At 45.5% G+C, this 144,179-nt stretch overlaps 2 protein-coding genes, 1 long non-coding RNA gene and 1 pseudogene across 4 annotated transcripts in view; all 4 read left to right on the top strand.

Annotated features, from left to right (window-relative positions):
* Positions 1-13,062, top strand: part of LOC146035906 (transcription initiation factor TFIID subunit 9B-like) — a 17,038-nt gene extending 3,976 nt beyond the window's left edge. Inside the window, exons 3-7 of one of the 2 annotated variants that reach the window (XM_083159612.1) lie at positions 1,372-1,508; positions 6,421-6,555; positions 7,890-7,968; positions 10,151-10,225; positions 12,860-13,062. In XM_083159612.1, coding sequence (XP_083015738.1) covers positions 1,372-1,508; positions 6,421-6,555; positions 7,890-7,968; positions 10,151-10,225; positions 12,860-13,026 — 593 coding nt within the window. In that variant the 3' untranslated portion in view covers positions 13,027-13,062. Of the gene's footprint in view, positions 1-1,371; positions 1,509-6,420; positions 6,556-7,889; positions 7,969-10,114; positions 10,226-12,859 lie in introns of both variants that reach the window. The other variant, XM_083159611.1, reaches the window with a different exon arrangement.
* A 538-nt stretch (positions 13,063-13,600) lies between these two features.
* Positions 13,601-15,952, top strand: LOC146035905 (mitochondrial import receptor subunit TOM7 homolog pseudogene; annotated as a pseudogene).
* Positions 15,953-36,847: 20,895 nt separating this feature from the next.
* LOC146036693 (uncharacterized) lies at positions 36,848-131,590 on the top strand. The gene is made up of 4 exons (XR_014460931.1): positions 36,848-36,942; positions 66,756-66,857; positions 68,890-68,994; positions 130,827-131,590. It is a non-coding gene; the product is annotated as an uncharacterized LOC146036693 (long non-coding RNA).
* Positions 109,266-111,826, top strand: LOC146036692 (uncharacterized). The gene is made up of 5 exons (XM_083160598.1): positions 109,266-109,385; positions 109,634-109,741; positions 109,917-110,111; positions 110,310-110,348; positions 110,565-111,826. Exons 2-5 carry the CDS (start codon positions 109,645-109,647, stop codon positions 111,617-111,619), a joined length of 1,386 nt encoding a protein of 461 aa, XP_083016724.1. The 5' UTR covers positions 109,266-109,385; positions 109,634-109,644; the 3' UTR covers positions 111,620-111,826.
* Positions 131,591-144,179: the final 12,589 nt, after the last annotated feature.

Raw genomic sequence — 144,179 nt, 5'->3', positions numbered from 1 at the left:
ATTAAAGTGATATGTTAGTATTTGATAAATATCCCAGTTGAAAGGGTACTTTATTTTTTCTGTGTATAAAGCAGTAGTTTGCAAAATACATTATATTCTTAGTATGAAACTGCATTCAGAAACACAATGTACAGTTTTAAGTATTTTTCCCTGTCATCATAGTTTATAGACGTATAAGCAAATAATCTGCAAAATATAATAGAGTCCGAGTTTTCCAGAGGTGCGTAATACTGTAAGAACTCAGATTTTTTTTTTAAATCCAGCAATCGCAAGGCATTGTTTTTGTTGCTGTTTAAAAACAAAAATCTGAATTTGGCTGGTATCCCGCACCTCTGTTGAACTTGGACCCTATGAAATTTCACCAATTATTTCAGTTTTCTATATTCTCCACTGGTGTGCTGGATGTTTCAGCCGTCATATGTGATGGGTGCGGATTCCGAGTTGTATGTGAACCTCATGTTCTCGCAGTTGTGCGATTTATAGTTAGTCTGTGTATGCATCAAAGTCACACTGTGCATATGCCAGAATGGCCATCTGTGCCTAAGGATTTATTCAGAAAGTGAATTAATGGCAGTGACCCTTTGTGGACGGCAATGGGGTTACAACAACTCAAACGCGTGGGTGTTGTAACCATTTTCAGGGTATGTCCCAGGCTGTGAACCCATACGCAGAAGATGTAGTACCAGCATCTCCGTTCCTGTGGTCCTGCTCCGTGACCATAGGGCTATTTTGAACTTCGCCAATCAGCCGATCTATGACTGACGCTGTGTTTGTATGCAGCCGTTATGATAAGTCAAGCCACCGGTGAGAGTCTCAATACAAATCCATGTGTCTACAAAATGTTCTGCTGCCTGCGAAATCACAGCCACAAGTTACACATTTTTGTACAGTAAGTTTTAATTTCAAATAAACCTAACACTGACCATCTCTTGTCTGACCGCACAGATAGTTGCGTTACAGAGGTCTTCACATTCGCCCTCCCTTTCCCCACATTAATGGAATGACAGGTACTGGTATCCACCACAATGCCTGGCCTTATGCTCAGTACATCGCTGTCAAATATTATGACTGGCGAGGCCTTAACTGAGGGCCTGTAATAATGATGTATAAGCACATGTGTGGAAACACCAGTTAGGGTGCACTCATCCAATCAGAACTCACGACGCCTATCCTCTATTGCTGATTTAGCATTAATAAGTGAAGAACATGGTAGGCCTCTCTCCGAGTGAAATAAGACTGGAGGGCAACAACAAGACATGTTCAGTTTGTACATACAGTAACGTTTGTCACTTCATGTGTAAATATTATTCTAACCTGGATAACATATGCATGTAATTGTTACGGTTTCACGATCTTAACTTGATATTTTAGGATACGTGACGACCATTCTGGAAGATGCAAAGATTTATTCCAGTCATGCTAAGAAGAGTAACATTGATGCAGATGATGTCAGGCTGTCAATTCAGTGTAGGACAGACCAGTCGTTTACATCTCCTCCTCCAAGAGACGTGAGTGTTGCAGCTTTTATATTCCAGTGTGTTTTAGAAGACTATTGCACATCACTAAGCTCTTCTCCATGTGTCCTGCAGCACATCACAAAGCTCCTCTCCATGTGTCCTGCTGCACATCACAAGGCTCCTCTCCGTGTGTCCTGCAGCACATCACAAAGCGCCTCTCCATGTGTCCTGCAGCACATCACAAGGCTCCTCTCTGTGTGTCCTGCAGCACATCACAAAGCGCCCCTCCGTGTGTCCTGCAGCACATCACAAAGCGCCCCTCCGTGTGTCCTGCAGCACATCACAAAGCGCCCCTCCGTGTGTCCTGCAGCACATCACAAAGCGCCCCTCCGTGTGTCCTGCAGCACATTACAAAGCGCCCCTCCGTGTGTCCTGCAGCACATCACAATGCTCACGTTCTAGTAGCTGGGTAGCGCTGCACTGCTTTCTCTACATCACATAAAATCCTGTGCTGTAACACAATGCTTCAAACACACATACACCGATGGCACATCTCCGGGACTGTATCGGAACCCCGGTGGTCTGGATCCTGAAAGTCAGAATGCTGATGTGACATCCTGTCACACCCTAGTGAGTATTATAATTCTAACCCACCAAGAACCGCAGTCTAACCGCAACCATTCGGATCTGAATCTGTCGGGTCTACATTCTGACTGTTGGAATCCTTTATATCCATAATACTTATGTCGGGATCCCGAGCGCCGGTAAGCTCGGGCTCAGTGGCTCACTGCGCCCGCCGCAGGCTCTGTTCTCCCTCTATGGGAGAATAACCCCTGACTTTCAGGCATTTTACAGTTGGGATTTCAATGTTGGTGTACTATCAAAGCATCATCTGGCACCCATCCTCACTGCATCCTGTCATCTCCATATACTATACTTCACATATTCTCACTGCACATTAATTGAACAAATATGATCCTCATGTCTCCACTCAATTTTCTTGCCCTTTCTCTGCCCTAGAAATACTCAAAAACTCATGAGCCTTACAAGTGACATTAAAACAACACCATGGTATAGCAAATCTGTTCAAATGGAATGCCCTTCAACGCACAATAAGACTCTCCACTAGCCTCCAAACTTTCATGCGTTCCCTGAAAACTCACCTCTTCGGGCAAGCCTATCATATTTAAGTTCTACATGCATAACCCTCTGAGGCACTTATGTATTATATGGCTTCCCTTCTGGACTTGTAACTTGGTGGGACTGCTATGCTATTACTGGTGCCTGTTCTTGTGTTTTCCTCCTATATCCCTATAGATTGTTAGCTTGCAGCAGGGCCCTTCTACCTCCAAGTCTGTCTGTTGTTACCTAGTTTGTTTTATCACTGCCTACTATGGTAAAGCGCAACGGAATCTGCTGCGCTATATAAGAAACTATAAATGGTACTTGTTTCCTAGCACGGCCACACCGATCATGATCTTGGGCATCGTTAGTAAAAATCGGGGGCATCGCGGCCATCGCATGCACTAAAAAAATCGGGTGCGATGGTACCGACGCAATGCCCGCGATTTCCCATAGGGAACAATGTTAAATGCCTTAATTTACCCACGATGCCCCCGATTTCCCATAGGAAACAATGTTAAATGGCTCAATTTACCCAAATCATCATAGGGAACAATGGTAAATGGGAAAGAAACCCCCCAAAACACCCCTGAACAGTGAAATGTCCCCCCCAAAGTAGTTTACGCCACCCCACGATCAACGTGAACCCGAAGCGTGGCGAGCGGCGGCGGTACGCGTCCTCCGACCTTTTCATACCCCCACTATCCACGTCGGCGTGGAGTTGAGAATAGAGTAGTGTGGCGAGCGCAGCGGATACCTGTGAAGCCCGCGAAGGGACGCGTTTACCTGTGAAGGTATCCGCGTCCCCTCGCGGGGCTCACCACGCTTCGGGCTCGGTGGCTCGCTACGCTCGCCACACTATTCTATTCTCAACTCCACGCCGACGTGTATAGTGGGGGTATGAAAAGGTCGGAGGACGCGTACCGCCGCCCCTCGCGGGCTCGCTGCGCTCGCCAAGCTTCGGGTTCACGTTGATTGTGGGGTGGCGTAAACTACTTTTGGGGAGACATTTCACTGTTCAGGGGTGTTTTGGGGGGTTTCTGGCCCATTTACCATTGTTCCCTATGATGATTTGGTGAAATTGAGGCATTTAACATTGTTTCCTATGGGAAATCGGGGGCATCGCGGTTAAATTGAGGCATTTAACATTGTTTCCTATGGGAAATCGGGGGCATCGCGTTTGGACCATTTAAGCCTTTTTTAGCCGCCTACGACGCGACCAACGCGATTTTAACTTTTTTCAATGCATTTCAATGGGAAAATCGGCACTAAAAATTACACCCGATGCCCGCGATTGTGGCCGTGCTAGAAAACAAGTACCCTATAAATAAATAAATTGCAAAGGATATTCACTGGATAACACTGTGGATAAGTAACATGTTGTCTGGGACTTTTACTTTTCCAAGAGCCTGTAAAGAATGTCTATGTTTTGCTATATACAAAGATAAAGACTTCAGGTAGACCTTTAAAAGACAAGACTAATCCTAGTGTAGATCCTTTTTTAAAAGTGAATTTAATATGACATTGGGCCATATTCAATGCTATTTTCACGTTGGAAGGAGCATTTTGCTCTCCAAAAGTGAACCACCCTATTCAATGTGATATTTTTGCCGTCTTTCTAAGTGATTTTCGCCGTCTCTCCGTGTAGCAATTCTCCATCTTTTCATGGAGAACTCGAATTTGAACTTTTAAACTAAAAGGTTTTTTGTTTTTTTGATTTTTTTTCTGTGAAGGGGCATGCTATTTTTTTTCATGTGCTTATAGCACATGAATATATATATTTAATTTAAAAAAAATGTTTTTTGTTTTTTTTTTTACTTTTATTTTTTTACACAGAGCAGCCAGCAGGGGGCCGGAGCTCTCGAACCGCTCATTAGATATTCATATATTCACTGCACCCTATCATTACATATGCACGGCTATAGGGGTGGGGCAGCTTGTGCTGCCTGGGTCCCGGGGAGCCCTCCTCCCCTCCACATATGTTCTGGGGCAGCCAGGGAGACTTTAATCTCCCTGGCTGCCACCGTCCCCCGGCGCCCTGCCGCGGACGCTCGTCCGCTGCAGGGGTTAAGACTCGACGCGAGTGGCGGCGAGTCTTAACCACATTGAATAGTGGGAGCAGGAGTGGCAGCGAGCCCTCCGGAACAGGGCGAGTGCATGGTGAGAGAAAAAATCTCTCGCCCTGCACAGCGAATTTTTCTCATTGAATATGGCCCATTGCACTTACAATAAACCAAAGAAAATGAGCATATATCAGAATTCCAAAAATGGCAAACTGGAACCGAAGGTGGTGGTTCCAAGTGTCCTGGATATAACCGGGGTATCCCCCCTCACAGGTGGCACACCCACAGAGCAGCAGACCATTCAGTCAGCTTAACGCGTTTAAGTCCTCAATCAGAAGCTTAGTCAAAGCTCGCTCTCCCGGGTATTCTTACACCACTTTCACATCGCCGACACGTTTTAAAAACCGGTATTTAAAACGGGTCAGAGCCTTAACATTGCCGCAGATTACCGTTTTAAATACCGGTTTATACCCCTTTCACATCGCACTTTTAAAACGGTAAATTGCTGTTTTTTTTTTCCCTTTTTAAAACGTTTAAGCCTGCACTGTGAATGCATAGCATTGTACACATTCACATTGCACAAAAAACGGCAAGGAACCGTGTAGGACTCTGCTTTTTACACGGTTCGAAATGCCAGTTAACTTTAAACGGTAAATCGGCTGTGGTGCATTCACAGTGCAGGCTTAAACGTTTTAAAAAGGGAAAAAAACGGCAATTTACCGTTTTAAAAGTGCGATGTGAAAGGGGTATCATAGACTTATACGTTCAGTATTCCCCAAGCTGCCAATAACACTAGATGAGTATTTAAAAAATGGTCGAACTCTCAGCGAAAGCAACCACTGTATTAGGAGTCCACTCTGATGCATGAGTGAACCAATCCATACTAAATACATTAATCTAGTTACCCGCGTTACACCATGCCAGACCCCATTCTTTCTTTAGAGCTACTGTACCTGTTTTAATCCAGTAGATCTCCTTCCCTAAAGGTCAATAATATAGTCCCTCATTTGACAAATATTTTTGGTATGTACTCCTAGTGTCCTCAGTCTTCGTGTTCCTGGTTACTAATGGCAAACTAATTTACTAATCATGCTGTCAGATCAGGCCAATCTAACCAACTATGATAAGACCCAACCAGGCATGACTACTACTTGTGTGGCAAATCTGACCTCTGATTTTTCAAATGATCGAATCATGCAAACCAGGGTTGCCTGCCCTCCCGGAATGGCCAGGAGGGTCCCGGAAAGTTGGGCAGCCCTCCATCTCCCGTGAACCGCCTGTCTATGGGGTCAGTGGGTCAAATGACATGATCGCGTCATTTTAGCCCCACCCTGAAATACAGACATTGCACAGTGGGGGTAGGGCTAAAATGACGCAATCACTCTAGGCACGCCCCCCTACAGGTCAGCCCATCTGTGGCTCTGCCCCCAAATCGCCCTTTTTTACTCCCAGTGATGGCCTTGCCCCTTGCCTCACTGAGCATGCTGCCTTTTCCCAGAGAGGGCAACCAAAAGTCAGCAAGTATGATGCAAATGTGTGTCACTTATCTTACAAGGGAAGATCCTAGTTACACCGTGTGATCTGCTGGATAGCCCGATTGCAGTGCACTCAATGCTTACATTATTTTTTTCTTTCTGTTGTACTTGTCTTTGGAGTAATTTCATGCAAATTGTGTTCATTGCTGCGCAGGGTGACAGTTGCCATTTTCCGTCTTTTTTTTGTGTGTTGATTTTTTAGCTAACGCAACCCATACACAAATGTTGTTTCTCCTGTTATAGTTTTTGCTAGATATTGCAAGACAAAAGAACCAGACGCCTTTGCCCTTGATCAAACCATACGCAGGCCCTAGGTTGCCACCAGACAGATACTGCCTGACTGCACCAAACTACCGACTAAAAACTATACAGAAAAAGGTATGTACATCCCAATGCTGCGGACAGGGTGAAAGTATAGGAGTTCTGATGGTTGAGCAGCACTTATGGGTTTGATGATACAGTGCAGCACATTACGCCAGATTATGGAGTAAGCTCATAGGATCACTATCTACATTTATCATCTTTGTGTTCCAATTGATTGATTCTACAATTTAATGCCTTTAATGGATAGGTAATATTGTTTGATTTGTTTTTTTTATAACCAGGGCAATGTAATGTATAGGCACATTGGGCAGCTGCCAAGGGGCCTTCAAGTAGATGCCCCCCCAGGCTGATGCCTTTGTAGGTACTTCAAATTCATTTAGAGAATGCTGCTTGGCTTGAATTACACGCAGAATGCCTCCTAGCCTGCAGTCAGATCATGAATTGCTGTGAGTGTGCTGATTGGTGGACGGCTACAGCTATCCTCCAATCACATTGCTGACAGCTGTGCATTGTATGATAGCATGTTGAGAAACCAGACAGGACCGCAGAAGGGGCATGTTTTTATGAAAAAAAATATTTTTGTTTTAATTTGTATTATTTATTTGTTTAAATTGTTGGTAGGGGTTCCCGCAGAATTCTTTGCCCAGGGCCTACAATTGTGTTAATACAAACCTGCCTTTTAATAGTCTTTCCTTATTTTCATAAATGCTATTGTCACATTGCAGTGAAGTGCAATAGATCTAACATTCTCACAGGTATGGGCATTTGCCATTTTCTCCGTTTTTTTTTAGGGCAAATCCCTGTGCTTTCGCAGTTTGCGGCCAAAATTCCATCCGTTTTCGACGCTTTTTTTAGGTATGGTTTTTTTTGTGACAATGCAATTTCACGCAAAAAAAAAAGTGAAAAGGCATTGCCGAAAACGGCTTAAATAGTGGCGAAAACTGATGCAATTGAATAGATGGGGATTGGATTAGTTCATAATGAAATACCCTTAAAGTGTTCATTAGGACATTTAAAGTTTTACTTACAATAACACCTACTGTAATGGGTGATATGGATTACTGTTAATTAACAAAGCTGGAAATAAAACTGACCATTGACTTATCCATTTGTTCCTTCCATACATCTGCCACATAATGAACCTTACCAACCAGCGAATGATTTCTACAGCGCATGCATGACGTCTTATATCTGCGGGTTCCCTGCGCAGAAAGCGGGCGGGCAGCTGTCATCCGCTGAGGCTAGCTGCGCACCTGCGTCATCGCCAAATTTCCATGGGAATGCCCATGAAACATTGGGTGCAACCACTCGCCCACAGTGCTGTAGCTGTGAGAAGTTAATTGTTTTGTTCTAGGACAGTGTCTGATATTTTCTCTTTATTTGGGCAGATGCCATCCGCTGGTAGAATCACTGTGCCACGTCTGAGTGTGGGCGCTGTAACAAGCAGACCCAGCACGCCTACACTAGGTAAGCTGTATTTGCGTAATGACCTCTGTGCTCCTGCCTACAATGTTCTATGACCGCTTCTGTTGGTAATGATGATGAGCATGGACAATGTGGTTGTATGTAGATCTTCAATCAGTAGCACAGAATATAACCGCTATGGTTCCTCTCCTAGTGGATCATTAGGAGTTTTTTTGGTACTTGTTTCCTAGAACGGCCACAACGATTTAGATCGTTGTGGTCGTAAGATAAAAAATCGGATCGATCGCATCGCATGCGATTTGGTCGCATACGATGCGACCGATCCGATCGACCGATTTTTCACCCGATTTTTTTTTTTTTTTCACCAGATTTGTTTCAATTGCCCCCCCAAATGTTAATAAGTGTGCTAGACCCCACGATAGACGTGAACCCGAAGCGTGGCGAGCGCAGCGAGCCCGCGAGGGGCGGCGGTGCGCGTCCTCCGACCTTTTCATTCCCCTACTATCCACTAGGGCGTGGAGTGAGAATATAATAGTGTGGCGAGCGCAGCGAGCCACCGAGCCCGAAGCGTGGCGAGCGGACGCGTCTAACTTCACAGGTATACGCGTCCCCTTGCGGGGCTCGCTGCGCTCGCCACGCTTCGGGCTCGGTGGCTCGCTGCGCTCGCCACACTATTCTATTCTCACTCCACGCCCTAGTGGATAGTAGGGGAATGAAAAGGTCGGAGGACGCGCACCGCCGCCCCTCGCGGGCTCGCTGCGCTCGCCACGCTTCGGGTTCACGTCTATCGTGGGGTCATGGCGGGCACATAAAAAATGTGAAATGGGTCATATTGGCCCATTTCACCTTTTTTATCATTTTTCCCTATGTGAGATGGACTTCATCAAGTCCATCTCATCTTGTGCCATTATAATGGCACAAGACCGACCGATTTCAATGTTAAAAGATTTTTTAACATTGAAGTCTATGGAAAAATCGGGTCAATCGGTCGGTCGCATCGCGGCCGATTTTAATTGGTCGCGACCGACCGATTGACCCGATTTCTGTCAATCAAAGTGAAAAAATTGTAAAAAATCGGCCACATCGTGAGGATCGTGTCCCTTAATTAAGAGCCACGATCACTCACGATTGTGGCCGTTCTAGGAAACAAGTACCGTTTTTTTTTCTTTTTGACAGGTGTTCATGCTATGTTAAAACGGGATAGGGCCAAAATACCGACAGCTATTGACAGATTGACATTTAAAATCCCGACAAGGTCAAAATACCGACATATTAAATGTAGACAGGTGACAAAGTCAACATGACTTTCGGTCGCCAGGTCGACATGGGTTTTTTTCACTGTTTTTTGACCCGACATGAGCCGACAGGCGGTATTTCATGCCCTACCATCCACTACTGCGTGGTGGGAGAATAAAATAGTGTGCCCGAAGCATAGCGAGGGGCTGCGGTTGACTTCCAACTGTGTCCATGTCGACATTCGGGTAAGAAAAACTGAAAAAAACCATGTCGACCTGTCGACCAAAAGTCATGTAGACTTTGTCACCTGTCTACATTCTATATGTCGGTATTTTGACCTTGTCGTGATTTTGAACGTCTGTCAATAGCTGTCGCTATTTTGACCGTCGGGATTTCCTACCGAATCCGTTAAAACAAATGCTGTATGTAACAATGGAATTAGCCCTGGTGCTGCTTATTTAAATATGGGCCTGCCATGCCGGCACGGTGCCATTGTGTGGCCTACCACTGGAGTGACTGTTTTTAACACAAGTAGCAGCTATATATAGAAGTAAAAAAAAAGAAGTCCTATCTGAAAATAGCAGAAAGTGTTTCCCTTCCAGTCATTTACCCATTGGAGGGTCTGTGGTATACTGAGCCCAATCTATATATAGTGTCTCCACCCCTTGCAATGAATGTGATTCTCACTGTACATTAATAGTATGAGCTGTTAGTCTATATTACTTTGTGCGGGAGCAATGGCAAATTTCAATCATGAGTCTAAATTTGACTGTTTTTAGCTTGTTGAATGGACTACATTGTGTACTCTCTACCAGGAGTTTGGTAATGGTCATATATTATTATTATTTTGGTTGGATTATTATTATTTAAATACTGTATTTGATTATGTAAGTTGCACCATCCATAATTTTGAGTATTTAGTGTTAACTTATCCTAATAATAATCTTTTAAGGCACACCCTCCGCTCAAACTGTCTCTGTTTCCAAAGTTGGCGGCACTCCAGTGACTCTGGGTCAGCGATTTACTGTTCAGATCCCGACTTCACAGACAACCGTTAAAACAGGTTAGTAATTGTGTATATGTGTGTATGTATGCATGCATGTGTATACTGACTTCTTCAGCCTGGCACTCGCGCTTAGTTGTGGGCTATAAAAACCCCATTGTCAAGTAGTGTGTATATATATATATTTTTTTTTCATCTCTAATTTGTATAATTATCTACATCCAGCTATTGCCCACCCACCGTGGAGGCAGCACGTTTCCTAAAAGAAACAATGTACACAAGAGCAGCCTATGTGTGCACTAAGAACTGGTGCCATCTTTAACACTTCATATGTAAACCTTCTGCAATATACCAGTGAGTTCCAGAAGGGTGATTATCTGCAGTATGTGATAAGCCTGAGGTTAAGCAGACTTGAATAAAGTCATTCATCTTTTGTTGTTCATACATATTGAGGGGTAAATTCATATGGCCGCAAGGTTTTCCATGTAAAAAAACGGTGGCCCTCGCAACCAGTCTTGCGCTAATGTTGGCATGCATGCTTCCAGTTCCCACAATATCCAATTAAAAAAAATTGCATGTAGGGGTTTTTGGGTAATTATTATATTTTATTTTGCGCCACACGGGATCAGCAGCGACCAATTACAGATTACTTAAATAGGCAAATACAGCAAACAACACTGAAATAATTATCACGGGTGCAGAAAACCCAGGGATTAGATGCCCTTGGAGGGAGTATGGAGTAGAAGATATTTTAAGTAAGAATCGGTAGAGGGCCCTGCTCATTTGAGCTTACATTTTAAAGCGGAGTGGCAGACTGACAGGGCGAACATGGTTAGGATAGAACAGTCAAAACCCAATGGTGTTAGAAAAAACCCTCTCTGGCTCCGGACACTTCCCTGTCATTTGTGCCCGGTTGCTGCATCCTCCAACCACTGAATCAGCTACTTTAGTCCTCTCTTATTTTCATATAAAGGGGCAATTTATATTTGTTACCTGTGGGGACCAGTGCGATTTTTTTTTTTTTTTATATATATATATATGGGGGCCAATGTGTGTTTGCCCTGTGGGGATCTCCTGGTGTGCCTGGGCAATTTTAAAATCTTATTTAGTGTGCCGCAAGGTAAAAAAGTTGAAAATCACTGATTTATAGTATAATAAGTTTGAAATATAAATTCAATTACATGTATTTTTCAAAGTTACCACTAGAGGCATGATTGTGTCTAGGCCAAAGGACATGTGCAATTAATTACTGAAGGTGGATAAAGACCTACCTTTCTAGAGCACATTTGAAATCCCATGATGTTTGAGACGAGACAAGCCTCAGATATGCCTAATAAAAGCATACCTTGTAGGGCCTCATCTAGACTACTCTACCTAGTTCTGGACACCATATCTCCCAATGGATATACATTCATTGGGGAGTGTACAAAGAAGTGCACCCTAAAATAGTGTATGGTCTACAACTATTCCTAAAATGTACAGTTTGGAGCAGAGAAGGGAAAAGGGGGACATAATAGAAACTTTCAAATCTACCAAGAGTTTTAACAAGTCCCAGGAGGGAAACCTTTTTCACATGAAGAGAAGCATTAGAACACTGGGGTAGATGTTTGAAGCAGTGATAAGGGAGGAGGAGAAGTGATAAAGTGGCTGGTACTTTGGGGCAGATTCATTATGCCCGGTGAAGTGAAAAACTGTCTGGTTTTTTTTTTATCACCGGCCTATCAGCTCCTACCTGTGAAGGTACAGGCTTGGTTTGAAAAATGACAGGTAGGAACTGATTGGCCGGTGATAAAAACCAGACAGTTTATCACTTCACTGAGCTTAATAAATCTGCCCCTTAATCACTGGCCAATCAGCTACTGACTGTTAAGTTACTGGCTGGGTTTAAAAAAGAACAGTTAGGAGCCAGTGATACAGTACCAGGCTATTTATCACTTCTCCTTCCTTATCACTGCATCGACCAGTGGTGCCGAGGATGGCTGCCTAAGCGCTGTGCAGCTCGGCGGGTATGTGTTCCCTGTGTGATACTGTACTGTCCCTGCTTATATGGTTACCCACCTCAACAACCGGTGGCGCCGCCGAATGGCTGCCTAGGCGCTGTGCAGCTTGGTGGGTATGTATTCCCTGCATGTAATGTCTTAATGTAACGTTTGTAATGTCCCCCCCCTCCCCTCATCCCTGCTTGATGCTGCACTGTAATCCACAAAAAAATTCTAGTGTGCGCAAGCACACATGGCCAATAAAGTTGATTCTATTCTACCCCACTGAAACATGCATTGACAATGAAGAGCGGTTCAGGGGAAACTTAATTAAAAACTACTTGACCGATCGGGAGGTGGTTGAGGCTGAGTTGCACAATTTAAACATGCTTGGGACAGGTATATGAATAACATTACAAATAAATAGGTTCGAGGTTACGTAAAGGTTTAACAAAGGGGCAGGCTAGATTGGCCAAGTGGTTCTTATCTGCCATCACATTCTGTTTCTTTAATTAGTAAATGGTGTAACTCTGTATCATGGAGCGTTCACATATGACAGCTTTATACAGATATTCTGTGAAGCGCAGACTTAGTTATTGTATAGCTAAATTCATTCTGTCATTGTTTTGTATGGAGAGCTAGAAACGAATAAGAATATTTGACCCCCTAATTAAAGCAATTCTGTGCATGTATTTAATGCTGCTTTATTTTGTAGCAACCCCTACGACGGCCACCGTGCAAAATGTCTTAATCAATCCTTCACTGATTGGTTCAAAGAACATTCTCATCACAACCAACATGGTGTCCTCACAGAACACCGGAAACGAATCCAACCCACTGAAGCGGAAGCTTGAAGAGGACGATGACTACGACGCTATATAGACGCTTTCTTTGCATATAAATCTGTATTACAACAAATAGACAATAGACTTCTTTTTATGGATCCCACTGTGAAAGGTGACTCAAGAACAGGATTTTTCTTAATAAGGAATACAAGAAAAAAGACCATGTAGGCAAATCCAGTACATTATTTGAAACCTACTGTGTTTGCGGTACTTGTGAGTTATCTGGACGCCCGATTTTTTGATTGTATGCCTTAAGTTAAGGCATACAATCAGATGCGATGCGATGCGATATCGCATCGCATCGCATCGCATGCGACCATCGGATGCGATGACCCGATTTTTCCATAGGAATCAATGTTAAAATGATTCCTATGGAAAAAGGGGTCCTTTTCATACCCCTACTATCCAAGTGGGCATGGAGTTGGATATAAACCTGTGGCGAGCGTAGCGAGCCACCGAGCCCGAAGCGTGGCGAGCGAAGCGAGCCCCGCGAGGGGACGGTATTCCGTGTCCCCTCGCGGGGCTCGCTACGCTCGCCACGCTTCGGGCTCGGTGGCTCGCTACGCTCGCCACAGGTTTATATCCAACTCCATGCCCACTTGGATAGTAGGGGTATGAAAAGGACCCCTTTTTCCCATTGAATTCCATGTTAAAATGGACTCAGTCCATTTTAACATTGATTCCTATGGAAAAATCGGGTCATCGCATCGCATCGCATCGCATCGCATCCGATGGTCGCATGCGATGCGATGCGATGTGCCCGATCCGACCCGATTTTCAAATCGGGCGTCCGGATAACTCACATGTACCGTGTTTGCTTTAAATTGAGATCTTTTGTTTTTCGATCACAGGAGAAACGTGTTCTGCTCCCATATTATATGTGGTATTGTTCACATTACACTGCAGCAGCTCTGCCCATTAAACTGAAAGTACATGCAGGTGGCACAGCCGGAGATAGGTGGCACTCGAGGACCTGTGTAAGGTGCAGCATTTGACTAAATATGAGCAGACCAGTCCGGTGCTAGTGTTTGTTTCTCATACTAGGGCAGGGGTAGCCAACTCCAGTCCTTGTAAGCTACCAACAGTTAACGTTTTCCAGGTCTCCTCACAGAATCACAATTGAAGTAATTAGCTCCACCTGTGGTTCTTTTAAAATGTGTCAGTGAATAATTAGTGCACCTTTTGAAGCATCTAAGTGTGTCTGGAAATTGGGAACTGTTGGTAGCTCTCGAGGACTGGACTTGGCTACCCCTGTACTAGAGTGAGATTTTTGTTCTCCATGTTGTGTTTGTCATCTCCAACCCTTCCGCTGATGTTTTGAAAATGGCCAAGCTGACAATCTGGTTTCCCTTTAGCCCTGCATCCATTGCCAGAGCTGGCCAAATGCATGGAGGCAGGTTCTTCGTATCTCTACACAGTTACAGCTAGTGCCTATCTCTCTGGAGTCCTTTCTATAGGTGCCCATGAATGAGATCCTTCATTGGCTCCTTAGCATATCCTGTTGAACCCTAGATTTAGGCGCTGGTTTTTCATACACACTCCTACTACCCATTGGCTTTGTATTGCAGAGCCATGTCTGTGACTACTCCAAAAAATGTATGTTTTCTACCCAAATTCCAGCAGTTTTGGACATGTTTTTATATAGTTATCATGGTATCTCTACTTAACAGCAGAACTCTGCCTTTCGGTAGCGATTGGTCATTGTTTGGATTTGTTTCAGACATGTGGAAATACCAACTGAAGTTTATGGGTGTTAAGGGAATTTCTATCCCAAAAGTAGGTTTTAATCATTGTTTGCATTCAAAGTGAAGTCACCTGGAAATTAAAGACGTTGATCTATTGGAAAGACCTGTAGGAAAAAGCTCCCTTGAGTATCTAATATCCTGTTCTCTTTCTTTATATCAAAAGAACCCGGTGATTATTTCCTGCTTTGTCCTGTATGACGCTGTGTTCCCCTTCAGCTAATGCTGGCATTCTGTGACAGCTGCCTGCAGTTGTGGCACAATTAAAAGTAATGACTTTTTTACTTTCACCAGCATCTTTCGTATGGTTTTGCTTTGCTACTGCATTTCTATACTCGGACAAGTGTTAATTGAAAATACTCGTGGTCATACTAATGGGCCCACACACGGGAAGATGTAGTAATGAGTGTTTTGAGAGATGCTAGATAGCACAGAACGATCCGCACACAGGTCCTCATTCAGATCTAATCACAATACAAATTTGTTCTCAAAATGGGCAAAACCACTTCTTCCTGCCGGTGTCCTCTGCAGCAGCAGCCATGCCTGAGCTCAGCAAGGAGTCCAAGCAGCTTCTGCAGAAGGTGTTCAAGTGCGGGCAGCTCACCGTCCGCTGGGGGTTCATCCCCCTCATCCTCTACTTAGGTTTCAAAAGGGGTGCAGACCCAGGAATGCCGGAGCCCTCCATACTGAGTTTGTTATGGGGATGAAGAATTTGGCTAATTCATCTCTAAGTGCAGGCATGTCCCTCCTCCCAGCATGCCTTGCCACAGTTTTGCTATTGGGAAATGCTAAAGCTATGGCAAGGCATGCTGGGATGTGTAGTTTTACAACAGCTGGACAGCAGCAGGTTGGACATGCCTGATGTAGTGTGTAGCATAGTATTCTGGTATCATGCTATTAATGAAGTGACCACAATGGCCAGACACCCAGATTTATTATCTGAAAAACGAACAGCGTATTCCAAAAAGCAGTGCCTAGCATTTATAGAGGAAGGCTAGTTATTTAAGGTGAGGCAGTCGAGATTTGCATTGAGGCCCAATTGTGTTACACTTCTGCTGATGCTCATTAAAGTGGGTGATGGTAGTTTGATGGCATTGGCAATGTGCTCCGCATTTCTGTCCACTTGGTATCTGTAGCAGAATGTGTACTGATGGCTACCCTAACGCCTGACCCTAGGACAGGGATGGGGAACCTTCAGCCCTCCAGCTGTTGCTGAACTACACATCCCAGCATGCACTGCTACAGTTTTGCTATTTTGCCATGTAGCAAAGCATTCTGGGATGTTTAGTTCAAGAAGAGCTGGAGGGCCGAAGGTTCCCCATCCCTGCATAGGAGATGCACTGCATTGGTTCGGCCATTGTAATTCTTTTTCTGGAACAGGCAGAACTGAGCTAATCCTACTAGTGTTTTTTTTTTTTTATAGAGTATTTTTATTGAGCAACTAATGTTATACTGGTGTCACGGGCACTGTTAGTACAAGTAAACTACATAATTTAATGAGGGTCACATACATCACATTTTCTGACTACAAGTATTAACAAAAATACAAGTAAAGAAAAAGATATTTATAGCATGCTGTATCAAGAGACTCGAGGACACATTCTAACCATATTGTCCATATACAGTGAAATCTAGATAGCGTCATGTGAATGAGATACATATATCACTCATGTCATGTGATACATATATCACTGGTCCACATGCAATGCTGCAAAATTCGCAGCGTTGCGTGTGGATGTAATGATGCTCGCCGCACGAATGACCACCCCCTCACGACTTCCCCCGCGCGGTTGCAAATGGAGGCCAAGGCTTGTGCATCCCATTGCCGCGAATGGGGTGCGCAAGTGTCTCACACGCACTCACAGACGCCGCCAGTCCGCCCTCCCTCCGGGTCCGGGGATGGGACGTGGCACCAGCATAGGCCGGGTGGCAGTGAGGGACCACTGGAAAAGTGCAAAATACAGTAAAACCACACAAAGTGCACAATTTAAGGTGCTACATAGTGCATATATAAATATATTATATATAATATATAAAATATATGTACATAATATAAATTTGAATACACAATAAATAATCAATACAAAAATCTGTAAATTGTGTAACTTTATGAAACTACCACTAGATGTCACCAAAACCATCTTGTGCATATTCCGTGCTAATATAAAAAAAAATAATAATAGAAAAAAAAAAGGATTATGAATGTATAGAATTTTGAACCTGTCAAGGCCAATAATTCTGACTGGTTGCCCATAGCAACATCACATGTGAAGTCTAATTCACATCTTAGTAAATTTCCCCCACAGTGTCCAAAGTATGAATCCACTAACTTTCGACCCATAATGTTTTTTTCGTCCCTATCGAAGGTGGGACGTGGTCGATCATTCGATAATGTAAACTTACCATGCTGTGGCCACCTGCTGGAAAATGGCTGGCCACTGTTTGTTCACTGGTGCCAGTATTCACTGGCCACACTTTTGCATTCAGCGCAAGTGTCTCACACGCACTCGTGTCCCATTTGCGGCGAACAGCGGTCGAAATGTAAAGCTATGACGAGCCAGCCAAATTAATGAGTGTGGCTTCATCTGTGTGTATGTGTGTGCATATATGTATATGACGAAGTTGATACGAAACGCGTAGGGGCGTGGCCTAGCGTCGTGATCAATCCCACTACTGCTGCTACACGTTGGAGACCAGACGAGTGTAACCGGCTCCATCAGGTGCATTGCACCACTCTCATGCTGTCTGACTGCGGTGAATGAGAACCACCAACGTTGGTACGTTTTATCCACACTTGCTTTTACTTTGTGCTGAATAATAAAAATTTGTTTTTTCAAACTGATTCATGCACTATCAGCGCCCGTTCTCTTTTTTCTCTAGAAAAATTCTCACCTGTTGGATACAGGTTAAACCTTTGTGTGTGAGATACGGAGCGGCCAGGTTAAAGGAACCTGAGTGATATATTTCTAAAGACATTTGGACTTTTTTCACTTCGGATTGTGGACTTCAATTCTGTCCCTGGTTCAATAGAGGTTCAGCGCACTGTTTATATTCTGTTATATATATATATATATATATATATATATATTGTACTTGTGTAGTACCACGGCACCCACTAAGCAATTTGCTTAGTGGGCTATTTTGCGTAAGAAAATCGCATCACATCTCATGTCCCGTTTTAGTGCCGTGCGATGCGATTTTCCTAAGTAATTTATTCACTGCTCTCTTGCCCCGGGCTTATCGCATCGTTAACTGAACTATACACTTCAATGACATGCAATGAGGTTTTTAGGCACCCCTCACTATCCACGCCACTCCGAAGCGTGGCAAGCGGCGGCGGAACGCGTCCTCCCGACTTTTTCATACCCCCACTATCCACGTCGGTGTGGAGCTGCACTGGACACACTATCTAAAATCAACTCCACGCCGTAGTGGATAGTGGGGGTATGAAAAGGTCGGAGGACGCATACCGCCGCACCTCGCGGGCTTGCTTCGCTCGCAACGCTTCGCTCGCAACGCTTTGGGTTGGTGTTGATAGTGGGGGTGGCGTGGACAATGGGGGTGCATTTAACATTGTAAGCACCCATCAGGGTTGTACAATTAAAAATCACATCGCATCGCATGCCATTTGCTGGCATGCGATGCTATGCGATATTTAATTGTACATTCCGGGTCATTTAGCCGAAGATGGGCGCCGTGCTAGAAAACAAGTACCTCCAGAAGAGCCACCAATGCTGTTATTTGACCGGCAGAGGGAGTGAGTGCGGGGGGCTGATGCAGGGGCCCCGCTAAATGCCGGAGACTTGAGACATGAACTGTTGGTAGAAAAAAGGTTGGAAAAATGTCCAGTACTGTATATACAGAAATGTTATAGGTTTTATGCTCCTACTACATACTGTATGTGTGTGTCCAAATGTAATTTATCTTTGCAGAAATAGTCCATTCTGTTGACACCAAAAACTGACCGGAGCTGGTCAGCAAATTACATACTCCATTGGAAAATAGTGTCTCTAATATAATAAAACCCATCTTTCATAATTATATTAAAATTATAATACACATTTTCCTAAATAATGTAATGAAAATACAGCCTAGGCAAACGCGGGGTGGGTGGGGGGGGGGGGGGGGTTTCTTTCGCGGAAATCACCCTCCTTGGCAAGTGCTTTAAATTATGACAACAATAGCACTGGTATAGAATATGATCAATAGAGCTGCCACCACATCATGCAGTGTAAGGGACAGCGCAGACCTCCTGCACATGCCCAGTGTACCAGCTTCTTCTAGCACATTTACTGTATGTGTGGATCTGAGCCCTCAAACATCGCAATAGACCAGAGAGTAGTTGCCAGGAGGAAGAGACAGGAGCCTTACCATGAAGTGGGAGATCGTGAGCTTAGAAAGTGCAGTACTGGTTCTATTATGTTTGTGTATTTATTTATTATTATATGTTTAACCTTTTCCTGACCATTTATCATATTTAAATGTTTAAAACAGCCTATTCTATATACCATATGTGCTGTTAAATATTAACACTGTATTCCATACAGTATCCTGTGTATAAAAAGACCAATTTTCAGAGCTGTTACCACTCCCCAGACTCCCGTACTTTTTACAATGGGAGATTTTTTTTATTACATTTGGAAACCCCCTCTAAAAATCCTGTGTTTGCCACTGTACAGCAAAGGGATTACAGCTGTCACTGTCCTGACCCTCATGAATAATGAGTTTCTCTACATATACAGGATAATGAGATCTCAAGCTTTCAGTATCATTTAACCAGCTTTTACCATAGGATTCTCTTAAATATTGGTAACATACAGTAAGATTGATTAATTAAAGTCAATAAAATGAATTTGTTGGCATAAGGCAAAAATATTAAACTTTACGGTACTTGTTTCCTAGCACGGTGCCCGTCGGATTGATCGCATGCCTTAAGTTTAAGGAACTTAAGGCATGCGATCAACCCGATGGACCCGATTTTATGTCAATCACCAGTGTATTTGCTGGTGAAAGACAAAATCGCGTTGATTGGGTCCACCGTGGGCCATTATAATGGGCCGTGACGCGACCGACGCGATCAACGCGATTTTCCCATAGAGAATAAAGTTAAATTAGAAAATCGCGCTGATCGGGTCCATCGTGGCCCATTATAATGGGCCGCGACGTGACCGACGCGATCAACCCAATTTTCCCATAGAGAACAATGTTAAATTACTTTTTAAAGTTAAAATCGGGTTGATCAACTCGATTTTACATAGGGAACAATGGGAACTGGGCCAATATGGCCCATTTCTCATTGTATAGGGTTAGAAAGTATGGTTAATGTCCCCCCATTGTTAACGCCACCACACTATTGACGCCAACCCGAAGCGTGGCAAGCCACTGAGCCCGAAGCGTGGCGAGCGCACGCGTATACCTGTGAAGTTATGCACGTCCCCTCGCGGGGCTCGCCACGCTTCGGGCTCGGTGGCTCGCTGCGCTCGCCACACTATATAAAATCAACTTCACGCCGATGTGGATAATGGGGGTATGAAAAGGTCGGAGGACGCGTACCGCCGCCCCTCGCGGACTTGCCACGCTTCAGGTTGGCATTAATAGTGGGGTGGCGTTAACAATGGGGGGCCATTTCAACCATCAGGGGGTTTGCTATTAAAATGGGGGGTTTTGGGGCTTTTTACATTGAAATCAATGTAAAATCGGGTCTCAGGGACCATTTTACATTGATTCCAATGTAAAATCGGGTCAGTCACATCGCATGCGATTTGGTTGGCATGTGAACGATCGACGCAATTTTTCCGACCCAATTAATACAATCAAAATCGGTGGCGCCGTGCTAGGAAACAAGTACCGCCTTTACTTTAAGTAATCCTTATAATAGTTAAGATTTTTTTATTAGAATTTGATGGCGGCCATTGCAGGGAAGTGGACTCATGAGTAGGGGCAGAGCTGGCATTATAGATTTCCTACTCATGGGAACCAATTGAAATAAAAATCACAACATGCCCCTCCTGTGGGCGTGCACTGTGTTTGCACAGGCTTCTATACAGGGACTGGTATAGCAGCATGTAGAATTCATAATTAACAAGAAACATTCTCACTACTCCCAACGGCATCTTGTTCTGTATGACAATACCCCCTCAGTGATCATGTAGGTGCACCAGTGGTAATTTAGTCATCTCTCAACACCAACAAGGATTTGTCCATTTCGCACTCAGTGGCGTAACTACACTTTGGGCGCCCCCTCGCTACTACAATGTGTGCACAGTCTGCCCTCCCCCTAACTGCTGCATCTGCCGCCTAGTCCGTGGTCCGTTGTCTGTTGACTGCCAGGCGGGACCAGCAGATCCTCCTGTTTGCGGTCCCAGTGTGGCGCTCCTCCTATTAGACTGTCACATGCAAAATGACTGCCACCTTACAGCAGACCGTTATTTAGGATGCAAAAGGGGGTCGCTGCCTCCTCTAGGATCCTTAATAACTGTCTGCTGTGAGGGGGGGCGGCATTTTGCAAGTGACATTCTAACAGGAGCCGGAGGAGCGCCGGGACTGCAGACAGCAGAAAGCTCTGCTGGTCCCGATGGTCTGCAGCAACAGGTAATCGGCGGCAGCCCCATTAACAATAGCTTCCACAGTTGTTTTGCCACTGTTCGCACTACCTAAATCAAGGTCTACAGAGAAAAAGGAGGTTTGATCAGTGCGCTACTATCTGCAGCTGGTACTGGGGTTGTCTAGTCCCAAATAGGTAAGCAAAAAACAGGCGCAGGCTGAAAAAAGTGGTGAGAACGTTATCCTGTACAATAAATTTTTATTTATCCTGAAGAAGCTGGGAGGTCAATCCCAGAGAAACGCGTTGAGCTACATTTTAATTGGACTTCCATATAACAACATCACGGCATTCCATGGACTAAGGACACTTGGTATTCATCTGCAACCTATCCCATCCGGAAAATAATCCAAGGCAGTTTCAGGCTAACATCAGCCATCCAGGTCTACCACCCCGCCAGTCTACCACCCCGCCAGACCATACTTTTTTGGGTACTTGTGTATTATCACGGTGCCGACGATTTCCATCGCAGTACATTGTACAATCAAAAATCAGTCGCATCGCATGCGATGCAACGCGATTGGACTCTATTTTAAATTGTACAGGCACCCTGATCCCAGATTCCTATGTTAAATACACCCCCAGACCCGATTTGTAATTGTACAGCCGCCCTGATGGGTGATTACTATGTTAAATGCCCCCCCATTGTTAACGCCACCCCACTATCAACGCCAACCCGAAGTGTGGCGGCGGTACGCGTCCTCCGACCTTTTCATACCCCCACTATCCATGTCGGCGTGGAGTTTATTTTAGTGTGGCGAGCAAAACGAGCCACCAAGCCCGAAGCGTGGCGAGGGGCCGCGGATTACTTCACATATATTCCGCGTCCGCTCGCCACACAATATAGAATCTACTCCATGCCGACGTGGATAGTGGGGGTATGAAAAGGTTGGAGGACGCGTACCGCCGCCCCTCGTGGGCTTGTTACGCTCGCCACACTTCGGGTTGGCATTGATACTGAGTTGGCGTTAACAATGGGGGGGGGGGGCATTTCACATAGTAATCACCCATCAGGGTGGGTGTACAATTAAAAATCTCATATGGGGGTGCATTTAACCTTGTAATCAGGGTGCCTGTACAATGTAATATCGGGTATAATCGCGTCGCATTGCATGCCATTATAATGGCATGCGATGCGACGCAATATTAAAATTGTACACTCTGCCCGGGAAAGCCTCAAAATCGGGTCCCATTGCATACCTTAATTAGTGGTATGCGATGCGATGGGCGCCGTGATAATACACAAGTACCCTTTTTTGTACTAGATCGCATCGCACATGTGATGACAGGTGGTATTTCATGCCCTACCATCAGGACCGGCGCCACCACTAGGCAGCCTTAGGCATTTGCCTAGGACGCCGGCCACTGGAGGGCGGCAGTTTGGAGCCCCCCCATGGAGGTCAACGCCATCGACAACTCTCTCCCCCCACCATTACCCACGCACCCCCCTCTTTCGGCAGCAGAGAGGATCGGAGCAGCAGCAGGGACGCCGGCAGCAGGGGTAAGTTTCCTGGACCCCGGCAAAACCCGCCTGCCCCCTCCTACCCGTGGAACGCCGCAGCACCCATAACCCGGGACATCACCTCACCACCCCCACCCCCCCTTGGATTGGGTACTTACTTGTCCTGCAGCTCTCCGCATCGCCCGGAAAACCCACCCGCTGCTCAGCCGTGTAGCGCCATAGCAGAGCCCAGGTCCCTCCCGCAGCACCCATCACCCGGCAACCCCCTCCGTGGATCGGGTGACAGCCCAGGTCCCTCCCGTGTCGCAGCACCCCCCCCCCCGTGGATCGGGTGAGCGCCGAGGCGCCCCACCTACCTTTGCACCGGCCCTGCCTACCATCCACTAGGGCGTGGAGGGAGAATATAAGAATATGCCGAGAGTTTTGCATTTTTTGTATGCATAATCTATTTTTGCAGTACCGATATAAATTGTTTTGAATAAATATGAACAATAAAATGATACGTTAATGCAGTGTGTGTTAGTCTTTGTTAAACTGGTTCACAGAGATACTATTCATTTAACATACATGATAACCCCTGGAGAGGTTTATTTATTTATTTATTTTATGCGCTGCTGGTTAAATCCCCCCCTAACAATCCAGGTTTTAAGATAATGCTTGAGGTTATATGAGGTACTAATTAAGTCACCTGTTTCCAACTAGGGCTATCCATAAAACCTGGACTATTTAGGGGTCTATTTAGTTGTTTCTTATTTGCAGTGATAATAAATGGCTGTCTGAGTGGGCAATTCAATTGTTTTTGGGTGCCCACTAGTTATTGCACTTGTTGAACTTAAAAACACAGATTTTAGACCAGGTAAATGGCTAAACCAATGTAAAGTCCGGCTTAGGGCATACAAATTGTGGACTTTTCACTAATTTCTGCTCCCCATCTTAGGAGACAGCAAGCTAAAATTTCTCCACTTGCAGCATTCACTCCCGAATGGAGCAACAATTGAATTCTTCTGTCTGGCACCCCATTAATTAGCACCACAATAAAGACAATTGAATTCACCCTTATTGTACCTTGAGGACCAAGGCTGGGAAACACCAGAGCCGGCCCTAGGCATAGGCAAACTAGGCAAATGCCTAGGGCATTTGGAATGCCTATGGGCACCAGCAGCTTCTGCTGATTAAAATGATATGCAGCATGCCTATATTCTGTGTGTGAGTGGGGCTGTATCTACATATGAAATAGTGTATTCATGGAAATCACTGTAACTTAGCTTTCCGTATGCAGGTACAGCCACAGTCGCACACAGAATATAGGCATGCTGCATATCATTTTAATCATTGTAAGCTCCTTCTGTGTTCTGGTCACATAACAATGCAAATAAGATGAATTTTCAGCAGAAAATGTAGCTACGTTAGCAGAACTGGCCAGGAGCTGCATGGCCTATTGAGGCAAGATGTATGAGGAAACATCTGTATCCAAGCAGCGTCAGAGGTCACAGTGTTAGCGGCTGTGCGAGTGCTGTCTGCGGGTGGGTTGGTTGTGCAATAGTGTTATGTGTAAGGGGCATTATGTGTGTCATGTATAAATGCATTAATAATGTGCGACATATGTGTAAGAGGCATTATGTGTGTCATGTGTATAAGGTCATTAATAATGTGCAACATATGTGTAATGGGCATTATGTGTGTCATGTGTATAAGGGCATTAATAATGTGCATCATATGTGTAAGGTACATTATATCTGTCATTATGTGTATGAAGGGCATTAATAAAGGTTGGCATAATGTGTAGGGGGCATTACTGTGTGGTATTATCAGGGGTGCCGAGAGAAAGGGGTAGGTGGTACAAATTACCCAGGCCAAAGTCTGATGGAAGGGCCCAGTGGGGGCACCAGGCCCCCTCCCCTTAAGTGACAGCAGCAGCTGCATCTCTTCTCCTCTGCCCAGCACACACTGCTTTGTGCTGGGTTGCAGTGTGGACATAGAGGTGCTTAAAATACAATATTTTCTCAGGATTTTTTTTCTAAGGGTATAATGTTAATAATGTGAGGAGTAATGTATATAAGGTAAAGTGGTACTACTGTGTGATGTAACGTGAATAAGGGACACGATCGCATGATATAATGTGAATAAAGTTGCACTACTGTGTGGCATAATTTGAATTGGGGGTACTATTGTGTGGCCATGCCCCTTCCCAGCAAGAACACACCCCTGTTTGGGCAGCGCACCGAATGTGTGCACTGTTACTATTTAAAATATTGCGGGTAGGAGCACCAAATGATGACTGCTATGATGAGGGTTGATGGTGCTGGGAAAAGGGAGCAGGGTCAGAGGCGGAACTAGTGGCGGTGCTAGGGGGCACCAGCCAAAATCTTGCCTAGGGCGTCATTTAGGCTAGGGCCGGCTCTTGGAAACACAGTTTTAAATGTAGAACTGATTACAAACAAACCACAAAATTTGCCATCTGCAGCTTTTTACACATATTTTAAGCAATTATCTGCTTGCATACGTTCATCCAAAGAAAAATCGTTCACAGTTGATGCGATCAAGCACCTGCATTATTTTCTTTATATATATATATATGTAAGCAGGTGCCAGGTTCCCAAGAAAACCAGTTTTTAGTGTAGGACTTGCAGTGAAATGGGGTCCCTTGGCGATGGGCTGCAAGCTTAAATGCATTGATCAATTCATGAACTAAAACCCCATTATTTATTGATTATTTGAATGTTAAAGTGAGTTAGTTTGTTGTAGTGAGTGCTGGGCCCCCTGTGTTTGTATTTACTAGAGTGTGTGGTCACAGGCCACCGCACCCCACCCTGGGATGTGGGTGCTGTTTGCACCCCATTCCTAGGAATGGCGAGTGTGTTGGTACTTCTGTATCTATATATATATATATATATATATAATAAATAAAATATGTCTTTTGTGACCCCTTTCACAAGGAAAACTATAATAATTACTAATAAATAGCCTAATATGTTTATTTTATTCTGTCATTCTTATGTTGTACACTGTACTCTACGTTTGCTCCATAAAAAATACAATTGAACTGGTGACCTTGTAACAGTACTTGGAAGTGATCCATCCAATTACATTGCTGGCAGAAAGGGACAATCCTGTTTTGATTGTAGAGCATAAAGACAACATCCACAACATAATAAATTGGACTACTCAGCAGTGTTCCTGTTCTATAAGGTCTAGTTCACATCATCGTACTGCACTTAACAGTCACTACTGAACAAAAACTGCATCAGATTTGGATGAACAGCTTTTCCTACTATTGCAGTCTGAAATGAGAGCGATCTGTTGCCATTGGCAATACCAGTACAATATTATATTTTTTAAAGTTCGGCATGGCTGAAGCGCAGAAAAACTGGCAAGGGCGTAACTCAGGGGCGTTATAAGAGAGGAGGCGGCTAGTGTATGGCCTCCTCCGGCCAGGCCCCCGCCTCTCTCCCAGTCACCACCTAGTGCAGTAGCGTCTAAGCACTAGAGCGCTCAGGCTACTGTGCATGTGTGAATCATCTGAAAAATGTGGCAGACATTTTAACAGTGATTCCGGCATCGTTGCTGCCTTCATTGCGGGACTACGTAGGGAAATATTAAAGAATGGATGCAGTGTGTGCGATGTGGGCCCCCATGGGACTCAGGGGCCAGAGTGCCTCGCACACATTACACTTATTATAAATACACCACTGGTGTAACTCACATAGGTGCAGGTGGTGCCACCTGCTAAGGGGCCCAGAGTAGAGAGGGATCCACCCATGGCGGGTACAGTTTTGAGTTTCCCTGTCAGGGTTGCTCTGCTAAGAATGTGCACAGTGTCTATGCAGGGGGACAGGGGGCATGGTCAGCAGCTCACAGAGCACTGGCCATGCACCCAACAATGGGGGGTGGCCTTGTGATCATTGCATTGCTGCAAAGCCATGCCCCCTTTCCAGGAGTGTGTGCCGTGGCTGCGCACAGGGATTTTGCCAGTACATTTTGAAATGTTGGGAGGTATGGCGTTAGCATATACAGGTAGTTGCATATTAGCTGCATACAGCATTACTTTTCCCATTGAGACTGATGCCGGGCACAGCGGGGAGCGGGGGAGCCGGCGACTTTGCGTGTTCTACAAAAATGCAGCAGTGTTCATAGAGCAGTCAATTATCGGGCTTCTGAGGGAAAGTTATTTGTGCCATTACACATCTGTAACAATACACGGTCTGCAAAAGTAATCACTGTTTTTTCAGCTTTTCATTTTATTTTAAGTTCTTCTACTGTTATCACTTGGATATTTTTACACCCCTACTTGTAACTTCTGCAATTAAAGTTACTCGCTGGACCGCTCGCCAATAGGCGCTTGCGGTCCAGCAGCCAATCAGAAGCAGCATTGGCTGCTGGACTGAGAGCGCCTATTGGTTAGCGGTCCAGCGGGAGACTTGAACTCTGGCTCAGACGGGCACAGCGGGGAGCTGGGCGGGCGAGCGGGCTTGGCAACGAGCAAGATCAGTCCTTTTAGCAACTAGCAAGGACAGTCCCCCTTGGCAACGAGCATGAAGCCCCTGGCATAGAGCATGAAGTTCCTAGCAATGAGCATGTAGGTAAGTGCCACTTTTGTGACAAATGTGCAACGGGCATTACGGTGTGTGGTATGTTAGGCCGCACCCCCTTTTTGCCGTGCAAGGGTCCCACCTACTACAAATCAGGGAGGGGGGCGCGAAACATGCCCTTGCCCCGGGCACTGTGGAACCTAGCTACACCACTGCGTGTCTATCTCTGAGTTGGGCACGTATAAACTCCAGAGCAGATTAAAGAACTCAAAGCTTGGATGAAATGTTTTCTTACTAAGAGCGTGATTCATTTAACTTTGCTGGTGCATCCCACCACACATCCCATGGGAATCACATTGATACTAATCACAAATGCACTAACATACATGATTAGTACTGCAAAGGACAGCTCTTCTAATAAGAGATTCCCTTTGCGATGGCTGCATGTCCCTGGACTTCCAGGTCTGTCTTTGCCTGAACGCTAGCTAGCTTCTATGGGCTGCAACCGATGCAGTCCATTGAAGCTGGGAGTTTGCGCAGTATCATCGCTGCTATTGTGCATGTGCCAGTGCTGGTGCCTGTCAATTACATTGTGTAGTTGCCCAGCATCATCGCATGCGCTAGTTCTGATGCCTGCCATTTATATTTTGTGGTTGGCAGTGTGGACCAGGGGCAAGGCATTAGGGACCAAGCAGCACAACCAGTGGCATCCCCCTGCTGATATTTATTAATCATTTCCTCTCTTAACATATTTGGAAACTACTTTTTCCCACCTGGTTAAGGGCAAAATTCATTATCAATAAAATGCACCAAAGAGGAAAGCACCTGTAGCAGTATTTAGCAAGATCTGCAAAGCTTACCTGCATGGGCTAATGCCATGTTCACATGGGGAAATGGCACACACCAAGCCCGAAGCGTGGCGAGCGGACACGGAATGTATTTTATGGAATTGCATGCAAATGGTATGCAATATTGGGGACTTGCTTTGAAACAACATCCGTGTGCGCTCGCCACGCTTCGGGCTCGGTGGCTCGCTGCGCTCGCCACGCTATATAAAATCAACTCCTCGCCCTAGTGGATAGTGGGGTAATGAAATGGAAAGTAAATCTTATCCTATATCTTATGCGATATCTTATGTCAAATCGCATACAAAATCGTATCCTATTTAGTATCCTATCTGTCCTATCTAGTGGCGCCGTGAAAGTAAAAAAGTACCGGATTTCACAGTCACCACCGCGGCTGCTGGGATTTCAGTGAAGTCCAGGAGCTGACAGTGAGGCGGTGCCATATACCTCAGCTCCTTTCTCAGCGGCTCCGGCAGTGTGTGACTGGCTGGCAGCGGGCTTTAATCAGTGTGGCGCCGGACATATCAGTTTTTGTGAATTATATTCATAAACAACAGCACCATATACTATTTTCCATTAGATAACTAACTTTATTAATAATATTCTGTCATCTACCGTTCCTAATCTTATGATGTCTGTCCATTTTTCTGTATATGTCCTTTCATTTTAACAAATAGTTACATTTCTTGAAAATGCTGATTTATTGTGTAATTCTTTATATTGTGCAAGATATTTGAATTGTAACAGCACATGTTGTAATTTGTGATTTACATTTTGGTAAAAAAAAAAAAAAAAACCTATATCTTTCTGTAAGAAATTGAACACAATCCCAATTCTGATTGATAAATTATACCTTGTTTTTATAACCACTATTGTATCACTTTGATTGATGCCCCCCCCCCACAAGTTTGTTGTCCAGGGCCTCAAAGACCTTTAACCCATAATTGCCTACCCTCCTGCATTCTGCAGGAGACTCCATGAAATAGCAGCAATCTCCCTCTCTCCCTCATTAGTCTAGCAATCTCCCTCATTTCACCTAGCCCACATTACTGTCCCACTGTTACATTTTTGGGGAAAAAAGGAATGTGAGATAGATACATTTACATTGAATCATCAGCACCATTTCCCAGAACTTTACCAAGTATAGTAGCTCTTACTAACTGCTTTGGGGCTCATTTAAAAAGAGTCCTCGCAGATGTAGCAGTACACGCACACGCTTCTAGGTGCCACGTTCACAATCTTTTCTCACAATCTCTCCATATATGGATCTAGACACGCCCTTTGGGTGGAGCATGACATGCCCCCTCAATGGGACGCTGTGCAAAATTTTGCTACCAACTATAATCTCCCTGAAACTAGTTTTCAAAAGTAGGCAAGTATGCTTTAACCGGACCTTGTTAAGTACTCTGGTGATGAGAAATCATGCATTTATTTATACATGCTACTGCTACATGGCATTTTTAACTACATGGCCCAGACAGGTTTTATTTTTAGATAATGAGCAGTATTCAATGTCTGTAAATATATTGAAAGATGCATACATTTTCTATTCTTTATATGTCCTAATTTAATTATTTTTACACATATATTTCACAAATATCCTCACTGGTAAACATCAAGTAAACTAATGTTTTTTCTCTTGTGTAGACTCATTACTGTACACATGGCTAGGAAAGTTACAGCATATCCAGTTCTGCTTTATTCCGTTTGTTACATTCTAACATTTGGACACTAGGTGGCAGTACGATACTATGACAATGACATTGTCTCCTGCAAAGAATGTCATAATTGTATTTACATGTAGGAAAAATCATTTGAGCGAATGCAGTATTTTACCTGGATGTCAAACTCAAAGATATGGCTACTGAACTCCATGGCCCTTGCCAATCTAAGTCTTTAATGCAAGTGCAGGAAATCTATGTTTTAGAGATAGCATTGCGGAGCATTGGGCAATGTTGGACAGTAATTCCTCACATACGTATAGCACACATTTCAGGGGTACTAAGCTATGAGGACCAATGTATCATAGATTGTCAAGAACGTGGCAACTGCAGTTCATAATCTATTGTAACCTGCGAGAGACACCCCGCAGCCCTGGAAGAGTGGGCACCCCTCCTGCATCCCACCCACTTTATAGTAAAGTGGGCAGAATGGGAAGATTAATAGAGGTAATGCCGGGTTTCCTTCAGGAGAAATCGGGACCTAGTGACGCGTTTCCACGAAAATATGTAATTTTAGCTCCACCCCTATGCAAATATGTATAGATTGTGGCAAATTGCCATTGAGGGGGCAAGGCTTAATGATGCTTCTTGTCTGGCTCCGCCTCCATCACTGCCCACCTGCATCTCCTCTCTGGCCTTCCTTCAGGAGATCTGGAAGGAAGGTCAATAGTCAATGGGTTGACGCCGTATGGTTGACATGGTCAAAAGTGGACACAAGCAAAAGATCAACATGGCTATAGTCGACACATGAAAAGGTTGACATGAGCTATTGGGGATTTTTTTCTTTTCTTTTAACTTTCATATTTTACTATCCGCTAATATGGCCGCTAATTGCTGGCCAAATACACTGCTATATGCCCGCTAATTACTGGCCAAATTCACTGCTATATGGTCGCCATATGGCCGCTAATTGCCGGCCAAATACGCCAGGAAAATACACTTAATTTTCCTGGCGAATTTGGCAAAAGCCTGCAGGGATCAGTCAGATCCGTGCAGGCTTCAGTGTAAAAAAAAAGAAGAAATAAATAAAAAAAATGGCGTGGGGTCCCCCCCCCCACAGCCGTAACCAGCCCCAAGCTCAAAGAGCTGGTTCTGGTTGTAAAAATTCAGGGAAAAATTTGACCACGGTTTCCCTTATTTTTTACAACCAGCGTCAGGCCCAAGGGCTGGTCCTGGTTCCCAAAATATGGGGGACAAAATGACTAGGGGTCCCCGTATTTTAAGAGCCAGCACCAGGTCCAACCAGCCAGCAGGGTAATGCCAGGGTAGACTTTTTATACAAGTCCCCCTGGCCAAAGCATTAGCCCTCTGACGGTCAGCCTGGGCAGGGGTTCTGGGGGAGTGGGGACCCCCCAATGAAGGGGTCCCCCTCTAGAATTACCCTATCCAGGTTGAAGCCTGGGGCTGTCCCCAGGAGCGGTGGCCACTGGGCTGATAAAGTGTAAAAAATAGATTCATATTTTTGTATATTGCTGTGGAACTATGCATGCAGGGACTTGGAGAACCAGCATGCAGGGCATTAAAGGGCCCGCTGGAACTTGTGGTTCCACAGCAAGACAAATAGTTAAATAAATACACTGACACCCAAGAATAATAAAGCTTTATTACACCCAGAGCCCTTTCATACTGATACCTACCTATCTTGATCCTATAGGTAGCCCTCCGTCCATTCGTGAAATCCATAGGGGTACCTGTGGAAGCAAATTTACCAGGGTCCTCCGGCGTAGATCGGTCCTCTTGGTTCCAAGTAGGCTCCAGGGACTTGGCAAAAAAATAAAACGCAAACACCCGAACCACCGGACTGTCAGAGGAAGCCGAACAGTGTCTGTGTTGACATCGTGCGGCTCCTCCTCCCGAATGCTGTTATTGGTCGGCTCGCAGCCTAGCAGCTCCAGATTGGCCGCTAGGCACCGCTAGCCGGTCAATAGCGGCATTCGGGAGGAGCCGCACAATGTCAACACAGACACCGTTCGGCTTCCTCTGACAGTCTGGCAGTTCGGTGTTTACACTTTATTTGTTTGCCAATTCCCAGGAGCCTACTTGGAACTTTTGCAACCCAACCTGAATCACCCCTAAATTTTGATGCAAGTTTAATACATATTCACATATTTCTTTCCAGAAATTCCAACCCAACAGCAAGATGTTTTAGAGGTTTGGAAGGAGACATAAAAGCTAAGACAGATAAATGAGATGCATTTTAGCTGCCAGCTTGTCAGATCTGCAGCAGTTTGACGCATTTCAAATCTTAATCTTTGTGTTTAAAACACTAAAATGAACATGTGCTGAGATTTGTCAGTTAGTAATTAAATAACTAAATATTACAAAGTTCCCATACTGCGTATGGTCATGGTAGTCCAAGTGTGAAAATACTTACATAGCAAACTAGGCAGCAATGAAAGATATTTAGAGCTAATCATTTGCATGGTGATCAATTATCAAACAACTGCGTGTGCGTAAGGATCAAAGTACGCCCAACACCAACAAAAACAGCACATTTTTTAATTGCAAGCCCCTAGTAAGGTGATGGAAGTGTCAGGAAAAATGCAGGTGTGCCCAGATTTTTTAAGGGAGGGCCTGTGTAGACATCACCGGCTTCAACCAGCCTGTTTCTATTGCAGACTTGTGGAAGTGTCAGGGTTACACACAGACTGGGAAAATCATTCGATCATGAGTGAGTTGCAAATGGATTTCCAGCTGGACAATGATCAGCGATATTTTGGCAAGCCATTGGCAGACTTGCTGAACTACAGAGGATGCTATGGGGCCCAGTGGCTTGGGAGGGCCCCAAGGGATAGCAAATAATCCCCTGGACAGTTTGTATTATTTTTTTTAATTATTATTATTTGTGCACAGGGTTGGAGCCGGAGTAGCACGCTGAGCAGGAACCGGAAAAGCGCACAGCGCATGCGTGCTCGCAGGGGGGTGTAAGCCGGAGTGGTGGAGGTGGTGTGTGACCATGACTGACAGAGCCCCTGGAGTCTGCTTAATATGTTGGCAGAGTATATAGCGGTGCTTGTGGTGTTGTTGGACGACACACTTTTGGAAGCTTAACCAGGAATGTGGTTTATTTAGTAATGAGCACAGGTGTAACAGGTGTTCAAGGGTGAACTTGAAGGTATCAGAATAGCAGATATATTACAGGCAGGTGAACACAGTGGGGTGTGGTACAGGGGTCCAACAGTCAGGATCACTGCGCTCGCCACCTATTCTATTCTCCCTCTATGGGGGTCGTGGACCCCCACGAGGGAAAATAGCAGGTGGCCTTCGGGAACCCGGCTGTCGGTGTTTTGACAGTTGGGATCCCGACGTCGGGACCGCGTCCGGCACCCTACACACTGTATGGGGCAGGTACTTATCATTTTCCTGTAGCAGGTAGGAACTGGATGGAGGTCTATCATGAAGCAGGGAAGTCTGCACAGCAGTGCAGATTGGAAGCTGTGGGTCTGCGAGGGTGACAGTGGGTACTAGCGATGCGACGCTGTCCGGCGGTGATTGACAGCGCACTCTCTCTCCCTCCGCTGGTGATAGCTGCCAGGGACGGTATCCGGACTCATGATAGATTGACTCTAGGTTGACAGTCATAAGGTTGACAGGGTCCAAAGTTCGACAGGCAAAAGGTTGACATGGTCAAAAGGTCTACATGAAAAAGATCGACATGCATTTAAAAAAAAATTGGAACAGATGTGCCGACAGGCGGTATTTTATGCCCTCCCATCCACTATGGCGTGGAGGGAGAATATAATAGTGTGCCAAGTGCAGCGAGGCACTGAGGGGACGCGGTACAGTGTCAATGTCGACATAGACATGGAAAAACCATGAAAAACTCATGATGACCTTTCCCATGTCGACCCCTGGACCCTGTCGACCATATGACTGTAGACCTAGACATTGTATATATACCATAACCGCCGGGGACTCCGGATGCACTACATGGAGCTAACTAATGGTGGCATCCTGCCACTCCGTCTCCGTCTCACTGCAACACAGGCTTCCGACACAGTCGACAGGCTGCTGCTGAGGTTGCTAGGAGACAGGTGCAGAGCGCACCTCTCCAACATAATATTCAAACCTGGTGTTACTTGTCGGACCCCGCGTCTGCTCAGGGCCATCTTAACATTTGCGGGGACATCTGGGCAGAACATTAGCGGGCCCCCCACATACCTATGTGAGGCGGGGTCTGGGAGCTTGTAGCTCTGCGCTATATGCAAGGCAGGAAGTGCTGCTGATTTTCACCGTCCGGACGCTGATTGGCTGAGAGAATTCAGCCAATCTGCGTCCGGCCAGTCTTCCTTTAAAATCAGCAGCGCTTCCCGCTCCACTCCCTTGCAAATAGGGCTACAGGCTTCCAGCCGCCGCTGCCCGGACCCTGCTGCGGGCAGGTCTGCAAAGGTTTAGTTGCACCCCTGGCTCTGATTATTTGAACTTAAGCGATCATGTCTGATAACCCCTGTAATTTATTTATTTATTTTAGTTCATATGGACCATACTGGTGTTTTGGGAAGAAAATCCCAGGGCATTTTTTAAATCCCAGGATTCGGCTTCCCTAATAATAAAAAAAATCCCCAGCCGCCCTGCATATTTACTTACGTGGGCCAGCACAGCCAGGTGGTGCGGAAGAGAGTGAGGAAGGCGGTGGAGGAGGGAGGTACGGCCCTTTGCACCTCTGACCGCATCACGCTGCAGGGTGCAGCACAGTAGGGATGGCCATTGTTGCCATTGCCATCGATGGCAATAGTGCAACTGACCATCGATGATGTTAAAATATGTAATGGATGACCATCAATATTTTTACCTATCCATGGTAATCCATTTTGGTTGACTGATTGGCCTGTAGACCAATTAAAACACAGGGGCGGGGCTTCACAGGTGCCGGGGTGGAGCTATGCTCCGTGTCCTGGCACTTTGAAAAAAAAAACCAGCAAAACATCGGTTGATGGCAAAAGTATTCAACATCGGCCATAAACCATCAATGATTTCAAATCATCAATGGTCAATGGGAATTCCTTCCGCACAGCCGGGGACGGTAGAAGCCGAGCAGCATCTGAGCAGATGCTGCCCTGCATTTTGGTGCCAAATCCTGGGATCTTGCCGTTCACGGGATTGGCCCCCTAGTTGCGATACAATCTGAAAATAAGATAGATTCCCAAATGTTCTGCCCCATGTTAGTTCTTACTTGCTTGTATTCAAAAACAGAAAAAACTTTGTAGACCTGTACACACATGAATGACATCTCCCGGCCACCAGCATTAATAGATGTGTCCTCTATGACTGAGAGAAAGCTATTTGGAAATAAGTTTGTATCTAGCAAGTCACATTATTGGACATAGGTCTTATGCTGTGTGCACACGGGGGAGATATATTGCTCAGCCATATATTGCTGAGCAATATATGGCTGAGCAATATATTGCTCAGTTTCTACTTTACATCAGCGACCAGAGATGGTCGCTGATGAAAAAGAAACTGCCGGGGGGAGCCCGGCAGTGGTAATCAGCTGGTCGCAGGAGCATGTTCCTGCGACCAGCGATCACCACAGGGGCAAAAACGGGAGCGCGCACCCGGCGATATATCGCCGGTGCACACTCCCATTGCGGGCAATATGGTCGCTCAGCGACCATATTTCCCGCGATTTTGCACTAAATCGCCCCCGTGTGTACGCACCTTTATTCAGATCTGATTGCAGTAATCTTTTGTTCTCAAAATGGGCAAAATCATGTGCACTGCAGGTGGGGCAGATGTAACATGTATAGAGAGAGTTAGATTTGTGTGAGTTATTTTGTTTCTGTGCAGGGTAAATACTGGCTGCATTATTTTTACACTGCAATTTAGATTTCAGTTTCAACACAACCCACCCAAATGTAACTCTCTGCACATGTTACATCAGCCCCACCTGCTGTGCACATGGTTTTGCCCATTTTGAGAACAAATTTGTACTGCGATCAGATCAGAATAAGGGCCATAGTGCCTGATTCATGTTTGTATGGAATGGCAGAGTCGTGTTATTGATGCCTTTGTCATTGGCATATTTTCACAAGAATACTGTGAACAAAATGACAACTGCACTTGCTGGTGCCTGCACCTAAGACACAACACACAGTATAGGGCCGTTCTTCTGTGACTTCTTACCGTTCCCCACCAATAATGCTGCTTTCCCACTGCAGACCAGTTTAAAGTACTGGTAATCTTAAATGGTATTTAAAACGGTATTAGCATTCCCACTGCAGCAGATTACCGTTTTAAATACCATTTAAGTACCATTCCCATTGCAGTGAACCGTGTAAAATGTAGAGTGCCTTCCCCCCCCCCCCCAGTGTAAAGAGTGCCTAATCCCCCCCCCAAGTGTAAAGAGTGCCAAACCCCCCCCCCCCTACCTGCCCTGTGTCCCCACCTCCCCTCCCCTTGTACTTACCTGCACGGGGATGCAGGGCAGTGGGGAGGCAGCGGGGGTCCATGCAGGGTCCATGCGGGGTACAGGCAGTCCCAGTGCCTGATGAGAACTAGTAGTTCTCATTTTGCGCATATGTAATGAGTGCACGTGCATAATAATGAGCCACTCATTACATATGCGCATATGTAATGAGCGGCTCATTATTATGCACGTGCACTCATTACACATGCACAAAGTGAGAACTACTAGTTCTCATCAGGCACTGGGACTGCCTGGAGGCTAAATAACGTTTAAGAGGCATTCCCACTGCCTCTTAAACATTATTTTAACGTGTAGGACTCTGCTTTAAAAACGGGTTGAAATACCATTTAACTTTAAATGGTATTTCAACTCTGGCACTTTCCCACTGCAGCCTTAAAACGGTAAATTGCACTGAAAATCTGCAATTTACCGTTTTTTAGCTGCAGTGGGAAAGGGGCATAAGGCTGCTGAGAGAGCATAGAACAAACACAATTGTCTATTGTTTTGAACTGTCCAATAGTCACAGAAAGAAAACATGAATCCGCCACAGAGAGCAAGTGTTCCACCACTTATTCTGCTGCAGTGACCAGAACACATCTCTGGCTTAAGGCTGTGACATTTCTGTTCGTGCAATGTAAAGGCCACAGGTATGTTCTCGTACGCTTACAATAATGCTCGTTCCAGAGTCAGGTCAGGGATTATAAAATGTCATTGGACAGTTGTAAATATGGTGCAAAAGAAATCAAGTACTAAATATAATTTTTTTCCCTCAAAGATAATTTTTACAGATTTACCGGTATTGTTATTTTTAGCCCGTGGTAAATCCAGATGACATTATACCATGCCGTAGAGATTTCTGTTTGCAATGATGCAAATATTAAATATAAATTATGTACACAGCAGTAGGCAGTTTTATTATTTCTGCCCAGTATTTATGTATTCTGATGGATATCACTGGTCGTAATGGCATAATAATCACATAAAGATGATGACACTGAATGATCATCTGCTGTTGTATTTAGCATTCAATGTGTTCATCCTAACTCTAATTACGAGTCCCCAGATTGTTACGGTCTAACAATGTTCACAGTATGGTCATCTGAATTCTGAGGCTGTCTGCAGGTTCTGCAGCCGCACAATGTAACAAGGAGGAAAAATAACTAATGCCTTTTTCTGAGAAACTAAAGGAAAATGTAATTGCACGTTACAGTGGGACTGTATAACCCAGCCCTCTAATTGTCTGTGACAAGCAGAATGTAGCATCTGCACAATCAGCCTGGTTCCGTGACAGCTACGTGATCATTACATTCAGTCCTGTGCAAAAGCTGCTTGCAGTCTGTAGGAATGAATAAGAATGAGTTAAATTTATTGTAATCTGCCTGATTGTGGCCGGTTCAGGGGCCTCCGATTAATGCATGGACAGAAACACTGGAAAGTAGTCATGTTCCTGATTCAGAGGTGACCGCAGAGCTGATGTCTGGGTAATTGAGTGATTATCTGTTGCTGAGCATGCGCGCAAACTGCAAAAATCCAGGAACCGTTAATGAGCACGCATGCATAAAGCAATGTATGCAATGACTTAAGAGCCTGGGCCCATGGGCTTTACAGGGTGAAGACAGGGAGGTGACCGGTGACCTAAAGTTATTGCAAAAATAAGTGTTATGGGTGTGTTATAGGATGGTCATGGGTATGTTGTGGGAGGGTCATGGGTGTGTTGTGGGAGGGTCATGGGTGTGTTGTGGGAGGGTCATGGTCATGTTTGGTATACAGCTATTATCTCATACTGTATGCAGCACTACAGTTTTACAGTGGCCATACTGTATATTGATAAAGTTACTAGGGAGGCTGCGCACCATGGAGTCGATGATGTGACTGACGGTGCATTAATAGTGGAGTCATCGGATGCACCAGGGCAGTTGAGCATTGGTATGTAAAGTGAGTGTGGCAGGGTTTACTCAGTCCGCTGCACAGAAGTACACAAGAGGAACACTCAAGATGACATTTGATGATTTTCACAATTCATGAAAAATTGCAGCCACCATGCTTTGTGTTAATGTCCGAACCGTTAGAACTTTCTGCACTATTACTGTAACATGTGTAATCCAGGCAGGACACCCCATAGAATTGCGGGCATAAATAAGGGTTTTCCTGTATCTACTGTACTTATGCAGTATGGGTGTAACAGGTAAAAAAAAAATATATATAGCAATACAAGGTGGCACTGATTGCTAGTACTCCAAGGTATGTGGTGCAAGGTCGCAAATACCCGATAAATATAATACTGATAAAGATCCCTGCCCCATATAAGGGCTTATTCTAATGCTCCACAGATGTCCTATGTACACGTGTTCCTCTGACCGCACTAGGTCCCTGCACGAGAGTGCACACTGAACTCAGATGAGACATCCCAACATCCCCCCTCCCCCCTATGCTGCCAGGTGTGCCTGGCCTATGCTCCAGTGCCCGGAGAGGGCACACACTCACAGGTAACACTGCACAACGGCGACCACAGCTCAGGGCAAAAGCACCAGCACCTCTCCTGTAGTCAGAATTAAAAACCACTTCAAACTCCACCAGGTCATATCATGTGGTAGAGAGCGCCGGGGTGAAGCCAAACACAAGAGGATGCTAGTCCCTGCAGCAGCTGCTGCTGCGTGCATGGTGGTTAGGGAGCGTTGGGCGGCTAACTATCTCGGGGCGAGCGCACACAGTGGAAAGTGGGGAAGCGTTGGTGGAGTGCGGGCGGCTGCCGGACTCTATGGTAACCAAACTAATAAGTACCGCGGGAGTGGCTGTGTGCGGCCGCGCATGCGTACCAGCCCTCCTGCGGCCATTTTGACTTTGGTAAGAGCTGAGGCTAGCCGCGGCCCTCTTTGATTTGGGAAAGATCTTTGGCAGCGGACGCTAAGCATGGAGAAGATGGCAGTCGCTCTATCCGCAGCCCAGCCAGGGGGGTGAGTGCCCATTTCATGCCTGGAATGGGCCAGCCCACTGGGAAATGGCACGGTTTCCCGGCGGGACAATCCGCCCCTGTCTTCATACAATATTCATTTAAACAAGGACAGTTCTTTACCGCCGCCAAGAAAAGAAAGTTAGGGAGGGGGAAATTCCGACCAGAGAGAGGCAGATCACCTGACTTCCTGACTACTCCTAGCTCAAGGAACTCCTCCCTTGATCCCTAATTGGATAACACTGATCTTGTCATAACCCCTAGCAAAACAGCTTAAAGTGCAGGCAGCTCAGATGCCTTCAGTGGTTTATGTCACCTCTTGCTTAATCAGCCCTCGGTTATCTTTTGTTGCCATGAAATGCTGGGTGCATTAATACGGATGTCTAGGAGTGTTGTTTGATAAACATACATTGTTTAAGTGGGTAGATGATGTATGATTCGGGTAAAATGATAAACCACCGAGCTATAGTCAATACAAAGACTAATGTGGATTGTAACTGGCTAGACAGAAGGGAAGAGAATTAAGTATAAAGTAATAAAATATATTTAAAATGAATGAGAGGATATGCTAAACGTGTGTGGGAGATTGCTTAAGCTACTGTATTGTTATGTCAATTTTAATAAACTTACCATCGGCAATCTTTATGCCCCAACACTTTAATAACTTATCTAAACTTATTTAAACTTAACACTAAAATAAAGAGACGGACACAAGTGCTGGCGTTTCAATATGAATGTCAAATTTATTGATTGACAACTATTTATATTGATTCTATAAAAGAGGGTTGCGGCCCTAAAGAACGGTCATAGAGAAAAGAGGGGTAAGATGACATCACACCATTCACACATCGTTGGTGTTCAACTCTCCCACGCATCCCACCCGTGTGGATGGTGTAGCCCATCCCCTGTCCAAGGGGCATGGGCTAGTGACGTATCAATGATGGGAGAGCGCACCCCACTATCCTCATACCACTTCCATTTGAACAAGGACCGTTCTTTACTGCCGCCAAGAAAAGATTGAAAAATAGGGAGGGAGGGAGGGTGGGGAAAACCGGACCAGAGAGGCAGATCACCTGACTCTCTGGCTATTCCTAACTACAGGAACTCCTCCCCTGCTCCCTAATTGGCTATTGTTTCAGCATCATAGCCCCTAGCAAACCACAACTTAAAGTGCAGGCATCTCAGAATCAGGGCCGGTGCTAGGCACCGGAGCGCCCCAGGCGGGGGGTCGCCCCGGCGCTTACCGTCGCGCTGTTACTGGGGGGGGGGGTGGATGATGTGCCTGCCGTAAAAGGGGGGGTGGAGGATGCGATCGCTCCGGGGGGGGCGGGAGCGGTGCAGCAGCAGCCGCCGAGTTTGCTGGGGGTAGGGGGGAAGCCGCTCACCTGCCGGGTGCCTGCCACGTCGATCCACAGCGGCGTTGGGCAGGGGTCGGGTAGTGATGCGGCAGCCGCTGAGTTTGCTGGGGGTGGGGGGAAGCCGCTCACCTTCCAGGTGCCGCATCTGAGCGTCTCTCCACAGCAGCGTTGGGCGGGTGGGTTGAACTTGTTGGAAGTGACAGGGGAGCCTAGGGTGTGATGCATCGGATTCGGCAGCCGACGAGGTTGCTGGGGGTGGCGGGGGAGCTTAGCCGCTCACCTACATCCAGGGGGGGTTCTTAGCTCCGGACTACCGCCCTCCAGTGGCCGGCGCCCTAGGCAAATGCCTAGAACTGCCTAGTGGTGGCGCCGGCCCTGCTCAGAATCCTTCGGTAGTTTATGTCACCTCAAGCTTAATCAGCCTTTGGTTTTCTTTATGTCAAAAAACAATTATCAATTACATTTTTCAGTGTTCCATGGGTACCCGGATTTCAGGTGTCTGAATTGAGACCCCAAAAACCTCAATCTTTTCATGTGTCTATATTTTCCATGTTGAACTGTTGTTTGTGACAGCCTTTTGTCAAGGTCCACCTAGTGATTGACGACCTTTTGTCAAGTTTGAATGTTGACCCTTTGACCATACCCAATCCATGGTACATGTAATTGCTTTTAGTTTTTTGATATCCCAATACTCATTGGTATCTTCCAACAATGACTTTTTCTTCAGAACCATCGGACAGAGGATACCTACCCAGTGGCGTAAGTTCAGATGAGGGCCCGGGGGCAGTATAGATAATGGTAACTCCCCCCCCCCGTTTTTTTTAAAATGTACTGTGCGTGTGTGTATATATATATATATATTTATATATATCTATATATATCTATATATATATGTTACACACACACCCAGAGGCGTAACTAGACATTCATAGGCCCCATAGCAAAAGTTTGTATGGGCCCCCTATTTAGCAACTGTTGGTAATAAATGAATATAGCACATATACCTTAGACTGTAAAGATGGGCCCCTTCAGCTCTGGGCCCCATAGCAGTTGCACCCCTTGCACCAATGGTAGTTACGCCTTTGCACACACCTCAATGCTCTCCAAGTTCCTACTGCAATACTCACTCGGCATCACGTCAGGTGGTGGTCCCCCTGCTGCAGAGCTAGTGTGGACAGCAATGATAATTGAACCTGAGGCACCATGATTGATTGCCCGGAGGAGGAAGGACGTGGATCCCTTTGTGTGTGCACAGAGCAAACTCAGCGCTGCCGCTGCGTGCCATCACAGAGTATGCTCATGCTGCGTTCAGGGATCCACGTCCTTCCTCCTCCGGGCAGCCAATCAGGGTGCCGCAGGATCAATTATCATTGGACAGCTGAGCCGTCGCTCAGCTGTCCACACTACTAGCTCTGCAGCAGCTGCACCGTCATCTGAGTAGGGACTCGGAGAGCATTGGGGCCGCAGTGACAGGAGACCCGTACAGAGCGGGGGTTCTCCTGTCACTCGTCCACCTGATGGCTAACGCCCAGCGGCAAAAGTCTCCATTGCCTCCGGGAGTTAAGCCACTGTACCTACCTACTACCTACGTGTCAAGGTAGGTAAGTATCTGTGTGAATGGGCCATGTATGTAATAAAGTTATACTTTTATTGTGTGTTTGTGTTTTTTTTTCACTGTTTGTATTGTTGTGGAACTACAAGTCCCAGCAGGTGCTTTAATGCCCCACATGCTGGTACTTGTGTTTATTGCACTTTTACACCTTTAATCAGCCTGGTGGCCACCGCCCAGGGCCACTGGGGACAGCCCTGGGCTTCAGCATGGGCAGATAAATTCTGGAGGGGGGGGGGTCTCCACTTTCCCCGGTACCCTGCCCATGTTTACTGGTCAGGGGGGAATTCTTTGGCCGGGGCGGGGGGAATTGTATAAAAAGTCTCCCCCCTGCTGTGGCATTACCCTGCTGGCTGGTTGGGCCTGGTGCTGGTTCTTGAAATACGGGGGACCCCTACTCATTTTGTCCCCTATATTTTGAGAACCAGAACCGGCCTTTCAGCCTGGTGCCGGTTTTACAAAATCAGGGTGACCCCTAGTTGGTTTGCCCCGTGATTTTATGAAACCAGGACTGGCTCTTTGAGCCCAGGGCTGGTTATGCTTAGGAAGGGGGATCCCATGCCATTTTTTTTATTTTACACATTTTTTTTGGACAGTACCATGCACAGATCGCACAGGTCGTCAAAATCGCCCATCACAACCTGGTCTGTTTGAGTGGTACAGTGATTTTTAGTAACGTTTTCCCGAAATTTTAAATTCAATTTGTGATTTGTATACTTTTCAATGGGAAAACATCTGGATGCGAAATTGAAAAAAATCACCACTTCAGGATGTGCGAATTCGCAACAAAAAGTACGATCTTTACCGCAATTTGCATCCCATTAAGTTGGTGATTTCAGAAAAATGTGCGAATACACACTTTTTTGCCTAAAAATCACACAAACACAAAAAGATCGCATCCTATTAAATGTCACCCAATGTTTCTACCCCGCACCTTCCTTGCACAGTCCCTAAAATGTAACTGTTTTCCTATTGGCTTGCTCTTAATTAGCTCAAAATTTACTGTGAGATCAAATTACAGACTGAGCAGGTGATGTGACAACATGCTCTGTTGCTGGACTTCTTTGATATTATGGGGTCGATCCTATTATTTACGATGAATTCGCTGATGCAAATCATCGTGGCAGAGACAAATTCACACAAACGTGCCTGCTGCCCCTTATGAGCTCTGTTCTTGGACTTCTCTGATATTAGTATTGCTGTCACCTGTGTTAAACTTGTTACTTAAGAAAGGTGATGTCAATCATCAATGGCGCTGAGGGAGAGAGAGCCTGGGTCTGATGAAGGGGCCTGGTGCCCGCCGCTACCACCTCCCCAATTGCAGAGAGCCGGGCAGTGGGGGAGAGAGGACAAGCTGCTGCTTCAGCAGCCTCTCTCCCCAGCCAGCAAACACTGCTCAGTGCTTAGTTGGGCGGAGAGGCAGCAGCAGCAGCCTGTCCTCTCTCTCCATGAGTGGGTGTATCCCACACGCATCCTGCTTTTAGACACAGGCGCCCCTGCTAATTTCATTTTTTTTACAGGGGTGCGGCCTACCATTGACCACACCCCCTCATTTTACAGGGTCCCAGAAGAACTGTTGGTGCCCTAGGCCAGGGCCGAAACTAGGGTTTCCGGCGCCCGGGGCAAGGCAGTCTTTTGGTGCCCCCCCCCCCCCCCCTAGTGATGCTGCTGCGCGCCGGAGGCGCGCCGAAATTTTTCGGGGGCGTGGCCTAATTTGGGGCGTGGCCTATAATCGCTGCTCTCCCGCGAGGCCACGCCCCCATTTTGCCGCTATGGGGGCATGACCCAGAGGCTCTGTGAGCCTCTAGCCATGCCCCCAGCCCCCTGGCTGCGGGAATAGACGCTGTGCGCATGCGCACAGCGTTTATTCCCCGCTGCTTAGTTAGCAGCTGACAGGGGGGACCGACCAAATGACGCTTGTCCCTGGCGCCGGAGACCCCCCCCTCCCCGCACAGTCCTCTCACCGTTGAAGCCGCAGGTATGTCCGTCCGTCCATCTCCTACTAGCGCTGCGGCGGGAAGCGCTGATGACTTCAAAAAGACTTGCCGGACGCTGATTGGCTGAATTCAGCCAATCAGCGTCCGGCAAGTCTTTTCGAAGTCATCAGCGCTTCCTGCAGCCGCGCTAGTAGGAGATGGACGGACATACCTGTTACCGGACCTCACAGCGCCCCTCACCTCCAGCGCCCGGTGCGCGTGACCCCCCAGCCCCCCCCTAGTTACGGCCCTGCCTAGGCAATCATAAATTAAGAGAGAAGTCCCTGCGGGTTATGTTGGGAGCTATGCAGTACCCGTAAGATACAATCTTGCTGACACTCAAGCTAATGTGTTGTTTTTGCCATGGTTTGATGGGTAATGACTTGTGGTATTATGCTGTTTGGAATAGCATCCAGATTTTTCTTTGCAATACGTAGCTCTAGATCAGTGGTAGCCAACTCCAGTCCTCGAGAGCTACCAACAGCTCACTATTTCTAGATCACCTAGCTGGGGCACAGGTGCACTCATTACTGAGTGACACATTATAAAAGGTCCACAGGTGGAGCTAATTACTTCACTTATGATTCTGTGGGGAGACCTGGAAAACGTTAACTGTTGGTAGCTCTCGATGACTGGAGTTGGCTATCCCTGCACTAGAGTAATTGCTATATGTAGGATCTGTGAAAACAAAATGAAATATTCTGTTTATTGATTTTTTTTTTTTAGCAAACTGTGTGGCCGAAGAGAGGAAATGCTATGAGTATGTGCCCAGTGTCCACCAGTGTGAACTGCTGAAGTGAATTTTATAGTTAGCATATGAACAGTGGCTGGAATAATCATATTTAATAGAAACAGGAGGCGAAGCATGACATACTGTAGTAATTTCAGCCATTTCCCTATGTAGTCACGGCTTCATTCCAAAGCATTACTCTGTGCCCCAGATTACATCATAAGCGCTACTGCTGCAAGATAAATATAGGTAAAGCCTTTATTAATTTACCCAATCAATACACATAACACACATATCTATCCTTTCATAAATCAAGGGAGAGATTAATATAAAATCAACAAAAACAACACAGTGTACCAGGGGCGCATTGGGAATTAAATCCAGCCCGGGAAATATCCTAAAGCAGCCCTAATAGGGCCTATTTCAACGAGGCCACGCCCCATTCTCGCCGCTGTGGGGGCATGGCTAGTGGTTTTCTGAGCTGCTGGCTATGTCCCCATCCCCTCAGGCTGCAGCCGCACAGTGTCTATTCTGCAGCCTGTGGGTCTGGGGAGATAAAGACAAGGGGTGACAGGGGAACAACGAACCCCCCCGCCGCTGTGGGACACTGCCGGCCTCGGGTGGGACACGGGAACATACCCAAAAAATGGGAGGTTACGTGAAAAGCGGGGCAGTTGGGAGGTATACATATGATGCAGGACTACCTGCAGGAGAAGGCACCCAGGCAAACACTTTACTAGAAGGGGACGCTGGACATAAAAAGGTTGTGTGTATATATATATATATATATATATATATATATATATATACATACACACACACACACTGTGTGTGTATATATATATATATATATATATACTAGGTGATTCATCGCGCCCTACGGGCGCTCTTCACACCGTCGTAAGGGGCTGCGCCCCCTTAATTTGTGAACGTTTGTATATGAGAAATATGGTTAGAATTGTATGAAAGATGCCCTTTATTGCAACTTAGGTGTCCGCGAATCGTGGGAGGGGGGGTCGCGGAGGGTGCCGCGAATTGCAGGAGGGGGGGTCGCGGAGGGTGCCGCGAATTGCAGGAGGGGGGGTTGTGGGGGTGTGGATGCTGTGAATCGCGGGAGGGGAGGGATTGCAGAGAATCGCGGGAGGGGGGGCGCGGGGTGGGTTGCCGCAAATCGCGGGAGGGGGGTTACGGGGGCGGGGGTTGCGGCGAATCATGGTAGGGGTGGTCGCGGGGGATGTGCCGTGAATCATGGGAGGGGGGGTCACGAGGTGGGGTGCCGAGAATCGCGGGGGGGTGTGTGTGTGCCGTGAATCGCGGGAGTGGGGGTTGCGGGGGGGGGGGTGTGACGCGAATCGCCACAAGAAAAAATAAACACAGAAAGGTCAACACATGTAAATGTTGACATAAGTGTGGCACTTCATTGGTGTCCATGTCGACACATGAGAATGAATATGAAAACACTAGGTGATTCATCGCGCCCTACGGGCGCTCTTCACACCGTCGTAAGGGGCTGCGCCCCCTTAATTTGTGAACGTTTGTATATGAGAAATATGGTTAGAATTGTATGAAAGATGCCCTTTATTGCAACTTAGGTGTCCGCGAATCGCGGGAGGGGGGGTCGCGGAGGGTGCCGCGAATTGCAGGAGGGGGGGTCGCGGGGGGTGCCGCGAATTGCAGGAGGGGGGGTTGTGGGGGGGTGGATGCTGCGAATCGCGGGAGGGGAGGGATTGCAGAGAATCGCGGGAGGGGGGTCGCGGGGTGGGTTGCCGCAAATCGCGGGAGGGGGGTTACGGGGGCGGGGGTTGCGGCGAATCATGGTAGGGGTGGTCGCGGGGGATGTGCCGTGAATCACGGGAGGGGGGGTCACGGGGTGGGGTGCCGAGAATCGCGGGGGTGTGTGTGTGTGCCGTGAATCGCGGGAGTGGGGGTTGCGGGGGGGTGGGGGGGTGTGACGCGAATCGCCACAAGAAAAAATAAACACAGAAAGGTCAACACATGTAAATGTTGACATAAGTGTGGCACTTCATTGGTGTCCATGTCGACACATGAGAATGAATATGAAAACATTCAAAAAATGAAAAAAAACCTTCAAAAACTCATGTCAACCTTTTTCATTGTCGACCATAGCCATGTCAGTGTTTTCCATGTGCAATTTAATTCTGGAGCTGCCGCGAATCACGGGGGGTGCCGCGAATTGCAGGAGGGGGGGGTCGCGGGGTTGGGTGCCGCGAATCGCGGGAGGGCGAAGATCACAGGGGTTCCGGTGGGGGGGTTGCCGCGAATTGCGGGAGGTGGGGGGTCACGGGGGGTGCCGCGAATTGCGGGAGGGGGGTTTGCGGGGGGGTGTGACGCGAATCGCTACAAGAAAAACTCAACACAGAAAGGTCAACACGTAAATGTTGACATAACTGTGCCACTTCATTGGTGTCCATGTTGACACATGACAATGAATATGAAAACATTCAAAAAATGAAATAAATCTTCAAAAACTCATGTCAACCTTTTTCATTGTCGACCATAGCCGTGCCAGTGTTTTGCATGTGCCATTTAATCCTGGGGCTGCCGCGAATCGCGGGGGGTGCCGCGATTTGCGGGAGGGGGGGGGTTGCGGGGGGTGGGTGCCGCGAATCGCGGGAGAGCGGGATTCATGGGGGTTCCGGTGGGGGGTTGCCGCGAATTGCGGGAGGGGGGGGTCGCGGGGGGGTGCCGCGAATCACCGGAGGGGGGGTTGTGGGGGGTGTGACGCGAATCGCCACAAGAAAAAAATCAACACAGAAAGGTCAACACATGTAAATGTTGACATAAGTGTGGCACTTCATTGGTGTCCATGTCGACACATGAGAATGAATATAAAAATATTCAAAAAATGACAAAAAACTTCAAAAACTCATGTCAACCTTTTTCATTGTCGACCATAGCCATGTCAGTGTTTTCCATGTGCAATTTAATTCTGGAGCTGCCGCGAATCATGGGGGGGTGCCGCGAATTGCGGGAGGGGGGTCGCGGGGGTGGGTGCCACGAATCGCGGGAGGGCGGGGTTCACAGGGGTTCCGGTGGGGGGTTGCCGCGAATTGCGGGAGGTGGGGGGTCACGGGGGGTGCCGCGAATCGCGGGAGGGGGGGTTGCGGGGGGTGTGACGCGAATCGCCACAAGAAAAAATCAACACAGAAAGGTCAACACATGTAAATGTTGACATAAGTGTGCCACTTCATTGGTGTCCATGTCGACACATGACAATGAATATGAAAAAATTAAAAAAATTAAAAATAAATCTTCAAAAACTCATGTCAACCTTTTTCATTGTCGACCATAGCCATGTCAGTGTTTTGCATGTGCCATTTAATCCTGGGGCTGCTGCGAATTGCGGGGGGGGGGGTGCCGCGAATCGCGGGAGGGGGGTCGCAGGGGGGGTGCCGCCAATCGTGCAAGGGGGCGTCGCGGGGGGGTCCTTTTTGCCGCGAATCGCGGGAGGGAGGTCGCGGGGGGGTGTTTTTTCCGCGAATCGGGGGGGGGGGGGGGGTGGTCACGGGGGAGGGTTTGCCGCGATTCGCGGGAGGGGGGGGGTCGCGGGGTGGTGGTTATGCCGCGAATTGCGGGAGGGGTCGTGGGGGGGTTCTTTTTGCAGCGAATCGCGGGAGGGGGGGTCGCGGGGGTGTTTTTGCTGCGAATCACGGTAGGGGGGGTCGCGGGGGAGCGGGTATTTTTGCCGCAAATCGCGGGAGGGGGGCGCTCACCTGGTGGCTGTGGAGTAGCAGTGCTGGGCAACATGGGAAGGCAGTGGGTGTCTGGCACTGTCTGTGGGCTCACTGGGCTGGTTCTCTGTCACATACCTCCCAACATGACCCTCTCCAGGAGGGACACAATGCTCTGTTTCTAGACTTCCCCTTAATGTATGATTGCCATCACCTGTTTTAAACAGGTTAATTTCTCAGAAAGGTGTTCAGCACAGATGAAGGCAATCACACATTAAGAGGAAAGTCCAGGAACAGAGCGTTATAGACACAGACACCCACTTTGAGTGACAGATGTAGCCAAATATATAGGAGATTCAAAAAATGAAAAAAAAAACCTTCAAAAACTCATGTCAACCTTTTTCATTGTCGACCATAGCCATGTCAGTGTTTTCCATGTGCAATTTAATTCTGGAGCTGCCGCGAATTACGGGGGGTGCCGCGAATTGCGGGAGGGGGGGGTCGCGGGGTTGGGTGCCGCGAATCGCGGGAGGGCGGGGATCCCAGGGGTTCCGGTGGGGGGGTTGCCGCGAATTGCGGGAGGTGGGGGGTCACGGGGGGTGCCGCGAATTGCGGGAGGGGGGTTTGCGGGGGGGTGTGACGCGAATCGCCACAAGAAAAACTCAACACAGAAAGGTCAACACGTAAATGTTGACATAACTGTGCCACTTCATTGGTGTCCATGTTGACACATGACAATGAATATGAAAACACTAGGTGATTCATCGCGCCCTACGGGCGCTCTTCACACCGTCGTAAGGGGCTGCGCCCCCTTAATTTGTGAACGTTTGTATATGAGAAATATGGTTAGAATTGTATGAAAGATGCCCTTTATTGCAACTTAGGTGTCCGCGAATCGCGGGAGGGGGGGTCGCGGAGGGTGCCGCGAATTGCAGGAGGGGGGGTCGCGGAGGGTGCCGCGAATTGCAGGAGGGGGGGTTGTGGGGGGGTGGATGCTGTGAATCGCGGGAGGGGAGGGATTGCAGAGAATCGCGGGAGGGGGGGCGCGGGGTGGGTTGCCGCAAATCGCGGGAGGGGGGTTACGGGGGCGGGGGTTGCGGCGAATCATGGTAGGGGTGGTCGCGGGGGATGTGCCGTGAATCACGGGAGGGGGGGGTCACGGGGTGGGGTGCCGAGAATCGCGGGGGTGTGTGTGTGTGCCGTGAATCGCGGGAGTGGGGGTTGCGGGGGGGTGGGGGGGTGTGACGCGAATCGCCACAAGAAAAAATAAACACAGAAAGGTCAACACATGTAAATGTTGACATAAGTGTGGCACTTCATTGGTGTCCATGTCGACACATGAGAATGAATATGAAAACACTAGGTGATTCATCGCGCCCTACGGGCGCTCTTCACACCGTCGTAAGGGGCTGCGCCCCCTTAATTTGTGAACGTTTGTATATGACAAATATGGTTAGAATTGTATGAAAGATGCCCTTTATTGCAACTTAGGTGTCCGCGAATCGCGGGAGGGGGGGTCGCGGAGGGTGCTGCGAATTGCAGGAGGGGGGGTCGCGGGGGGTGCCGCGAATTGCAGGAGGGGGGGTTGTGGGGGGGTGGATGCTGCGAATCGCGGGAGGGGAGGGATTGCAGAGAATCGCGGGAGGGGGGTCGCGGGGTGGGTTGCCGCAAATCGCGGGAGGGGGGTTACGGGGGCGGGGGTTGCGGCGAATCATGGTAGGGGTGGTCGCGGGGGATGTGCCGTGAATCACGGGAGGGGGGGTCACGGGGTGGGGTGCCGAGAATCGCGGGGGTGTGTGTGTGTGCCGTGAATCGCGGGAGTGGGGGTTGCGGGGGGGTGGGGGGGTGTGACGCGAATCGCCACAAGAAAAAATAAACACAGAAAGGTCAACACATGTAAATGTTGACATAAGTGTGGCACTTCATTGGTGTCCATGTCGACACATGAGAATGAATATGAAAACATTCAAAAAATGAAAAAAAACCTTCAAAAACTCATGTCAACCTTTTTCATTGTCGACCATAGCCATGTCAGTGTTTTCCATGTGCAATTTAATTCTAGAGCTGCCGCGAATCACGGGGGGTGCCGCGAATTGCAGGAGGGGGGGGGGTCGCGGGGTTGGGTGCCGCGAATCGCGGGAGGGCGGGGATCACAGGGGTTCCGGTGGGGGGGTTGCCGCGAATTGCGGGAGGTGGGGGGTCACGGGGGGTGCCGCGAATTGCGGGAGGGGGGTTTGCGGGGGGTGTGACGCGAATCGCCACAAGAAAAACTCAACACAGAAAGGTCAACACGTAAATGTTGACATAACTGTGCCACTTCATTGGTGTCCATGTTGACACATGACAATGAATATGAAAACATTCAAAAAATGAAATAAATCTTCAAAAACTCATGTCAACCTTTTTCATTGTCGACCATAGCCGTGCCAGTGTTTTGCATGTGCCATTTAATCCTGGGGCTGCCGCGAATCGCGGGGGGTGCCGCGATTTGCGGGAGGGGGGGGTTGCGGGGGGTGGGTGCCGCGAATCGCGGGAGAGCGGGGTTCATGGGGGTTCCGGTGGGGGGTTGCTGCGAATTGCGGGAGGGGGGGGGTCGCGGGGGGGTGCCGGGGTGCCGCGAATCACCGGAGGGGGGGTTGTGGGGGGTGTGACGCGAATCGCCACAAGAAAAAAATCAACACAGAAAGGTCAACACATGTAAATGTTGACATAAGTGTGGCACTTCATTGGTGTCCATGTCGACACATGAGAATGAATATAAAAATATTAAAAAAATGACAAAAAAACTTCAAAAACTCATGTCAACCTTTTTCATTGTCGACCATAGCCATGTCAGTGTTTTCCATGTGCAATTCAATTCTGGAGCTGCCGCGAATCATGGGGGGGTGCCGCGAATTGCGGGAGGGGGGGTCGTGGGGGTGGGTGCCACGAATCGCGGGAGGGCGGGGTTCACAGGGGTTCCGGTGGGGGGTTGCCGCGAATTGCGGGAGGTGGGGGGTCACGGGGGGTGCCGCGAATCGCGGGAGGGGGGGTTGCGGGGGGTGTGACGCGAATCGCCACAAGAAAAAATCAACACAGAAAGGTCAACACATGTAAATGTTGACATAAGTGTGCCACTTCATTGGTGTCCATGTCGACACATGACAATGAATATGAAAAAATTAAAAAAATTAAAAATAAATCTTCAAAAACTCATGTCAACCTTTTTCATTGTCGACCATAGCCATGTCAGTGTTTTGCATGTGCCATTTAATCCTGGGGCTGCTGCGAATTGCGGGGGGGGGGGTGCCGCGAATCGCGGGAGGGGGGTCGCAGGGGGGGTGCCGCCAATCGTGCAAAGGGGGGTCGCGGGGGGGTCCTTTTTGCCGCGAATCGCGGGAGGGAAGTCGCGGGGGGGTGTTTTTTCCGCGAATCGGGGGGGGGGGTGGTCACGGGGGAGGGTTTGCCGCGATTCGCGGGAGGGGGGGTCGCGGGGTGGTGGTTATGCCGCGAATTGCGGGAGGGGTCGTGGGGGGGTTCTTTTTGCAGCGAATCGCGGGAGGGGGGGTCGCGGGGGTGTTTTTGCTGCGAATCGCGGTAGGGGGGGTCGCGGGGGAGCGGGTATTTTTGCCGCAAATCGCGGGAGGGGGGCGCTCACCTGGTGGCTGTGGAGTAGCAGTGCTGGGCAACATGGGAAGGCAGTGGGTGTCTGGCACTGTCTGTGGGCTCACTGGGCTGGTTCTCTGTCACATACCTCCCAACATGACCCTCTCCAGGAGGGACACAATGCTCTGTTTCTAGACTTCCCCTTAATGTATGATTGCCATCACCTGTTTTAAACAGGTTAATTTCTCAGAAAGGTGTTCAGCACAGATGAAGGCAATCACACATTAAGAGGAAAGTCCAGGAACAGAGCGTTATAGACACAGACACCCACTTTGAGTGACAGATGTAGCCAAATATATAGGAGATATATACACACTATATACATATATATATATATATATATATATATATATATACACACACATATCTCCTCCTCCTGTACATTACAGCAGGACCCTGCATGCTCTTCTGTGCAGCCTGCTCATCACTCCAGTCACAGGGCCGCAGGCTGCACTCATGACAGCCATAGTGCCATAGTGCCATAGTGCCATAGTGCAGCTGTGACTGACTCTGGAACGCCGCGGGGAGCTTTCAGAGAGGGGGGTCCGGGGCCGGGAATTCCGACTCAGGGCAGCAAAGCACCGCGGGAGGAGCTGTGTGCGCCCGCGCATGCGCACCATTTTTAACTTTGGGCACAGCCGAGCCCGGCCGCAGCCATCTTTAATTAGAGCGTTTGCTGTGGCCGCGGCTGGTAACCACGGAGATGGAGGTTCGGTGGGCCGCAGCCAGGGAGAGTGGGCGGCCGGTACTCCTCCAAAATGTGCCTGCCCACCGGGAAACGGCCCAGTTTCCCGGTGGGCCAATCCGCCGCTGCAGTGTACATTAACATACTTCAATATTAAATGATCACTTTTTATATTTAACACATATCTGGACATCTCTTCCTCACTTGCATGGAGTAAAGCTTTATCCAATTGAAATTCTTTAAAACTTCAGCCATACAGATGAAACCATCCTCATCTAGCCATTTCTGGATAACCATAGTGAGCCATGGCTCACCAAGGCCTATTGTTCTCAGCTGCAATACAATACATAGAACAATACAGTAGGGCAGTGGTTCCCAAACTGTGTGCCGTGGCTCCCTGGGGTGCCTTGGGACACATACAGGGGTGCCCTTGGTTGGTGGTCCAGGACCAACTCAAAAATGAATGGTTAGCTATTAATGAGCAAAACCAGTGCTGGTGCCTGCCAATCATAAAATGTGTACAAACAGAAGCAAATCCTGCCCTTTACTACATAACTGACCCTAAGATTTGCATATAAACCCAATCTAAATTTTTTTTTTTGGCCTAGGGGTGCCGTGAAAAAATTCTGATACTCTAGGGTGCCATGATTCAAAAAAGATTGGGAACCCCTGCAGTAGGGGATTAGCAGAGTTATCCTATTACTTACTTAATCCTATTAAAGGGCTAGATGAGGATGTCTCCATCTGTATATGCAATATATTGAAAGTGCAGATCTGTAAATTAATATAGGATAATTAATGGGGCCTACACATGTCGAGATTTTGCTGTGCGATGCTAGATCACTCAGCACACAGCGCTGTGTGCTGAGCGATCTGTCAGCATTTCAGGTATTGCCGCTACCAGTGTGTGTCAGTTGCAGATTAGTGGAAGCCTTAAGGTGCGTACACACGGGTGCAATTATGTATGAAATCGCTGGCAAAATGGTCGCTCAGCGACCATATTGCCAGTGTTTTCATGTGCAGCCGGCGATAGATGGCTGGGAGCGCGCTCCCGCGGCCAGCCCTTCATGGTCGCAGGAGCATGCTCCTGCGACCAGCGGCTTCCCCCAGCGATCGCCGGGCAGGAGGTCAGCGCCGAAGAAATCAGCGCTGTTCTCCCATGCCCTGCGACGCTGCTCCCTCCCTCCTCCCGTCACCTGCTGCTGCGCTCCGCCTCCGCCCGTAGCAGTGTCTCCTTTTCATCGCTGATGAAAAGGAGACACTAGCAATATGATTGCTGGGGATATATTGCTAGCAATATATCCCCAGCAATCATATAGACCCGTGTGTACACAGCATTGGTGTTATTTACAATTGCACAGATGGCAAAAACTGTTCAACGGTTTGGGAATTGTGTGTGGATTTGCGAGTATAGATTGATTAGCGATCCATTGGCAATTCTGTTGCAATATTTTCAAGAGGCGTTTTCTCTTTCTTATCTGGTCAGCAGCTTTCCCCTCGCAGTTAACTGTGAATTCTCACATTAGCGGTCAGGTATGAATGAGGCCCAGTGTGGGGTAAGACAGGTGGAGAAATTTGTATATTTAATACTTGAAGTTCAAAATTATGACAAAGCACCTCATCTACATATAGAATGTTGCCCACAGCAACCAATCAGATTCTATCTATAATCTCCTAGTAGGTGCTAAATATATAAGAAAATGACCAACACTTATATGCACAAGGTATGTGAGTAGTATATTAACCCCTTCCCAACATTTGACGTACATTTACGTCATGGCCGGGATGTACTTCCCGACACATGGCATAAATGTACGTCATGCCATTTAACTGTCACCGCGTCTATAGACGCGGTGACAGTTTAAACATGTCTGCTGTCCCTGACAGCAGACATGTCCCTGCATGCCCAGGGGGGTGGCGATGCCTCCCCCCCGTCGGCGATCGCTGTGATTGGCTGTTCAAATGTGAACAGCCAATTACAGCGTTTTCTGTGTAACGGCGAATAACGTTCGCCGGTGACACAGGGATCGGTGGTGATTGGTGCTGTAAAGTACAGCACCAATCACCACGGGGTGTAAGGGTGACACTGGTGTCACCCCACCTCACCCAACCCGCCCCCAAAGGCCGTGATTGGTTCGCCGGACCGACGGACCAATCACAGCCATGGAGGGTGATTTAAACTAACGGTGACTGCACTGCAGACGCCATTCCGGTCTGGAATTACGTGCAGTGCGGTCACCGTACCTATCTGCCGTGATATACTGACCTGATCCTTGCAAAATACTTACCTGATCACCTGATCACTGCTTGTAGCGTGCTGGATGCTTCCTGGATCTGACTTCTTGTAACTTCCTGCTGCTGCTGCAGTGTGATAGAGTTATAGATAGATAGATAGAGAGAGATAGAGAGAGATAGAGAGAGATAGAGAGAGATAGTGACAGAGTGTGCTATATTTTGTGTCTGCTACCCCCCCTTTTTGGGGGTGCAGGTTTTTTTTTTATATATATAACTGTCAGTGCTGCTGCTGCAGTGTCATAGAGTGATAGATAGTGATAGATAGTGAGAGATAGAGAGATAGAGAGAGATAGTGATAGAGAGTGCTATATTTTGTGTCTGCTACCCCCCCTTTTTGGGGGTGCAGGTTTTTTTTTATATATATAACTGTCAGTGCTGCTGCTGCAGTGTCATAGAGTGATAGATAGTGAGAGATAGAGAGATAGAGAGAGATAGTGACAGAGAGTGATAGAGAGTGCTATATTTTGTGTCTGCTACCCCCCCTTTTTGGGGGTGCAGGTTTTTTTTTTATATATATAACTGTCAGTGCTGCTGCTGCAGTGTCATAGAGTGATAGATAGTGATAGATAGTGAGAGATAGAGAGATAGAGAGAGATAGTGACAGAGAGTGATAGAGAGTGCTATATTTTGTGTCTGCTACCCCCCCTTTTGTGCTGATCAGTATATCTGTGCTGATCAGCAACTTTTTGGGGGTGCAGGGTTTTTTTTTTATATATACCTGTCAGTTGCTGCCAGTTGCACTGTCAGTTGCACCAAAGGTTGTGCACCTGCTGCCCCTCACTGGTAATCAGTGTCGCATCACTGATCACCTTTTTTTTTTTTTTGAGGGTGCTGTGGGGTCTTTTTTTAATTTTTTTTTTTACACACACTGTGATTTTGTGGGTGTCCTGTGGCCACTGTGCGCTGATCAGTGACGTACATCACTGATCAGCTTTTTCGGCACAGGGTTGATCTATTTTTTTTTTTTTTATCAAATTCCTGTTGCCTTTGAGCGCTGTTCAGTGACGGACGTTACTGACTAACATCTGTGCTCAATTTTTGGCGCAGGACCTTTTTTTTTTTTTTTTTTAACCCCTTCAATTTTTTTTTTTTTTATTGGGATCAAATTCCTGTATAAAGTATTTTTTTTTTCTGCACTACATACACACTACACACTACATACCCCCCGTGTTGAAATAAAGCTTGTACCCCCCCTACACTATACACGTGTTGAAACATTTCACTACCAGAAACACAAAAATAAAAATGGCATCCCAAATGTCATCCCAGTCATCCAGAAGAATGTATTCAGCGGAGGAGGCATATGCCATGCTTGCCTCTGACTCTGACACAGCCAGTGATGCAAGCGGGGAATTTGAAGGATTCATCTTAAGCTCCTCTTCCTCCTCTAGTGATGAGGGACCCCCTCAAAGACGCCCCCGTAGAGCAGCTGAGACCCCCCCCAATAATTGATCTCGTATGGACCCCACCACCAGACAATTTTGAGCCCCAGGTTCCTGAGTTTTTGGCCATTCAAGGAATCCAATTTGATTCCACAGGTCTCAGAGAAATTGACTTTTTCAAATTATTTTTCTCTGATGATTTTATAAATTTAATGGTGGACCAAACTAATTTATATGCCCAGCAGTTTATTGCTCAAAACCCCACGTCATCATTTGCTAGGTGGACCCCTGTAGATGCAGTAGAGATGATGACGTTTTGGGGTCTGGTGTTTCATATGGGCATAGTAAAAAAGCCAGAAATTAGGCAATATTGGAGTACAGATGTTCTGTACAGCACCCCACTTTACCGTATGGCCATGACCCGGACTCGTTTTGAGTTAATCCTTAAATTTTTGCATTACAACGATAATGCACAGTGCCCACCCAGAGATGATCCCACCTTTGACCGGCTATTCAAAGTCAGGCCGGTCATTGATCATTTCAGTGCCAAATTTGCAGAGATGTACATCCCAGATAAATTCATTTGCATAGACGAGTCCCTTATACATTTTAAAGGAAGGGTTAAATTCCGCCAGTACCTTCCCAATAAGAGGGCAAGGTATGGCATAAAAATGTATAAGCTGTGTGAAAGCACCTCAGGGTACACCCACAGGTTTAGGGTATATGAAGGGAAGGATTCAAGAATTGAACCGCCAGAATGCCCCCCCTCCCTCGTAGGTGTTAGTGGAAAAATTGTCTGGGATTTAGTGCACCCCTTCCTGGATAAAGGTTATCACCTCTATGTGGATAACTTTTACACCAGCATCCCCCTGTTTAAGGCCCTTGGTTCAAGAGGTACAGCAGCTTGCGGTACTGTGCGCAAGAACCAAAGAGGCCTCCCAAAAACGCACATTGCCCAAGTAATGAGAAGGGGTGAAAGCAGGGCACAATCCACCGAAAATATGTTGTTGGTCAAATATAAGGACAAGAGGGATGTCCTTATACTGACAACAATTCACGGAGACAGTACCACCTCCGTCCCTGTACGAGGTACAAGTACCCACACCTCAAAACCTAATTGTATCCTGGATTACAATAAGTACATGGGCGGAGTGGATCTTTCAGATCAGGTACTGAAGCCGTACAGTGCCCTGCGGAAAACAAAAATCTGGTACAAGAAGCTGGCCGTGTATATCATCCAGATGGCACTGTATAACGCTTACGTGCTATTCCGTTCTACCAGCCAGAGGGGGACATTTATGCACTTTCAAGAGGAAGTCATAAAGAGCCTAATATTTGGGAACCAGCAGGCAGAGGGCCCCAGTACTTCTAGTACTGGCCCCCGTATTGTACCAGGGCAGCATTTTCCTGATGAAATCCCCTCCACTGGAAAAAAGGGCAGGACACAAAAAAGGTGCAAAGTTTGTTATAAAAAGGGAATAAGAAAGCAAACTATTTTCCAGTGTGACACTTGCCCCGACAAACCCGGCCTATGTATAAAGGAGTGTTTTAAAATATACCACACATCTATGGATTATTAGGTTCATCATTTCACCGTGCTTCGGGGGTCTTGCTAATGCCACATAGCACCCACCAAAATTCCACCAGAATCTGAGCTGCAAAATACAAAAATCACTCCTTCACTTCTGAGTCCTGCCATGCACCCAAATGGTATTTTGTGGTCACATATGAGGCATTGCCGTACTCGGGAGAAATTGGGGCACAGATTTTGGGGTGCTTTGTCTCCTTCATTCCTTGTGAAAATGAAAAATTTTGAGCCAGAACTGCATTTTTGTGTAAAAAAATTTAATTTTTCATTTGCACAGCCCAGTTGTATCAAAATTGGTGAAACCCCTGGGGGTTTGAAATGTACACTATACCCCTAGATGAATTCCCTGAGGGGTGTAGTTTGCAAAATGGGGTCACTTGTGGGGGGCTTCCACTGTATTGGTGCTTTGGGGGTCTTGCTAATGCGACATAGCACCCACCAAAATTCCACCAGAATCTGAGCTGCAAAATACAAAAATCACTCCTTCCCTTCTGAGTCCTGCCATGCACCCAATTGGTATTTTTTGGTCACATGTGAGGCATTGCCGTACTCGGGAGAAATTGGGGCACAGATTTTGGGGTGCTTTGTCTCCTTCATTCCTTGTGAAAATGAAAAATTTTGAGCCAGAACTGCATTTTTGTGTAAAAAAATGTAATTTTTCATTTGCACAGCCCAGTTGTATCAAAATTGGTGAAACCCCTGGGGGTTTGAAATGTACACTATACCCCTAGATGAATTCCCTGAGGGGTGTAGTTTGCAAAATGGGGTCACTTGTGGGGGGCTTTCACTGTATTGGTGCTTTGGGGGTCTTGCTAATGCGACATAGCACCCACCAAAATTCCACCAGAATCTGAGCTGCAAAATCCAAAAATCACTCCTTCCCTTCTGAGTCCTGCCATGCACCCAAATGGTATTTTTTGGTCACATGTGAGGCATTGCCATACTCGGGAGAAATTGGGGCACAGATTTTGGGGTGCTTTGTCTCCTTCATTCCTTGTGAAAATGAAAAATTTTGAGCCAGAACTGCATTTTTGTGTAAAAAATGTAATATTTCATTTTCACAGCCCAGTTGTATCAAAATTGGTGAAACCCCTGGGGGTTTGAAATGTACACTATACCCCTAGATGAATTCCCTGAGGGGTGTAGTTTGCAAAATGGGGTCACTTGTGGGGGGCTTCCACTGTATTGGTGCTTTGGGGGTCTTGCTAATGCGACATAGCACCCACCAAAATTCCACCAGAATCTGAGCTGCAAAATACAAAAATCACTCCTTCCCTTCTGAGTCCTGCCATGCACCCAAATGGTATTTTTTGGTCACATGTGAGGCATTGCCGTACTCGGGAGAAATTGGGGCACAGATTTTGGGGTGCTTTGTCTCCTTCATTTCTTGTGAAAATGAAAAATTTTGAGCCAGAACTGCATTTTTGTGTAAAAAATGTAATTTTTCATTTTCACTGCCCAGTTGTACCACAATTGGTGAAACCCCTGGGGGTTTGAAATGTACATTATACCCCTAGATGAATTCCCTGAGGGGTGTAGTTTGCAAAATGGGGTCACTTGTGGGGGGCTTCCACTGTATTGGTGCTTCGGGGGTCTTGCTAATGCGACATAGCACCCACCAAAATTCCACCAGAATCTGAGCTGCAAAATCCAAAAATCACTCCTTCCCTTCTGAGTCCTGCCATGCACCCAAATGGTATTTTTTGGTCACATGTGAGGCATTGCCATACTCGGGAGAAATTGGGGCACAGATTTTGGGGTGCTTTGTCTCCTTCATTCCTTGTGAAAATGAAAAATTTTGAGCCAGAACTGCATTTTTGTGTAAAAAAATTTAATTTTTCATTTGCACAGCCCAGTTGTATCAAAATTGGTGAAACCCCTGGGGGTTTTTGAAATGTACACTATACCCCTAGATGAATTCCCTGAGGGGTGTAGTTTGCAAAATGGGGTCACTTGTGGGGGGCTTCCACTGTATTGGTGCTTTGGGGGTCTTGCTAATGCGACATAGCACCCACCAAAATTCCACCAGAATCTGAGCTGCAAAATACAAAAATCACTCCTTCCCTTCTGAGTCCTGCCATGCACCCAAATGGTATTTTTTGGTCACATGTGAGGCATTGCCGTACTCGGGAGAAATTGGGGCACAGATTTTGTGGTGCTTTGTCTCCTTCATTCCTTGTGAAAATGAAAAATTTTGAGCCAGAACTGCATTTTTGTGTAAAAAATTTAATTTTTCATTTTCACTGCCCAGTTGTACCACAATTGGTGAAACCCCGGGGGGTTTGAAATGTACATTATACCCCTAGATGAATTCCCTGAGGGGTGTAGTTTGCAAAATGGGGTCACTTGTGGGGGGCTTCCACTGTATTGGTGCTTCGGGGGTCTTGCTAATGCGACATAGCACCCACCAAAATTCCACCAGAATCTGAGCTGCAAAATCCAAAAATCACTCCTTCCCTTCTGAGTCCTGCCATGCACCCAAATGGTATTTTTTGGTCACATGTGAGGCATTGCCATACTCGGGAGAAATTGGGGCACAGATTTTGGGGTGCTTTGTCTCCTTCATTCCTTGTGAAAATGAAAAATTTTGAGCCAGAACTGCATTTTTGTGTAAAAAAATTTAATTTTTCATTTGCACAGCCCAGTTGTATCAAAATTGGTGAAACCCCTGGGGGTTTGAAATGTACACTATACCCCTAGATGAATTCCCTGAGGGGTGTAGTTTGCAAAATGGGGTCACTTGTGGGGGGCTTCCACTGTATTGGTGCTTTTGGGGTCTTGCTAATGCGACATAGCACCCACCAAAATTCCACCAGAATCTGAGCTGCAAAATACAAAAATCACTCCTTCCCTTCTGAGTCCTGCCATGCACCCAAATGGTATTTTTTGGTCACATGTGAGGCATTGCCGTACTCGGGAGAAATTGGGGCACAGATTTTGGGGTGCTTTGTCTCCTTCATTTCTTGTGAAAATGAAAAATTTTGAGCCAGAACTGCATTTTTGTGTAAAAAATGTAATTTTTCATTTTCACTGCCCAGTTGTACCACAATTGGTGAAACCCCTGGGGGTTTGAAATGTACATTATACCCCTAGATGAATTCCCTGAGGGGTGTAGTTTGCAAAATGGGGTCACTTGTGGGGGGCTTCCACTGTATTGGTGCTTCGGGGGTCTTGCTAATGCGACATAGCACCCACCAAAATTCCACCAGAATCTGAGCTGCAAAATCCAAAAATCACTCCTTCCCTTCTGAGTCCTGCCATGCACCCAAATGGTATTTTTTGGTCACATGTGAGGCATTGCCATACTCGGGAGAAATTGGGGCACAGATTTTGGGGTGCTTTGTCTCCTTCATTCCTTGTGAAAATGAAAAATTTTGAGCCAGAACTGCATTTTTGTGTAAAAAAATTTAATTTTTCGGTACTTGTTTCCTATCTGGGCGCCCGTCGCGGGCATCGCGGGTACATTTATGTATGGCCGCGACGCGACCGACGCGATGCCCGCGATTTCCCATTGAAACCAATGTTAAACTTGGAAATCGTGTCGGTCGCGTCGCGGCCGGCCATAAATGTACCCGCGATGCCCGCGACGCGATGCTCCCGATTTCCCATAGGAATCAATGTTAAAAGCCACGATGGACCCGATTTTACTGTTAAATGCCTCAATCCACCTGATTTGGCCATAGGAATCAATGTTAAATGGGCCACAGAGTCCATTAACCCTTAAATGTCCCCCCCAATTTTTGACGCCACCCCACGATCGACGCCAACCCGAAGCGTGGCGAGCGCAGCGAGCCCGCGAGGGGCGGCGGTACGCGTCCTCCGACCTTTTCATGCCCTACTATCCACTAGGGCGTGGTGTGAGAATATAATAGTGTGGCGAGCGCAGCGAGCCACCGAGCCCGAAGCGTGGCGAGCGCAGCGAGCCCCGCGAGGGGACGCGGATACCTTCACAGTTATGCGCGTCCCCTCGCGGGCTTCACAGTGAAGGTATCCGCGTCCCCTCGCGGGGCTCGCTGCGCTCGCCACGCTTCGGGCTCGGTGGCTCGCTGCGCTCGCCACACTATTATATTCTCACACCACGCCCTAGTGGATAGTAGGGCATGAAAAGGTCGGAGGACGCGTACCGCCGCCCCTCGCGGGCTCGCTGCGCTCGCCACGCTTCGGGTTGGCGTCGATCGTGGGGTGGCGTCAAAAATTGGGGGGGACATTTAAGGGTTAATTTGCCCTATTTGGACCCAAATCGGGTCCTTTGAGGCATTTAACAGTAAAATCGCGGTCAATCAGGATTTTTAACATTGTTCCCTATGGGAAAATCGCGGTCATCGCGGTCATCGCGGGCATCGCGGCCATCCCAATTTACCCGCGATGACCGCGATTTTTACCCCCGATGACCGCGATTTTGATCGTGGGCGCCCAGATAGGAAACAAGTACCAATTTTTCATTTGCACAGCCCAGTTGTATCAAAATTGGTGAAACCCCTGGGGGTTTGAAATGTACACTATACCCCTAGATGAATTCCCTGAGGGGTGTAGTTTGCAAAATGGGGTCACTTGTGGGGGGCTTCCACTGTATTGGTGCTTTGGGGGTCTTGCTAATGCGACATAGCACCCACCAAAATTCCACCAGAATCTGAGCTGCAAAATACAAAAATCACTCCTTCCCTTATGAGTCCTGCCATGCACCCAAATGGTATTTTTTGGTCACATGTGAGGCATTGCCGTACTCGGGAGAAATTGGGGTACAGATTTTGGGGTGCTTTGTCTCCTTCATTTCTTGTGAAAATGAAAAATTTTGAGCCAGAACTGCATTTTTGTGTAAAAAATGTAATTTTTCATTTTCACTGCCCAGTTGTACCACAATTGGTGAAACCCCTGGGGGTTTGAAATGTACATTATACCCCTAGATGAATTCCCTGAGGGGTGTAGTTTGCAAAATGGGGTCACTTGTGGGGGGGTTCCTAACTTTTAGCATCTTATGGTGCCTAGAAACCTACATGGTGCCTAAAAAATAATCTCATAAAAAGGAGGCTCCAAAATCAAGTAGGTGCTCCTTCTATTATGAAGCCTGTGGTTTGGTCAACGTGCACACTAGGGCCACATATAGGATATTTATGAAAACAAAAGAATTGTGGGAATCAATTTTTAGTCACATTTCTCTAGTAAAATCTACTGTGTTCCTTAGAAAAATGTATTAAAATTGCAAATCTGCAAAAAAAATGAAATTTTGAAATTTCACCTACACTTTGTTTTAATTCCTGTGAAACACCTAAAGGGTTAACAAACTTCCAAAATGCTGTTTTGAATACTGTGAGGGGTGCAGTTTTTGAAATGGCATCATTTATGGGGGTGTCTCACATACAAGTCCCTCAAAGTCACATCAGAACTGAACTGGTCCCTAAAAAAATCAGTGTTTGAAATTTTCTTGAAAATTTGAGAATTTGCTATTCATATTGTAAGCCTCCTAGTGTCCAAAAAAATTAAAAGGAGGTTGAAATAATGATGGCAACATAAAGTAGACATATGGTCTATGTTAGTTATTAACTATTTTGAGTGGTATGATTATTTGTCTCACAAGCAGAAAATTTAACATTTTGAAAATTGCAAAATTTTCCATTTTTTTACGACATTTTGGTATTTTTCACAAAAAAACACAGACTGTATCGACGAAAATTTACCACTAACTTGAAGTACAATGTGTCACGAGAAAACAATCTCAAAATCACTGGGATAAGTAAAAGCAAAAAAAAGTTATCCCCACTTAAGTGATACCTGTCAGATTTGAAAAAAAAGGGCTCTGTCAGGAAGGCAAAAACTGGCTGCGGCGGGAAGGGGTTAAAGATGGTAAATATTACTAGATGGTAAATTTACTAAAGCTTCTTAAAATGCCCATAGCAACCGATCAGATTATGTGAACATTCAGCAAAACATTTAAAGGACACAAGAAATTGCTTTCAGTTTCCATTAAACAAAATAACATGGCAATAGTGTAATAAGTCAGTGTTCTGCACATTTATCACAGGGAATATAATATAACTCTTTCCAATTGCCAGCTATATTGTCTGCCTATATATCATTCTTGAGGTTTTTAAACCAAATGTAAGCCCATTACACTAAGCGAGGACATGTTATATAGTTGTAATGTGTGATTTACTTAATTCTGTCAGCTCTCGGAGACATGATTGATTAAAAGAACACATTTTCACAATGCCATTTCAAATCAGAATGAACACTTAAAGGGCTGTCAGATCTGTTAATACAAGACTGCTTTCCAGTCTAGAACTTATTACTTTCCCTAACCCTCATCAAATAAGCCTGACACTTGATTGAGTTGTTGATCAGTAGTGTAAATTAAAGAACACATTATGGGCCTAAAGCCCCGTACACACGGGGGAGATATATTGCTCAGCCATATATTGCTAGCAATATATGGCTGAGCAATATATTGCTCAGTTTTTCCTTTTCATCAGCGACCAGAGATGGTCGCTGATGAAAGGGAACCTCTGCCGGCGGTGCCGCAGAGGTAATCAGCTGGTCGCAGAAGCAAGCTCCTGCGACCAGCGATAAGAACGGGGCTGAAAACGGGAGCGCGCACCCGGCGATTTATCGCTGCTGCGCACTCCCATCACTGGCAATATGGTCTTTCCGTTGATTTATCCAATAGTTCTCAGGAAACAAATCAAAGAAAACCACCAATTAGATACAGACTCAATGAAGAATTATTTAAATTCTGCTATTTGGAGTGAAGTAGGAGGGCATAGATGGGCGTACCCTATCACAGTGTGACTGGCACTGTATGTGCACGTAGCGGGTACTTGTCCTGTTGGTGAATCCTCTACGGCCTCCTTCTTGACTCCCAGTGTTGTGTGTACCGTGAAAATAAAAAGTGAACAACAATGTGTGACTCTATTTACTGATAATCAAATCTTTAAAGTGTATTTGTGGAAACAGAATCCTGTAGGTGCACCTCACTTCACTTGTAACAAGAGAGGGCCACACATATAAAGGTTTCTTTCTCTAAATAATATATCCAATATATATGTGAAGAGAATAGTAGGCGTACCCCACTCACGGTTAGTATGAAGAATTCTAAGCCCGTAGCGGGTTCTTTGCCTTTTAGTGTTCTTTTCAGATATTTGTGATATTCAGGATTTCTCCATCCAGAGTGTTTATAAAAAATACAAATAAAAAACCAATGTTTAGTCTCGTCACAACTCCCTATATGTCTATTATAGACCCATAAGGTAGTGAATTTTCTACCAGGGGAATGTGGTGATCTCAATGTACTTCCGTACCGGCACTCACACTGGGTGGTGCTTTTTACAAGTGCGTAAAGGTATCTTTTAGGTGCTCATAAATCCGTGAATCTTTATCCTTCACCAAGTGATACAAAATTGTACCCCGTAGTGGTGGGATGATCTGAACAATGATGGTAGCGTACCCCAACTTACGGTTGAGTAAGTCTTTATACTCCTATAGCGTTTTCTTTAGCTCTGTACCACTGGTCATTTATTGGGAATTATTCTTCCAGATGTATAGACGGTATGTACAGAGTAAAAAGAAAAAAGATGTGTATCTCAGAATCCTATCCCAAAACATGGGATTTTTTCAACAATTTCAGGACAGACTTTGTTCCTCCATAAAAAATTACTTATTTTCATTTTAAAAATCCTCTGTCCCCATGACAGTAGGATACCACAGTTAAAAATCGACAGTTTGTAAGACCAACAGCGGTCAGACACAAAATATATAACCAAATCCAGAAAAAAAAAACAAATAAATTAAAAAATTTGAAAAAAATGAAAAATGATAGAAAATCTTATACATACAGCCAATGTTGGGCATAAAGGTGTGATGGCTGCTCACTCTCCACACTGGCTGTCGACGCGTTTCGGTGTAAAACACCTTTTTCAAGACATCTCCCTCCTACTTCATTCCAAATAGCAGAATTTAAATTATTCTTCATTGAGTCTGTATCTAATTGGTGGTTTTCTTTGATTTGTTTCCTGAGAACTATTGGATAAATCAACGGAAAGACTGAACAAAGTTCTGACGGTCTGAAAAACATATGGACTGGTTGTGCCTTAGAAAGTTTGGAAAGTCCATTCTTGTATTTTCTTGCTATTGTTTTTGGTTATTTGGTGATAACTGGGGATTAGTACGAACCAAAGGAAGCATTGCGCCAAGGAAAGGTCATATCCTATATCTGTTTTTACTCACTGGCATTATGGTCGCCTGCAACCATATTTCCAACGATTTCAGCCCCTATCATGATTGGAAGGAAGCGGCTGTGTAATTCCGTGTCAATTAAGCTCAAATGCAACAAGAGGTGTCTGTAGGAGATACTGTAGGCAGCAGTGACGTAAGTTGTACCAATTGCCCGGAGGCAAGGTAAATATTGGTGCCCCCCAAATAGCTCGATCAGTAATGTGTCTGCCTCCAGTAAGAAGGGTCATGGGTTCTAATATGGTGTGTGACACTTGCAAAAATTATGTTAGGAGGGGGAGTCAGCCACAGAAGCCCTGTCTCACCTCTCTTGTTTTATTTCCACAGGTGTGAGACCACGCCCACTCCTGGAGGCCCTGCCCCCACCTGGTGGCCATGCACCCTTTATTTTCCAGAGACCGGCATCCCTGAATAATCCTGAAAATCCTGGTAAGATTGAGCCGCTCTGAAGTGTGTAACATATCAACCATGTCTCTAAATATTGCTTCTTAATTGCATCACAAACGCAGTGAAACCCCGCTCACTGTGCGGGACAGATGTGGAACTGCTACTTTAACCACACAGTAATACGGGGTCCATTTATCAATGAGTTTTATTGATGAAAAATATAAATGTATCATTAAAAAATGCCAGTTAGAAGCCGATTGTTTGGAGCACCATTTATCATGCGCAGCATGTTTTACAACTCATTGCTTATGATGAATCTCATTGATAAATGGGCCCCTTAGTTGTAGATATGAAAAAAGTTGCAATTAAAGCGCAAGGGGTCTTGACATGAGAAAAACACACAGCCAATGCACACACTTGGTATACAAAATTGGACTTAATGGCACACAGATGTAAAACATACAGTAGACCCTCAGCAAAATTCTGATGGATGCAGGTAAGTATTTTTACATTACCTAACCTAACCCTAACCTTACCCACCCCTCCCTCAGCCGAACAGTAAACCTCCCCCAACATAGTCGCAGCTCAGCATCTGCAGTGCAGTGTGGGACGGCAGAGTTTGCTGGACCGCTGCATCTGTGACTAACAGAATTATATTGTATATGTTGGCAAAGATAATCTCCGCAAGATAGTTTTATTAATAGCCGATCTCAGTTTACTCAACATGATTTATATATTCCAAGAAACACTAGAGCCAGTTTAAATTCATGAGGACTTCCCCAGGCTTCTGCATTGTGATAGTGAACTTTACTAGTGAATGAGGGACTAAATCTCCGAGTGTATTAATGACCTGTCATATGGGTGAAGGTCAATATTGCTCATAATGTAGCTGAAGTAGTAATTCAAGACACAAAAATAAGACATGACCAAAATGAAATTAAAATGTTCCATTCTACTACGGTTCTTAGCTTTAAATTGAAGAACAATTTTTCTATTATTTTTTTTCCAATCTGATATTACTGTAGATACAATTTAATTTCATATTGCGTTAACTCAGAGGTTCTCCACCGCAACCCTTAAAGCCCCGTACACACGGGGGAGATATATTGCTCAGCAATATATTGCTAGCAATATATGGCTCAGCAATATATTGCTCTGTGTCTCCTGTTCATCAGCAACCAGAGATGGTCGCTGATGAAAAAGAAACTGCCGGGGGGAGCCCGGCAGTGGTAATCAGCTGGTCGCAGGAGCATGTTCGTGCGACCAGTGATCACCACAGGGGCAAAAACGGGAGCGCGCACCCGGCGATATATCGCCGGTGCACACTCCTATCGTGTGCAATATGGTCGCTCAGCGACCATATCTCCCGTGATACTACACAAAATCGCCCCCGTGTGTACGTACCTTGAGGCTGGTTTCACACACTCCGGCTCCTGCCGGATGGTGAAATCCCGCACGGCCAGGGAGCCGTGCCGCACACACTAGTTTATCATGGAGGGGATGGCCACAGCCCGGCAGCCGTCCCTTCCAGTGGCGGGATCCGGCTGCAACCGTGCGGCTGGGTCGTGGCCGTCCCGTGTGAATGGACACAATAGTGTCCATTCACAACTAATGTGTGCGGCACGGCTCCCTGGCCGTGCGGGATTTCACCGTCCGGCAGGAGCCGGAGTGTGTGAAACCGGCCTCAGTCTTCCTAGCAGGTCTTGCTGTGAGGAGAATTATGCCTGAGGAATCAGGTGGGATAATTACCGATGCAGCAAAATAGATGAATTCACCTGTTTATGATTAAAGACATCCACAAAACATTATCTGTGGGTGGTGTACAAGGATTGGAGTTGGGAATCCCTGTTTTAGAGATTAGAAATTACTTCTTTACATGCAATTTGCAGTTGTTTTTCTGATAATTGTTTTCCCATCAATTAGGAGCAAACATAATGAACAGCAATTTGTCTTTTGCTACAGAATTTAAAGCTGTGATGTTTTAAAGATGAAACTTATTGAAAACCACACAAAAAAAGATCATTTATTGTCAATTTGTGACAGATAAAGTAGACTTCTGCCTTACATTTTCCAGGCTGTGTTTGAGAAAAGGTGAAGAACAAAGATGCTATGGAAGTCCTGGGTGGGCGGCGGAATCTAAGATTTCAACATGAACTCCATCATGACCAACAATTGACAGGTAGTGGTCCTCATCTGATTTTCACAGCTTTGCAGGTCATCTAAACACCGCCTGCATGAAGGTTCGCCCGCACGTAACCGATTGGATATTTTGCATAAACATCCATTTGCAGCTTGCGTGCGGGGCAGAAATCATTTCATGGTCACTCTCTGGTGTCTTAGATCTGCGGTGCACCTGTATGGGAAGAGGACGGGCTGCCCCCTCCCCCACAACCGCATCACGGTGGCATGGGAACACCCAGAGTTTCCTGGGGCGCTACCACTCACCGCTGCCCTTTGCCCCCACTGCTCCAACACTCACACAAAGCGGCTGCACATGCGCATAACAGTTTATGCACATGCGCAGTTGCTAAACATCGCTCCCCTATGCAAACGCGCAGGGGAGCGAAGCGATCAGAATCAGGGACATTGTCTCAGGGACCTTCTGGAATCTCCGGGTAAAAAAATAATCCAAATATAGAAAAAGAACAAATCTACCAGGGAAACGAGGAGACACACTATTCTGTGGTGCAATTATACTTATCTACTTTGCTGACAATAGAGTTGTCCAATTTGTTATGGCTGCTATGGAGTTGATACAAAGATATGTTTGAGCTTAGCTACTGAACTTTGTGTTTTCCCCTAAGCATGGCACCGTCAACCAATTGCAGTCTCCCGCTCTTACTTTGCATTCAAAAACAGAGAACACACATTTTCAAGATTCACGAGTCACCGAAGAGCTGGAAAATCAAGAGCAATTGGCAATAGAAAGTGCAGTGAGGCCAGTATGTAGCTCCTGAGTGATTCAGAACATGGCAGGGTTTCAGCAGCGGTGTAAAGTGGGAAGTATACTCAGTTATCTACCACTGTGGTTATACTTAATGGAGCAGAGCCGGCCCTAGGCATAGGCAAACTAGGCAATTGCCTAGGGCATTTGGAATGCCTAGGGGCACCAGCCGTTTCTGCTGATTAAAATGATATGCAGCATGCCTATATTCTGTGTGTGAGTGTGGCTGTATCTGCATATGAAATAGTGTATGGTACTTATTTCCTAGCACGGCGCCTGCGTTTTTGATTGTATTGATCGGGTCGGAAAAATCGCGTCGATCGCATCGCATGCCAACCAAATCGCATGCGATGCGATCGACCCAATTTTACATTGATTTCAATGTAAACAGCCCCAAAAAACCCCATTTTAATAGCAAACCCTCCCGATGGGTGAAATGGCCCTCCATTGTTAACGCCACCCCACTATTGACACCAACCCGAAGAGTGGCGAGTGCAGCGAGCCCGCGAGGGGCGGCGGTACGCATTCTCCGACCTTTTCATACCCCCACAATCCACGTCGGTGTGGAGTCGATTTCATAAAGTGTGGCGAGCACAGCGAGCCACCGAGCCCGAAGCGTGGCGAGCGCCCGCGCATAACTTCACAGGTATACGCGTCTGCTCGCCACGCTTCGGGCTCGGTGGCTTGCTGCGCTCGCCACACTTTATAAAATCAACTCCACGCCACCGTGGATAGTGAGGGTATGAAAAGGTCGGAGGACGTGTACCGCCGCCCCTCCCGGGCTCGCTGCGCTCGCAACGCTTCGTGTAGTGGGGTGGCGTTAACAATGGGGGGGTGGCGTTAACAATGGGGGGCGTTAACCATACTTTATAACCATATACAATGAGAAATAGGCCATATTAGCCCATTTCCCATTGTTCCCTATGTAAAATCGCGTTGATCGCGTCGATTGCATTGCGGGCCATTATAATGGGCCGCGACCGACGCGATCAATGCGATTTAACTTTAAAAATCATTTAACATTATTCTCTATGGGAAAATCGCGTTGATCGCGTCGGTCGCATCACGGCCCATTATAATGGGCCGCGATGGACGCGATTTTCTCTTTTACCGGCAAATAAACTGGTGATTGACAGAAAATCGGGTCCATCGCGTCGATCGCATGCCTTAAGTACCTTAAACTTAAGGCATGCGATCAACCCGACGGGCGCCGTGCTAGGAAATAAGTACCTAGTGCAGTGGTAGCCAACCCTAGCCCTCGAGAGCTACCAACAGTTCACATTTTCCAGACAACCTAGCTGCTGCACAGCTGCACTCATTAATCACTGACACATTTTAAAAGATGCACTGATTCGGATTTGTACAAATAACCGATGGTTTACATACAAATCCAGTAGTTTGTGGTCACTTGTGATTCTGTGAGGAGACCTGCAAAACATGCACTTTTGGTAGCTCTCGAGGACTAGGGTTGGCTACCCCAGACATAGTGGATTCCTGGAAATCACTGTTACATTGCATTCCGTATGCAGGTACAGCCACTGGCGTAACTATAAGGCCGCAGCCCCCGCGGTGGCGGGGAGGCGCCGGGGGTCTGCGGGCGCTATTTTTTCTCTGCCAGCTCCCCACTGCTTGTGGGTGCAGCGGGGAGCTGGCAGGGGGGTCCGTGCGGCGCGGAGGTACCTGTATTCAGGGAGAGCCTGGAGGTCCCTGTGCCGCTGAGTATGATGTTGCCGCCGCCGGGGTCCCTGCAGTGAAGTGGAAATAACGCGCTATCTCCGCCGGAGATAGCGCGTTATTTCCACTTCACTGCAGGGACCCCGGCAACATCATACTCAGCGCCGCAGGCGCAGGGACCTTCAGGCTCTCCCTGAATACAGGTACCTCCGCGCCGCACGGACCCCCCTGGGGAGCTGGCTTTTAACGGGGGGCAGCGGCTAAATTGTCGGGGGGGGGGGGCGGGGGGGGGCGGCGAAATTGTCCCGGCGGGGGGGAGCAAAATTTTTTGTTACGCCACTGGGTACAGCCACAGTCGCACACAGAATATAGGCATGCTGCATATCATTTTAATCATCAGAAGTTCCTTGTGTGTCCTGGTCACATAACAATGCAAATAAGATGGATTTTCAGCAAAAAGGGTACCCAATGTTAGCAGAACTGGCCAGGAGCTGCATGGCCTATTGAGGCAAGATGTATGAGGAAACATCTGTATCCAAGCAGAGGCAGAGGTCACAGTGTTAGCGGCTGTGCGAGTGCTGTCTGTGGGTGGGTGGGTTGGTTGTGCAATAGTGTTCGGCATATGTGTAAGGGGCATTATGTGTGTCATGTGTATAAGGGCATTAATAATGTGCAACATATGTGTATAAGGGCATTAATAATATGCAACATATGTGTAAGGGCCATTATACCTGTCATTATGTGTATGAAGGGCATTAATAAAGGTTGGCATAATGTGTAAGGGGCATTATGTTTATAAGGACATTAATAATGTGTGTCATGTGTAAGGGGCATTACTGTTTGGTATTATCAGGGGTGCCACACACTTATTTGTGCTGGATTGCAGTGTGGATATGGAGGTGCTTAAAATACAATGTTTTCTCAGGATCTTTTTCTAAGGGTATATTTGAATAATGTGAGGAGTAATGTATATAAGGTAAAGTGGTACTACTGTGTGATGTAACGTGAATAAGGGACACCATCGCATTATATAATGTGAATAAAGTTGCACTACGGTGTGGCATAATTTGAATTGGGGGTAATGTTGTGTGGCCATGCCCCTTTCCCAGCAAGAACACACCCCTGTTTGGGCCAAGCACCGAATGTGTGCACTGTTTCTATTTAAAATATTAGGAGCACCAAAATGATGACTGCTATGATGAGGGTTGATGGGAAAGGGGAGCAGGGTCAGAGGCGGAACTAGTGGTGGTGCTAGGGGGCACCAGCCAAAATCTTGCCTAGAGCATCAGTTAGGCTAGGGTCGGCTCTGTAATAGAGGGCAGACAAAGCTCTTTTTTAGGGTATGGATCATATAGTCGACCTAAAGATGGTCGATAGTCATTAGGTTGACACCACTAGGTCGACATACTGCAAGGTCAACATGGGTCTAGGTCGACATGGGGCAAGGTCAACAGGTCATAAGGTCGACATAAGCATTATGTCAACATGACCTAGGTCGACAGTCAAAAGGTCGACATGGGGTTTTTCACTGTTTATTGAGCTGACTATATTTCAAATAGGGGATGACCAATCTAGCTCAACGGTTGAACTTGGTGGACAGTCATATTTACTATATGTTACAACCACATGCCAAACTTTTCATCCATGAACACACTTACGCTTTCAGGCATCATTGTGTCCAGATTGATGGTAATACAGTTATTGGATTTTTAGGTTTTTTTAGTCCATTTAAATCATCGGTACTCTTTACCTAGCACGGCGCCCATCACGGGCATCGCGGCCATCGCATGCACTAAAAAACGGGTGCGACGCGATGCCCGCGATGCCCGCGATTTCCCATAGGGATCAATGTTAAAAGTGAGATTGGACGCGATTTTAGTGTTCAATGCCTCAATGCCCGCGATTTTTCCATAGGAAACAATGTTAAATGGGCCACAGAGCCCAAATAGTCACCCTAAAGTCTGAAATGGCCCCCACAATTGTTAACGCCACCCCACGATCAACGTCAACCCGAAGCGTGGCGAGCGCAGCGAGCCCGCGAGGGGCGGCGGTACGCGTCCTCCGACCTTTTCATACCCCCACTATCCACGTCGGCGTGGAGTCGAGAATAGAATAGTGTGGCGAGCGCACCGAGCCTGAAGCGTGGCGAGCGCAGCGAGCCCCGCGAGGGGACGCGGATACCTTCACAGGTAAACGCGTCCCTTCGCGGGCTTCACAGGTATCCGTGTCCCCTCGCCACGCTTCGGGCTCGGAGGCTCGCTGCGCTCGCCACACTATTCTATTCTCAACTCCACGCCGACGTGGATAGTGGGGGTATGAAAAGGTCGGAGGACGCGTACCGCCGCCCCTCGCGGGCTCGCTGCGCTCGCCACGCTTCGGGTTCACGTTGATCGTGGGGTGGCGTTAACAATTGTGGGGGCCATTTCAGACTTCAGGGGGACTATTTGGGCTCTGTGGCCCATTTAACATTGTTTCCTATGGAAAAATCGCGGGCATTGAGGCATTGAACACTAAAATCGTGTCCATTGACACTTTTAACATTGTTCCCTATGGGAAATCGCGGGCATCGCGGGCATCGCGTCGCACCCGTTTTTTTAGTGCATGCGATGGCCGCGATGCCCGCAATTTTTTACCCCCGATGACCGCGATGGACATCGTGGGCGCCGTTCTAGGTAAAGAGTACCAAATCATCTGTCGAACCAGCCAGATATCATATTAGATCCATCTCTCAAAGCTGCCTATCATTGCTGGCCTTGAAAACCCGCCGCTTATTTACTGAAATATCTACATTATTTGCATATTCCTGTACCAATGACAATAATGTAAATATTCTTAGTGCTAGTAGCATTGTCCATCATTGTCATCATGATCCCCAATGCTGTCTGAAAGCTACACGTAGTCTTAGCATTGACTGCTCTGCTTTTCTTTCTTTTTGTGAGTTTTTTTGTTATTTATGCACCTCTGCTCCCCCCCCCCCCCTCCATGAGACCCTTTAGCCCACAGGTGGGACAGTTGGGGGTATGGAATATAGTTTAGTCAGTATGATTCTGTCATACATATAGTGTAATTTTCCACTCACTAACATTCTGCAGTTAATAAATAGGTCACATCGCTGGAATATACTGGCAGCTCCCACACACAAGCAGCACGCATAAGGATCACACCAGGCTGGCCTACCCTTCTGGAATTGCCGGGAAGCTCCCAAAAATCGTGTCCCCCTCCCGGCCCCCCCAGGAAGGTGGGCAATCCTCCCACATTGGCCAGGCAGCGCCCGCACCCCCCTTCCCTGCAGCACAAAATTACCGGTTTTCCCGGGTCTGCAGCTAGGGGTGGGGCTAAAATGACGCGAATTGCATCATTTTGCGTCACTTTAGCCCTCCTCCAATTCGCGGACCCACAAATTACGTCGTTTGACTGTCATAGGGGCGGGGCTTGATGACATCTGCTTGTCCTGCCCCCCTGACATGCTGCTGTCGGGTCTCCTCTCCGGGCTTATCCCGGAGATGAGAAAAAAAAGTCAGCAAGAATGGATCACACTCAATACGGAATACATCTCCAACGTCTATTTCTGAGCATAATTGTAAATCAGAGTTAAAGCTTTAAATTAAGTTGAATAAAAGTCTATTTGGCATACATAGGGTGTCTTCACGCTTCCAGTATACTGTCAGCTGTCAAAATGTCAGCAGTGTAATGCTGACGGGAAAATGCTGATACAATACTAATGTTATTGGAAGCATGTTAACTCTCTGTTGTATTATTATAACTTTAAATGTTATGATTTATGGGATCCAAACTTTTGGTCGACATGCATTAGTTCAACAGTCAATGGATCGATCACCATTGGTCGATATACATATGGTTGACATGGACAGAAGGTGGACACAAGCAATATGTTGACATGTTCAGCCCGAAGTATGGTGATATGAGGTGCTGAATTTACCAAGCTCTGTAGCTTCACCTGGCCGCTAACTCTATTTTCAGGCGTTGGCCTGTAGTAACCTATGGGTGGGGTCATGTGCACTGGCTCTCCTTACATAAGGGGACCCCTGGCCATTTACTACAGACAGAGAGCAGGACTGCCATTGCAGCTGTAGTGTATGTTGGCAGCACAGATGGTGCAATAGTTAGCATTACTGCCTCGCAGCACTGAGGTCATGGGTTTGATCCCCACCATGGCTCAAACTGTGCGGAGTTTGTAAATTCTCCCCTTGATTGAGTAGGTTTCCTGGGAGTACTCTCGTTTCCTTCCACACCCCAAAAATGTATGTGTGACAGAATGTATGTACCGTATGTGTATTTGTGCGTGACACTTTACCATCCGGATATTGGGGTAATTCAGACCTGATCACATGGCCACAAATTCATGCAGCGGCCGTCTATCGATACAGCCCGTATCGGCCTGTAGTAGGCATGCAGGAGGCCGTCCTGAGATAAAATCATGCTCTTTTTTCTATTCACTAGCCATTCACAAGGTGATTGACCGGGAGTAGGCTTCTGGGGGTGGCAATCGGCTGTTTAGTGGGAGTGCTAAGGAAAACGCAGGAGTGCCTTTGGAAATGCTAGAAGTGACTGGGAGAATGCTAGGCGTGCCTGAGCGTATTAGGGGAGGATGTGTAACATCAGCAGCATGTCAGATATGTCCCTTTACATTGCATCGCCCAAGTACTGTAAGTCTTTGGCTACTTTGTACCTAGTGTGAAAATCAGTCAATGGTGGGCATGTCACAATGGGTTTTGGACATATTGGCATGCCTGCGAATATATTTGTAGCTGTACACATACACAGTGGCGTAAGTTTGTCCCAGTTGCTTGGAGACAAGATATATATAAGTGCCCCCCAAATAGCTCAATCAGTAAGGCATCTGTCTCCAATAAGACCTGGGCACACATGGCTGCAAGTGCCAGTTGCCTGGAGAGAAAAACATTCCCGTCTGCAGTAGCCCACAAAAGCTTTTACTTGTGTTTATGTCCATGTCTGAATGAGGTCCTTTATGGGGTGTAGTGGGAATAGTTTACTGTAAGATTCTTTAATTGAAAAATATGGCACAATGGACCAATATAATGTCAAATGTGCGTTTTCCGATTTAAAACAATGGCCTTTATTCAGATCTGATTGCAGTACAAATTTGGTTGGAAAATGGGCAAAACCATGTGCACTGCAGGTGGGGCAGATGTAACATGTGCAGAGAGAGTTAGATTTGGGTGAGTTATTTTGTTTCTGGGCAGGGTAAATACTGGCTGCATTATTTTTACACTGCAATTTAGATTTCAGTTTCAACACCAAATTTAACTCTTTCTGCACATGTTTCATCTGCCCCACCTGCAGTGCATATGGTTTTGCCCATTTTCCAACCAAATTTGTACTGCAATCAGATCTGAATAAGGACCAATGTGTAGTCTTCACACTAAGTGGAGGGATGTTAGGGTTAGGCTGTGAGGGTTGGTTAGGCTTAGGTTGTAGACCAGGCGGGTTCTCAAACTTGGTCCTCAGGACCCCACACAGCTCACATTTTCCAGGTCACCTGTCAGGTGCACTCATTACTCATTGACACATTTTAAAAGAACCACAAGTGGAGCTAATTATTTCACTTGTGATTCTGGGCCTTATTCTGGTCGATACTTAATTTTCCGAATTCTTTCAGATGGCGTTTTTTCGCCTTCTGCGCATGCGCGGGCAATGCTATGTGCATGTGCCACACAAGGTCTCCGTACTCGTTCTCACTAATACAGTACAGAAATGTGCACCGCATTCACTCGGGAAATATGGGCGTAATATGGGCGTCATTCGAAACTACACAGGGGCGTAGTTTTAAAGTGGGTTAAACTGGGCGTACACGAGGGAGTGCACTAATTCTGGTAGGCGTGCATTCAGACAGCACACCGACTGCACACGAACAAAAAGGCAGGAAATATGCGGTCTTCATAAGCAAGTATTGCTTTGCGGACACCACTAGGTCATGCGCTAGGCATTCGGAACGCCCAATCAGTACGGGCGCACCTGAACATGCACCTAATATGCATACATAAAACCTAGATAAAGGGGTGACAATGAATATATAGCACTCTTCACATGATATAAGGGTTAATGTCTGTAATGAATGTGGTAGTAATGTGTTTAAGTATCTATTAGGATTTAATTGATTTCAATTCCAAACAAACACTTTTTAATGGGGTTGCCTAATTGCATAAGTGGGTCATGTGAACGATTTCGGAGTTCAGATAATAGTGGTGAGTTTTGCGAAAATACACCGCATCGGTGCGTACGGGCAGGTTCCCGTCCGTTCTGACGCGGTAAGACCGTGCAAACGCTGTAAGACCGTGCAGAATATGTGTGTGTCCACCGCACACGCAAGGTTTAGATGTCGTCCGTAAACACGCCCTGTTCTTCTAGTGGGAGTCCGTCCGTATGCGGAGGTTCGGTGGCCGTTTCTTCGTACGATGTCCGCACAGCGTGGCGTGCGGATCGCTCCGAAAGAATTCGGAAATTTATGCACCAACCTTAATAACCTCCTCTGTGAGATGATCTGCAAAACGTACACTGTCACTGTGTGGAGTCCTGAGGAACAATTTTGAGAACCTGTATTGTAGGCACTGCCTGAGCAGGTACTCTTTACCCATGCCCAGGGCCGGTGCAAGGCACCGGAGCGCCCCAGGCGAGTCGGGGTGGGGGCGCCCCGGTGCGGGGGGGGGGGGGTGTACCTGTCCTGCGGCTGTGTATATAAAGCTTGCGGCGGCAGCGGGGGGTCCCTGCAGTCAAGAAATAGCGAGCGCTATCCGCCTGGCTACGCAGAAGCGCTTCTGTTGTGAAAACACTGGCCGCACGGCGCACGCTGATTGGCTGAATCTCAGCCAATCAGCGTGCGGCCAGTGTTTCCACAACAGAAGCGCTTCCGCGTAGCCAGGCGGATAGCGCTCGTTATTTCTTGACTGCAGGGACCCCCCCGCTGCCGCAAGCTTTATATACACAGCTGCAGGACAGGTACCCCCGCGGCACGGGGGCGGGGGGCGAAATGCCGCCCTCCAGTGGCCGGCGCCCTAGGCAAATGCCTAGATTTGCCTAGTGGTGGCGTCGGCCCTGCCCATGCCCATTTGCAGGGGCCTAGCAGTGGACCATCACCCTCTTCCATAACAGACAGGAGCATGGTACTTCATGTAGGGAGAAAGCAGTGGCTGCTGTTGCAGCTGCCTTTCTCTCAAGCCCAGAACACACTGTTGACTGATGGGATTTTCAATAGAAATCCTCCAATAAAAGTTTTATACCATTTGCCTAAATAAGTAAATAGTAGTAATCAAATTTAGTTGTTTCTGTCACCAGTTATTTGTTGGGGAGATATTATCAGAGCATGAAAAACATGAAAATACAAGCACAGTTTTAATTAAAAAAAGGAATGACTTCTGTTTAACAGGCTAATTATTTAGACGTGTGAATCCGTGTACTTTGTATATCTGACCGAACTTGCACTGAAGATAGAGAGAGCGAGGGCTGCCTAGGCATGAGTGAATATAAGAGTCTGTGCAGTTTGGGATGGTATGACAAAGATAGAAATCAGAGTGTCACTTACCCATAGAAGTGCAGTGTAGATGGGGTAGCCAATCAGGTGTAGAAGGGGTGGTAGCTTAGGTGGAGGTATATAAGAGGTAGTCAGGTGATCCATCTTCCTCTTGAGTCTGGATTCTGGATTAGCAGCAGCAGCTAAGTGGCCATTTTAACCTCATTATCTTCCTTTTCCTCATTCTAATTCTTCCCTTCCCCTCTCTTACTGGTGAAAGTGCCCCCTTTGCTTGCCGTCATTGGCAGACATGCCTCATTCTCTGCCCTCACATGCCTCCCTCCCCCTGTCCGCCGCTGCAGCGCTCGGCAGCTGGGGAAGGCATGCCATTGGTGTTGGCAGGCGCTGAACCCCATCTCCCCCCGCTCGTCGCGGGTCCCGATATGGCTCCCGGCGTCTGACGACGCTGTGGCTGGACTTGTGTGCCGCTCGCGGCGTGGGGAGGTGGGCGGGCGGGCCACGTGCGGCCGTTGGTGGCGCTTAATCTGCCCTCCCCCCGGCTTAGTCGCGGGGAGCCGGATCCTGCCCCCGGCGCCTCAACACACTAGAGCATCCGTCCCTGCTCTCAGCGGGGGGAGGCGGGCGGGCCACGTGCGGTGGCGCCGCTGCCCCCCCCTCCTCCTGCCTAGTCGGGGCTCCCGCGCATGGTCGCGGCAGCCCGGACACAGCAACCCCAGCCTCCTTCTCCCCTCCTCCCTGCTCCGGGCAGAAGGGCTCCTGGCCGGCAGCAGAAAGTGCTGGGCTTCATACACCTGGCAGCGGGTAGCGCTGCTGAGGGCTTTAGCGCACGGGGTAGCGGGGGCCTCCCATATGTGGTACCCAGGGGAGCATCAGGGCCTCCTGGGCATCACAGGGGGCCACAGGGCCATTAGGCCCCAGTATGAGGGCCTCCTGGGCATCACAAGGGGCCACGGGGCTATTAGGCCCCAGGATTTGGGTCAGGCCTCTATCCTTCCCCACCAGCAGTGGTGCGCTTGCTCCCTCTGCTGGCCCGTGTATTACGGCCGTTTCCAGCAGGCTGCTGGGGGGGCTGTCACCGAGCAATTTGCTCACGGGGCAGGGCCCCTTCAGGGATACTGTCCCGGGGGCCCTGCATCTACTCAAGTTCAAACCCCCATTCCCCCAACCGCGGGCCATTTTCCCGCATATTCCAGGTAAAGTTTTGTGGCATACAAGCGGCGGGGCGCTGCCGCCCCCTGCTGGTGCCTGGGTATCACTGCACATATATAAGTGCAGTTGTATTTATATTAATATTAATTAAATATATATATATAAGGGCAGCGCAAGCCAAAATGCACATGGCGGTGGGTTCCCATCATTTAACCCCACAATTGCCCATATCGGGGCGTGGGGCATCATGGGCATCGCCACAAGGCGGCGCGCCCTCACAGTTGTCCCATCCGGGTATTACCCAGGGTGCGGGCCCATTTTCCTGCCCCGGACCTCCAGGCCCAACACCCGTCCCGACGGCACTTCGGGTACATCTACCCACTCGTCCCAGTCAGTGGTTTCCCCTGCCGGGAGTCCCGGGGGTGGTTTCACGGCCCTTACGGCAGTACGGACGGTGTAATGGTTAGCATTACTACCTCACAGCACTGAGGTTGGTGGTTCCATTCCCACCATGCCCTAACTGTGTGGAGTTTGTATATTCTCCCCAGGCTTTAGCGGGTTTCCCGGGGCATTCCGTCAGCCACCCCCGGCTCCCACAGGGCAGGCGGGTTTCCCTGCTCACCCCCATCCAGCTCTCAGGCCCCTTCTAGTAGAGTTGGTTATGGTGCTACCTCCGCCCCCTCACAATTTCAGGGTGGGGTTGTGTTTTGCACGGGGCATGAGTGAGTCACTAACCACTTTGCATGCTTCTTTCGAGGTCTCATCAGCTCCCCAGCGGGCAGCCGGGTACGTGGACCATCATTCTGGATAGAACATTACGCAGGCGACTGCAGCTGCAGCAGGGACGCCGCATGAGGCCGGGTCTCCGGATGCTGTCAACCTTCCGGGTGATGGTGAGCATGATGAGTATGATACCTCTGAATATGCTGCGGGCCATTCCTCCGCCGCTGCGGGGGTCAGGAACCATTGGACGCCCCCGCAGGTTTGCCAAGCTTGTAGTGTGCGCAGTTGCACAGCAAGCAGGGGCGGGGGGAAGCGGGCTTGCAAGACTAAACCCGTCGCTGAGTCCCAGCTTTCCTTTGACATGGTCAGTCGCAGCAACACCGCAGGGTACAGGGGTCTCCATAAAGGCGCTAAGGGAAAATAGCCAAAGGAAGTTTGGGATGTTTTCACGTTAACTTATCGGCCGGTGCCGGTGAAAGCTTGTATCCGGGTTTTCACCACTGGGTTAAGTGTTTCCATCTGGCTATTTTTGACTCTAGACCCAAGAAGCGCAACAACATTAGGCGGTACATGTCCCTGGTACACAGGTTTTTCTAGCTTACAAGGTTACGGCTCTGAGGGATTAGGACGAGAAATTTAGTCTGACCCACACGGGTTACGGCCGAGGGCCCTAAGCATGTCAGGATATGGTGGCGGGACATGGGTAAAGGCCACGCTGCTTATGAGTCCCATCCCGAGATTCCAGTTTCCCCCTGGCAATAAGGGTGCAAGCCAGCCGCTAAAGGCAAATGCTTTGCCTTTAACGATGCAGGGTGATAGAGGCGGCAAATGCCTTTTCACCACGAATGCTGTAATTGGGGGCCTGTCACCCAGCTAAGGGCCTTATTTTGGTTCATTCTTTCTGACAAAATCCTTCTTAGATGGGCAAAACCATGTGCACTGCAGGGGGGCAGGTGTTACTTGTGCAGAGAGAATTAGATTTGGGTGGGGTTTTACTTCAAAGTGAGATCTATATTGCTGTGTAAAAATAAAGCAGTCAGTATTTACCCTGCACAGAAACAAAATAACTCACCCAAATCTAATTCTCTTTGTACATGTTACATCTGCCCCCCTGCAGTGCACATGGTTTTGTCCATCTAAGAAGGATTTTGTCAGAAAGAATGAACTAGAATAAACCCCTAAGACCTGTAAAGCCGCCCTGCTGGCGACGCCAGCACTAGCAAAAAGTGAGACAACATCTCCATAGTCCTGTTCGAGCTGGAACCCCGTATACATGCCTACGCTAACAGGGAAGAGGCCCTGTTGTTGTTCAAGGTTTAGTTACGGTTTTAATTTGCCCATCCCGGGCGACGCCAGGGTAGTTCCACCCAGGCATCTTAAATCAGTGGTGCATGCCCCCGAGGTGGGGAGACATGAGGTGTGAGCTGAGGCAGCGCTGGGCAGAATGGTAGGCCCGTGCACGGCTGACCCATGGCCCAGCACGTGTTATTCCACTTGGGAATAGTACCTAAGAAGGCTTCGGGTGAACACCGGTTAAGCCAGCACCTATATTACCTTCATGGGGCATCCACCAACGATGCTATTACTGATTAAGTTGCAAGTGCGTTATCAGCTGTTGATAAAACACCCGGGTTGGTCCACAAATTTGGGGCACTATGCACTCAGGGCCAAGTGGGACATGGGGTCCGTTCCTGCCTCCTCCCGTGACACCCTAACTTATGGGCGTCAGTCGACGCCAGGACCAAGGGCCCACCGTGCGTCATTTCTTCGACTATAGCCAGGCTTCAGTATTTACGCAGGCCCCGGGGTCCACGGGTTTCGGGGCATTTTTTCTGGGCGAATGGCGCGGGGCCCCATGGCCTCAATCATGGATTGGGAGGGGTTTCACGTCCAATTTGCGGCTATTAGAGTTCTTTCCCATCACTGTAGCGGTGGGATGGTGGGCTCATACGTTAGCAAGCCAGACAGGAGGTTATGGTGATATAACCTAGGAGGGGTACACACCACTAACAAACAGGGCACCGTTTTTCACCCCTGACACTGCTCAGACGTTTGGTATTGCACTGCTTGCAGGGCATCATACATTTCATGGCGCAGCACGTTACAGGGGTCGACCATGGCATCGCCGATGCCCTGTCGCGGTTCTACTTTGCGAAGTTTCGCGAGTTGGTACCGATTGCTGCGCCCCTTGGGCTCACTTATCCATGTCCTGTAGGGCAGATCGTAGAGCAGACATGAGTGGATTATCTTGCCATCCCTGGCCCCTCCACCAGTAGGGCTTATGCAGCCACGCTGCAGGACGGGGTGGCCTTTGTAGGAGTCCCCGGGGAACAGCGGAAGTCGGTCGATGACCGTTGCTGTTTTCGGGCATGGGCATTATGGCGCGGGCCTGTCCATCTGCCATGGCTGTGGCATTAGCCGGGATAAATTCCGTGCTAAGTTACGCAGAGAACGGGACCCCACCAAAGCCTTTGCGCTAGCAAGGGCTTTGATTGGTGGGCGAGAGTACAGACTATGACAGCGGATTCCCGCAAGTCCATCGAGCTGTAGACGCGGTGGAAATTGTAGCCTGTGTTCAGAGCGTAGCGGAGAGCACAGAAGAGACTTCACTCTTTCGGGTGGCGTTCTCTTTTGCGTTCTTTAGGGACTTTAGGGTCGGCAAGATGGTTGCGGCCAGCAAGAATGCCACTGATTTAGGTGCAGTTCGAAGACATGGTCTTCCAGGACGGTTCGTCCTTTGTGTGCTCCGCCGGTCTGAGACCGATCAGTTGGGCAGAGGTCGCTGGGTATTCCTTAAGTCCCAGCTGGAAAGGGGATCTGCGCCGTGCGGCTGGCCACGGCATATCTGCCTTTGAGGCCTGCCGCTACGGCCCAGTTCCTCGCACATGCTGATACATGGCCGTGACGCGCTTACCGTGCGCTGCTGTGTTTAAGCGTTGTGTGGCTGCGTTGGGTTTGTAGGTCGCCGATTGCGGGACGCATTCGTTCTGTATTGGTGCGGCCTCCAACGCAGCAGCGGAGGGCCTTCCAGTGAATGCCATACAAGAATCGGCCGCTGGAAGTCCTCCGCTTATAAATCTTATATCCGTCTAGATAAGGTTTAGCACGCGCCTTTGGCGCTGGATCCATAAACTATGTTTACACTCGGTTTTGTAACGGCAGCGTTACGGAATCGAGGGCGTGAAGGGAATTTTTTACTTTTTCCTCCGATAGTGGGCTGATTACAATTGGCTTCCCCCCTCTCAAGTCCACCGGAGGTTTTTTAAGGTTTTCCCCTTCACTTGGATTCTAGTGTACTAATTTATGTTGTGCAATTATCTGTCTAACCCTACGTTGTGCATTATACAGTTTAAGTTTGAATGCTAACCGGTTAGGGTTTTCTTTTTCAGCCCTCCCCCCCCCCCCTTCAACGACTCATGCCACTGTCTGGTTCGCCGGGCATTCATACATTTTCTGGGCATCCAATCATCAGTTAGCTGTCAGGGCCCGGGCAGAGCTAGGGGCGAAGGCAGTACATTGGTTCGGTGTCAGGAGTCTCCGGTGGAATGGTCTTTTACCATTATTGTCAGATAAAGAGCGTCGCTGGGGTCGGCCGGATGTTTTGGTGGTACACCTAGGAGGTAACTACTTAGGCCGGGGAACCAGCACAGGCCTTATTTTGAGGATCGAGGCTGATCTTAAGACTCTGGTAGGCCTTTGGCCTGGATTGCGGATAGTTTGGTCCGACATAGTGCCTCGTTTCAACTGGAGAGGCTGCTGGAACCCCAAGTCATTAGAGAAGATCAGACGCAAGGTTAACTTTGCGGTCTCCAAGGTGGTCACATCCATGGGAGGCACAGTGTTTAGACACCCCTCTTTAGCACTGGAGACCCCATCCTTCTACAGAAGCGATGGTGTCCATTTGCCAGAATCAGGCATGGCCGTTCTACTTCAGGATTTGTTTAGTTGTTGTAGATAGGGGATTAGGTTTGTGTTACTCTGGTTGACTTAGTTATTGATTGGTTTGGCGGGCTTGGGTTCTACAGTAATTGTCTTTAAGTGGCAATTTTTGAACCCAGCTGTGGCGGGAGGGCGCTCTCGATCAACAGTCCAGTTTGAAGTAAAGGTGGTCACTGTGAGGTATTGCCACCCTCTGCCAGGAAGGCTGGTGAGTTCTGCCCCCGAGGGGGGACGCAGGACACTTTTAGAACTGTCCTCATTATGCCCTAGGAGGGGCGGCAAGACAGTCACAGCGCAGGCTGGCTTTGAATTCAATGGGGGCGGTTCCTCGCCCTAGTTACGAGTTGGGGCGTTATAGTCGCCGCCATTGCTAACGTTTATGACTGGCTGGTCTCCAAGCGCTCTCTAGGCCATCCCTTTCAATAGGGTCATACCACAATAAATACCCTTTACCTTTTAAACTTATGCAGTGGTTGTCCGTGTTGTTATTTCAGGTCACGTGTCCGTGTGAGTTATTTCAGGTCATGTGTCCGTGTGATTTACTGCTAGGGGTAATCAAGGTTTAAGTTGAAAGAAAAGGTTCATCTCAATAATGCATTAGACGCCTTAGAGAGAGCGAGGGCTGCCTAGGCATGAGTGAATATAAGAGTCTGTGCAGTTTGGGATGGTATGACAAAGATAGAAATCAGAGTGTCACTTACCCATAGAAGTGCAGTGTAGATGGGGTAGCCAATCAGGTGTAGAAGGGGTGGTAGCTTAGGTGGAGGTATATAAGAGGTAGTCAGGTGATCCATCTTCCTCTTGAGTCTGGATTCCCACCCTCCCTCCCTTGTGCTAACCTACCACATGGCCTTTCGGCCGTCACCCAAATTTGGCTCTCATCAATTTAAATATTAATTGGCGAGAGGGCGCTCTCGATCAGCAGTCCAGTTTGAAGTACAGGTGGTCACTGTGATGTATTGCCACCCTCTGCCAGGAAGGCTGGTGAGTTTTGCCCCCCGAGGGGGGACGCAGGACACTTTTAGAACTGTCCTCATTATGCCCTAGGAGGGGCGGCAAGACAGTCACAGCGCAGGCTGGCTTTGAATTCAATGGGGGCGGTTCCTCGCCCTAGTTACGAGTTGGGGCGTTATAGTCGCCGCCATTGCTAACGTTTATGACTGGCTGGTCTCCAAGCGCTCTCTAGGCCATCCCTTTCAATAGGGTCATACCACAATAAATACCCTTAACCTTTTAAACTTATGCAGTGGTTGTCCGTGTTGTTATTTCAGGTCACATGTCCGTGTGAGTTATTTCAGGTCATGTGTCCGTGTGATTTACTGCTAGGGGTAATCAAGGTTTAAGTTGAAAGAAAAGGTTCATCTCAATAATGCATTAGACGCCTTAAGTATTTAGTATTTGACATTTTAAATGTAGAAAAGTTAAATGTAGTAAAAAAAACCTATAAAAGCCTGGACTTAGTCCAGAACATATTATAAACCAATGTATTTTACATCTGATAACCCTTAAATGTACTAACATTAGAATAAGGAAACTTCAAATGTCTTTAAAATGTTTTCAGTTACTGGACAGGCAAGTGAAGACTAAATAATAGATAACATATATGTACAGTATGTTTAGTACCATGTATGCACGGGATACGGTCACTTGGTCTACAGCAACTTGGTCGACAAGCATTGGGTCGACACCATTAGGTCGACATGGTTCTAGGTCAACATGGGTTTAGGTCGACAGGTCATTAGTTCGAAGCAAGCATTAGGTTGACATGGGGTTTTTCACTGTTTTTTGAGCCGACATGTGCCGACAGGTGGTATTTCATGACCTACCATCCACTAGGGCATGGTGGGAGAATAAAATAGTATGCAGAGCGCAGCGAGGCACCGTGGGCCTTATTCGGATCTGCGTGCATGCGCAGACGGGTATCTGCGCATGTGCAGGCATATGGTGCCTGCACCCACGGCGACCTTTCGGGTCACCGGGTGCACGCACCCATGGCAGCGAGGGGGGGGCGGAGATGGGCGGGGGGCGCCGGGCTGCCCCATCACCATATGGGAACGCCCAGCGTTCCATGGGTGTTCCCATGAGAACGCTGGGAGTTCTCATGGTAATGAGGCAGTGATGCGGGTGTGTGGGCCGGGTAGCTGACATCACCGGATGTCAGCTGCCCGCCCATATCACGCCAGCGTGCACGCAAATGTAAGTGACTGAAAAGTCACTTATATATGCGTGCACGCTAAACATCATTCGATGGTCGTTGACCATCGAATGATGTGGGCGGACACGCCAGCAAAGCGAATGGATGTTTATGCAAAACATCCATTCGCTGCTGTGCAGCCGAAGCCGCACATTGCTGGGGGGGCGTGCGTTCGCCGGGCGGGGTTTGGTGGACTCGCAAGGCTGCGAATTCGCAGCCTTGCGAATCAACCTGAATAAACCCCCGTGCCCGAAGCATTGTGAGCAATGCAAATGATGCGAGGGGATGCGGTGCACTTTAAACTGTGTCCATGTCGACTGTGTCGACATTCTGGTAATTTTGACTGTCGACCTAATGCTTGTGTCGACCTAATGACCTGTCGACCTAGACCCATGTCGACCTTGTCCCATGACGACCTAGAACCATGTCGACCTTTCCCCATGTTGACCTATTGGTGTTAACCTAATGCTTGTCGACCAAGATGCTGTAGACCAAATGATCCCAACCCGGATGCACAATCATCAGGGGGAAATGGCGGACTGCAGTATCGGGCCTGACAGAGATTGGGACTGCTTATGCTACTGCAAACAATTATATCTGTATAGAAATGTTGTCAACAAAATGGTTGCCTCCATGGAGAAGACAAACACACCAACAATATTGATGAACGAATACATACAGGGCCGGCGCCACCACTAGGCAAATCTAGGCAAATCTAGGCATTTGCCTAGGGCGCCGGCCACTGGAGGGCGGCATTTTGTGCCGCCCGGGTACCTGTCCTACGGCGCTGTGTATTTAAATCTGGCGGCGGAGGCAGCGGGGATCCCTGCAGTCCATTAGAAATCACGAGCGCTATCCGCCGGGCTATGCGGAAGCGCTTCTAGTGTGAAAACTCTGGCAGCACGGCGCACGCTGATCTCAGCCAATCAGCGTGCTGCCAGTGTTTTCACACTAGAAGCGCTTCCGCATAGCCCGGCGGATAGCGCTCGTTATTTCTAATGGACTGCAGGGACCCCCGCTGCCTCCGCCGCCAGATTTAAATACACAGCGCCGCAGGACAGGTACCCCCCCCCCCCGGCACCGGGGCGCCCCCACCTCGACTTGCACCGGCCCTGAATACATACTGTACAGACATCACATTTAACATAAGTCAGAGAGAAGGCAACATAAGGGGGGAGATTCTCTAAGCAAGAAATGCGGTAAAAACCCCGTTATCAGGGTTTTTACCGCATTTTGGGATGCTGTAAGCATCCCCCGTCGGGTTAACGCGGCGGGGGGCATCGCCGTAAAAATCTGGCGATGCCCCATAGAAGCCAATGGGCTTCTACCGCCACCCCACAATGACCCCCCGCCGCCACGCACGGACCCCCGCCGCCCGCATCGCCCCCTCCCCTCTTACCTGTGTCCGGGCAGCACAGAGCTGTGCTGCCCGGACCTGTGACCTCCTCCCTGCACTGATACTCTTCCGGGTGCAGGGAGGAGGAGAGCCCGGCACAGCAGCAGCGCCGGGTGTGTGAGGGAGTGGGGAGCCGCCGGGACCTGCTGGGACCCGGCGACTCTCACCACAAAGGACAGCTCTTAACGCAAGAGCTGTCCTTTGCTATAATTATCGCATATGTTAGAACATATGTGATAATTATAAATGCGATGGGCGGCGAAGGGGGGCGGAGATTCTTAGAGAATCTCCCCCTATGTCTGTAGGATCATGGCACACCAAGTCAACATTGACTGGGAAACTTTGTCAGACCGTGGTGATTCAGGGCTATGGTATCTATTATTTATCAGACAGTATTTATATGTGTAACTAGGTGATTCATCGCGCCCTACGGGCGCTCTTCACACCATCGTAAGGGGCTGCGCCCCCTTAATTCGTGAACGTTTGTATATGAGAAATATGGTTAGAATTGTATGAAAGATGCTCTGTATTGCAACTTGGGTGTCCGTGAATCATGGAAGGGGGGGTCGCGGGGGGTGCCACGAATTGCAGGAGGGGGGGTCGCGGGGGGAGCCGCGAATTGCGGGAGGGGGGGTTGCGGGGGGTGGGGGGGTGGTTGCTGCGAATCGCAGGAGGGGAGGGGTTGCAGAGAATCGCGGGAGGGGGGGTCGCGGGGGTGGGTTGCTGCAAATCGCGGGAGGGGGGGTTGCGGCGAATTGTGGGAGGGGGGGTCGCGGGGGGGGGTGTGCCGCGAATCGCGGGAGGGGGGGGGTCACGGGGTGGGGTGCCGAGAATCGCGGGAGGGGGGGTCGCGGGGGTGGTGGTGGTGTGTGCCGTGAATCACGGGAGTGGGGGTTGCGGGGGAGGGGGGGTGGGGGGGGTGACGCGAATCGGCACAAGAAAAAATCAACACAGAAAGGTTAACACATGTAAATGTTGACATAAGTGTGGCACTTCATTGGTGTCCATGTCGACACATGAGAATGAATATGAAAACATTCAAAAAATGAAAAATAAATCTTCAATAACTCATGTCAACCTTTTTCATTGTCGACCATAGCCATGTCAGTGTTTTGCATGTGCCATTTAATCCTGGGGCTGCCGCGAATCGCGCGGGGGGGTGCCGCGAATTGTGGGAGGGGGGGTCATGGGGGGGTGGGTGCCGCGAATCGCGGGAAGGTGGGGTTCACGGGGGTTCCAGTGGGGGGTTGCCGCAAATTGCGGGAGGTAGGGTTGCGGGGGGGGGGGGGGGGTGTGACGCGAATTCCCACAGGAAAAAATCAACACAGAAAGGTCAACACATGTAAATGTTGACATAGGTGTGGCACTTCATTGGTGTCCATGTCGACACATGACAATGAAAACACTAAAAAAAGAAAAATAAATCTTCAAAAACTCATGTCAACCTTTTTTGCCACGAATCGCGGGAGGGTGGGGTTCACGGGGGTTCCAGTGGGGGGTTGCGCGAATTGCGGGAGGGGGGGTTGCGGGGGGGTGTGTGTGTGACGCGAATTGCCACAAGAAAAAATCAACACAGAAAGGTGAACACATGTAAATGTTGACATAGGTGTGGCACTTCATTGGTGTCCATGTCGACACATGACAATGAAAACATTAAAAAAAGAAAAATAAATCTTCAAAAACTCATGTCAACCTTTTTTGCCGCGAATCGCGGGAGGGGGGGGGGTCGCGGGGGGGGTGGGGTTTGCTGCGAATTGCGGGAGGGGGCATCCTGCGGGGGGTTCTTTTTGACGCGAATCGCCGGAGGGGGGGTCGTGGGGGGTGTTTTTGCCACGAATCGCGGGAGGGGGGGTCGGGGGGTGTTTTTGCCGCAAATCGCGGGAGGGGGGGGTCGCGGAGGTGTGTGTGTTTTTGCCGCAAATCGCGGGAGGGGGGCGCGGGGGGGTGCGGTGGGGGGCGCTCACCTGGTGGCTGTGGAGTAGCAGTGCTGGGCAACATGGGGAGGCAGAGGGTGTCTGGCACTGTGGGCTCACTGGGCTGGTTCTCTGTCATGTGAGTCAGTCATGTGAGTCAGAGGCTCCACCCAGCGTTATACACACACTCACACACTTTGAGTGACAGATGTAGCCAAATATATAAGAGATAGGGAGGTAGATGTGGCAGAGCTGGGTGAATGTGTGAGAAGGAAGTTGTTGGGGTACAGTATGTTACTATGTACATCCTTGCTGGCGGGTCGCCAGAACGTACGCGCTGGCGACCCGCCAGCAGCCTCGCCAGCGAGGAGACTGAGACGCACGTGCGTCTCACGCGCACGCGCGTCTCAGTCTCCGTCGCTAGCGCGACGGAAACCCTGTCCGTCTCCGCCTCAGGGAGACGAACAGGGTTAGGGGGGGTTAGTGGGGGGTGCGGGCAGGCGGCGGGGACCCCGGGGAACTGATGGAAGCGCCGTCGGAAGGGGACGCGCGCGCCCTCTCGTGCGCGTGCGTCCCCTTCTCACCATCGCCATGGCGCTGGCGGGGGATGGCGGCTGGCGACGCCAGCGCCATCCCCTGCAAAGATGGGACCTGACCCATCTGTATATGTGTGTGTGAGAGGGAGGTGGTTGGTGCAGGGCCTGAGTAAAGGTTTCCATGCCTATTCAGCCCGGCTCCTGCTCCAGTAGCATCATCGTGGCTCCATGTCCGTTGCTGCCCTGATTTCACTAGTTCTTGAAAGTTATTACAGTATGTTAGCTTTTTAAAAATGTTCTTTCTCTTTCAATGGTCCTGGTGACACAGCTCAACACTGGGATGTAGGAGGGTCCGAAGGAGCCAGGCACCTATCCTAAAGCTTTTAGAGGGTAGGCTCCTCCCCTACTGCATCCCGGACTCTCCAGTTCGTGTTAGGTGCCCACTGGAGTGGGTGCTATTCTAAAGGGCTGCAGGAGCAGCTGAAGAATTAGAGTAGTTAGGGGAATTTTATTATTTTATTAAGGTTACTTTAGCTAGGTAGGCACAGTGTGAGGATTCTCATAGTGAATCCTCACACTGCTAGCGCAGCAGGAGCTGACAGAAGCGCGTCCTGTCAGCTCACTGTGCACAAGGGAGACGCTGTCTGGCCTCCCTGTGCAGCGCTTACAGCTTCTTTTAAGAAGCTGCCTGGGCTCCGGAGCGTCCTGAAACCGGCTTCACGTTTAGGTGGGGATCATGGGGGACAGGCGCTCCGTGATGGCGGCGGCCATTTTCTGCGGAGCTTACACACTGAGCTCCTATATGAGAGGACAGCAGTGTTGTTACAGGCATGTTCCAAGTGGTCCCCAGCCGAGGGGGAGATACTGGAACTAGGAAATCCTACCAAGGGAGCGGCTGACTGGGGGTGGTTGGCGCCAAAAGTCACGGACCCCGCAGCAGCAGGGACTTTGGTCTCTTCCCTCACTCTGTGTTTGGCGCCTTTCAGAACGCTTGCAGCGGAGCTGAGCTGGCTTACAGATCCTGGCAGAGTGTTTGGATTTCCTGGGCATCGTTTCCCCGCATCTGAAACCGACAGACAGCTAAGTGACTGAGTGCATTAAACCTGTATAATCGCTAGTACATTGTATGCACTGTGTAGTTCACTTTTCATCATGTCTGAGCAACATGCTGTGGTTTTGGGGGAGGGAGCCCTTATTGCACTGAGCGCTCGCAATGTGTGTACACAAAAAATTGTCCCTGAGCAGATGGCCAAGGGGGGCTTATGTAATACTTGCGCTGCTGTGAGACCCATGGGGAGTGAACCTCAGAGGGCAGAGCAGATTGAACCCGCGTGGGCTAGTGCCATGGGCAGGTCAGTGAACGCTTTGGTGCAGCTACTGGACAGACAGAGTGATGTCTTGGTAGAATCTCAGAGACCTATGCCATCATCTCAGCAGTCCTCTGGCTCCTTGCCTCTTACCCAGGCAGATCCTGCCTTTATTCAGGTAATGCAGGATACTGCAAGAGGGATCAACAGGTTTAGTGAGATACTAGACAAGATTGATGTTGATGTTGCAGGGACCCCTAAAAGGTCTTATGCTTTGCCTGCATTGGTAGATGAGGAGGAGGGAGCGTATACTGACATCCCCTGGGATCAGGGTGATGATTTGGAAGATACCTCTTCTGCAGGGGTAGAGGATCTTATTGTAGCTGTGAAACAGGCTTTGAAACTGTCAGTGGAGGATAAGACTCCTGCTAAAGGTGTGTTTAAGCGACAGCGTAAGGAGGCTGTTACTTTCCCTTCGGATGAAGGTTTACAGGAATTGTTAGAAGGGGCTTGGAAAACCCCTGATAAGAGGCTGCAGATGCCTAAGAGATTCCTTAGTCTATACCCCATGCCAGAGTCTCATGCGGAGCTCTGGGAAAAAGTGCCAGTTGTTGATGCCTCAGTGGCACGTTTGTCCAAGGCTACTGTATTACCAGTACAAGGCGGTGCAGCTTTCAAAGATCCGGTGGACAAAAAGCTGGAGGGAAACCTCAAGGCTATATTTGAGGGGGTGGGATTCACCCTACGTCCTCTTATTGCTTCAGCCTGGGTCTCTAAGGCCATGATTGAGTGGGCTAATGAGTTATGCACCATGCTACAGGCTGACCCTGGTGTATTGCTGCTGGCGGAGAAGCTTAAGGCAGCTGCAGAGTATGTGATGGAAGCAGAGGAGGAAGCACTCAAAATGGCAACCAGAGTGTCCACAGTGTCTATTAATGCCAGGAGAGTGCTCTGGCTTAAGGCCTGGGAAGCAGACAATGAGTCTAAGAAGGCCTTAGAAACTTTAGCTTTCAAAGGAAAGTTATTATTTGGATCAGAGTTAGAGGAAATCATTAAACAAGCCACGGGCGGCAAAAGTACATTTCTGCCGGCCCCCACGGCTAAGCAGACATCCAGATTTTCTGCCTTTAGGCCGTCCTTTTGGCCCTCCCCTAGAGATGGTGCGTCCTTTCGAGGACAGTCCTTTAGGGGAAAGTTTCAGTCTTCTAGGGGCAAGGCCCCGAAGTCCAAGTTTGGCTCCTTTCACAAGAAGCCTGCCACCAAAGGACAAACCCTCTGCATGACTGTCAGGGGATTTGCCCGGCAGTAATAAAGGTGGGGGGGCGTCTCTCACTTTTCAGGGACGCATGGGCTTCTCTAGACCAGGATGCCTGGGTGTTAGACATTATAGCCCAGGGCTACAAAATTCCTTTCAGAGGTCCGCCTCCGAAAAGATTTATCCCCACATCTTTGCCAAGGGAAGCGCGGCTTCGTACGGCTCTTGTGAGAGCAGCTCACTCTCTGTTAGAGAAGGGGGTGGTTACTCTGGTTTCCAGGGCAGAGTGGAAGAAAGGCTTTTATTCCACTCTGTTTCTGGTGCCCAAACCAGACGGGTCTTTCAGACCAATACTAAATTTGAAGTCTCTAAATGTCCATTTATGGGAAGACCATTTCAAAATGGAGTCTCTACGGTCAGTGCTCCTGAGCCTAGACCAGGGAGAATTTTTGGCGTCCATGGATGTCCAGGACGCATATCTGCATGTTCCTATACACCCGGATCATCAGGCCTTGTTGAGGTTTGCAATAGGAGACCTGCATTTACAGTTCCAGGCGTTGCCTTTTGGTCTGGCCACCGCACCAAGAGTATTCACAAAAATAATGTCAGTGATGGCGGCTGTGCTGAGGCTCAGGGGAATCACAGTGATACCTTATTTGGACGACCTGCTGTTCAAAGCAGAGTCAGCGGCCATGCTTCAGAGTCATTTGGCAGAAGCCATCAGTTTTTTGCAGGCTCACGGCTGGATTTTAAACTTACAAAAGTCTCAGTTAGTACCATCACAGAGGCTCCAATTCTTGGGAGTCATTCTGGATACCCATCTCCATCGGGTATTTCTCCCAGAGGCAAAGGCCAGGGATCTGGTCGCCTTAGTCCAGGAGATTCTCAGCGCTCGGAGCATTTCAGTATGGAGGTGCCTCAAGCTGCTGGGGAAAATGGTGGCGTCGTTCGAGACGCTGCAATTTGCCAGGTTCCACTCTCGGGTGTTCCAATGGAACATCTTGACGGCTTGGTCAGAAAACACACAGACCATGAAGTCGGAGCTGATAGTGCTGTCTTCGGACACTCGAGACTCCTTGAAATGGTGGAAAGAAGTGGACTCCCTTCAGTGGGGTCGGTCATTGCAGACCTGGAACTGGCTGGTAGTTACTACCGACGCCAGCCTCAGGGGCTGGGGGGCAGTAGTCTTAGACCTCAGGCTGCAGGGCTTGTGGACTGCAGAGGAGTCGGCTCTACCGATCAACATCTTGGAGCTGAGGGCTGTCTGGAAAGTGATTTCCTTGGCTGGAGACAGGCTACGGAACCTCCCTTTAAGGATTCAGACCGACAATGCCACAGCTGTGGCGTATCTGAATCACCAGGGGGGCACACGCAGCAAATTGGCCATGTGGGAGGTGTCCAGAATCTTCCTGTGGGCGGAACAGAATGTTCCAGCTGTATCAGCTATATTCATACCAGGAGTGGAGAATATAGAGGCCGACTTTCTGAGCAGGGAGGAGCTCAAGGAAGGGGAATGGAGCTTAAACTCTCAGGTGTTTCAGCAGATCACCTTGAAGTGGGGAACTCCGGATGTGGACCTGATGGCATCCAGGTTCAACCATCAAGTACCCAGGTTTTATGCTAGAACGAGGGATCCACTAGCGGAGGCGGTGGATGCCATGACTATCCCCTGGGAGGGGTATCTCCTTTATGCCTTCCCACCAGTACCAATGCTGGCGAGACTTCTAAAGAAAATACAGGCGCAGCCGGTTCCGGTGATCTTAGTGGCCCCAGATTGGCCAAGGAGGTCCTGGTACTCGAGGCTTCAGAGGTTGTCTGTGGACTCATGGCGTCTACCTCTGAGGCCAGACCTTCTAAGACAAGGCCCATTCAATCACCTGGATTCAGCTCGATTAATTTTGACGGCCTGGCTATTGAAACCGCCATTTTGAGAAGTAAAGGTTTTTCTGACGCAGTGGTTCACACTATGATTAAAGCCAGGAAGTCTGTATCCTCGGCAAATTATTACAGAGTCTGGAAAACTTACATTCGGTGGTGTGAGAGACGGAAGTCACACACATCTCGTTTTAAGTTATCAAAAATGATGGAATTCTTACAGGATGGGTTCTCATCGGGCCTAAGTCTTCAGTCATTGAAGGTGCAGATCTCGGCCTTGTCCATCTATTTCCAGAAAAGGATAGCTATTTTACCGGAAATTCAGACTTTTTTACAGGGGGTATCTAGGTTGAAACCTCCATACAAACAACCAGTAGCTCCTGGTTTTGGAATGCCTTCAGAAGGCACCTTTTGAACCTTTGAGGTCGGCAGACCTTAAGTTTCTCACTTGGAAGCTGGTGTTCTTGTTGGCAGTGGCATCAGCTAAGAGGGTGTCAGAGTTAGGAGCTTTGTCATGTAAATCTCCTTTCTTAATTTTTCATGACGATAGGGCAGTTCTTCGGACAGTTTTTACCGAAGGTAGTCTCTGCCTTCCATCTAAATCAGGAGATAATTATACCTGTGTTTCAACCCCCAGAGATTTATCCCCACATCTTTGCCAAGGGAAGCGCGGCTTCGTACGGCTCTTGTGAGAGCAGCTCACTCTCTGTTAGAGAAGGGGGTGGTTACTCTGGTTTCCAGGGCAGAGTGGAAGAAAGGCTTTTATTCCACTCTGTTTCTGGTGCCCAAACCAGACGGGTCTTTCAGACCAATACTAAATTTGAAGTCTCTAAATGTCCATTTATGGGAAGACCATTTCAAAATGGAGTCTCTACGGTCAGTGCTCCTGAGCCTAGACCAGGGAGAATTTTTGGCGTCCATGGATGTCCAGGACGCATATCTGCATGTTCCTATACACCCGGATCATCAGGCCTTGTTGAGGTTTGCAATAGGAGACCTGCATTTACAGTTCCAGGCGTTGCCTTTTGGTCTGGCCACCGCACCAAGAGTATTCACAAAAATAATGTCAGTGATGGCGGCTGTGCTGAGGCTCAGGGGAATCACAGTGATACCTTATTTGGACGACCTGCTGTTCAAAGCAGAGTCAGCGGCCATGCTTCAGAGTCATTTGGCAGAAGCCATCAGTTTTTTGCAGGCTCACGGCTGGATTTTAAACTTACAAAAGTCTCAGTTAGTACCATCACAGAGGCTCCAATTCTTGGGAGTCATTCTGGATACCCATCTCCATCGGGTATTTCTCCCAGAGGCAAAGGCCAGGGATCTGGTCGCCTTAGTCCAGGAGATTCTCAGCGCTCGGAGCATTTCAGTATGGAGGTGCCTCAAGCTGCTGGGGAAAATGGTGGCGTCGTTCGAGACGCTGCAATTTGCCAGGTTCCACTCTCGGGTGTTCCAATGGAACATCTTGACGGCTTGGTCAGAAAACACACAGACCATGAAGTCGGAGCTGATAGTGCTGTCTTCGGACACTCGAGACTCCTTGAAATGGTGGAAAGAAGTGGACTCCCTTCAGTGGGGTCGGTCATTGCAGACCTGGAACTGGCTGGTAGTTACTACCGACGCCAGCCTCAGGGGCTGGGGGGCAGTAGTCTTAGACCTCAGGCTGCAGGGCTTGTGGACTGCAGAGGAGTCGGCTCTACCGATCAACATCTTGGAGCTGAGGGCTGTCTGGAAAGTGATTTCCTTGGCTGGAGACAGGCTACGGAACCTCCCTTTAAGGATTCAGACCGACAATGCCACAGCTGTGGCGTATCTGAATCACCAGGGGGGCACACGCAGCAAATTGGCCATGTGGGAGGTGTCCAGAATCTTCCTGTGGGCGGAACAGAATGTTCCAGCTGTATCAGCTATATTCATACCAGGAGTGGAGAATATAGAGGCCGACTTTCTGAGCAGGGAGGAGCTCAAGGAAGGGGAATGGAGCTTAAACTCTCAGGTGTTTCAGCAGATCACCTTGAAGTGGGGAACTCCGGATGTGGACCTGATGGCATCCAGGTTCAACCATCAAGTACCCAGGTTTTATGCTAGAACGAGGGATCCACTAGCGGAGGCGGTGGATGCCATGACTATCCCCTGGGAGGGGTATCTCCTTTATGCCTTCCCACCAGTACCAATGCTGGCGAGACTTCTAAAGAAAATACAGGCGCAGCCGGTTCCGGTGATCTTAGTGGCCCCAGATTGGCCAAGGAGGTCCTGGTACTCGAGGCTTCAGAGGTTGTCTGTGGACTCATGGCGTCTACCTCTGAGGCCAGACCTTCTAAGACAAGGCCCATTCAATCACCTGGATTCAGCTCGATTAATTTTGACGGCCTGGCTATTGAAACCGCCATTTTGAGAAGTAAAGGTTTTTCTGACGCAGTGGTTCACACTATGATTAAAGCCAGGAAGTCTGTATCCTCGGCAAATTATTACAGAGTCTGGAAAACTTACATTCGGTGGTGTGAGAGACGGAAGTCACACACATCTCGTTTTAAGTTATCAAAAATGATGGAATTCTTACAGGATGGGTTCTCATCGGGCCTAAGTCTTCAGTCATTGAAGGTGCAGATCTCGGCCTTGTCCATCTATTTCCAGAAAAGGATAGCTATTTTACCGGAAATTCAGACTTTTTTACAGGGGGTATCTAGGTTGAAACCTCCATACAAACAACCAGTAGCTCCTTGAGATTTGTCACTGGTTTTGGAATGCCTTCAGAAGGCACCTTTTGAACCTTTGAGGTCGGCAGACCTTAAGTTTCTCACTTGGAAGCTGGTGTTCTTGTTGGCAGTGGCATCAGCTAAGAGGGTGTCAGAGTTAGGAGCTTTGTCATGTAAATCTCCTTTCTTAATTTTTCATGACGATAGGGCAGTTCTTCGGACAGTTTTTACCGAAGGTAGTCTCTGCCTTCCATCTAAATCAGGAGATAATTATACCTGTGTTTCAACCCCCAGAGAGTTCTAGAAAAAGGGACAAATTAAGGAATTTGGATGTTGTGCGTGCTTTACGCATTTATGTGGACAGAGTCAAGAGTGTCAGAAAGACTGACACCTTGTTGGTATTGTATGACATACACAAAATTGGTTGGCCTGCATCTAAGCAGACTATTGCTAGGTGGTTGCGGTCTGTGATAGCTTTTGCTTACACCAAAGTGGGTAGGCCTGTACCGGCCAGAATAAATGCGCATATCACCAGGTCAGTTGCCACCTCTTGGGCGGTTCGACATGGGGCAACAGCTGAGCAGGTTTGCAGGGCTGCCACTTGGTCATCTGTTCATACCTTTGCCAAATTCTATAGATTCCATGAGTTCGCGTCGGAGGACGCATCATTCGGGCGAGCAGTGCTGAGAGCTGCAGACCTGAGCATACCCACCCAAAGGACCGGCTCTGGAACGTCCCAGTGTTGAGCTGTGTCACCAGGACCATTGAAAGAGAAAAAGGGATTTTTGTAAGAATCGTTCGTTCGTTCGAATCCCTTTCTCTGATATGGTCCTGGTGACACAGCGATCCCTCCCTTACGCTCAGTAAGTATGCCAGAGTTCATGATGTTCATGTTAAAATGGTTAAAGTTAACAGTTATTGTTAAAAAATGTGCATATAATATGCGCAGGCGTTTGTACTGAGTTAATGTATTCCAGTGGCTTTGAAAGACTGAACTGAAGAGTCCGGGATGCAGTAGGGGAGGAGCCTACCCTCTAAAAGCTTTAGGATAGGTGCCTGGCTCCTTCGGACCCTCCTACATCCCAGTGTTGAGCTGTGTCACCAGGACCATATCAGAGAAAGGGATTCGAACGGTAAGTTCTTACAAAAATCCCTTTTTTAAAAAAAGCATCTGAGTGATGTTTCTCAGCCACGCTCCTATAAATCATTATTTCCCTTTCTAAGTTCTCTCACTGAACACATCATGCGCCATGTAACTCTGGTTGTTATTATTATTATTACCAGTTATTTATATAGCGCACACATATTCTGCAGCACTTTACAGAGTATAGTTGAACATTCACATCAGTCCCTGCCCCAGTGGAGCTTACAATCTATATTTCCTACCACATGTACACGCTCATTGATTTTAGGGTTCATTTTGTAGGTGCCGGATGACCTCCCGACAGTCAGAATTCTGACAGTCATTACACAGACGTTTGAATTCCGACTGTTAAACACCCGACAGTTGGGGTCCACGAACCCCATAGGGGGAGAATAAAATAGGCGAGCGCAGCGAGCCCGTAAGACAGCGCTCATCCTTCTGTCTGAGTCCCAGCAGTCGGGATTCCAATGTCAGTCATACCACACTCAATTTGCTGTGAGGCAACACAATCTGTCATGGTAGCCACAAGACAGTTTGTGGAATTATCAATCAACCTGAAGATAAAGCCCAGGATTAATGTTCTTTATATAGTTGATTAAAAAACGTGTTCCCCATATGGGGGGGAGGGCGATAATTATCACTGAGAAAATGGAGAATAACCAGCAACATTGGGAGTGCTGGGCATGCACACAGAAGGATAAAACTGGGAGCTTGCCATGAGGCCACACCCTTATCTCTATGCCACACCCCCTTTTGTACACAAAAATAAGAAAATACATTAAAGAATAATGAATATTTATTAATGAATAGAATATTATAAATACTATTGGTTGAAGCTAGCTGTGCTCAAACAGGCATGACAAATAAAGTCTACTTTCTGACACTTTCAGGGTTGCCGGTTTTCATAAAGGTTTGTCATTTCCAATCAATTGGGACTGGCTTTATTCCTCTATATGTGATTGCGTATTTGTCCATTGGGCTTCTTGCCAGTTAAAAATAGACAATTAGGATAATAAACAGACACATCACATTACACATTACATTTGTTTAAGCATTTGTGTAAGACAGCAAATTGTTTCCGTAAACTCACTGCTCAACCTCTCCTAAAATAGATAGCATAGCAGCCAATGGTATAGCTGATTTACAGCATGGAAGTAGTACCAATGAGTTCTAAGCATTAGAGTATTTCAACTTGCTATTATAATAAATCAGCTGCTTCCTGTGTATTTCTAGAGAATAGATGCTTAGAATGGAATGGACCTCAATTTTACTACTTGCTAATACACTTTCAGGATACGTTCCAGACTCTGTATTTGGATGGGAAATTGAGTGTATTTCTGTCATTATGAAAATAAAACAATACACGTTTACATAAGAAGAGGGAGTTTTTATGGGAATGTCACACAAGGTCAAAAATGCAGTGCATGCAATTCCCCTTTCACGCCGAAAATGAAATTCCCGGGTGAAGCCGATCCACCCAGAAATTTCAAGAAATACCCGGGTCATTTTTCTGTGTGAAAGGGTCAATCGGGATCTTAAACTCTGGGTTACCAACCCTGCAAATTACCAGGGTCTGAGACCAGGAGTTTAAGATCCGGGTTGACCCAATCATACAGGCAAAAGCCCTGTATCAAGCTGGTTTCACATTGCAAAAACCTGCTTTCAACCCGTTTTTGTAAACGTGTCTTAAAACGGGTCAAAAGCCACTTAAACCCCTTTCATAATGCATGTTGTAAAGGTATATTGCAGTTTCAATACCATTTTTGTACCTTCAGATTCAACCCGTTTCACCCATAGAAAGCCATACAATGTCATTTTAAATGTTTTTTTCCTGCTTGTGGGCGGGGATCAATGGCCTTATTCTGGTTGGTGCGGCCGGCCCGTACGCGTACGTTCCGGGGTTTTTTAATGATCTGCGCATGCGTACAATCTCCAATGCGCAGGCGCGAACACTCCACAACGCTTACGGACGGGTCTCTCCGTGCGAAAAAACCTGTACGCGAGAGTACGGGCATTGGGGGCGGCATAGGGGCGTGATGAGGGGAGCGGCCGAAATAATGAGGGAAAATGGGCGTAAATATGGGCGTACACGGGGGTGTGCACCAAAAATGAACGGTGCTACTACCGCACGATCGGCTAAAGCACCGTTCATTTCGGACACAAAACAGGCGGCCGCCAACCGCCACCTCAGACCACCCCTACAGATACCGCATGCCAGCGTGCGCCTGGGTTTGCTAATTTACGCTGATTACTACTCAAACACATACACCTGAATGTAATAAGCAATGCTGCAGTCTATTAAGTCCAAACCATGATTTCACTACCTGCAAGCCTACACACAGCACTCAAACACATTGGAGGCTTATCTTTCTATACTTCTCTACATTTAAAGGTTTGTTTAATTTAAGGTAAGAATCTTTTTAAGACCTGCTTATATATGCTAAGGTAGGTATTTGTTAAACAGTTATACACATTCACTACGTGCTTTCATAGACTTTTCACAGTAGCACACTCAATCTACACAAGTCGACATGTGTCAACGTGTTCACTCTAATACAAACATAGGTTTTGTATTTATGATACAATAACATAAACCACATCTAACACCTACAACGGATGTTTCAGCAATGTTTTAAGCCCATGCCCACTATTTTGCACACAATCTTCAATTGAGTTAATAGAAAACAATAATTGAATAACAATTAGAATAATTAATTAATTGTCAGAATTATAGTTGAAAGGCAAGATTTGCAGGTCCATATATGTGAAGGGTATGCCAGCGTGCACGGACGTACGCTCACTCTCAGGAGCGGTGACATAAGCTGAGTTTTCCATTGACAACAATAGGGACCCGTCCGTGCAAGCTGGCGTACGCTCAGATAGCCGCAAGAAGTCGGTGGGAAGACGGACGAGAGACGTCCGTAAACGGTGGCGTACGCTCTGTTGTACGCCAGTTGTCGGAGTCTAAGGGGTGAGCCGTCGGTGTACGTTGGCGTACGCTCAATTGTACGCCACTCCCCTTCGACGTTGTTTCTGACCGTACGTATGCGGCTGATTTGTGGGTGGACTTAACCTCAACGGCCGCGTACAGAGAGCGTACGCTAATATGGAACGTACGCACGTTTGGCCGCACCGATCAGAATAACCTCCCAAGTGTGGTTATCATTTGTAGCAAATACCGTTTCTGAGCTGTTCAGACTGCAGGGAAAACGGCTCTGAAACTTGTAGGATCCTGCTTTTAACACATTTCAAAATACCGGTATTCTGTAACCGGTAAATTGATTGTGGAGCTTTCATATTGCAGCTGGTACCGTTTTAAAGCAGTTAAAAATCGGCAATATGCCGTGTTAAAACTACAATGTGAAAGGGGCTTTATAGAACAAATTACCGGGTCTAAATTTTAGACCCGGAGATTTGGTCTCCTGTGTGAAGGGGGTCTGACGAATAACCCGGCACTTCAAATGCAGGGTAATTGCCGCTGTCTGAAAGCGGTATTAATATTGTATTTGATGTAACGGGATCTGGCATCCCCACTGCTGTCAGAAACCTTGGAAAGGATCAGCCGGCATCTTCATCGATAAGTATGTAGACACATAGATGAATCCCGCATCTATATATACCACAGCTGATGGTAATATAATATAAATTTGATTTTATTTACTCACAATCACACTATCAATATAAAGCAAATGTGTCACACAGTGATTACATATATGTACATGTGAGTGTACACTGCTGAATAATAAAACAACATGTATTTCTGTGGACTGCTGGTGATACAGGAAAATAAACTATAATACCGCTTTCAGACCGCACTCTAGACCCGGGTTATTGCAGTGTTCTTGCGGCCCCAACACGGGTCAAGGTGCGGTCTGAAAAGGCCACCACGGGTCGAGCAACACGGGTGTTCAACCCTGGTAATGACCAGGGATGAACACGGCTATGACCCGTGTCAAGTGCAGTGTGAACGGGTGCCTGGGTCGAGCGACCCGTGTCCCGTTCACAGTATGGAGGAGGCAGCACTGTCAGCTCCAAGTACTGCCTTCTCCCAAGCCCCCGATGACGCGCCGCTGCCCAGCTCCGCCCCATGTGACGTCACGGACTCGACAATATGCCGTGTCGGAACTTTCAGACCGCATATGCCGTGTTGCTCTGGGGATAGGACCCGTGTCCTAATCCCGTGTGCGACACGGCATTTGCGGTCTGAAAGTAGTATTACTGTGGTGAAACTCTTTATTAAAGAATGAAACCATTTTGAAACAAAGTATAGGACCAATAGCTACAATCACATACTGTAATTAAGACAGTATTATCCTAGCAGTACCAGATACACACAGAAAAACATACAGGGACAAATTTGGACATAGAGACACAGTGGTCGTCTTCATATTTTACATCACTTACATTTTTCCATTCTTTACTATTCACTCATCTTAATATTTCACCATTTTATTTATTAAGAAATAAATAATCTAATTTATGTGTAATTATTAGACTGTCAGTGCACCCATTCCAGTATTTACATTTTCTTGTTAGGGTGTTTAAGTATACAGGATGGGCTAGCATGTGGCCAGGGAAGGGGGGGGGTATTAGATTTAGGCACTAGTGGGGAGATATAGGGGAGGAGAAGGTTAGGGTTAGGCTGCATGGAGTAGGGGTTAGATTTAGGCACTTACAAGTAAAGGGGTTATAGATTTGGGCACTTGCAGGGAGGGTTAGGGACAGGTTACGGGGAAGGAGAGCCAGGGTAAGGCTGCTGCAAAGAAAGGTGATGGGGCATACCAAGAGGTGATTTAAGCGTACATCCTATAGGTACTGTATATAAGTATGGGCGAAACCCTGCTCAGCACATATTGCAGGTGCATCACATGTGTGCAATGATGTGGGCTGAGTGATCTGTGCTTAGGCAGCCATTCAGCATGGGGCACCTGTTGCCCCATGTGTTGGGGGCTATAGGGTAAGCGGGATAGGGGTAGAGGGTTAGCTTAGTAATGGACCCTTTGTCAGCAGGGCTGGTGCCACCACAAGGGAGCTTTAGGCAATTGCCTATGTGGGCGCTGACCACTGGAGGGTGATGCTGCACGCAGCCAAAGCTTCCTTTATTATTTATTCCCTTAGCTGAGCTCCACCTCTTCAGGGATGACGCGGCCATCCAAGTGTTTTCAGCCGGCACTGACAGCAAAGCTCATCATGCACGTAAAGTAAGCACCAGGACAGAACAGTGCCTTGGTCCTCCACTGATCTCACTCGACCTGGCTTGTTAACCGCACCCCCCAGCACAGTTGCATCCCATATATTACACCCTCAATTACAGCCCCTACCCTGCAATGGCACCCCACATATTCTCTGCCTCCCCCCCCCCGCTTCTCTCATGATTACAACATGCACCTCTTCACTGTGATCACGGTGGGAGAGGCAGCTGCACAAGGGATTTGGACCCCCTGTTGCACCATGATACACACCCTTGGTAAGCTTTGCCAGATGACTGATTACCCTCCCTTACCGGGAAGGGGTGAATATATAGAGTGGGAAGGTGGCAGGACAGAGCAAGAGTTAGGGCAGGATAGGGAAAGAGGGGGAACCGAACCAAAGTGACCCAGGTCCAATATACTAGGTATTAATAAATATATAGGTGTCTCTCTGGGTTTGCATCTATTTGCAATTACACACACCCTTACCATACTCAAGCTATATAAGACCGCCCCTTCCCTCCCCATCCCAGTCCTCCAGGCAGAAGCAGGCACAGCTGCCAGGCTTGAGTGAATCCGCGTAAACGCATATGCCTGCTGCTTTTTGTACCGGGAGTCAGCAGTCCGCAGTACAAACTTGAGGATTTTAAAGAATGGAAAATGTGACAAAATATGTTAATATCAGCAACAGGTGCATAATCTTTATGAGACCATTATTCTATAAAAACAGAAAATATATAATGTAGTCTCTATTTGGTTTTGATCCATTAATATATTCCAGTCCGGGCCTGACTTTGGGCATGCCTGCCTTAGTCTATATTAATAAACAGGCAGGAACTTGACACAACCAATGCCAGTGAATATAATTTAACAGAATTCCACTTTTCACTAGTACTCAAAATACCATATATTGTACATCAAAAAGACAATGAATGGGGTACAAGGAAAAACCTGAGTAGATAAGGCACACTTTTTCTTCAAACTAATTGGTTTTGACAGGTCCACGCCCCTTTTATACAGTTTGTCCACGCCCCTTTTATACAGTTTGATATCAAACGTGATAGCCCGTATCACGTTTGATATGAAAGTGGTATAAATAATATTAACCCCCGTATTAAAATATAATTGGTTTGATACTATAACTTCATACAGTGATATTGACTATGTCAAATAACACCACAGCTGTATAAATTAATTTATAAAGATCGCTTAATGATATCTTAACCAGCTGGAAGAATTTCTAAACATAATGCTAAAAAGATGTTAGAAAAATATGGTATACAACAGATATATAATTCGTAGAACTGTAGATCTTGTTGTATACCATATTTGATTTGTGTAGGATGTCTCGCAACGCTGATCATCAAAGCATATAACGTATATAATTATAACGTATTAAAGCCGGGTAATTGGTATCGCTCATAGATCTTTCACGGCGAATAATACAGACATATCATTACCAACTATAATAACACTTACCTTAGAACGATCCAAAAGCGCTACAACCAAGTGCCTGACCAACCGTGTATCAAAAAATAAAAAGTTATACTCCACACGATAACTTCCACACCATCTAAGGTCCATCTTGCTTTTAAAATGAAATATCAGAGTACATAACAAAGAGGTCTGGGTATACATCTGTTATGCATTTAAAGATACAGGAGCCATTCAGTCTGGGTATGACATGTTGTAGGCATTTAAATTTAAAGACACACAGCCTGAGAAGTATAGTGTTACTTTTAGAAAGACATCAGATATGACAGATGACTGTAATTTTCAAAAGTAATTTTAAACACCGTATTCCTTAGTCTTTGAAGACACAGACATTCACGTATGGAGTAATTAGCTTAGACAGGGTAGTAGTGTGTTTGCAATTAAATTCATTATACCTCTGAAAAAAAATTTTTCACATAGCTATCTGTTTAATTAGGATAGACAGATCAAAGAGAGGCCATGAAATCTTTGCAACAGAACATGTGTGCCATCTAGGGGTCATGTATTGCATTTGCAGTTTAGAAAATAAAATATTTGAATACATACATATATATATATATATATCTCAATACTGATAAATAAAATAGCTATATACAGTATACATATATATATATATATATATATATATATATATATATATATATATATATATATATATATATATATTGTTTATCAAATTACACAGATGTAGTGGATAAGGTATATATTTTAAATTAAAAAGCATACTCATATATATAGGGCTGATGTATGCTGTTGATGGTGAAACATATCTGTCATTTATTTAATAATAAGAATAAGGGTTTTATACAGGACAATTTGGTGTCAATTTATCGAGCAATATATTCTGAACACAGCTGTGTTTTGTATAATATGGTATATTATTTAAATCAAAAATATATTTTAGGGCAACATGGTATATATTTATATATTTATATATATATAAATATATATATATATATATAATCACAGCTGTGATGGCGACATGGTATATATTTTAAATTAAAAAGCATACTCATATATATATAGGGTTGAAGCATGCTTTTGATGGTAAAACATATCTGTCATTTATTTAATAATAAGAATAAGGGTTTTATACAGGACAATTTGGGGTCAATTTATCGAGCAATATATTTTGAACACTGCTGTGTTTTGGATAATACGGTATATTATTTAAATCAAATATATATATAAATATATTTGTTATGCCTGTCTATGACTTTGAAACACAACTCATGAATATTCAAATGAAACAAATGCAACACAGATGTGTTAACTGACTGAAGGGTATATATATGTTCTCCATGGGACCAGACAGCCACCAGCCAGCTACCAAACACACTATTCAAGACAGAGAACTTGAAGCTTTGTTCCAGAAGGGGTAAGTCTATTTTAAATTTCTATATATATATATATATATATATATATATATATATATATATATATATATATATATATATATATATATAGGTACAGGATAGGTGCGGCACTCAGCTTTCTCAAAGAAACACGACAATACAGTGTCTTGGTGATCAACGTTTCAGTGCTCTCTTTATTGGCACTATCGTCAGGATATAAGTGACACACAGCATTACAAGTCTTAAATAACTTATTTAAGACTTGTAATGCTGTGTGTCACTTATATCCTGACGATAGTGCCAATAAAGAGAGCACTGAAACGTTGATCACCAAGACACTGTATTGTCGTGTTTCTTTGAGAAAGCTGAGTGCCGCACCTATCCTGTACCTACAATTCGCTGCACCATCAGCTGTGAAGGCACCAGCGCCAGTACTCTCCTGCAGCTTGGAGTGCCGGTCCAACTGGATCCTATATATATATATATATATATATATATATATACACAATATTTCTAAATAGTGTAGTTTTAATATTTTATAATAGTATTAACAATGCATTATACATAGCAAATGTTTTATTTAGTTGCAGGGGTCTTAGTATGCTTTTAAACAATCTTAAAATATAGTTTGCTGCTGTATGCATTGTATTGTAATGTATTGGGAATGCATACTGGCATACTGGCTGCTTGTAGTTGATCATCTATTTAAGAAAATATTGTACCTATAGTTCTATAACTGACCATTTGCATGTGTAGAGATGTGATTAGTGTATTGTGGACTGTACATTATACATATTGCTTTTAAAAATGCAGTATGTTGTGTTATTACATTTTCATGTGTAAAGCTGCACGCAGATTTTGGTATAAGGGGTGTATAAAGTGATTTTATAAATTTAGCAAGCATGCATGATACATTACCGCAGTGGTTCTCAAACTGTTGGGCCTCCACAATGCTGCCATGTATGTGCTGTCTGCTGACTATACATGTGATATGATGAGATTCTGCAGTAGCATTGTTGGATCCCCTGTGATTAGTGTATTGTATCAGAGTATTATACATAATGATTTTAAATAATGAGCTAGTTATTACAATTTACAGTTAGTTAATGTTAGTCATCGCAGATTATGGTATAACGGATGTATAAAGTGTTTTTTTTGTTATTATAGTGTAATTTTATAAGTTTTAGCAAGCATGCATGATACATTACTGCAGTGGTTCTCAAACTGCTGGGCCTCCACAATGCTGCCATGTATGGCTGTCTGCTGACTACACATGTGATATGATGTGATTCTGCAGTAGCTTTGTTGGATCCCCTGTAATTAATTTTTATTGGCTGATCTATAGAATACAATGTCAGGATGTATTCATAGATGAGGTTTTTGGTATTACGGCTTTGATATTTATAAATAGCTTCATTTTAATATTGTATCAAAGTATTATACATAATGATTTTAAATAATGAGCTAGTTATTACATTTTCATGTGTAAAGCCGCACACAGATTTTTGGTATAACGGCTGTATAAAGTGATTTTGTTATTATAGTGTAATTTTATAAGTTGGGTATCCACAATGCTGCCATGTATGTGCTGTCTGCTGACTACACATGTGATATGATGGGATTCTGCAGTAGCATTGTTGGATCCCCTGTAATTAATTTTTATTGGCTGATCTATAGAATACAATGTCAGGATGTATTCATAGATGAGGTTTTTTGTGAGAGCGTTAATAGTTTTATGTGATTTTGTGCACACAAATTTCGTTATGAATGATTATTGTTATCTGTTATTATCAACAGTGATTGTTGCAGAAATTGACTTTGAACTATAAATATTCACCACAACTTAAGCTACTGTATCAATTAACAAAACATCAACATGCAGGTGTGTATATGATATTTACAATAGTTTAACAATAGCTTATTGTATTGTTATTTCAACTTATTATTATTTATTACAGAGAAAGGAATACAAAACCATTAATGCAAATACAATAAGTCTCAGAGATTTTCAAGATTTACCCAGCTATCAACAGCAATCAAATGAGCAGTCAAATACGTGTAAGTTTACAGATCAAAGACACATTGTTGTTGCTAGGGCATGATTTTTTATGTATATATTATTTTTTTATTAAAATTGTTAATTCCATAAATCAGTTTCAGATGTCACAAATGACGCATCTGAAGTTGGATCATTTGGTTCGGATTTCACAGTCGGGCCGGATCTGACGACATTCGAAAACCCACACGCCGCATACTCTGATTTGTCCGAATCGCAAAAATGTAGGTGTTCATATTCATATAAGCCATCAAAAATGTGATGTATGTTAAAAGAAATATACGTTGTGCGTGTCTAAATTTCTAAAAATATGTCTCTCTCTCACTCTCTCTCACGCTATCTCGCGCGCACTCTCTCGCTCTCTCTCATATATATATATATATATATATATATATATGTATATATATATATATCCTGTTATATTCATTTTTATACCGCCTGTAATATTAATGTGTTATTTGTTCTCTGTTAGTATCACCGATTATGTCGAAAGCTGATGCAGAACACATAATGGATGATCTCTGGAATTTACCATCGGCAAAACACTATAAACCGTTATACCAGAACCCGGCTATACAAGGTGAATTTTGACACATGGCTAGTGGTGTTTTTATAATGTGTTTTTGTGTTAAATGTTGCATATCGCCGCAAAATCATGAATAGTGTCCACAGGGGTTGTTGTTATCATGACTTAAATGGCGTTTTTTTTCTCAAGTCAGCGAATGTGTCGTTAATTGATAATATATGTATTACAGATGCTATAGCTAGCCGCTATGAACCTACGGTACCTAGAGCCGATACGTGTGAAGCTGGACCATCCGGATACAGAGAACCGACATCGGGTGTTAGATCAAACGCTAAAGGCGCAAAAAGACCCCAGACCATCGATCAAGCTTTCTGGGCAATGGCTAAAGGAACCATGCCTGCGCAAACCTTTGACAAATACCCGTGTATGTTTATTTATTTGGTTTTTTATATAGGACAACATTTACCATTGTTCTTTACAAATGGAAACCACAGGTATTAAACAGACTGTGTAGACGTAAGCCGACAAGCCTGGGGTTTGGGTGGTGATCCTGAAGCTGTTATAAAGCGAATGTCTTTGTGTCCGTGTATGTGTAACTAAAACAGTGTTATTTTTATTACAGTAGGAACCACGCCGTTGGAAATATCTGGTAAACAACCAGGTGTGTAATGTAATGTTTATTTATTTAGTTTCTTATATAGGACCGCATTCACCATTGCTCTTTACAATTGGAAACCACAGGTATTAAACAGACTGTGTAGATGCAAACCGACATGGAGGGGTGGGTGTTTTGGGAGGCGGGCCTGAAGGTGTTATAAAGCGGTTGTCTTAGTGTCCGCGAATGTGTAACTAAAACGTTGTTATTTTTTATTTACAGTGGATCTGCGACAATACGCAAAAATGATAGCCGCGGCCAGGGTTGCTCAACCACTCAATGCTGAAATGGATGGGGGAGAATGCGCTAAAACGGTGATCGACCCACAACGCCAAGAAGATGTATCTAGGGCCGAGATCATGGCCACCGACCGCGACGATTTCAAGCCAAGCAAGCGGAGAAATCCAAAAAGTCGAACAGGGCAAGAAAACAACTCAGATTTATCAGACCTTAAAAGAAGGCTGAAATATTCGGAAGGTAGACCCGTAAGAAAAAGGATTGCATTACAAACAGTGCCAACCGTGAGTAATGTGGCTTACCCGCACGCATTTACCACACCTGCAACACCTACTGAATCCGACATTGACATTGCTGGTAATACAAAGACTGTGAAGACTCGTAAAACTTTACGACTGTCAAGAGAGAGATACACGCCGCTGACGGATGATGATGTCATCGTGATTTCAGACACGCAGGAACATCATACTGCAGAAACGCAAAGCGTGGTCAGTAACACGCCTGCAGATACATTATCCGCTAATGATGAGGACTTAAATGGGCAAACATTTTTTATCACCCCTAGTGAAGAGTCAGTCTCAGGTACCCCACAGAATGATGATGAGGTTGTAACATCTGTAGCCGGAATCCCTGATAAAGTAATGGGTGATGATTACACAAAACTACCCAGTGTTTTTACCACGGTCGGCGAGGCAACCGCATCGGGCTATGCGGATGCCCCGCCGACCGTGGTATCAACCGACATAGTTGATGGGGGTCAGAATGAGGAGCAATTAGGACAAGATGCGGAAATACAATACTACGCGGTCATGGGGAGGATGCGTGAGCATATAGGATACATGCGTAGAAATGTCAATTCCCTGTTGAACCGTATAAAAGATGAGCTTTATGGTTCAAAAAAGAAGCCAGAAATCATTAAAGAACTTGTAGAAATGTACATGAATGTGACATCAAATCATATAGAAGAGACCGTGAGGACTAGGGATTTTATTAAAGCGAACATGTATCATTTTGCCGAGATAATTGAAACTGACCCGTGACTAGGCATGGTGGGGTATGGGTTGAAATGTGATTTACATGTGTGTAAAAAAGCCCCAAGAATTAAAGCAAATGTACCGTGCAAAATCTCACACTTATTTCGCCGTTCGAAAATAAAACAGGCTTTAAAATGCATATACAGGCTGAGAAAGCGTAAACAACACAGGGTGCGAGGCACACCCCCAACCCCGTGTGCACAGGCTGACAAATCACCGGACCAACCATTACCGGGTGACGCGGCGTCACCTGACAATGTTGAACACCCCGCAACACCCATGCATAATGACATAGAGGGGGGTGCGCCACCCGGTATTGGTGAAGGTCGGCGAGATGTGTACTTAGAAGCTGTTAGCAGGTATGAGCGACACCATCCTAATTTCAGAGCTATTGAGTATCATAATCATTTTCAATTTGTTAATTTGGAAAGAGTTACATCATTTGCAGAGGGTGTTGAAGCCGTACACAACGCTATACAGGTTATGATTGATGAATTCATGGTTGGTGTTGACCCTAATGATCGTGTACAGTTAAGATTGGAGGGGGGTGGTTTACACAACGCCATCTACTCACACCGAAAGCCGCAAGAATCATTAGACGCAGTCAGTTTCTTGAATCAAATTACAAACACTCTTCAAAGTAACGCTGAATTCTTATTAGCCACGGGTTTAAGGTTTGTGATCACTGTTTTTAGAAATAGAGCGGGTGGGGCCCTAACTGGTCACGGCCTTAGACGCATTCCATACAGCTTAATTATAGAAAGGCGCAGAAGACACCTGTATGATTTCAACAATACGCACAATTATTTGTGCTTTGCGGCATCGATCTGCAAACTTCTGGATAAAAGTAATGCCACAGACGCTGAAATACACGATCGGGCGCTTCAAATTCATAAGGATTTGAACCTACCGATCGATAAAGCAGTCAGCTTTAGCGACGTTGTTGTTTTTGAAAAACACTTAAAAACAAAAATTACATTATTATATCATAATAATGGTTCTTGGCATTACTTTTCTTCAGATTCGCACTACGATGATACCCTGTATGTATTATATCACGATTCACACTATTATGGCTTGATTAATATCGCAGCGTTTCTCGGAGCGAGAAATTTCTGTGAATTCTGTAATCGAACTTTTGAGCGCAAAAATAGCCACGATTGTCTTTTCTTTTGTAAGGCTTGTCACAGACAAGCGTGCGCTGATGATGGGGTTTCCGCATTAAGATGTTCGGTTTGTAGGGTATTTTGCAGATCGCGTGAATGTTTAGAGGAGCACAAATCCTTAGCTTTAGATCGCAAAATAACCTGTCTTGAACATGTTTATTGCGACAGGTGTTGTTTCTACCGTCGCAGGTCTCATGAGTGTCAGGGGCTAAAGTGTTCTACTTGCAAGGCATATGTTGATGGGTTTGCGGATCATTTGTGTTACATACAGCCCATCAAAGCGGAAGAACCCACCACCAAATACATCTTTTATGATTTTGAATGTATGCAGGAGACAGGTATACATATACCAAACTACTGTTACGCTCTCACATTAATGGGTGAGAAATCCTGGGAGTTTAAGGGCAAAGGTTGTATCGATGATTTTGTAAAGACGTTCATGAAACCAAAATTTGCGCATTACACATTCATAGCCCATAACGCTGGGCGGTATGATGCGTATTTTGTATTGAACAAGATCATCAAAGAACGGTATACAGTATCCCTCATCTCTAATGGCGGAAATATAATGTGTATCACAATAAAAGATCTGAAGATTAGGTTTATAGACTCTCTCAACTTTCTCCCCATGAAATTTAGCAGATTTCCAAAGGCCATGGGATTTGATGGCGTTAAAGGTCATTTCCCGCATTTTTTTAACACAGCCGATAACCAAAATTACATAGGGGATATGCCCTCAATAGAATATTTTGGCCTACAGCACATGATGCCTGAGGAGGCCGCTGATGTTACAGAGTGGTACGAAAAAAACAAGCACAAGTCGTTTAATTTTCAAAAAGAATTAATACGATATTGTAAAGAGGATGTGAGAATATTGCAAAAAGGGTGCGCCGCTTTCAGATCAGCCGTTATAGCCATGACAGAACAGGAATTTGTAATAGCGACAGAGAAAAAAGATGTAGCCGTTAAACGTCACGTTGATCCATTCCAACTGACGACTTTAGCGTCGGTTTGTATGGCTATGTATCGTTGTAAATATTTACAGGCAAACACATTGGCTCTTGTACCGGGTGATAACTATCACAAGACCCAGAAGCGTTACTTAACACCAGCCATACAGTGGTTAATGTACATAGAACACAAAGAAGGTGTGAGTATAAGACACGCTTTACAAGGGGGTGAGAAGAAAGTCGGCAGATACAGTCTGGACGGTTACGCCGTGATTAACGGCGTGCCAACAGCTTTTGAATTCCAGGGGTGTTTTTATCACGGTTGTGACGCCTGCTACAAATCCGATGATGAAAACAATCTGACTAAAACAACCTACGGTCAACTGCGTCACAAGACGCAGTTGAGGATACAATTCCTTAAACGGTGTGGGTTTCAGATAAGGGAGATGTGGGAGTGTGAGTGGAAGAAAATGAGGGAGGCAGATGAGGGGCTACAGGTTTTTCTGAAAGGTTTGGAAATCCCTGACCCCTTGGATCCTCGTGATGGTCTTTATGGCGGCCGCACTAACGCCATAAAACTTTATCACAAGACAGAGTGCGATGAAAAAATACACTATTTTGACTTTACTAGCCTATACCCATTTGTCAACAAAACAAAAACATATCCTATACGTCACCCACGCATCATTTATAAGGACTTTGATGATGTCACAAAGTATTTCGGTTTTGTTAAATTAAAAATTAATCCTCCGCGAGGCCTTTTCTTTCCGGTTTTACCGGTTAAAATGAATGGTAAGTTAATGTTTCCGCTGTGCCGCACATGCGCCGAATCTGGACAGTGTGAGCCGTGTGTTCATGACTCAGAAAACCGCTCCCTAACCGGTACATGGTGCACAGTGGAGATAAATCTTGCTTTAGAAAAGGGGTACAAAGTGTGTAAAATCTATGAGGTGTGGCATTTTGATGAGAGATCTGATGATTTGTTTTCAGGTTACTTTAAAACACACCTCAGAGATAAACAGGAGGCTTCTGGTTACCCCGATTGGTGTACAGACTCTGTGAAACAACAAGAGTACATAGACGCGTATCAAAAAAATGAGGGCATAGCTTTAAGACACAAACACATAAATGTCAACCCCGCCAAAAGACAAATTTCTAAATTGTTTTTAAACTCATTATGGGGTAAATTTGGTCAACGTAGCAACATGCCCAATACTTGTCTAGTGACAGATCCTGATAAGCTTTTTGAATATGCCTTCCAACCACACTATGAGGTGTCTGCTTTAGACTTCATAGACTCAGAAACTGTTATGGTCAACTGGAAATATGCCAAAGACCATTATACCAGGGCTTCAACTACAAATATATTTATAGCAGTATTTACCACAGCGCACGCACGCATCGAGTTGTACAACCTATTGGATAGATTACAAGATAGATGTCTGTATCACGATACAGATTCTGTAATTTTTGTCAGCAGGCCCGGTGACTGGAATCCGCCATTAGGCGATTATCTAGGGGAGTTGACCAGCGAACTACCAGCTGGTACGCATATAACAGAGTTTGTTTCAGCTGGCCCCAAGTCATACGGCTATAGACTAAGCAACGGCAAGACGAGCCTCAAGGTCAAAGGTATAACGTTGAATGTTTGTAATGAGCAGCACGTTAACTTTGACAGTCTGAAAGAACTGGTCTTAGATTATCCTTTAAACCCCAAAGGCGAGGAGCAGAAAAAAATTGTGACCAGGCAGCCCGGTATAGTACGTGTGAAAAAGTACTGGCAGATTGAAACCCGTATGCTGCAGAAAACGCAAAAGTGCGTTTACACTAAACGTAACCTCACGGATAATTTTACAACCCTACCATTTGGTTATTAAGATGGACATCCGTTTTCAACACCCCTTCTCCTGTATTTTAGCTGGGCCCTCCAATTCGGGGAAAAGTTATTTTGTGAAAACGCTAATACAACACGCATCCACACATATGACGCATGTACCTGATAATATTGTTTGGTTTTACACCTGTTGGCAACCAATATATGACCAACTTCTGAGTGCTCACCCTGGTATGCGTTTTATAGAGGGGTTGCCCGAGTCATTTAGCGACGACCAGCTTTTTCCCCCTGATAAGGTTAATTTAACGGTGATAGATGACTTGATGGATGCAGCGAGTAATAATTCTGAGGTTGAGAAAGCGTTCACAAAGTATGTGCACCATCGTAATCTCAGTATCATGTACCTTGTGCAAAACATATTTTGTCAAGGTAGAAAGAGCAGGACTATACATTTAAACACAAAATACATGGTCCTGTTTAAAAACCCCCGGGATAAAATGCAGGTTAGCATTCTGGCTAGACAAATGTACCCATCAAAATATCGTTTTTTTCTTGAAGCCTATGAGTCCGCTACGGAGCCACCATACGGTTATTTACTGGTTGATTTAAGAAACAATGCCCTTGATGATTATCGTTTACGAAGCGGTTTATTTCCCCCCGAGACACCAGTAGCTTATGTTGTTAAGAAGCGGGGTTCTAAATAGCTATAACCGCGCATCCTATAGTCATTCATTACCACTTCTAACAGCTGTGAACATGTCGACCAGGATAAGGCGTAATTGGGCCCTTTTAAAAACCCTCATTAAAGCCAAACCGGCCCAAAGAAAAGCTATATTATCCAACGCTTCAAACGATTTGGTGACAGCCATATGTGAGATCGCTCTCAATACGCTTAAAGGTAAAATACCCCTGTCACAGCGCCAGTTGAACTACCTTAAAAAGAAGAGGAACCTTATAAAATCGCTTTGTAATAAGAAATGCGCCATTGGGAAAAAGAAGAGGTTGGTGAAACAGTCGGGTGGGTTTATCGGATCGTTGCTAGGATTTGCTATTCCATTAATTACCGGACTACTGTCTAATCGGTGATGGAATACGCTGAGAAAATGTATCTGGTCCCCCAGCAACAGATAGACCGTTTAAACAACAAACCAACCAGCGATGATATACGCAAAACAGCCACGCAAAGCCTAGATGCTGAGATCATAAGTATACTACATAATAATGCTTTATCAGAGTATGAAAAGGCAAAACGCTACACAGCTGTGTTACAGAGATACCTGGTGTTGAGTAAACAAAATGATAGAGAAATGTCAACTTTAACGCTTTTATCACCCGGTGCAAATGCTGTTGAGGATACAACTAACCCTACACAAGACGATGCTACCGACGCTGTTTACCACGATGTCTTGAACAGTGTTAATGCGTGGTATAAAAAGAACTGTGAAATACTAATGAGTAAAATGGTTCGCTCTAAAGACGTTGCGAATTGGGACAGCAAGGGTGTGTTTATGTATAAAGGCGTCACAGTGCCAGGATCCAATGTGTTAGACTTGATAAGGGGTATCACGCAAAATCACAGCGTGACGAGTCATAAAATGCCTAACGGCTGGAATGAATTTGTGCGCGCTATGGCTGAGTTGAATATCCCATCCACGGTAGTTGGTAATGCATCAAACAGATTACAGTTAGATCGCTTAAAAGCTGAAATCTACGATGATGAAATTGGCAATGTAAATATAGCCTCCCCAATACACAACATTAAAAAAAGTCGTATAAATGTTTTAAATTCCCCCGGGTTAACAACGCCACACGGCTACTTACTACCGAGGAAAAGATCCGTAAATCTGTTTCAGGATTCGCAGTGGTTGAACCTTTAACATATAACTAATTTATAATGTTTTTATACAATGTATTTTTGTGTGTTTAATTTTGTACGATTACGTTTAATTTGTATTGTATCATGTATATTTAGTGTATTGTTTTAAATGTAAAGTTTATCGTGTTATTCGTGACTATTTTGCTGTAAATACATTTTGTCTGTACCAATAAAATATGATTATGATTTATAAAATGCTGTTTTGTTTTTTGATTCTAATCAGTTTGTCTGCAAAAATATGCAATCAAACGATATAAAGTTCAAAAAGCAAGATTTTTTAATAGAAAGTAAACATAAGCAATGTACATACAGCATTTCAATCACAACATTAGTTACAAGTTACACAAACAATTTTGTATTACACAATATTTTTATCAAACACATGTTGGTTACTGGTGACACAGGACTGTATACAGTTACCCATATATCGACTCAAACAATGACTTCTAGGGAGACGTCTTACAAAGTTTGATACATAGCGATCATTACGTTTTGCATCAAAACTAAAACGGGCCAACACATCTGTATATTTGTAATTTTTACACATGAAAAATATAAAGTATATACAATATTGTCCACAAACGGTACTGTTAAAACCTTGCAACTGCTTATTTTGGTGGTAAATTCTTTTTGAATTTGAGTTTAAAAAATTTATTATGGCCTTTGGGAATAGGGGGTTGTCAGGTTCTAATCCGTAAGAGTCCAAAAAGTAACACTCGCGCTGATTGTTAAAATAAACGGCCAACCAATGCTCCCCCGGTTGGGTGCTGGTGTGTGTGTTGATTACAAACGCGCAGGGGTATTGCGATAGTTTACCGCTCGGTAGCATATCGCACGGGTAGGTCCCTTTAAAAAACAGGCGCGTCACCGGATTAGCGTACAGTATACAATTTATCTGTAATGTGTTCATATCGCTGCTGGGGTGATGAATATTGGTAAATATACGATAAATATAAAAATTATTTATTTCATTTATAGATAATCATACAGCACATCGCGCCTCTGGTTGATCTCGATGATATTATCAAATAATGCGTATATTATTATGTTGACTGTCCGGTCTAGTGCTCCTGCAAACCGGAATTCAGCTCGTAGATTTCCGGTTCTGATTAGAGACAGATGCTCCGCGCATTCCTGTTCAGGCGACAGATCAAAAGCAAATAGTGTGTAGCCGTTGAGGTACTCTTCACGGTCAATTAGTATACCCGAATCTGATTTCTGCTTATTTGTGATCTGAATGAGTGACATATACTCGCGAACCGCATTACCGTGTTCAAAGTCTGGTTGAAATGGTTTGGCCGGATGCGGTGTTCCATCCAGGTATAGGGATGCGAAGTTTACATTTTTATGTTCAAACCGTACAGGGTTTTTGTCATAGGCTCCTGAAAACGCTTCATTATCTACAAAAGCGGCTATAACGGTTTTTGGTACCTGGCCTAAAAACAGATTTTCTAAATTAAATACGCGACTCCCAGTCGGTATGCTATAGATCTTCATGCCCACTCTATCGATCGCATATTTGGCGTTGGTGGTCAGTGAGGCCTGGGCGTGTCCAATCCGGACTGCGGGTGAGACCTGAACTCTTTTCACAAACAGGGACGCTGCAACAATCTGAATTTTAAAGGCCTCCGCTTCAGCAGACATTAAGCAGAAAGCATCTTTGTTTCTGGTGAGTTTTATCTTCAAGTCCACGGCGTTCAATATTAGTTTATGTTGATGAAAAAGGTCACAGTGTAGCGGCCCCAATAATTCAACCGTTCGACTTTGTGCCGTTGTTCTTGCCCTTTTTATAAACCCTGTGTTTACACCATCCAGGGTTCTTGTGTTGTGTTCTCCAGCCACATCTTTGTAGAATAATCCAGTTGTGTGTTTTGTGGATAACGCATCTGAGCTATAATTCAGTATGGTCTCTATGTAGGCCCTATAAGCGTAAAGATTATTGGACTGCGATATGAGCCTATCGCCCAAAGTAACATCAACCTGGCTAAATAAAGTTGCTATGGGATAATTAATAAGAGCGACCTTGGCGTCTTGAGGTATAGCCGTGTTATCAGGCCGTACGATCTTGCAGGTCACGTACAGCAACGTGTTGTTCAGATCGTAGTAGTGTTCCCAGCTGGCCGCTATGTAGAATTCAAGCGGCGCGGTCTCGGATAATGCCGCCAAAGGTTGAACTTCGACGTAGAGGCTTTTCTCTACGCTGGTCTGCGTCGGTGGTACGTCAAAAAGATCAAGTTCAGATTTTGCGCATTCCATGGATTCATTGTGTATGAAAGACATGCTTAAAAAATATCACCGACCCTCCGCTTCTGTTTCCTTTTTTTAATTAAGCCGCGTCTGCTCCGTTTTTTGTTTAAAAGGGGTCTGCACCATGTCGGAAGTCGTATTGCCCGCTTCCGTTTATTTTTAGCCGCCCCTTTCCTGGCATAGATTAAACCTGATCCATCTTGCTTCGCTTGATTTGCGTCGTGTATTTTGCTCACAACCGCCGCTGTGGCTTGTCCGATGACGTCTTTCGCGATGTTGCGTGCTGCATTCTTCACGTGGGGCTTTGCTATCGCCAGCCCTCTTCGGAAAAGCGGTACCGCTTTTCTGAACAGGCTTCGAAAAATACCGCCTAAACCGCACCCGTACATATACGCGCTGCCGTGAAAACCGGGTAATCCATTACCGGCCTGTGTTTTATAATATTGCGCGTAGAGCCCCGGGTCACCATAATTTTTAACGGCTACCATTGTCTTTAATAAAATTCGGATTTGCGACGTCTGAAATGTAGTTTCACGTTCGCTTTCCCAAACTTGAATGACATGTTTTCGTTCTGATCATTCTTTATCTCTATGGCTATAGTGTCAAAATGCGTTTTGCACAACGGAACATAATCGGGCTTCTCATACCGTATAGTGACCATCTCGTTGTTACGGCCCTTTATTTCAACGGTGCGCAACAACGGAACATAACTATCACCGACCCTCTGATGTTCGATAATATCTGTGTACACGAAGAGCGTATATTGTCCTCCGCTGATGTCGGCGCACGGTTTTAAAAACTTAGTTTTCGGGTATAACCCCAGTATTCTCGACAATTTAGGACCGGCTGAGATGTTGTACATCGCCTTATTGTCGATGAATATGTCTCGTTCAAGCGGATCGTACCATAGTTTTAAACCTTCCAGTTTATATCGGCCAATTTCAGCGTTGAAAGAATCCAGTAACGCTTCGATAGTTTCATAAAACCCCGGTTTAACGCAAACCTTCGTTACTGTACCGCTCGTCCCATCCCACTTTGTTATTTTCAACACATAATCACGCACATCGATTGTATTCCAGGTGTGTGGGTATTGTATTTCTGTAAGAGCTACTTCCCAATCTCCACTTAAGTCTATCGGCCTTGCTAGCTTTGTGGTATAGTCAGAAATCTTATTTTGTGGAAATGTATCGGCTGAGGCGTTACTCGGCAATGTTATGTAGAAGGGTTTGTCATCCATCTTCCTCTTTGTTTATATATCTTTTATCTCCGATGCAGCGACCCAACTGTTAAATTTTGTGGGGTATCCGCGCCACTTGACTAATACGTATTTCCTCCCTCTAACCGTCTTATTTTTTAAAATCTTCTCCACTTTGTAAATCCTATTATAGTTTTTCGGTATACTTTGAAGTTCTTCGGGGTAAAAACTACCCGTTATAGCTTCCCCGTAGAGATCCTCCAACGTGTAAAGCGGCTTAAGCCCTTTAGTGTTCACGCCGCGTATTACAAATATTTCCTCAGAAAAACTCTGTTCGTAACCTTTCTGAAATATATCCTTATATTTTGAGATACGAACGTGGTCCCCGACCGCTAAACAAGCTTTTGTTTTCTTACTTCTAAAGTAATCGCCATATATCGTCTTGAAGACATCCAGCGCATTAGAGCCATCCACCTCCTTCGGAGCTCGCTTAATCGTTCTATGGTATGTGTTATTATAACTGGTAATGAACGCTTGTAAAACGTCTATATATCGGTATGTATTATTCGCCGTGAAATATCGCCACATTTGTGTTTTTAAAGTCCTATTGAAGCGTTCTATAACGGCTGCTTTCACATCATTATTGGTTGTGAAATGTTGTATACCGTATTTTTCTAACAACTTTTTTAGGACTTTGTTTAGAAACTCTTTACCGTTATCGGTTTGTAGTTTCCTCGGTACGTCCCCCTGTTGGAATAATTTTTCAAAAGCCTTAGCGACAGTCGTCGCGCTCTTAGCAGTCAGACTTTCAGCCCAGGCCCTCTTACTGAATATATCGATGACGGTTAGTATATATTTTACGCCGTCGTTGTGCTTTGCCAGATCTATGAGCGATACCAAATCACATTGCCACTGTTGATTTATATCCGATACACATATCATATTCCTTTTATAGTTTTTTCTAGCCGGTTTGTGCAATGTGTACGCGTCTTGCTCTTGTAACCATTTTCTCACATCGGATCTTTTAAATTTATTTTTCAAAGCTTTATAATATTTATCAAAGCCGCAAAAACTACCCGGCTTTAATACGTTATAATACCAGGCTTTCAGCTGGCTGTTTTGATGATCAGCGTTGCGAGACATCCTACACAAATCAAATTTGATATAAAACAAGATCTACAGTTCTACGAATTATATATCTGTTGTATACCATATTTTTCTAACAACTTTTTTAGCATTATGTTTAGAAATTCTTCCAGCTGGTTAAGATATCATTAAGCGATCTTTATAAATTAATTTATACAGCTGTGGTGTTATTTTTATACAGCTGTGCTGTTATTTGACATAGTCAATATCAGTGTATGAAGTTACAGTATCAAACCAATTATATTTTAATACGGGGTTAATATTAATTATACCACTTTCTTATCAAACGTGATAGCTTTATACCACTTTCATATCAAACGTGATACGGGCTATCACGTGCTATCACGTTTGATATCAAACTGTATAAAAGGGGCGTGGACCTGTCAAAACCAATTAGTTTGAAGAAAAAGTGTGCCTTATCTACTAACCTGTGACGGCACATCACGGCCATCATGCTGATTTCGGACTCACCCTTGTATTTAGTCCTGGGGACACATGGGGCGATTACAGACCTATTTCTAAATGATCTGTCTAGATTGCATAGAAATTTAATAAAGATTATTTTTTTTTAACAGGATTTAAGAAGTAAAAAAACCCAGTATTTTAATCAACATCTTGTTGTACATGGGTAAATTGTTACAAATAATAAGAAATATAATCTTAAATATGATCATGACTACTACTTTTATGACTACTTCTACTAATTTATTATTATTATTATTATTATTATTATTAGTAGTAGTAGTAGACTAGGGCATAACTACCATACATGCATGGAGTATAGTTGCTATGGGGCCCACAGCTGAAAAGTGCCCAACTTTCTTGTCATGTGCTACATACATTTTTCACTGTTGGGCAGCACATAGGGGCCCTTAAAAACTTTTGCTATGGGGCCTACAAATATTTAGTTATGCCACTGGTGGTAGTAGAAGTATTTGTTGTTCTTATTATTAAAAATATTAATATTATTCTTATTTTTATGATAATATAACAGATACTTTAAAACGGTTACAATGCAATTGATTTTCTATCATCATAATAGTATAATTATTATCATATAAGTGGAGGAATATAAGCAATTAAAAAAACCCTAGAGCTACACAATTTTTTTAAATGTCAGCATTTCAGATACTTTGCGTGATCAAAGGTGAAAAAATTGTGTCAAGCAATGAATGATTATATTCTGATGCAAGCCAGCACGCTGTGATTAATTCGGCTTCACATGCATTTATTATAACAGTGCTGGCCTAATAATATGTCTTGTTAAATTATAGACACCTTCACAAATGGGCTTGAAAGTATAACATTTGACTTTGGCAATATTACAGGTACAAATATTAGGAAGCTAATAAAGAGCCATGTTTTACATGACTTCTGTAAGAGCGAGTGAGCTGGAAGAGAGCCAGTGAGTACCAAATATTTTTTTCTTTACTCTTTAGAACTAAAATTTAGTGGTGGGTCTAATTATTAATAATAATTTCATAATAATAATGTTATTTATATAGCACTTTTCTCCTAAAAGGACTCAAAGTGCTTGCTTTAGCCTTTTACAGCACAAAAATCAAAACAAACTTAACAAGGGACATTAGTGAAATGCTTGGGTGAACAGGAAAGGCTTGAGTCTATTTTTGAATGTTTCCAGAGTGGAAGCTTCTCGAACTGAGCGGGGAAGTGAGTTCCATAGAGTTGGAGCCACAGTGCTGGAAGCTTGACCCCCAGATGAATTCAGGAAAATTCCTGGTACTGTTAGTACCCATCAACCGATCACAGTAATCAAGCAGGGCAATAAGGGATCAGAAGCTGCTTCAGGTACCATTGGCCATGGTCATGTAGAGCTTTGAAAGTCAGTAAGTCAACTATAGTATATAGTTTTAAGATTGGAGGAGGCCGTGTGACCTCTGACATCAAACCACATGGGCAGGATTTGATGCCAAGTTCTAGTGGTGCTTAGTTCTGCCCGGTATAAATAAGTAAAATGCTCAAAATTATCCTGCTCCTGCAATGCCAAGATTTGAGGCTCCAATCATCTAAATTCCTGCAATTGTGGGCCTAAATCCTGGGACCCCGTTAATTCAAGGATTGACCTCCCTATACTCTACCTGGTATCTATGTATTTTTGCTACATCTAATATATTAAATTAAATGTATCCAAAATGGGCAAAAAAGATGTATGTTGATACATAATAGACATCTCATCATGGTCTTAATATAAGTAATAATTATTATTGCACTAACAATGCCACATTGGCAGTAGCTGTTCCTAACAACCCTCTTATATAAGTATACAAATATAACATGGTCACTTGATGTTATTAAGATCACCGAAGATGATATACAGTAATAATCATATTAAAGAAATGTCTCACATCATTTTGGCAGTGACCTTGAGAAACTCTCTCATCTATGTCAAATATTTTTGAATAATTACAAGTTATTGTCGTAATACAAACAAGTAGACACCTAAGAGGATACTAACCAAATTCAATGTGATGTCATGGGGCATGACATGGCAACTTTTTGTTTTGAGCAGCTTCATAATTACAGTCAAAACTTCCTCCCACCAGTTTGGCTCTGAACTTTTGATATTAACGAATAGGTATTAAAATGTCCTTACATTTCACATTCATTGTTATCATAATAATGTTATAATAATGATATTAATAAACGGCTTAAAGTTCATTTATACATATATACCAATCCCATCCTTTTAAAAAAATGTATTGAACATTTTTCATCGTATAGTAAACAAACATTGAACATAGTACAATATAGAATACAATAAAAGCGTGAAAAAAGCTGATAAAGCAAAGTCAACAATAGTAAAGATACAGGGAAACCATCTTCTAAAATGTGCAGAAATTAGAATTTGGCAGCGGTAATAGATTCAGTTGAATCATAGATTTTTTTTTTCTGAAAGGTTGAATGAACCTACAGGATCACCATATGTGCTGTAGGTTACCTTGCTTACCACACATGTGCAAGCATGGGTACTAAATATCAGCAATATTAAGGTTTGTAGCAGTTCTTCTTTACCCACATTTTACCTAAGATGGAGCTCTTAGCAAATTCCAGCCACATTTCAAACCACTCCTTTCAGGAGAGTATGGTAGAGGAGTTTAATATGAAGGAACTGGTAAAATACCTTGTATGTTGAGAGTACCAATTCTACAAGCTAGCAATGTCAGGGAAGGTACGTAGAGACCACTTTGCAGGAGTTATTAAGTTTTCATAGAGCTTTGAATTGGGAGTGTTTGCTAGAGATAAAGTAGACAGGGTAGGATGGTCATTTTAACTGCTACCATACGATCAAAGCAATCAGAGACATCTTCTCTATTGGAAACTAATAACAGATTGACTTTGGCAGTGTATAATTGTGAATATGATCTGTTGAGGTAAACCCTTAGGTATTTAAGTTTATGGGGCGGCCCCCAGACCAGCTCTATAAGATATATTGAAATCCAATATTTCAGATTTGTTGGTGTTTACTTTTTTTTTTTTTAATCATACATTTTAAATAGTTTTAGAACATGTCAATAATGGTGTCATAAAATTAATTTTAAATAAATTGTACCAATTTATTTTCATAAAAAAGGGCCAATAATACATATGATTAGCCATATTTATATTATTTAATTAAATAAAGGGCACTGTTTCACTTTTAAAGGAGCAAGTTTCTTGTAATTTCAGAGAAACTTTTCTTGAATGCAAAACAACATAGCAGCAATAAACAGTACTTTACTAATTTTGATGAAAAATTATTCATTTTACATTGGTACCCAGAGGATTGGTATTTAGGACCAGAATATTATTTTTAGAAAGGGTTGTGTCACGCTTGGTGGAATTTGTGAACCCGGTACTGGCACAGGAACTTCAGGGGTGTCTGGACTTCGGTATAACAAACGTGCTGGATGAATGACCGACTGTTGCATGAAGAGGTTACTGGAAGAACTGCGAGGGAGTTCACCCGCTGGGTTGTCGACGTTGCTGACGCGAGGGTTGGCACATGGCGGCAGATTTTTACTGGACATGAAGACTTGGACGACCATCGGGAGTGTGGGGTAGAGGCAGGCCGGTATATACTGGCAGGCAGAACCTCAGCAGGAACTGGCAATTGAACCGTTTGAAAGGGTTGGAATGGCTGGAAGCCGAAACCTTAGTTAAAACTGCAGTGGAGCACAGAGAACTATACTATACTATACACAGTACTAGAATGTGGAAACGTTGCACTGGCAACTTCCTGAACCAGGCCTTCCTCCTAAATACCCTTTAGTTCGGTTCCCACCCATTTGGGACATCCTGGAGGGAAGTAAGGGCAAAACTTGCTGTTTGCCCAAAACCAAGAGGGCGCCGCGGGAGTCCGGTGCTCAGAGAGTAACTCCCAGCCTCAGACAGCCCAGATCTCACCTGCGCGCCGGGAGGCCGCCCAGCCACACAGGACGAGCGCCAGCACCCCGCACCTCCGCCGGTGAAGCCCCTCCAGAGTGCCCGCACAGGTACACCCCACTGCGCTGACGTCCCCCTGCGGCAGGCCGTGACAGGTTGCTTCACGTTCAATTAAAGGAAGTATGGGGGTGGTGAGGTCTCCTGTTCTCAGTACTGTGAGGCTGTAATGCTAACCATTACTCATACTTGCCTACCATCCTGGAAGCTGCAGTAGACAGCTTCCAGGATGGTAGTCCCCTTTTTTGGGTAGTCCCCTGCAGCCCGGAGTAGGCAACTCTCCCGCATCCTGCCCACTTCCTAGTGAAGGCTTATGTAACATCCCAACCAATTGTGGGGGCCGAAGGAAAGGCCAGGACTAAATTGGAATTGCGTAATTTGTCCCTGCCCCCTCATGACAGTCCTACAAATCATGGGTGGTTTTCATTGTAGGGGGTGGGGTCTAATTAGGAGACAGTTTGGCCCCACCTCTCTGAAGTGGTCTAAGCTTCTCCCAGAGAGGACACTAAAGAAGTAGACAAGTATGCCATTACACCAGGACAAACATTGTCTTGTGGACTTTGTAACATGGGTTTTTATTAACCCTTTGAGTGTCAACATCTCTGTGAGAGATGTACAACATATCCGCTAACAATTTGTTCTATAAATTCAAATAAAAATGTTTAAAAAAAAGTTTATACAGTATTTTCTATATAAGGTAAACATTACAGGTCATTATGATGAATAAATAATATATGTTTGCTTGGCAATTTTCACACCTATTTAATTTTTGACAAATTCATTCGGCACTCAAAGGGTAACCCGTAAACTCATTGCTTTTTTACCCCCAGTTATTCCTATTCGGAATATTAACAAAATTGGGAAATCAGCTTGCAGCAACATATAGCTTTATAAATGTAGCAAGTTGGAAGGCTGCTCTGGGTTATATACATTTAGGAACATGTTTCATCCAATTCAAACTTGTTTTTCAAAAATACTGTATATAAATCAGGATGAGCTTATTTCTACCATAAACCTTGTTTACTGTTGGTAATATACAGCAGTGCAGGGACGTGCGGTGATTTACCTACTTTCTAATACTGCTAGCGATAAATATAATCTCTCTTTCTAATTTGTAATCATGGAACAATGAGTTATTAACCTAAAAAGGTTCATTTTACCAGAACTTCAGTGTTTATACAATAATTTATTGGAATTAGCGAGCTGCGCATGAGATAACAGGGAATAAAAGATTTTTTCCCCCATTTTCATTTAGTCTGAGAATCCCATTACTCTAAAATCTGTGTTGAATATGTGCCAATAAATCAAGGTGCTTTATGTCAATTTTGTCAGTTTTATTATTGCCTGCATGCAGTAATTATTAGGAAGAGGGGTTATTTAGAACAAAAGGAGGATATAAAGTAGCAGAAGTTTGATGAGCACATGACAAAGGTATGCATCAATTTTCTCTCCTTAGTGTCAGCTTCCAGGAATGAGAAGGTCTGATTTAAAAACTTTTCTGGCTCATGGAAAATGCTGTTTGTGCTGGAAAATAAATGAAAGGATGGTAATAACCCAGGGTTGCCTACCCTCCCGGAATGGCCGAGAGTCTCCCTAAAATCGTGTCCCCCTCCGGGCCGTCCCAGAAAGGTGGGCAACCCTCCCGGATTCAGTTGAACCCCCACTGCACCCCCCCCCCCCCCGACATCAGCATTTAAATGCCGCAATCCGCGGGCCTCATAGAAGGGGGAGGAGCTAAAATGTCACAATCGTGTCATTTTAGCCCCACCCCCTCCACGGAGATCCGTGAATTAGGCTATTTTACATCCTGGGGGTAGGGCTTAATGACACACCCAAGCCCCGCCCACCAAACTGCTGCTGAAAATCTCCGCTAGCTCTAAAAGTCGGCAACCCTGTTATAACCATATTACAGTATATATTTTTATATTTTGTTTTTGCATATCTGACAGCAAAATATGATATTGTATACATCCTGGACCCTAAAAGTATTGATTATATTTTTTATTCTTAAATTACCTTTCTTACAGCCACCCTATGTCGACTATGGCCCTGACCACAGCCCTGGACAATGGCAGTCACTGCTGCAGAGAGGAGGGGGGAGTGGTTACTAATAACTGGAGTCTGGGGCTGCTGATGGCAGCAGTATGGGCCCAGCTGTGTCCTCTACCTTTCAGCAGCAAACCGTGCTGTGTACTGTGCTGCAGTGTGGCCGGGGAGGTTACTGCCGCTTAGCACCAGCAGTGATTATCTGTGCCTGTGCGGTGGGGAGGGGTGCGGGGAGCAGTCACACTGATTGTGCCATATTATCATTGATGGATTCATTTAAAGTTGGATATGTTTGTGTTCAAAGCATATAGATAAAATCAGTACCTCCAACAATGTATGTATTTAGTTTGTTTTGCATATGTACAACTCAACATAATGCATTCTGTAGAGTCTGCAAGAGTCTGCATATCCTAAAAACTACTTTAAAGATATCATGATGTGGCCGAACAGTAGAGACACCAGTCATCATCATCAACCTACTTAACAACAAAAAATGCCTATTTGCAGATCTCTATCCTGCCGAGAAACAGGAGTGAGATAACAGAATACATTGATATATTTCAATTCAATATACAGTATATCATAATGTTATTATATATTTTTTTAATTCTGCAATTTATTCAACATCTTTCTATTGGCAGACACAGCAGTAGAGTGCTTACCATTCTTTGTCCCTAACTCCCTGGGTTGTGTTCTGATCAGGGTATAGTTGGTGGTGAGTTTGTATGTTCTCACTATGTTTGCGTGGGCTTCCTCAAACAATCCAAAACCATTCTGGTAGGTTACAGTTTGTGTGTTTTAGACTGAGAGGCAATCTTATGGAAGTTTCAACATCATTAATAACCCTTTTCCACTAGCCTAAATAACCTGGGGTTTTGCACGGGAGCACGCAAAAACCTGGGATAGCAGGCAGCGAAACCCTTAGCAGCTGAAAGGACCTGGCTCTTGAGACTCAGCATTTCAAGCCAGGTAGTGAGCAGGGTTGAACATGGATTCAACTCGACTTGCTGTGCAGTGTAAACGGTTAAAACAAGTCGATGCGACCCAGGACCTGTTCACTGCAATGCGATAGCTGGCACTGGGAGATACTCTCATCTCCCAGCATTATGCCAGGTGTTGACGCCGTTGTGAAAGGGTTCCCAAGCTGGGTTGAAGCAGGATACAAAATCCTGAGTGCAACCCGGCTTGTAGCTGTTAAAAGGGTATAAAAAAAAATGAAGGGTACATCGTAGCCGGGCTGCTATTTGTATTGCCCCCTAAGCTTCATTGAAGCAAACACTGATGTGAACGATGCAACAACTTTCCTGTAAAGTGCTGTGGAAAACTGTGTATTGGCACTTTGTTACTAAGATAAACAGCAATATTAAGCCTTTTTTTTTTTTTAGAAATTATGCTATCATTTACATTATCAGGTTGAGAAATCAGCCCCTTTAGGACATAGTGTGACAGAAGCGCTTGTGCAGAAGTGTTTAGGTCCTTAACGATTTCGAGCAGATATTTCACTAATCCTTATCCCAGCTGGAAACATGAATGCCAGTTTGTAACGCCAGCCAGGAAAGCTCTCGCTGTGTTATGTTTGTCAGTTATCTGAATAATTATTATGGAAATCATCTTTGACATTATAAAGAGGCACGTGATGCTATTAAATGATTTGTATCCTGTTTCCACTCTTACTGTGCTTGCCCTGGTGTTCCCGTAGATATTGATAAAACATTAACAAATAGGAGTTTAGAATAAACTTAGAGCATGTCGCTTCACGGGAGCTTAATGAGATAAGCCTAGGGTGGTATATTGGTTATCCATGCCGAGTGTCTAAATTAACTGTTTCAGATCTGTCCAGTATGAAGAGGTCTGCTCACACTAAACTCTGACTAGTATCATATAACAGTGGTAATTACAGCATTGATATCGGTGTGGATCGTTTTGTCGACATCACTTAGGTCAACTGTCATTAAGTCAACACCGTTCGGTCGACAGGTGGCAAGGTCGACAGGGGACAAGGTCGACATGGGTTTAGGTCGACAGGGGACAATGTCGACAGGTTGGAAGGTTGACATGGTTTTTTTCTGTTTTTTTGGAAGTCAACTGCAGTCCCTCGCATCGTCCGCTACGCTCGCAGTGCTGCTGGCACACTATTTTATTCCAAGAGAAAACAGGTTAAAGCAGCGCTGACACAATTATTGTAATTGATATGAGTGAATCAATTTCATATAATCAATATTTTAATATGAATTCATGCATATAAAAAAAAACATTAAATAATGGAACACAATTACAATTTAAAAAGCATAAAAATTAATTATTAATTTACAGTGATTCCAGATCTCACGTGGATGAATTGACCCCTGGTTGGGGGGAGAAAGAATGGTATGACCTGCACTGTCTACTGCACAACCGTCCCTATGAATGGAGTCCAATAACCGGCAAGCTTGAATCCTGTAAGCCGTCAAAGGGAGGGTCTGATGTGGGAGCCTGACTACCACCTCTCGGCTATTTGTATCCAATATGACAGGAAGATGATGAGCCAAGGACTTCCAATATTTAGGGACCCGGTGGTCAGAAAAATAAGCAGGTAAATCTCCAACAGGCACAAAAAATACAGGAGATAATGAGCGCTGATTATGATATTCCACACTGCAGCTGTACCAAAAGGGGAAATTACCTAGACCCCTTAGAGTGAACCAAGCAAAGAAAAAAAGAAATATGGTACAGCGCTGTGCTGAATATAAATATAATTTATTAAAAAATAATATTTAAAAGATATACAATTTCATGGCCACAATAGACAAACAAGACTCACAACACATATAGAATTGTTAGTCCAATCCCATCTCAACCAAAAACTGGTTAGTAATTTACTGCATGCATGCAAGCGTTTTGTTAGTTATATATCCAAGGCTTAGATTGATTTCAGCTTCAGGATTAATTTCTATTATGCATATGCAAAAAAGGAAAAATATATGATATACTTAGGTTTGTCACCAGTATTGAGGTAGGGATGGGGTTTTTCTTCAGGCTTTAGTATGAACCACGATGCTTGTCTCCGACCGTTGGTGCAGTCCTATTGTACGGTCATATCAAAGAATAATAAGCTGGTGTCCAATTGTGGCCAGGAAGATGTCCCCTTTATCCTCCAACAGTCTCCACGGATTCCGGAACACACTGGGACTGCAGCACGGGTGGTGCAGTTCCAGTGTGTTCCAGAATCCGTGGAGACTGATCTGTGCATGGTTCTGTCAAACTCACCAGCCAGAATCAGTTATATTTTTCTGTTGATTTTTGGTAATGTTTAGGGTGTGATTTAAAAAATTGCACCTACCGTATATACTCGAGTATAAGTCGACCCGAATATAAGCCGAGGCACCTAATTTTACAACAAAAAAAACTAGGAAAACTTATTGACTCAAGTGGGACTCTCACTCGAGTATAAGCCGAGTGGGGTTTTTTCAGCACAAAAAATGTTCTGAAAAAGTAGGCTTATACTCGAGTATATATGGTAATTACATTTGCGAGTTGTATACTTTTAATGGGAAAACATCTGGATGTGATTTGTAATGTGCTATTTTTTTGGTCATGGCAAAACGTGCAAATTGTAATAAAATTTACACGCTACTACATGTGCAAGGTTCAGAAATGTGCAAGTTTGCCCATTTTTAAATTTGGCCAAACATGTCTACCAAAATGATGGTCCTAGTAGGAAGTTCATGTGAAGGAAGAGTCTGGTCGGTGAATAATGTCTGCAACTCATACACAGTGGAAAGATTTACTCACTCATTTGATGCTTCTATATAAACATATTACTGATTGTCATGTACTGTAGTTGGCATCTCAATGGTCAAGATGTCAATGGTCAGAAGGCCCGCACCGGAATCCCAGCACCGCTCAGAATCCCAATGCTGTAATCCGGACAGCCAGCATACCAAATGTATGCCAAGGACGGTTAGGGTTAGTCCTGCAGAGAAAGAGGTGTCGCTGTAAAAGCATTGGAACAGGGGCCCTTTCAAAATGTTGGATTGAGTCCACAATGTTCTGGCTATGACCCCTGTTTGGTACTTTGCTGGTAAACTTCACTTGGGACTGGAGAGAACAACGTAGCATTCACTTGCTCTCAAGCATGGCAAGGCATTGCGCTGTACTTCTGGCTGCAGCTAACAGCTCTCCATGGTCCAGCCTATAGAGGGTAAATGGATCCAAAACAAACAATATGTAGTGCCCTGTTTAACTTCTGTTTACAGTATTCACTCTTTTTTTTGGAACATACAGATGGAACCAGGTTCATTCACGCAGCTCCTGGCGCACCATTCAGCGTAAGATGTTTCAATTATTAACTGATCATCTAATATTATACATCTGGTACATTTCCCAGATATTCATGAAATGAGCTGAACCGTTTGGACTCAGACAACTAGGATTGTACAGTATTATCTGTTTTTGCTATTGCTTTACTGGCATATGACTAGCATATTTTATTACTTTCAGATCTCATTACACCACATAGAAAGCAGACTTTTAGAATGATTTGTGTTTACATATACAGTAGTTTTTGTTTTTTTCCTTTTAAAGACTTAACTGTTTTTGAAAATATATATTTTTTCTTGTTGAGGAGACATTTGGGTGTTTGATCTGGCTAAGTTCTATAACGATATTCTCCCCTCTTTGCTGTTTATATTCCTATGATTGAAACACTTCAAAATCTATGCATTTTTCATGTCATTTATTCTTTTCTATGTTATCACGGCTAGTACAGGTTGAGTATCCCTTATCCAAAATGCTCGGGACCAGGAGAATTTTGGATAACGGATTATTCCGTATTTTGGAATATTTTAATATTTCAATGATGTATTTTGAAGTATCTTGCATTTATGCTGTATAAACACATAATATACACACAAATATATTTTATTACCACATAAAATACACACAAATATATTTTATTTGTTCAAAAAATAAGGTTTCAAAACGTGAAACAAAATGTGTGTACTATCTCAGCACTGAATTTGAATGCCAAGCAATCATTGTCTTGCACATATATAGTGCCAGTTACATATCATGTCCCCAGTGATGCTGTTACAAATGTCCCCAGTGAGTTTTTAGCAAAAAAAAATTTTTTTTTTGCACTTTCTGGAATGTCTGGTTTTCGGAATAATTCGGATAACGGATATTCGGATATGGGATACTCGACCTGTATAAGGCTTCTCAGCACCTTAGGCAAATTTTCAACCTCCCCCAACCCCACACCGCCACCGATACCCACTTTCCATCACTCCAAGTGAAAGCATGGAGGTGGAGTCTTAGAAGTTTTACAGCCGCCACCTGTATTAAGTACAGCAAGGTGAGTTCCTCATAGACAGCCTTAATTTTGTGATAGGCATCCCCAAATGTTTACATTATTTCTTTATATTATAGATAGTAATGATTAACACTGCTTTTTAGGATTACAATTATAAATGATTAGTATCTTGTACCGTTTACCATATAGCACTTATGTCAGTGGATTGCAACATGTAGTGGAATGGTAATCAGAGATATATCCAGCTATGGTAGCAACAATATTAAAATTGTAAAAAAGGTCAGCTAATGTAAATAGCTAATTAGTATATACAAAGTACTCAAGGGAATACTTGTCATGGTAACTTGTCTGTATGATTTGTACTGACGTGAATATATGTGGTGTCTATTTAGTCATTTTGCGTTACAATCACGGATCACTTGGGTGGGGGTGAGGACAATATGATATGATTTGTATAGCATACATCATATTGTCCCCCCCATTTTTCCTCAATGCTTCCCACTGTGCACACTTCAATAGGGAATGCTGGAAAGTTCGGTAGAATGTGTGTAGGCAAATATGGGCCATAGGGTGACTGCACACAGGCCCAATTACTCTTAAATGTCTCCTGCTGCTGCTTTATAAACGTTTATGGCTTTGCCTGAGTTAATCTAAAGGCCCCTATACATTTGTGTGAGGTATCACAAGCCTTCCTCACATGCGATACCCCGCCAGGCTCCAGGGTGGCTGGATTGCATACAATACAATGTATGCGCTCTTTTTGTATATGCTGTATCGTATGAGCTGCCAGTCACTGCCACAGGATATGACAAATCCTTGTGGCATTCATGGTGATCTCCAGATCCAATGTGCATGGGAGTGCGGATCACAATCGGAGATTAGGCACATACTGTTTTCCAGTGCACCAGAATCGGGTGAAAAGGGCCCAAAGCGTATAAGTGCATGGGAGCCTAAAGATATTTGTGAGGTATCAAATTACCTGTGGTTATCGATTGTGGATATTTGATGCGCCAGGGGCTCTCAAATTAGAACTGATGCTGACATCTGCATCTCCTGATACACTTAAAGGGGATTATGCCTCACATGCATGAGGCAGGTAAAGCATAATCCTTTTAAGCAGCCGCCAGATCCAGAGTAAAACATCGGGGACATCCCTGATCCCAAGTATTTTTACATGGTCACGGGTCCATTTTTAGCCATTAAAAATAGCCAGCTGTTTTTAATGGCTGAAAATGTTTCAGGGACAATTAATAATTGTTAAAAATATATACACTTCACAGCAGAACCTGCTCCTGAGGAAGCTGGGAGGGTGATCCCAGGACAACGCGGTGAGCTCATACCATTTATTCTGCAATACTACCACTAAGGGTAAATTTATGGACTACATGGGCACTTTATTTCCAAAAATAAGAAATCTCCATAAACTCCATCCGAAGGCTTGTCCGAGACAGCGACAGACTCGCACAGTCTTCCAGGTCTACCAACATCCGTTCCAGAGGAATCAGCAAAAATTCTATTCTATTCCATCTCACCATCGAACTCTGCTTTTGGGATATATTGGCCACCTGGTTTCCATCTGCTGCTATTTGGAGATAACACAGTCCTGACCACCATGCCCATATGGTAGTATGCATGTCAATATTTTAACTACCATTGTTATATAAGTGCACTTGTACTATTCATATTTATATGTAATTCCATAGTTTATTAAATTTTATTAAATTGTCTTTTTGTAAAAGATACCGTTTCTATTGTAGTTTATTTTTTCACCAGCCGTGCTGGTACAGTACATTTTTGTTCTATTTCTTGTATGTTTATTTGGGTTTGACAACCCCAGTATTGGCTGCAGTTAGTAGCACACCAATCAAATTATGTTACAATAAAATGGCTACCTACTTATTTAAATATATCTAAACTAAGAGCTTGGAGTATCCCCGTGATACTCAATGTGGCATATTAGAACATGTGGCATGTTGCCGCACTCAACAGATGCTCAATTACAGAAGTTTAATTAGGAGGTGCACCGTCAAGGGGGTGTGCATAGCACCACCTATTGGGCGTGTCTAACACCGCCCATTGGGTGAGTCTAACACCACCAATCAGGTGTGTCTACTATCATCTATTGGCACTCGCTACAATATAAGACGTCTCTCGGCCACAACATAATCTCCTGCCTATTTCAGTTTTAATCTGCTAATTACTCTGTGTAGCAGTACTCAAAAATATATAAGGTTGACGCAGGTATGTAGTGATATGAGAAAGAAGACACGCACTAGGTGAGTCGAGCAGCGCTTGTAATGATTGACAAGTTTTGCCATATTCAGAAAGGATTCAAACTCACCAATCGGTAACGTGCACTTACCTGTCCCCAAAAGTGATCACTTTCAATATATCCCAGACATATCCATTGAGGCGTGGCTACAACTATCATTTTATATTCATTCCAATTTACTTTTATTTCCCCACCCTACCATGTCATATTATTGTTTTTATGCAATATTGTAATTTCATGTGAATTTTAAACAGTAAAATTTGTTATACTTTTCCAAATATTTGGTATTGTCAATCATTACAAGCGCTGCTCGACTCGCCTAGTGTGTGTCTTCTTTCTCTTGTTTTTGAGTGGGGAGTGACTGCCCCCACATTTGAGCAGCTGCTTTCTTGAAGATACAGTTCTCTGTTAAGCGCCTGATTATTCCTAGTGAATATATTCTTCTCCTCCATGTAGTGATATGACAATGGTTTAGTACAATTAACAATGCAAAACACACATAAGTGATTGATGGGCACTTTTTTTTAATGAAATACAGTTCTAAAAAGCAAAAGTCTGCTAAAAGGAATTGCTGGTATTGCAAGCAGGGAGGTGTTCATAAGGGTGTGCACAGCATTAGGGGGTGCCTGTGCGCACCCCTAACACTCAATGTGCGCATACCTATGATCAGAATAGAATTCAGAGATCTTGGTTACATATATTTACGCAAATATGTTTAACCAAGATCTCAGAATTCTTTTATCATGTAGTGTTTAAGTCTAGTTACTGATGTCATTCCGTGTGCTGGAGGAAAACAATGTATTTTTCTAGAACCCAAACGCTATAAGTCCCAATGTCTCCCTAAATACTGTACATAAAAGTACAAAAATGGCATTAATGTGTAGAATAGAAATGCAATTTCAATAGTAAAGGCCCATACACACTAGAAGATTATCTTTCCATTCTGGCTGGTGAAAAAAATGAAAATCTGGAAATTTTGGGGAACAAATTACAATCAACCATTTGCTCCCAAAAGCTGGAAAATGGACAAAAGAAGTCATGTGCATAAATTGATTTAACTAATTTGTCTGAATGACTGTTTTGGGCTTTTTTCCATGTTTAGGAGCAAATGGTCAATTGTCATTTGCTCCAAAATTTTTCCAGATTTTCATTCCAACCAGCCAGATTGGAAAGACAATCTTCTAGTGTGTATGGGCCTTAAGGATTTATGTCCAATCATGTGGCCAGCTTTTGATCATCAAGCTGTCATGGTAATGGGCCTATATTTATGCGGAGGCCTGAATCTGCATTTGCTTCAATGTTAATCTGGCCCCGGCTCCACCATCCATCGAAACTGTACAACTCTGAATTGGGACCAGTATTACTGCACTGATGTTGGACTAGGGTTGAAATTTTCAGTCCACAAACTGTAAAAAGCACGAGAAATAAGTAACAGCACAATTTCAAAAGCTGGGATGCTTTTTACAGCAAAATATTATGCATTCACAATGGATTTGTAGGAACTGAGGCTTAGCATAGACTTTATATGCCCTTACCGAACAAATGCTGTTTTCTTAAGGAGTGAGAAATCCCAGTGGGAAACCGGGCTTCAACAGCATTAAGTGATTCCTTCTTTGCTGATGTGCAATTTTGTGGAAAATGAGATCTGCCAGTCTAAACTGTATTTCCTTAGATTGCAGTATTAGTCAGTGGTAACATAAGGCAGCGCAGATTTGGGGCTTAGGTTATATTTGAAAGCTACTGAGAGCTATTTTCTTTCTAAATAGAATGTAAAACATTGATATATCTTTATTGTAGCCAGTTAAGATATTGATAAATGAATAAAGCTTGTATTCTGTAGTCTTACATACACATAGAAATTACAGTCATGTTCTTTATATCTCCAGTAGGTGATGGGAATATTGTAGATCGAAAGATGTATTTATGCCATCTGTGCTCTACACATTAGGGGATGAAAGACATAGCTCTGTACTGGGGCAAATGCAGGATTTTAGGAGGGGTGTTTCCAAATGCTTAAATGTGAACAAATCAGGAAGAGTGCTTAATTAGCATTTAATTAGCTATAAATATGTCGTATATGTTCACATTCATCTCATTATACACTGTATAGGGTATATAATACAGTATTCATAATTAACACCATGGGCATAGCTATAGTGGGTGCTTATGGTATAGGCCTAAAGGCTTAGGCTACCCAGCTCGTCTGCACTTAGGTGCGCTTGGATATTGACCAACTTGTCTGCCAATATGAACTTGGAGCTACACTATGACATATTATATATTGAGGGTACTACGTGTCATATTGCGTATAGGGGGTCGTTCTGTGGCATAATATGTATTGGGGCACTGTGCGGCAAAATGTGATCTAAGACACTACTATGGGGCATAAGATGAACTAGGACAATACTATAGTTCATAAAATGTACAACTTCTGCAGAAAGGTGTAAATCTATAAGGGCGGGCCAATTCAAAATATTGCTATGGGACCCACAAGGTTGTGACTATTCCCCTAATAAACACTGTCATAGGCCAGTGGTTCCAAAATGTAACTTCACAGCACACATAGGGGTAAATTTACTAAAGCTTCCAAAAATGAAGAGAGCTGATGTTTCCCCTATTTCTCTATTGCATCTTAGAAAATGCTACACAGAATCTGCTTGGTTGCTATGGACAACATCAACTCTTTTCATTTTTAGAAGCTTTAGTAAATGCATATGTCGACTTAATGACCCTGAAGATATAGCTTCAGACATGACGACCTTCATGCATATCGACCTTCAGTGGTCGACCCAATGCATGTTGACCTTCCTCTTGTCACTTCCGTATCAGGGACCCACAGATCTTGTCTGCAGTGAAGTCCCCGCTCCCCTCATGGCTTCTGCTGCTATGAAAACAGACCATCACAAAATGTCCGCCCCCATACAGCAGACAGAGTCTGCTGTATGGGGGCAGACATTTTATGATGGTCCGTTTTCACAGCAGCAGAAGCCAGGACAGGAGCCGGGACCGCACCGCAGACAAGTACTGTAAATCTGTGGGTCCCGGCCACAGCACAGGTGCGGCGGCAGCATTACAATAGCCCCGCGCCCACACTTACACAGAGCCTCCTTGTTACGGAGGGGTCTACGGGGCTATTGTTACGCCACTGATTATAATTGACATTGAGAATGATACTACCTCTGGGCTTCAGGCATTGTCTGTATCACAAACTGTCACAAATACCCCGTTCTCACTGCAAAGCAAATTACTGGGTCAGGCATTTCTACCTGGTAATTTGTCTCTGAACACGGGTCCTTTTCTAGTGTGAAAGGGTCAACACGGGTCAACATTCCTAATGACCCGGTAAATAGCATGGAAGTTAGAACGGGAGTCAGGACTGTTCCCAGTGAAATGACCCATCGTTTAAATATTGGGTAAAAGCCGGACTTTTCAGACTAGCGAGTCAAGAGGGGAGAGATTATTCAGTAATGCAGTAATCTTAGTAGCAGAAAAGAAGCAGGTGGGGGCCACACTGGCAGGTAGAGGAGGGGGTGGGGCTGCAGGGTTTGTTGTGGTTTTAGCCATAACCTAGAGTTCAGCAACTATTAGTGACAATTCTTATGCACATAGGCCCTGATTCAATAACACTCGTAAGGGACGCTGGGCATTCCCATGGGTACGCGGGCTGAACGATGCCTGCTGGGTGCGGCCAGCTGATGTCACAGGAAGTCAGCCGCCCTCCCTGTCTTCGTCCTAGCACTCGTAAATAAAAGTCAGAGGCAAGAGAAATCATTGCATGGTTGGCGACCAACGAATAATTTCTCCTGCTAGCGGAGGCATGATACCGAGGGGATTCCCCGGCAGGGGGGCAGGTCTTTGGCTGGGAGGTGGGCGGAATCTCAGGTGCTTGGTAAGCTGCGATGTTCGTAGCTTGTCCAGGCAATATGAATTAATGCCATAATGAACTGTCAGGCACATTTACTTTGTGAGCGGAGACTAGGACACGCTCAAGCTGGAGGAGAGAAGATTTTGTGGGAATGCAAGCGGGCCGATGCCTGCAGGCTGACATCACAGGACGTTCGTGCCCTCCCCGTCTTCCGCGGACACCGAGGAAATAAAAGTCAGTGGGGACTGACTAATACTGCTTAATATCTGTCTTGTCTCTTTCATTTTACAATTTAGTCACTAGTGTTGACGGTGACCACAAGAACAGTTCCCTATGAGCCATTCTTGTTGTGCATAGATATAAAGAATATGAGATGCCTTCCCTTTGTGATTTTCTTACAGAAGATGATGACATATTTAAATACCCCTGAGCAGAGATCTATGTCTCACGCTAGATCTTTCCCAGCTGAATGAATTCACAAAACTATAGCTCACTTTACTTTATTGTTAATATAAAATACTACACATTATGAAATAAAATAGTATTTCACTCTTTGCATGCTACATTAACCTGGGTGGCAATTTATCTACAGAGAAAGAAACCCATATGCAAGTGAACTTATATCACTGAAATAACTAGGCTGCTGGACAGATAAATATAACCAGGTCTGGGAAGATAAAATAGAGAGATGGGACTTATAGGAGGAGAAACGTAAAACCATCATTTCTGTTTATAGCTGTTCAGGAGAAAGTAAATTGGATGGGAGCTGGTGGGAGCGGAGTTTAAATTACCGGGGAGTAGAACTGATATCTTACTGTCCACTTCTAAGATCAGAAACAGCAGGAAAATGTTATGTGATAATGGTAAAATAGTGGAGGTGGGACTTTTACACTATGTAGCAAATATGGCTTATTAGATCTGATATTACATGCTAAGGGGAGGAGCCAGAAAGCAGAGTGGTTTGTTTGCACGCGTTACTCTACATTATTTGTCATCAAGGCTGAGGTTATATATCCCAGCATCTCATAACGGGACAAAATATTAAAGGGAAATGTAATTTAACCCCTTGAGTGGTGGGTTTTGCTGGGGCAGGACAAACCTACCAGGGCAGGTTTGTCCTGCCCCAGCAAAACCTACCACAGATCGTAGGAGCCTCCCCCTGCCCCCTAACCTTCGCTCCGGCATCTGTACGCTGGAGGCTGAGCTCCCCTGTTGCCGCTGGCCCAGCCGTCAGTCACAGCAGTGACCTCAGGCAGCAGGTTCAGGGATGTTCGCGGTGGTTGGGAAGGGCTCGGCACCTGAACTCCTGAGTGCTCCCAAGTCCCCCTGAGCATCCACGAGCCTGCCGCCTACGTCACTGCTGTAAAATGAATGGCGGCTGGGGAAGCAGCAGGGGTCAGGGGAGCTGACCCCACCTGGACACCACTGGCGCACACTTAAACCATATTAGTGGTACTGTATGCCCGGAAAATTTCCGGACATACCACCCAAGGGGTTAATACTGAATAAATTATATTATGAATTAACTTTAATGGTCCCAACTACTCCTCCAAGGATCAGGTTCCAGACTGTGCACTTACATTATATCTATGTTACATTATTCTGCTAAGGACTATGGTGTATTCCTACAGTGCATTGCTGTTATTTATCTGGTACATTATCATGCATGCACTATTAACTAAACACATATATTGATATAGGGGCCTAGATCAATAACTTTCTGATATTTAGCCATGCCTTTATGGTGGCTGACAACACTGCTAGGAATGGGCCCCTACTGCTGCCTTTCCCCGTGGTCCTTTCGTGCCCCAGTCCAACACTGCATAGAGTAGCACGGCTTACTATGGCTTGCAGAACAGCAGTGATGGGTCACACTTGACGGGGGAGACTTCAATGGCAAACAGCACTCAATGAGGGGAATTCAATTCCAAACAGTGTGCCAATGACTGGATGTGCACGTACCCGCTATTTACTGTAGTACCACTTTGCAGGATTTTTATGTTTTACTTACAAACATGAATTGGTCCCATTGGCAGAAATATTTTCCAGTTCAGTATTATTGAATATGTTATAAGTAAAAGCTTTGGGGCAGAACGGATGGGGTAATGGTTAGCATTACTGCCCTAACTGTGCGGCCAAAAACATACTGCTAGGCAATTAGCTCCCAACAAAAATTAACCCTAGAATGAATATAGATTATAAGCTCCGCTGGGGCAGGGACTGATGTGAGCATTCAAATATTCTCTGTAAAGCGCTGCGGAATATGTGTGCGCTATATACTGTACATAACTGGTAATAAATAAATAATAAATAAAGCTTTGACTTCTGAAGTGATGACATTTGCAGGAGGCAAATTATCATGGGGCTGAAGAACAATGTGGATGCCAATATCCAGCTAGTTGATGCTTGTGGTTTGGTCCCAGACACCTCCTTGCCCTTGACATAGTCTTTCCATTTATGGCGGCCATAGAAAGCTCAATGTTCTAGGCTCCAGTGTTGAGTCAGTTCCAGATGTTTTTTTTATTTTTTTTACACAACAGCTCTATGCAGACTCCACAGCTCTACTGTACAGATTACAGCACCAATAAATAAGTAATAATAATAATAATAACAATCCCTTCATAGTTTCAGCAAGTTAGAAACGGTATTCAAAAATATTGGGTTTTATCATTACTGTGTTGCCTCAAACCCTCCTCCTTTCACAATCTATATACTATTTTACTTGTCTGTTATAGCATTGTAAATAAACATTTAATGATCACACAGATGATAGTAGCTATGTATTCGTTTTCCTAGAACCCGTATTGCACCGCAATACATCTTAAATTTAATTCACTTGTCATGTAACTGTACAATTGATGATCACACTTTCTATAGTACTCTACTATAAATGGGAAATATACTGGCGCTATAGAAGTACTGTAAATGTTAATACAAAGAAAAGTATTAATGAATAAATAAACGTTTGCACTTGACAGTCTGATAACTCAAGGGGCATACACACGTTGAGATGTGGGCTACGCATTTTTGCTAAGATATATAAGGGACATACACACGGAACGATTTTGTGCTCTTTTCTAAGCGATCTGACTACATCGCTTAAGGTGCCCATACACGCACCGATCCTGGCGTGCGTTCTGGGCTAAAATAGCATCGCATGCCTTGTGCAGCACATACTTTTTGTACTGTGCGATGAGATGCCGCGGGAGAGAGCACCTCAAAGCACAGATCGCACCGCTGGGATCAGTGCGTGCATGGGCACCTTTAGAAAGTAAGAACAGATTGCTCTGTGTGTATGCCCCAGAGCGATGGCGAAGCGCGGTTCCACACGTTGCAATCGCCCGCTAGTTAATTGAGTGCATGCAGTAAAAATCTCGTCAAAACGCTTAGCAAGTGACTGCAAATTGCTCTGTGTGTACAGAATGAGCGATAGTAATCTGTCATCCTGAACCACTACCCTGGCTTTTTTGCTTAAGTAAAATCACTTAGCAAAATTACTGCATGTGTATGGGCTCACAATGGGTGATCTAGACACTGGGAAATCGCCTACCCTAAAGGGGTGTACACACGGAGCAAATTTGTGCTATTTTCTAAGCAATCTGACTAGATTGCTTAGAAAGTAAGCACAGATCCAAACAAAAACGGGGAAGAGGAAGACGAGGCGCGGGAGTGGGCGACTCAAGAAATCAGCAACAATGGGAGTCAACGCCGCAGCAGCGCTATCCGGTGAGAACCACACGGAGACGCTAAACTCTGAAATTATCCCCATAGCATCTTTTCAAGATAACCCACATATTGAAGAAGACCCAGATATTCAATGTATGCAAGGTGTGAGCTTGCAGAAATTGAAAGTGATTAATCTTTCATCACATGTACTCGATCAAACTCAAATTGACATTCTGAGTAAAGGACTATCTTTTTCTCCAACACAACATTTTGAAAGATTCAAGTGGGAACGTGATCTGAAACTGTTCGGCAGGAAATTAATATTAACTAAAATGTATGATAAAGGTGAACTAATGGAGGCTTCCTCACCCCAACACCAAGAGATGAGTGAAGAAGAACAAGCAGCCTTATTGGCACTGGAAGAATTGGATACAGAAATTGAGTATGTTGAGCCAGCGCCAATGGGCAGCGTTAGTAGACCACAAGTAAAACCTAAGTCTACCTTCTTCCCCCCAGATACCGGCAGTCCGGAAATCCAAGTCTTCATGAAGGCTGTATCAGCGGAACTTGACC

Source organism: Crinia signifera, chromosome 9 (genome assembly GCF_055691185.1).
Source record: "Crinia signifera chromosome 9, ASM5569118v1, whole genome shotgun sequence".
NCBI lineage: Eukaryota > Metazoa > Chordata > Amphibia > Anura > Myobatrachidae > Crinia > Crinia signifera.
Note: the sequence above shows the minus strand (reverse complement) of the source record. Positions and strands in the feature narration are given on the sequence as shown.

Excerpts from the sequence above, each read along its gene's own strand:
- LOC146036692 (XM_083160598.1), top strand. The coding sequence starts at position 109,645 with ATGTCGAAAGCTGATGCAGAACACATAATGGATGATCTCTGGAATTTA. Across the intron at positions 110,112-110,309 it reads AACCTTTGACAAATACCCGT|TAGGAACCACGCCGTTGGAA; the intron begins GTATGTTTATTT and ends TTTTTATTACAG. Across the intron at positions 110,349-110,564 it reads AATATCTGGTAAACAACCAG|TGGATCTGCGACAATACGCA; the intron begins GTGTGTAATGTA and ends TTTTATTTACAG.